The 144,179-nt window shown below is 34.9% G+C and overlaps 2 protein-coding genes and 3 non-coding genes across 6 annotated transcripts; 2 read left to right on the forward strand and 3 right to left on the reverse strand.

Annotated features, from left to right (window-relative positions):
- The first annotated feature begins 3,064 nt into the window (after positions 1-3,064).
- On the forward strand, positions 3,065-114,510 carry LOC142348338 (uncharacterized). Of its 2 annotated transcripts, XM_075399648.1 has the most exons (10): positions 3,065-3,285; positions 3,953-4,190; positions 26,496-26,654; positions 32,791-32,952; positions 59,028-59,179; positions 84,680-84,884; positions 91,105-91,183; positions 94,581-94,722; positions 102,550-102,709; positions 114,278-114,510. In XM_075399648.1, the coding sequence occupies exons 1-10, from the start codon at positions 3,127-3,129 to the stop codon at positions 114,457-114,459; spliced, it is 1,638 nt and encodes a 545-aa protein (XP_075255763.1). In that variant the 5' UTR covers positions 3,065-3,126; the 3' UTR covers positions 114,460-114,510. The 2 variants fall into 2 exon arrangements, with proteins under 2 accessions (XP_075255763.1, XP_075255764.1); XM_075399649.1 differs by lacking the exon at positions 32,791-32,952.
- Trnaa-cgc (transfer RNA alanine (anticodon CGC)) lies at positions 94,895-94,966 on the reverse strand. The gene has a single exon. It is a non-coding gene; the product is annotated as a tRNA-Ala (tRNA).
- Trnav-uac (transfer RNA valine (anticodon UAC)) lies at positions 102,396-102,467 on the reverse strand. The gene has a single exon. It is a non-coding gene; the product is annotated as a tRNA-Val (tRNA).
- Positions 102,980-103,051, reverse strand: Trnaa-ugc (transfer RNA alanine (anticodon UGC)). Its single transcript has one exon. It is a non-coding gene; the product is annotated as a tRNA-Ala (tRNA).
- A 4,019-nt stretch (positions 114,511-118,529) lies between the features above and the next one.
- On the forward strand, positions 118,530-120,297 carry LOC142348339 (lipase maturation factor 1-like). Its single transcript, XM_075399650.1, has one exon. The coding sequence runs from the start codon at positions 118,541-118,543 to the stop codon at positions 120,167-120,169; it is 1,629 nt and encodes a 542-aa protein (XP_075255765.1). The 5' UTR covers positions 118,530-118,540; the 3' UTR covers positions 120,170-120,297.
- The last annotated feature ends 23,882 nt before the right edge of the window (positions 120,298-144,179 follow it).

Raw genomic sequence — 144,179 nt, forward strand, 5'->3', positions numbered from 1 at the left:
GGGCAACTGCTGAAAGTCAAATTGGAAACATACATATGTTTTTAATCAGAAAATCTGGAAAAAACTTAGACCTACTTGCTTGGCTTTATTTGGCCGAAGTGGCGCAACCTTGACTCTTGTTGATTGTAAATGATGACGTAATTCCCTATTTGTTTTCTCACCGGCTCAGACTAAGTGCTGTTTCGACCCGTGCAGCTGCGAGAAAGTAAGTTTAGTTAAAAAATTTATTTAACATAATGGGAAATAGAATAAATAAACTCACACGCAGCTGTTTACCATAGAATCGACATCTTAGTATGGTAAAGCCAACAGAAGCCGCAACTATTAGTAGACTAACAAAGTAAGTATTTTTGTGAACATCATTTGGATTGAATTTTGGGCTCACAATACGCTTTATCTTCTGAATCATGAAATATCAGCGTATTTATTTCTATTTTCTCGTCTTAATTTTACGAAAATAACAATTACCAAATAGGCGCTAACTAAGGGGATATTTTTTTCATAGAGAAGCAAAAATTCTGTTAGCAGAGAAATTATTCAATGTAGAATTCTTGGTTTCTTTTCTGTAGTACTTCTGCGTAACTTTTGTTCCCAGTAAATTTTTCGTGATCATTTAACTCATCCGAAAAGGCCTTCAATTTGGAATCAATGCTTCCAAAATTTGACATTGAAACAAAAGTAGCAGTAAATTAATGCGTAACTTCACTGCGAATTTTTTTAGCACGGAAGTAGAAAATGGACAATGAAATGGACAAAAGGTGCAGCAGCAACAGTTGCAGTCCCGGCTGCCGTCACTGGATTAGCACACTTTCAGAATTGCAATCGCCAGTTCAGAAAAGTGTGGAAAAATGTATTTGATCGGAAAATGTCAAGACTGTGGAATTATTGCACGACTTGACGATTATGCTCCAGTTTTTTTAGTGTACCCGAAGCCAGCAACGGAAATTTTATCCGGAATGACATTGCTTAAGTTTCTGATATTCAGCAAGATAATGGAACTGAAAACGTAAAGATAGTTCAAGATCAATTCGATCTTTAACAGTTCACATTTTACGAGATTGTGCATAATTGTTTTCTCAGATCAGCATTTTAAAAACAACTCAATCTCAATTTTCGAACTAGCCTAATTGTTATTTTATTCGCGGACATCAAAAGCTACCGCTCCATATCCGTCTTGTTGGATAAATGATTGCCAATGTTCTTCGTACCCCTTGAATCGTTAGTAGCAGTCTTGGACTCAATTCATGGCAGCAATAAACATTCAACTGATCGTTTTTCCTTTGCACTACCCTAAAAAGATTCAAGTCATATTACGACAGCAAACATGAGCGAAAAATCGCCTCCATAAAACGAGGACTACACATAGTTTTCCTAATTCTAGAGAAGTCTATTGCAACCCGTAAAACTTCATTTTTTGTTTACAGTGCACACGTCATTTCAATGCCTCCACAGGATCAAACAGAAGCCCTTCAATCGATCATCGGAGGTCCATTCTCGGAAATTGCAAAGACTTCTCTTTAAACGACTACCTTTGCACCTCACTTGATATTTGTCTGTGACCTTCAGTTTGTCGTGTTTTCCACAAAACAATGGAAACTCATCTAGCTCAATTAAATTGTTTAGCATCACTCTTTTTCTGTTATAACCGTTATTGCACTTTGAGTACATCAAACAGAACAATTTACTTGCAACGCCAGAAATGTGAGAATTCTTGACTACGAGATTTGGCTAAAAATGAGCGAAAAACCATTTACGTTGAGAGGATACAATTGGAACGATACATCATCGCTGACAAGTGAATGAGAATAAGGATTCCATCATGGTCTTTTAATTGTGCGATGCGGATCTCAACAGCCACTCAAATTGATGTCAAACTAGCTGGTCGTCCAACGCTTATTTTGTCATTGCCTCAAATTGTACTGTGCGTCGAAACAGATGCTAAATCGAACTGTTCCAACATTTAAAAGTCCAAATGTTTAGTGTTTGCCAAAAACGAATCCGCTAATATACAATCTTGCAAAAATATTCGACCAAAAATGCAAGTTTTGTTTTTCGTAGCTTTAAGTCAAAATTTTTCTTCGGAGAGCGATTAAGCAGCAGAACTGAAATCAAAACTCTGAATTTGGATTCCATTATTGAATGGTTTCTGGTTTCAATTTTATGCTGATTTCCTGCTGACTCCATAGGTTAAAATATATTTCTTGTTTTGCACTAACTGATCATTTGATTCACTACTTATTGATCTGATTTGATTATATTACTTTCCTATCATTTGATCTCTATATACGGCAGAGGAAATCTGAAGTTCTTTGTTTACAAAAACTGTTTTAAGTAGAACGACTTTCACCAATAATACTTGTGTGTGTAATTCTCAGGGATTTGAAGCATATGACCTTAAGTAGCTGTAGTCAAATATGATCTTGCAACCCAGATGGTGGTATAAATCTTAGCCCAGATGGATAATTATTTGTTCTTTGTCTTTTCATATCACGATTTTGATATCTGTGCACTAACATTTTATGATAACCAAATTCTGATAGTTTAATAAAAATAAATTTTAAATGAATTGTAAATTTTAGTTTCACGAATTATTAATTTTTTATTCTTTCATGTTTTTTTTAAATATTTTTTGTTTTTAGCATCGTTTGTTGGTGGTTGTCTATAAGTAAGTCATGTATGAAGATGTTAGCGTTTGACTTGATTATTCTTATGGTTTTTATCAATGCAAGAGCTATTGGTTGAGTCACTTTTCGAATGCAAATTAAAATTATACTTTTGCCAATGGTCTTTCAATGAGGGTAACTCTTTTTAAGAACAGACCTCAACCAAATGCACATTGTTTTGTAGCCATTGATATTCAAGTTCGACTAGAAATGGAAATGAAGTCCATTCATTTAGTTCAGATTTATGGGAACAATATATTTGTACACGATGGCAAATTTGATGCAAATATTTTTGCTTGAACCTATGACAATGTGTTCAAAATTCAAGAGCTTAGAATCGTCATAGAGCTTAGAAAACGGGGCTGTAAATGCAACAAAAAATGGATGTTATTTTCAGGTTTATCTGATTTGTTTATGGTTGAGATTGATCTCAAATCTTGATGCATATAGTATTACAAAAATTATGAGATTTGCGATGGAGAACAATGGCAACAGTGGAGATGGTAACAATCACTTTGATGACAATGATGACGTAATCTCTTCAGACGGTGATGACGTCATAAGTGACAATGAGGATATTGTTCACGCGGAGGAATCTTCAGATGAAGAAGGAGATTATGACGTATAGTTATCTGCTTCGTTTTTCGGCAGTGATTTACATTTTAGAGGAAAATAAAAATTTGAATTATTCTTGGCAACTTTGAGCGTCAAGCGCATTGGCCAAAATTGTTTGATATTTCTTCTTTTTTCTATCCTCTTTTAGGCAATGCTTCTTTGTTCCCAAATCGTAATTTTAGGCTTTTAATTTGCTTGAACAGTTTCTGAAAGTTGATTATGGGTACTGATCTTAAGAGACCGGGAGCGATTATTTGTTTCTTAGCTCGACTCGTTGTTTGAATCGTTAGTTCTGTTAATATTTTCGTTAGGGAGGTTGCTTGCTTCTGTATATTCTCGTATAAGTTTTATCTCAATTTTCTAATTTCAGCCATCTAATAGTTGAACATAGACGTTTTGTAAAGGAAAAAGTTAAAAAGGTTCATGTAAACTGGAAACCTTACAATCTTTAAGGCCTATATTACCCCAATTTTGTCCCAATAAAGGAGTGATTTTTTTCATTCTTTTGTAAATCGATGTTTATGCATAAATGCTTAGTTTTTTACGCTTTGATCTTGTTGCCGCTTTAAGTCGCAAGTTAGCTTATTCGGCTGGCATTTATGGTTTTACATTAAGAAATTGGTGTAACTAGTTTGAGTTAATGCAAATCACTGGATCTGGATCAACATTTACAGCATGACGATGTCTCGTCTTTGGCTGAAAACGACTTAGATGGAAACTCGTCCCACATTGCAGGAAGCAAACGAGTGGGTGATGGTGATCTAGACATGTCAGTTTATGACCTCTTTCGGAGTATTAAGTTGCCATGGCCTTGTCTCTCTGTTGACTCGTTTGGCTCATTCGATCCTGTACAGAGTGAAGCACCCTTTGATCTGACATTTGTGGGTGGATCTCAAGCGACCAGTGATAAAGGTTAGGCACGTTATACACTAAATAATGTTGAGCTAATATACTTTAGAAAACAGTTTAACGCACCTTAAAGTAAATATGCCTTGCAGATAATTTTTTAACATAACTCTGTTTAAGGAAAAGTTAATGTAACTTTTACCTTAATTTTTCCTTGACATGACTTTACCTTAAGGTAAATTTTCCTTAACTTTTTATTGGCGTGTACAGTTGAAGTTGCATTTCGAGTCAGTTCCCCTGCTAAATAGATAGGACCCTTTGGTCCATTTTAGCTCTTTAATTCCACAGAACGTATCTTATTACATGTAGAGAGGGCCTGGTTTCTCTTCTACCTTGCTTTCGTTTCTTTTCTACCTTGTTTCAGTTCCTGTTTATTTTATGGGAATCAAGCGCAGCTATCATTGGGCAATCTCCGGCTAGGTTTTATTCTGTTGAAAAACTACAATTTGATCACCTAGTTTTTGAGATCACGTCTTAGGAAAGGTATATTAATTAGTCTCGAACGAAGTTTAAAGCAATTAAAGCAGTCATGTCTTTTTTATCCAAAATTGTTGCTAGAATGTTTCGCCATTTTGTTCTAGAATGTTATTTTATTCGTTTGATTGATTACTTCGTCGAAAAAAAATGGATAAAGTGAAGCCCGAGGGCATTAAATCTTTTTAATAGCCGCACAGCGATAGCTGGGGCTATTATTGGCCTTCTCTTGGTTTTTTTACGACTCGAAGAGGAGTATTGGTTTTCTTAAGGTTTTCTTTTTTTTACCGGAAGTACTATTCGTTCAGACGCTGTTTTGACCTAAAAGCGAAAGTGAGAAAAATTGCCGTGTGAACTAATTTTTTTCTGAGCGAGAGAAGTTTTTTGATCATGCGCTGCGTTTAGTGAATGACTTTTTGACTTTGAAAAGTAGTTTTTGAATGAATGGCGCATATAGATAACCGGTTTTAGCCGTTTTTCGTCTAAGTGACCCATTTTTTTTTTGCTTGTAATTTGGTTTTTTTGTAGAAATTATTTTTATTCGATGCTATATTTAAATGTAAACCTTGGAAATTAATAACACAGTGTTTTGTAGTGCCTGAAAACTTGTTTCAAGTTCAAAATTGGCACATATTTCTTGATTTCTTAATTAATTTTCGGCTTTTTTCCTATTAATTTATTCATTTTCGGATCTTTTAGCCGTCTTTTTGTCAAAAATCAAATAATATGGCAACTTCCCGTGGATAATTCATATACTGAACGCCTCTTTCTACCTCGATGTAATTTTGTTGTATAAAATTGTATATATGTTAATCCGATTTTTGTATTTTTTCCAATTTTTCTCAGTTTATTGTCTGTATTTTGGTTTTAATTACTAGAAATAGTCTTTTTGTGCAACATGAGGGGCTTTAATTTTGTTCAACAAAAAGTGCAATCGTTTTTTAGCGTTAAATTTTTGAAAAACAGTTAAAGTTTATTTTATGAATGCAGTCTTAAAATTTTTTTGACCGTTTTTTTTGGAAAATGTTTCGTATGTTTGATTCCTGCTTTTTTTTTAATGTTCTGCTCAGGAGGATGAATGCTTGTCTCAGATGACTTATTGTCTTTTCTATGTCTCGAATGCTGAAAACTGAAATGTGTTCGTTTTTCTTGTTTTTTATTTGATTTTCAACTTTCAAAAATCAAGAATTAGTCTTTGATACGATGTTCCTTACATTGTGTCCATATAGTTCACATTCTAGCCAGTATCATTCTAGCTCTGTATTGGCACCTACATTTATATGGTTATATTGATTTTCTCTGTTATTAGAAAATTGAATAATTTCGGCTTTTTCTTAGATTTTGGTCTTTTCTTTGGTTTGCAATTGATTTCATTCAACATAATGCAGTACTGAGAGTTTGCTAGAGAGCCTTTTCCAGAAGGTCCGTTTTTTACTTTTTCTTGTGATTTTTTACCGTCCTTGGTATTGTTCTTAAACGATTTTTTGCCTTTGAATATTATTCTGTTGCTTATGTCTTTTCTATAATTTCATTTTTGAATTAGTATGAAATCATGTTGCCATGTACAACAGCACATATACAAAAAGAAAGAAGTGTATGTTGTTTTTGCCTTAATTGCAGTGATTAAAAATCTGACTCTAGTAGTTTTCTGATTCTTAACTTCAAGCATTTTTTTGAAAAATTTAATTTAGTTTCTTAAGTAGTTATTATCTGCCGTTTGCTTTCGCGATCTTTTTGAGATTAGAATCATGAATAATTTGAGGACAATTCATAGCCCTGTCAGCTTTTTCAGCCTATCATTGTTTTGAATATCCTATTTATTTTGCACTTAACGTTACCGAAGGTTTTCAATGATAAATATTTTTTTAATTCATTTTTCTCTTATTGACAGTGGTTTAAATATCGCCCAATTTTTAGATCAGACCGGGGGGGGGGGGGGGGCTAATGAATTCATGGTTTAATACATAAGGTAAAGGATTCAGCTGCATTTACGGTTTTTTTGTCAAGTTCTTATGCTTCGAGTTGCTTCCTGAATTCTTCCGGCTATGTTTTTTATTTCGTCATGATTTTCGTTACGACCATATGACGTCACAGCCACTTTTGTTCATTCGTTCATGCAATTTCAACTGAATTGCATGTGTGACGTCATTTTTCGCTCATAGTGGAGCGAGTTTTTTTGTTCATGTGCGTGATTAAATTTTTGATCACACTTGACTTACCTCACTCTCAAAAATGACTTCCTCAATTTGAAATTGACTTTTATTTTCTTTAGTTCAAAAAGAAAAGGTCAAATGGGTGTGCGTCACTCTAAATGAAGGTTGTTTGAGATCAGCTAATAGAGGCAGCACTAACTTATACAGATTTTTAATCAAAATATAACAGATCAGCCTTCAATGAAAAGACCAATTTTTTTGGTCTGTCTTTACTGTTTTTTTAGACCGCCGGTCTACGAATCTATTGCGGCTATTTTCTGGCAATCTGCCAGCTATGTTTTGTTTTTTTAAGTATTATTGGAATCCCCAATCTTGAGATAGCTACAATCAAGCCGACACCTTACCTGTCGTTCGAGAGAAATTGGTCCGATTGTGGTGGATTTTTGATTTATCACCTCAAAGTTCTGAGAAAACGACACAAACAAAATGTATGCTGATTACCACTAGAAGTTAAATAAATGTTCATTTAACTGACGTTATGTTTCCACGCTAAAGTTTACTTCAGAAATATTGCCGGTCTACGAATCTATTGAGGCTATTTTCTGGCAATCTGCCAGCTATGTTTTGTTTTTGTAAGTATTTTTGGAATCCCCAATCTTGAGATAGCTACAATCAAGCCGACACCTTACCTGTCGATCGAGAGAAATTGGTCCGATTGTGGTGGATTTTTGATTTATCACCTCAAAGTTCTGAGAAAACGACACAAACAAAATGTATGCTGATTAACTACTAGAAGTTAAATAAATGTTCATTTAACTGACGTTATGTTTCCACGCTAAAGTTTGTACTTCAGAAATATTGTTGATGAACTGACCAATTTAATTTCAGTTGAAGTGTTCCTTCTTGACATAAATACGAAATGCACTAGAATTATTATGAAAAACGTATTGTCGTGATCATCTTTGGCTGCGTTGTTACTAGAAATCTTGTAAAGACTTGACATTAGACGAGTTGGTTTTTGAGGGTGCAATTTTGTTTTCAGGGTTACTCCAGAATTAGAATACGATGAGAGCACGTGTTATTACGTGCTCATGTGGTTTTCCAATTATTGTTCCGCCCACTATAGTGGGGGAGGAACTATATACTCAAATGGGTTTTTTTGATAGACAATTTTCGCCGATCGATATAATTGGCCGATCGATTATAATCAATTTTGGCCGATCGATAATAATCATCGTAGAGAGTTGTGAATGGTATCATTAAAAAGTCCGTCCAGCGTAGAATATGGAATTACAAAGATTTTTCAATTTTCGCTTTTTATAAGGAGTTATCGGGGATTAAAGTTTTGTGAAATTTAGACGTGATTCAGCTGTTTTTATTCACATTTTCGGTGTTTTTGACCTAATTTTCGTCAATTCTGCTAAAATTTGTTCAATTTGTCAACTGTAGTGTTATTCATTTTATCTCTAAAGATAGAGGAGGGCTGCTGAATTGTTCGATCCGAGTTTTTTGGCTAGAATTTATGCTATTTTTTTTAAATTCAGACTTTTTTTGGGACCAAATTCGCTTTTTTAGCCCACTTGCTTTAAGTTTGCCGGAAGTAGATACCTTAAAACTACGGTCATATTCTTTTTAAGCTAACAAACGAGTTAGTTGTACCACCGCTGGCTTTGAGATTCTTCTTGAATTATAATTAAGCCAGTTTTTGCAAATTTAAATCCAATAATTAAACAATGAGTATTTTGTTAGACGCGCAGCAATTACTGGGTTGATATTGATCACGCCATGGATCCCAACGATAAAATTTTTTGAAAGATTCTATGGGGCACGACCTTTCTTTCAAAATATTTCCGCAATGTAAATGTTTTTCTTGTAAATTACTGACAAGAATTTCAAACCAGGGATCAATTAATGACAGATACTATCTACAATAAATGAGGCCCAGCGAGATTTTTTTACGTTTTCAGAGTTATGGTCATGATTTTTATGGCTCTGACCAATTATTTTCATAAAAAGTTTTTGGACTTCTTGAGTTTTGCGTTCATTTGTTATCTTTTTTGTAGCCCTATGACTTATTGTCCCCAATCAAAGTTCCAGTTATCTTTTAGGAGTTAAAAATGAACCTGGACATTTCCTTCAGTTGTTATCTAATGTCTGTTAAGACTTTGATATATTTGTTTAAAGAAAATGTCGGTGAATTTTTGAACTTTGACACTACTTTATCTTATTTCTCTCAACTTCGGGCTCAGTCTCTGTAAAAAAGGCAGAATCCGATTTCCTGTGGATTATAAATTAAGTTCCTTAACAGTTTTATGCTAAACTAACGGTTTCTTTGTTTTGATACTACTATTTTCAATTTTTTTAAAAAATTTTTGAGCATAATTGCATATTTTATTTCGTTTTGTTTCCTTGTGGAATTATCACATTAATGACAAGTCCAATTGAAAGAATGCATAGCAGGGAAAATGCACAGCGTTGAAAAGGCTTATCTGAATATGTTAACTGTTTTTGTCATATAGTTTATGCTTTTTGGGCTGAAACAAATCTATCTCGCAGAATTTATTGTTTTTTTTTGTTTTTGCCTCTTTGTCGTTTTTTTTGTTGTTGTACGCCATATAACTGATAACGATAAGTCTCAGTTGCCTCCCCAGTACGTTTAAATCAACCTAGTTAAAGATTTGAGTTTATAGCTGTTTGTTTTAATTACTTTCAAACTGAATTTAAAAAAAAAAATTTCAACTGTATCTTTTTTGCTTTCATTTTCGTAACCATGTAACTCAATCTCACTGATAACCCGTCTTAGTTATTTTTGTTGATTCAAACTTTATTTGGCGCTCGGTTATGCGTTGTGACTGATTACTTCGACCATTAATTTCATAAAAAACTTTTCGAGATGCCTATACTGTTCAATTTTTGGGTTTCTTGTTGTTGTCATGTCTGCGTAGTCCTTTTATATTTTTGATGTTAAGATGAGGAGAAAGTGACCATTTACAGCTCTTGAGTGTAGCGTTTTAAAATTATTGTGCCTTGAACAGTGTGCGATCGTAAAATTGTTTGAAGTTTTTGCTTCTTTATATTTTTATTATTTTGCGGGATCGTGACTTAGTCTCATTATGAACAGGCCCAATTGGCTTCCTGAGGTGTTGCAATTTAATGCATCGCTGTTTGTTGAAATCTTAAGTCTGTTATGACTTTGATAATGTTTGTTTTTAAAAACATATTTGGGTTTTTGAGCTTCATCATTTTTTAAAAGTTTTTCGATCAATTTTTAGCTCAGTCCCTGTAAATACAGTTCACAGCCCGTTTCCAGTGAGCTTTAATTTAATATCTATAAGTGGATTTAGCTTCAAACATTTGTTTTTCGGCTTCGTTACTACTGTTACTACGAGATTTCATAAAAATCTTTGAGATTTTTTTTATATTTGTACATTTATAGGATTTTTGTTTTCTTTTCAAATTGAATATTCGATAATAACATGTCTCAATTACTTCCCATGGAGAATTAATTGAACATTTTAGGGATTATTTTGATATCTAATGACATTAATAACGGTGAAATTAATTGTTTTCAAAAATAGGAATGTATTTTTGAACTCCGCACCTCTTTGTTCTTTCCTGTCGACCTGTTAAGCAGTCGCATTGAAGACAGGTCCCATATCTTTTCTTGAAGTATAGGTCAAATTGTTTCGTTTAGGTTTTATCTGATGCGAGTTTGATTTTGTTATGATTTTGTTAATTATAGACATGGAGTTTTGGTCGTAAATAATGTTTGTTGTTTGATATTTATTATTGTCCTTTCTAGTAGTCCTATTATCAACAACGTTCATCGGCCCTCTAGCGTGGCATTATTGTATTCCATTGGTTGTTTATTGGATGATATGTATGGTTTTGAAAGTTTTCTATCTTTATCATTTGGTAGCCAATTAAGTCAAGAATGTGGATGAGCGGGGTCGGAACCTTATGTGAGTAGTAAGTAAATACTGTCTCAAGAGAGGGGGGGGGGGGGTTATACTACGATACTTAAACATGGGATAATAGGGGGTTATCCTAGACGGAAAGGGATTAAGGGGATTAGGCGGCCTTGAAACTCATTTTTCCGCCATGACAACCCTAGCGACGGTTGATTTGAAAGCTATTCACGAAATTTACAAGGAATTGAAAAAGGATTATTTTCAATACGGTGAAAGGTTTTTTTATTTCTTGGCAACATGTCAGTACTTGGATCCTGATCTTGATTTGGATATTGCGATGAAAATGAGACTCTATGGTGGACTGATTGGTATTGATAATTCGTCTCTGGACAAGTATTTCAAGTCTTATAAAATTTTGAGGTTGCATGCTATACTTCACGACGCTTCAGGTTTTGTCTTTGAATATAGTGAAAAAGGGCCGGGCTATTCGTATGTCCTACCGTGTCCAGTGACAAACGAGTATCTTGGTCACGTGACAGGACTTGCCTTCTGTCTATATGTAAAGACTTTTAAAAGCAATTTGTTCAGTTTGCTGGAATGTTGAAATCAAGACCAGTTGTTCTTGATTTTGAAGGCTTTCGACATAAAAAGTCTGGTTTTATTATCAAAGAACTAGCTGTTTCGACAGAAAATTATTGTGATACTGTGTCATTTTTACCCCCAACTTCATTCAACATACTGTCTTCGGGTGAGAGACGATCATACAGTTGGGTGTCAAAATATCTCCATGGTTTGAATTGGGAGAGTGGAGATTATCCATATTGTTATTTGCAACAAATTTTTGATAGCATAGCACTTCGATTTCCCTTGGCAACTTTTTATGCGAAGGGAACAGAAAAAACAGAAACTATTCAGAAACTTCTCAAAAAGGACGTTATCAATTTAGAGATTTTATTATGTCCAAAAATTGAAAATTTGAAATTTTTTCACGAGACACCAATTTGTACTTTACATGTTTTAAGCTGTCCTAAGCGGCAAAGAAATCAACACTGTGCAAGAAAAAAAGCTACACTTTTTTACCTGTGGCTAACGAATGAATCGACGGTCCGAGAAAGCAGCATCGTCTCTACTTCAAGTGAACTTGTCCCCAAATTTAGTGGTTTACAGTTGTATAGCGGATGAAAATCAATTAACAGCTACATTTGTCAAAGAGGAAAAAGTTGACAGTCGTGGTCAAACTCTACTGAGGAAACAGCAAATTGTCTGTTCTGGAGCTGAAATAGAAGCCTTCAAGAAATACCTTTCACTTTTGGAGTACTTTCAATTGTACCATGTCTTTGGAAGAGAAAATGCGAAAGCTGAAACTAACCCCTTTACCTATGCCCAAGCGTGCAGAACCAGTTCTGATGTCACTGAACGATAAGAGCCTTCCAGCTGAAATAAGACGAAGAATTGAAAAGAACAACGTACAGTCAATTGTTTTCAGAGAAAAAACTGACAGAGTAAATGCGAACTACACCATTACTTTTATCAATGATAATCAAAACTCACAATTTGTATCTTATGAAATTTATATAATGAAATAACCAAATTTACATCTTTTTTTAGAAAACTTATTTTGAAATGAGTAAAGCAGAGGATCAGTTAGATACAGGCGGGGCAATAACTGACTTAGTGTTTGATGATAATCACCATGAAAGACGATCATGGAGGTTTTGTAATTCAAGGATACCACGATCAGAAGTTGTTTATTTTACACAAGTTTTTATTATAATTTTTCTCATAATAGTTTCTCTGGTAAAACTTGTGTTTTTCCAGCTTGAATGTGAAGAGTCTACATTTTGGTTTTCTCTTCTTTTTTGTACAGTTGGATACGCTCTTCCCAACCCAAAATTATGAATAAAATCATTTCAACAACTGACCGGCTGTTTATGGCCGTTTGCGGTCCGTCATGTTGTGGAAAAACAGATCTTATTTTCAGAATGTTACTCGAAAACACTTTTTCTCCAAAGTTCCTCTCGATTTTTTATTTCTACCAACATGAACAACCCAAATTTAAGTCACTAGAGGCAAAACTAAACATACAGTTTACCAAATTTTCAAGCTTCGATTTGATATCGGAGCTCGAAAACTGTCTGTTGGTGTTTGACGATTCAGGTGAAGAGATTTTTAATGACAGAGTTTTCGAAATTGGCTACAGCAGGACGTCACAAAACATTAGTGTAATTTACGTAAAACACAATTTATTTCAACAAAGTAAATGGTCACGAACTATTGATCTTAATACAACACACATCATTTTTTTTAAATCACCCCGTGACATTCAACAGATTGGTTTAATTGGTCGACAGCGTAATAACACGCAATTTTTGAAAGATAGCTACGAGCTAGCAACCAAACAACCCTTTGGTCTTTTACTGATCGATCTGGATCCAAAAACATCGGACGTTTTACGTCACTGCTCCAATATTGTTCCACCAGGACCATCCGTTTTTTACCTTCCCCCAGCTAAAGCTGTTATGACCAATTTGAGTAATGAGAAAGAGCTTTGTATGCTGCGGCGAATGTTAGAGACATCGGACATAAAGTCAAAAGAACTAATCAAGTTGGCACCAACTAGTTTTATTAACTTTCTTTGCGAGTGTTTGCTTAATGTTGTCAACGGTAACGTTCCCGTCAATAGTAAAAGTCATAAATGAAATTTGGTCCGTTGACTTGGCTTATATGGATAAACTAGCAAAATACAGCAGAAAAGTTAAATATTTATTGGTTGCGGTCAACTGTCTTTCCAGATACCTTCGTGTGGAGCCCTTAAAAACAAAGTATGCAACGGAAACTGCCTCGGCCTTTAAAAAAAGTGTGGGTTGATGATGGTACAGAGTTTCTTGGAGCCTTCAAAACCTTATGCAACAAACGAGGAATTCATTTATACAGCACTTTTAGTGAAAAAAAGTCTGCATTCGCAGAGCGGAACATTCGGTCACTAAAAACATTATCTACAAGTACCTTGAAGAAAAGTGGACATACTCCTACATAGATTAACTGGATCAATTTGTGAAAACAATTAATTCACGAGTCAACCGAGTAACCAAACTTGCTCCAAATAAAGTCACTAAAAAGGATGTTCCACGACTTGTCTCGTTGAGCGCTCAAACAATCAAGTTTCAGAGACCCAAATTTTACGTTGGAGATTTTGTTAGAATTGTCAAAAAAGACGAAGCCTTCAGGAAAGGGTATAAACAATCTTTCACCGACGAAGTTTTTGAAGTAGAAAGCTTCGCAACCTTCAATCCGCCAACGTATTCACTTATTGATGCAAACGGTGAAAAAATTGATGGTAAATTTTATCAACCAGAGTTACAGCTTGTTCGTGTAGAAAAAAATGAGTGAAAACCGTTTCACCGATGAATTCACTGTGCATGTTATTTCATCTGCTTCAATGGAAATTTTTGACTCTAACACCCTCAGTTCATTTCGAAACTTTTTCAATGATGAAATTCAACTCGCTGGTGACTGGAGAGTAGCTCTCAGCGAGATCATTTTCCCCACAAAAATTGAGCATTTTGTAAATGGAGACATGGTAGTATATAGCTTAAAAGGGTACGAAGAAAGCCAGAAAAGGGCTACCGAAGCCAATGTGATCTCTCGTCCGTATAACGGTGAAAAATTGTCTATCATGACAGGAACTTATAATTCAGTTGTTGACATACTAACTACTATCAAAAGAACTGTTGGACTACCAAACTTTTCATTCAGAGAGATCAAGAAAACTGGAAAGTTTGAAATTTTGATGGGTGAAAATGAAGTAATTACTTTTCCCAGTAAAGAAATTCCCAGCATTATTGGTTTTTCGGGCATTCCAGATGGCAGTGGAGTACACATGGGGTACAAAATGAAAAGCGCAACATCAAACAGACTAATGAAAAGTGATGGAACGGCAGCATACTATGGAGAATTTCCCATTGATCTTTGCTCGGGAAAGCACTTAATTTTTATAAATACGAATATTATTGAGTACCAGTACGTCGGTGATACAAAAGCCCCCTTGCTTCGAGTCATTGATTCAATACAACGTCTGAAAAACGGTAGTGTCTGCGAGCTTGAACCAACTCATCGAATTGTTTTTTCCAATTTAGATTACAAAAAACTCTTATCAAACACCATACAATCAATATCGATTGAGCTTCGCACAGAAACGGGAGAATTGTTTCCCTTTTCGGGAACCGGTAAAGTCATTTTAACTCTTCAGTTCAAAAAAATTTCCAATTAGCATGGACTCTTACTACGCTAACCAAGCAACATCCTTACCACATTTCTCTGGCCACTACCGGCAAAGAGGCAGTGGTTTTGGTGCATTAGCTGCGGGAATTGGGCGGGTCGCTTTGCCCCTAGCTCGACGTTTCATTCTTCCTACTGCAAAACGTATTGGAAAAGAACTTTTAAAGCAAAGTGTTCCAGAGCTGCTAGACGTTGTCAGCAGTAAAAAATCACCCAAACAAGCACTCAAAAATACAATAAGCAACACTATTAAAAAACAAACAGGGGGAGCAAGATTTCGGCAACAAAGAAAAACGATTAGGAGTCGCTCAAAAAAATCACCAAGGAAAACATTAACCAAACAAAAGTTGTTCATTTCAAAACAAAAAGTTCCAAAAAGAAGTCGGTCTGATTTCTTTTCTAAAGTTAAATATGATCGCTAACCTGTTACCAAACGAAGCAACCCATAGCTCTTTGGATCTGTTTGAGAAGCCGGCGCTCTTGGTGACTTTCGATGGAAGTTTTTGTCAAAAATTGGGACCTGTTTATAGTCCTGGTGGACCCATGTTAGAGTTCGAGGTAACTGGTGACCGTAACAACTTTATTGATTTACAAAAAATTTTTTTGGAAGTCAAATGCCAAATTGTTCAGTCTTCGGGAGCTGATCTCAAATATGACGGGGCAGCTACTGCTGACACTGCTAAAACCGATGCTCCATACTTTTGCAATAATGTGCTACATTCACTTTTCTCTGACTGCACAGTGTCAGCCAACGGGTTGAAAATCTCTAACGCAAATGGAAATTACGCACACAAGAGTTTTATAGAAACTGAGTTCTCACATAACAAAGACGCAAAAAACACTTGGTTGGCATGTCAAGGCTATTCTTACGAAGAAGATCCATCTGCAATAAAAGCAGGTGAAATTGCTCGAAGAAAAAACTCAGTCAGAGAGTCAGCAGAATGCACTTTTTATGGTAAAGTAGCGGTAGACTTTTTCACATGTGATAAACATCTGCTCAGTGGTGTAACTCTTCGTATTGCATTCAGAAAATCTATTGATGATTTTGTCATCATTTCGGATGATGCTGCAAAACATCACAAGGTGAAAATTGTTGAAGCTAATTTGTACGTTCGCAAGATGACATTGAATGACGAGGTCGTGTCTGCCATTGAAAAAACCTTGCTTACTAGCCCTGCTGCCTATCCCTACTTTGAAACTTTGACAAAGACGTTTTTGGCTTCAACTGGTCTGCATAGTTGGAAGCAAGAGGACATTTTTGCACGAGAGCCAATCCGAAGACTAGCAATTTGTCTCAATACGAACGAAGCTTTTTTGGGCAACAATATGCAAAATCCTATTTTTTTTCAAAAATTTGACTTGGAACAGATATATATTTATCGCAACGGGTTACCAGTGGCTGATAGCCCAATATCTGCAAATGATAACAAACGCCTTTATTTTAATACAATATCCGATTTAGCCTATATTGATAATGGGCATGGAATAAGTCTGTCAGACTATCCCAACCATTTTATAATGGTATTTGATCTGACTAGCACCCAACAAGCTTCTCATGATTTTATACACCCGGAGCTAACAAACTGTTCCATATCTATCGAATTGAAGTTTTCAGCAGCGTTACCGACCAACATTGAAATTTTTATTATTGGAGAAAAAGCTAGTACAATTTGTGTTGATACTGCGCGACGAGTGTCAAAAAATCATATTCTAACAAACTGATGATGGACGAAGATGATATTAATGGTTTAATTCAGAGATGTCAAAAACTAAAGCACAAATTTCGAGGTGTATTTGCAGCAGACAATTTTCCTTCAAAATTGAAATCAAACACTTTTTTAATAGTAAACGCGTCAAAATCTCAAAGTCCTGGCACGCACTGGCTCCTCATTTGTAAAAAGAACGACCATCTTCTGTTTGCTGATCCCCTTGGACGATCCTTGTCTTCTTACAAGAATACTTGCAAAAAACAATGTACAGTTTCACCAATTACTTGAAAACCAACCAATTCAAGGTCAAAACTCAGAATTGTGTGGCCTCTTTTGTATTTTTATTGCTCATTTAATATTTGATGATAGACAAATTGTAAATTGTAGTGATTTTCAATTGATTCGCTTTGCTCTTCACATGATGCTCTAACAAAACTAATATTGTGAAATAAATTTTTTTTTAAAACTGAATTTTTTCTTCATATACAAGACGAACAAATAGTAAATCAGAATCAATGTTTAGTTTTCCAAAATCACTCATAAATATATCCATAATCTGACAAAAAGCACCAGAATGGGGACCACTCAAAATTGATTCCACTCTTTTTAAAGTTTCACTACTAAATTGATCAGTTTGAGTTTTCGAAGAAATTGTAGAACATACAAAATTGTGAATTGTTTTCTGTGGTACAATTGATGTAGATCTCGCCAATGTTTTTGAGATTCCGCTAGTGACCGCTGTAGATTTTGATAGTTTGGTTGCCGCTGTTGCCAAGGGTGGAAGTCGCTTGCGTACATTTGCTGTATCCATTTTGTCTCCAGATTTGTTATTAAAGTCAACGGCAAGCTGTAATTTTGAAAATGTATCTCCTTTAAATTCCAGACTCGTTGAGGTTGAAAATAAGTGTCTGAAGGTAGTGAAGAGACAGGGAACTGCAAAAATTTTGATTGGCTTCATGGTCTCAACATCGATTGCACTCTCAATCAGAACGTGAAAATGGTGAGTTGGTAACTGACAAAATTCAGACTCAAAATGAGGACACACAGCATAGTTATTCGAAGCTGTTAAGTTTGGCTTTTCATCAGCAATTAAAAACTTGAACTGCTTTTGAAATTGTTTGAAATAGTTGGGAGAGCGCTCAAACATTGCTTCCACCATCTCTACTACACTGATCAAATTTCTGCTTCTTTGCTGGGGGTGGTTTTGAATCTTGCGTTGCAGCAGCTTCACGTATTTTTTCTGCTTTTTTGACTAAAATTTCAAACTCTTCTAGAGTTAGAGAAATTCTCTGTTCAAACTCGTAATCCTCGGCCGCTTTCTTGAACAACTTTAGAAACACATATGTTCCGGTTCTTTCGTAAGTTTTTAAAGTTGCCTTGACCAAACGCTTTTCAGTTTGGGAAATGTCGAAATAGCAATCTCCAAACTGTGTGTCTTTTGAGGAAGTAAAAGGCATGGTAGGCAACTTGTTTTATCACTTGCTCTTAATGTAAATAACTACGAAGTTAGGAGGCGCGGCAAGTTGGGATCAAACCAGTGTCGCCATATTTTTAATTAAATCCAAGTGATTGGTAAATACAATCTCCAGTACGCCCCACGGCGTACTTGAGACTGTTCATTTTAGACTTTTATACGTATGTGACCTTAGATAATAGCTAATTAAAACCATACCTTTATAAACCACCAGAACCTACTTGCGAACAGAGATAACAAGTACATATGTTTTGTATATAAAGCAATAAATTTATCAACACAACCCCACACTTCTGTGTTGCAGAGAGTTAAACATTAATAGTGTAGGGACCCATGTATTTTACAAGTTGATTTAGAACAGATATGACCCTAGATAAAATAGTGTAGAGACCACACAAAATTTACATAAAACCAAAACAAAACAGATGTGACCCCAAATTCCTCTGTAAAGGAACCACCGTGCGGCTAACCACATGCTATAAACAAAGATCTGAATTATGCAAGTAGGCGTGTCCATGCTCCAATCTTTTGTTTGGTCCTAGAGAAGGCAAACCTTGTGAAACACATGTTGGGAAAGAATTTTGTACTTGTGTTCATTTTTAGATAATAGTTAATTAAGACCATACCTCTATAAACCACCAGAACCTACTTGCGAACAAAGATATTAAGTACATGTGTTTTGTATATGAAGCAATAAATTTATCAGCACAACCCACACTTCTGTGTGGGAGATAGTTAACCATTAATAGTGTAGGCACCCATGTATTTTACATACAAGTTGATTTAGAACAGATGTGACCCTAGATAGTATGTATAGTGCAGAGACCACACACAATTTACATAAAACCAATATAAAACAGATGTGACCCCAAATTCCTCTGTAAAGGCACAACAGTGTGGAGGAAGTGAGACGTATCTTGTACAGATACGACTGCGATTGTGTGCCCTTATTCGAGAATCAACTCGGTACATATCAAGCCTACGAAAATTTGGGTGATATGTGGGTTGTCAAATCATCACCATCCTCACCGGACAGTCAGCCACCGAGTGTTTCAGTCAGTGTTCCAACAACTCCTGCTGTGGATCCAAGCCCAACTTTTACTCCAACCCCAAGTCCGTCACTCTTTGAGGATTTCCAGAGGAAGAACAAGATCTCTGACAATTTTGCAAGTCAGTTTGATGTCAACATTTTATCTGGTTCAAACTTTCAGACACCACAGCCCCAAACAAATTCAGCCGATGTCAAGACACCCAATTGCTCGGAAACTCCAGTAGTATGCGGAGCACCAAAAAAACGAAGACAAGAAGACTCTTTAATGGACTTTTTTGACCTCTAACAACTTATTTAATATTGAATTGTTTTTCCTTTGCACTTTGGTGTGTTGTGTTACTATCTTTTGTGAATAGCTCGCTAATTGACACTCTTCTTTTAATGTTTTTACATAGCTAGCAGACTTTAGAATCAGATTTTTACAAAAATGGACATGTTCAAACATGTTCACAAAAATAGTATCGTTTAGTTAGACAAAGTTGGGAGAAAATTTTCAAAATGGATATGTTCAAACGTGTTCGAATATATAGCAGGAAGCAAACAAGCTTCTGATTGGTTGAAAGAAAATTTGTTGAGGAAGCTATTGAAATGTAAAATTAGGTTTGAACAAAAGCTTCAAAAAATGCATAAAGTCCTTATCAAACAAAAACTTCATTTAGCAAATTGTTCTTCGTATGCTGATATAATATCAGCGCTCCTGTTGGGTATACCTTCAGGTGTTAGTTAAACTAGTAAAACATCATTTTTTCAGCAAAAAGGACAAAAAAAGAAAGGATTTTTTTTAAAAAAAGATTTTTCCGGTTTTTTTGCTTAATAAATTTTTTTCGACGGAACAAAAACTCAAAACCTGAACGCCATCACCAACTGTTTTTTGTGGGCTACCGATATGAATAAAAAAATTGACCACATTTCTTCTAAAAAAGTTGAAAAAAACGAAAAAAATTTTCTTTGTTTTTGATGGTGACCTTTGACCCCAAAAAAGTCGGCTCCAACAGATAGTTGGGATGAAACTGACTATTGGGTTGACACTATCAGACACTGTACTACAAAAAAGCTCATAACGCTCGTCAAAATAAACTCAATCCTTCATGAGATAATTAACCATTAATTAACAGCTAATTAGCAACTAATTAGTCTAATTAGTAATTAACAAAAAAAATTCCCATTTTTTAAACGGATTTGTAATCAGTGGTACATGCTTGTCACTTTTGGTCATAAGGGTCAGGGTCGAAAAACGGCTCCTTCACCGATTTTCAAAACATCTGGACATTAACGTCTCATTAACATCTGGCATTAATTAGCAATTGAAGTACCCGAAATAATAATGATACACCAGGTTTTTTCTAAAAAACCGATTTTTTGGGGGCTGGAGACAAAATCATCTCATTACAGCTGTCATCGAAAAATGCTTGCAACAGGGGGCTTGTCAGTGGCTGTCATGTGATGACATTGATTGATCATGATTGACAGAAAATCTAACTTTTTTCCTGATAAAGATGTGGGATTTTTTCTTGTCGGTTCCTACGTTTTAGTGCCCGGGGAGCATTTTTGGTTATGATGACCAACAACGTCAGACGCACCCATCGGCATCTACAGTAAAAAAAAATTACAAAAATTGCGTTTTTTGCAGCATTAAGCGAAAAAAATTGAACATTTCATTTGCTTTTAGTAGATTTTTTAGCTGTTCAAACACCGTGACAGTAATAAAACTATGCATGATAACCGTCCAAAGCATCCCTTGTACTTAAAATTTAACAAAGTGTACAAAAAAAGCGATGTTTTTGCAATATTATTCAAAAATTCTATGGAAATCAAATCAAAACTTTCTTTTTATGTCGGCTACTGGAGTGTAATATTACATCTAACGGGTTCAAACACAAATGTTTCCTCTACCCTTATGTCATTGGAGCATATTATCTATGAAAATGAAGAAAAAAGATTAAAATATTTGATTGAAAGATCATTAAAAATTCATAAAAGTTTACTTTGACTAAACCTAAAAGTTAGCAAATCAAAAAAATTGCAATTGATATGCTTTCTTACATCACATATAACTAATAACTAAAAGGAACTACCCCTGGTTTTAAAAAAAACTTTTCATATATTGTACTAATAATTCGAAAATAACAAACAAGTTTTATCATGTCAGTGTTGTTCAGTGAGAAACGTAAAGTCAAGCGCTACTTTACGTTCAACGCAACTTGATATGTTCATACTAGTTGACTAAAGCGGGGACGCGCTCTTATTATCCAATCAAATTCGAAAATTTTGAAAGTTTGAATTGCAAGCGTCTTATATGAACCTCGTGTGGAATAGAAATAAATTCGCCATTTGAAGTTGAGTTACATGTTTACGAAAGTTGTCATTATCTCTGTTAACTTTTGAATCTTGAAATTTTCAACTATGGTTTTCAATTGCAAATATTGTTCGGCAACTTTTGCAAACAGAGGAAATCAATCTCGCCATGAGCATCGCTACCATCCCGACGAAGTAGGTTTACCAGTCTTTACCTGTTGTATTTGTACATTCACTTGTAGAAAACTTTCTGAACTGGAACAACACATGAGGACTTGTCATCAAAAATTTACAAATTGTTGTCGGTCCTGCTATATGGGCTTTAACGACACCAGATTATTTGCTCAGCATATGAGTTCTTTGCATTCTTTACCTGTCTTTGGCGATCAATTCCAACGAACTCAAGCGCCGGCCGAAACTGCCTTTAATGGTACCCTTCAGAGCTACCATCTGCCGCCATCACCAACCCAAGCCAACACAGACCTTGCTCAGTTCATGCTCCAGCATAAACCACAAATCGATTCGCTTATAGAACAAAAACTCTCACAAGGATCACAAAAAGTTCAATTTAGTGCTCATCTTCAACTCCGAAAGCCCAGTCAAAACGAAGATCAGGAAGATGAGCTTATTGAAATTTATGCAAGTTCGCTCATGACACCGGTGTATAGTCAGGGACTTAGCAGTGAGACCTTCTGGACTATGGTCGAGAAGATGATGATAGTGCTAACGACATTTGCCTCTAATGGTAGTGGTTGGGTGCTTGAGAAAGTTATCAAAATAATTGTGAACTTTGCCCTTTACCGACCTATAACTGGCTCGTCTTACATTGCATTACCATCAAAATTACAAAATTGCCGCGGTTTACTGAATATTCGTAACCACGAGGACGCAAATTGCTTCCTTTACTGCTATATTGCTGCATATTATATGCACAACAATATTAGCTTAGATCGACCAGGAAGGAACTACAACACAGATAAAACTTCACCCGAAACTTACAAGCAAGCCAACCTTCATCAACCAACTGGACACTTCGATATGCCCATGGGGCTAAAAGACATCAATCAGTTCGAAAATCTAAATGAAGTTCGAATCAACGTTTTTGGTTATGATGGTTGAGACTTATTTCCACTCAGAGTGTCAAAGTTTGTCTCAAACTTCACAATGGATCTATTGCTTTTATACGAAGCAGACTGTTACCATTATGTGTTGATTAACAACTTGGTTAAGGTAGTCTGTCAACTCCGAAATACCAAATTTCGCTTTGCGTTTCATATTTGCCGGAATTGTTTCTGGTTGTGTGAAGAAGGCCTTGCAAAGCTTACCGCACATATGGAAACCTGCTGTGAAAATGCGCCGGCTGTTGTTCGATTACCAGCTCCGGGAAAAAATTTATATAAATTCAAAAACTTGGCCGCTACCTGGTTTGTTCCATTAGTCATTTACTTTGACTTCGAATCCTTCCTGTGTTCAGTAGCAGGATGCACGCCCCACGGGGACAACTCATACACCAGAGTTATTGAAAAACACGAGCCTTGTGGGTTTTCACTTGCGGTAATTGATCACTACTCAACAAAACCCATCTTCTTCCACGTGGACAGCTCTGAAGATTGCATTACTAAATTTGTAAACATGTTACACACACTAGCCAAGGATATCTACAAGCGCAAACGAGCTTTTCCTTTCTTCAGAGGTGACCGTAGCCAGTATCCGAAAAGTGCAGCTAGCGAATGTTGGATATGTAACGAAGCCTTTGACGATAATGATGAACAATCATCAGTTGATCTGGATCACTGCCACTACAGCGGACAAGTTCTTGGCTGGGCTCATGAAAAATGCAATCGAGCACGAAGGAACGTCAACTTTACCCCTGTGGTGGGTCATAATATACAAAATTATGATCTTCATCACATTTGTTTAGCCCTCCAATCTTGTGAGCCAACGACCACTGTAAGTGTAATTCCATCTACTGATGAAAAATACATTTCCATGAATTTTGGGGTACTCGTGGAGACCATAACCCTAGATGATGGAAGATCGATCAAAAAGTATGAAAATCTGAGGTTCATTGATTCATTCAAAATGATGAATTCGTCTCTCGAAAAGTTGGTTGACATTTTACCAAGAGATCGTTTTGGAATACTTGCTTCTGTGTTTCCTAACCTATCCTCAACAGAATTGAAGCTCCTGCAGCAAAAAGGATATTACCCATATTCATATGTTAGCGGTCGAGAAAAGTTCAGCGAAAAATCCTTACCGCCTCTTAATGAATGGCGTAACACTTTAGAAGGAAACGCAGTAACAATAACTCAAGAAAACTTGAACCACGCCAAGACGATGTGGAACACTCTGAATTGCCAAACTCTACAAGACTACCACGATGCATACCTGAAAACCGATTGCGCTCTTCTCGCATGCGTTTGTGAATTCCACAGAGAGCTCAGTTTCTCCACCTACAAACTCGATTGCATGCACTTTTACACACTGCCAAATATGGCTAAGGAAGGAAGCATCCTTGAGAATATGCAAGGCGGAGGTCGAATTGCTTACAGAACGCGAGCACCTCGATATGATAGAAGGATCAGTACGTGGGGGAGTATGTTCAGTCTACGAGATGAGAAAGTTTACAGCAAATAATAAATATTTACCAGATTACGACTCTTCACAACCCTCGACATTTGGCTTCTGCGTGGATGCCAAAAACCTATACGGTGGCGTCATGCAAAATGAAAAACTCCCTCAGTCAGATTTTACGCTGAACTCTGATATTACACTGGCTGAGATACTAAACTGTCCTGATGATAACCCTGTCGGTTACTTCGTGGAAGTCGACTTGCATTATCCATCAAGTCTACACGATTATCATCAGGACTTCCCCCTCGCACCATCGAAAAATATTGTTGAGGATGACTGGCTCAGTGGCTACCAAGTGAATTTGCGAGAGAGTCATAACTTAGCCCCCTCAAAAGTTCCAAAACTGTTGCAGACTTTCTTCGACAAAGAACATTGTGCTGCATTACAAGCTGTTGAAATTGTATGTTAACTTGGGATTAGTCGTGAGGAAAATGCATCGTGTGCTACAGTTTACTCAAAACAATTGGTTAACACCCTATATAACCCTGAACAGTGAGAAGAGACAAGCGGCTTCGAATAAATTTGAGGAGAGTTTCTATAAACTAATGAACAACGCCGTTTATGGGAAAAACTGCGCATCGAAACGTCGACGGATGAAAATCGAGCTTACGAGAGACGCAAGACGAACCCTAACCATAGTAAGCAAGTTTGAGTTTGAAAAATTCAAAGTGTTTGGCGAGAACATGGCAGCTCTCTCCTACCGCCCAAGAAAGATCTATTGGGATACACCAACTATAGTAGGGGCCACAATACTTGATCTAGCGAAATACTACATGTATCAGTTTCACTATGGAACAATGCGATCTTCATTTGACTGTCGATTACTTTATAGTGATACTGATAGCTTGCTATACCGGATCAATTGTGAAGATCTCTACCGTGAACTGAAGGAGAGCAATGTTCTTGATCAATTCGACTTCTCAAATTACCCAGAAGATCACGAACTGTACAGCGAAGAAAATAAGCGCGTCGTCTTAAAATTCAAAGACGAATTTGCTGGGGATTATATAAAAGAGTTTATATGCCTGAAGCCAAAGCTGTACAGCATTACTTCCACTAGTGAGCATTTTACGTTTAATGATTCAAGAAAAAACTAACAAAGTACCAACTAACCTTGTATGATTGTCATAATTTGACTGCTTTTTTCTGTTCATAGGTAACCGAAAAATGTCCGCCAAAGGAATAACAAGAGCAGCCCAAAATTTGCTTCGACATGCAGACTACAATAATACACTTGTGACTGGTAGTATACTGCGCGCTGAAAACACAAGGATTGTTTCGAAAAAGCATGTTCTACAAACGGTTTCAACGAATAAAATATGTCTCTCTGCTTTTGATAATAAACGCCACATTTTGAACGAAGGAATTAAAACACTACCATTCGGCCACTATAAAATTGATCATTGCCGAGTCGAAGATTTTTCTTGGGATAGCGATGAAGTAGAGTGGGACTACGAAAATGTAGAAATTTATGCTCACCTTCTCCTAGATTCGAGTCCAAACTGGGACCATAATAATAGTTTTGTTGTACCGGATACAACAATAAGTGAAAGCCCGGAAGAATGGGAAACACCTGACCCGGGATTTGCAATGACAAGTATTATTAACGAGGACGATATTGATAGCGATGATATCGTAGATTTCGATGCTACCACCAGCTCCAGCTCTTCCTCCCCTAACCCATTCATTAATTATGAAGCTAATGAGTGCAGTGAAAGTAGTAGTAGTAGCGATTATGACGAAGAACCAGCATTTAAAGTTGCACGCAGACAATAAACTTATTGTACTTAACTACGTAAATTGCGCCTTTTGAATTCCTAACCGTGTAAATTTTGTGTTTATGAGTGCTAAAATACGTTTCAATAAATTGTTCACTTGCAGCTCTTATCGGAACGAAATTTAGAACAAAGTTGGCTGTTTGACCGAAAACAAGTTTGCCGCCTTGGAAATAGTCACATCTGGTAAAGAATGAAAGTTAATCCCTTTCCGTCTAGGATAACCCCCTATTATCCCATGTTTAAGTATCGTAGGATAACCCCCCCCCCCTCTCTTGAGACAGTATTTACTTACTACTTATGTGCGTTCGCACATTACCGAGCCTCCTTGTATTTTTCTAGTTACGTTTTTGGCCTTGTCTGCTGGTTGCCCTAAAACAATTTATGCATAAAATTGTTGATATAAGTTTCTTTTTGGACCCCACAACAAACATGAGTTAAGATTAAAATAAAACTGATAGGGCAATTCGCGCTTGATTCTCGCTTCTTACACCTCACATATGAGTGAGCTAATAATTAAAATTAGTGAAACAATTGGAGTTGCAGTTCTGTTTCAGAAAACCGCATATTCTTGTTCAACTGTCGCACCTTCACAAAGAAGAGCAAATTGAAGATCAAATTTGGTGCGAAAAACGACTCAGAAGAGCAGAAAGAGAAAGACGACGAGCAGAATGATTCCAGCTCATCGTCTAGTGAAGATGAAAACAGCGATCACGGTTCGGAAAACGAAACAAATAAAAGTGGATTTGCAATGTTTTTCTTGAATAAATTAAGCCAAAAATATGGGCACCGTTTATCCTGTAATGACTTCCAATTGGTCAAATGAATTCTTTTGGCGTAAACTTTTTCATACTGTGCTAAATAGCTTTTTTGTACTGTTTTTTTTTTGGCAACAAAACACGTAGAACAATTGTGAGATGAACCCAAACAATCGAGATAACCCCTTAAATTGTGGTGAAATTAATCGTGGAATACATATAGGAATCTAGTTTTTCATCAAGTTTTCAATAACCGCCGTCAGCCACTTAAACGGCCATTTTTAGTCGCTCGAGTTTTGTACTGCTCGAAGATGTGTTATGGTGATCATGGTTTTTACTCGGGCAAATTTCAGTTAAACAAAATGTAAATGTCAGTGCCGCATGTGAAAGCAAATGTTTCGATCAATCTGCTGAACTGAAGTCAAAAGTGAGAGGAAAATATTGGTTTTTGTGTATGCATTTTTCGTAGTGAAAAAACTTATTTCAAGCCATCAAAGGTTTTTATTCACTTGCAGCGTATTATCAGCTCTAACTTGAATTTTTTCATTTTTTTCTTGTAATGTTTTTAATAGCCGCGAAGCGATAGCGGCTATTATTGGGAACATCGTGGTTTTTTTGCAATTCAAAGAATTTGAATTTTATTGGGGCGCTGTGTTTTAAGATGTTTTCACACATTTTTCGATCACTTTGATCTTTCAAAACGGGATAAACAGGTAAAGCCCAGCGGGCATTAAGTTTCATTAGAGGCCCCAAAGTGGGCTTAGTTAGTCCTTTAATTGCGTAGAGTGGTGCAGCTGCTGGGATGGCCCTTATTTAAGGTTAAAAGGTCATTTTTAGGAGTTTTTGGGCTCAAAATGGTGCAATTTTTGTGATTTCTGAGTTTTTTGTTTGATTAGTTTTAGGTTGAATTTTTTAAAAGTTGATGAAGGTCTTTTGCGAGACAAAATTATTGGTAATGACCATTTTATGAGCTATATGTTTTGGTACTAAAGACACAAACACGCAAAATGATACTAATTTTTGCAATTTAATTCAATTTGTTTGAGCATTTTTGTCATTTTTGTCGTTTTTTCTAGCTCCGGGGCGAGGCAACTTCCTTTGGGTTTTGATAATAGGGCACTGCATAGTTTCTAGTAGCAATGCAATGGTTTTTAACATTTTAATGTCTCAAGTTTTTTCTGATGGAATCTGCATTTTTTTAAAGTTTTCCTAAAATGTTTGTCAGTTTATGATAATTGTCCATTCTCAAGTGCCGATAAACCTATTCCACGGTCCGATAAAACGTTACTGTATGGTTGTTACTGTCCTTGGAATTATTTTCAACAATATAACGTTTCGAATTATAAAATTTCTTTGCAATTTTTTTTCGAGTTTTTTTTTCAGTTTTACTGGCGCCACTAGCCAGTTAACCTCCTCCAGGGTTTGATAATATGTTTTTAGTTAGATGTTAGGGGGCAACGGAATGGTTTTCAACATTTTAATAGAACAATTTTTTTATGAAAGTTGAAATGTTTAAAAATTTTTGCCTATCGATGTTTATGAGCCATTGATTTTTTTAAGGCTTGGCATGGGTTACTGGATAGCTTCTGGAGACACAAAAATGATTCTGAAGAGATTAATATCACGATTTTCGGCCACATTTCAATAAAATTTGCAATTGATTGCATTTTTTAAAAAATTTTCTCTGTCATTTTCTGTGTTAATTGATCTTCGAGAGCCAATGAATTTTTTTCAGGTCTTGCAGATTTCACAGACATAAGTTAGTTTTGAACAGATTTCTGAAATAGTAATATTTGAAGGGATCAAATTTTTCCTTCGGGGTAAAAGCTTCAAGAGTTTTGGCAATGAGTATATTTTTGTTTAGTTTGTTTGATTGTTTTAGTTTCTCAACCTTTTGAGATTTATTTTGTTTGTGTTTTGGGTGGTATTGTTCAATTGATCTGCTGGTCATGTAGAGTACTTCTTACAACCTGACTTCTTGGAATTGACTATTGGTGACTTCTACTGCTTTGCAGCTAAAATTTGTCTACGTGACGTCATTTTTCTGCTTGTATTAGTGGAGAAAAAGCGAGTGTTTTTGCGGTTTGAATTATTTTTTCGCTCTAATTTTGAATTTGGGTGATAAAATCTTGTCTGAACAAAATTTCGTTTTCTCGCTGGTGGTTTTTTGTTCACATGCTTCAATTTCGCTTTGATTTTTACTGTTTTGATTTTTTGGATCGGATTTTTTCAAGTGGTTTTCCCAATCCATTAATAGTTTATTCTAGACCTAGTTTTTTTTGTTTGAACCAAATTTGAATTTTCTCGCTCGTGGTTTTTGATAACATGCGGCATATTGACTTTAAGTTTCTGTTTTTTTATCCAATTTTTTTTTAGAAATGGTTTTCCCAATTCACTCATAGTCCATTCTAAGTCTAGTTTTTTGTTTAGTCAATGAAAATTCTTTGAATTGTGCGTCAGGACATGTCCTGCTATGTTTTTTACTTCGTCATCCCAATCAATTATTCTTGCGACCTGACTTCTTGAAATTGACTTTTAGTGACCTCTGTTGCTTTGCAGTTAAAATTTATGTACATGACGTCATTTTTTCTGCGTTTAGGTTAATTGCGTGACTTACCTCACTCAAAAAATTGACTTCTGAAATCACTTAGTGAACTTTTAATGTTATGAGCATTTACTAGTGAAAGATCAATAGTTTGCATCGAATTAGTGCCATACGTAAATGCCCTAATTCTTGAGTATAGAGTCTTGAGTTTTGATTTAAAATATTAAATTTTAAAAGGCTCTATTGGGATTTGTTCCTTATAGAGCGTATGTGTCTCATAAAAATGAGAGTCCGAATCTAACCCAAAAAGTCTAGTGGTCTGTTAAAGGACTTTGTGGTCAATCTGTCTATCTTATTTCTTTAGTTATTTCAATTCCATGGAAGGCCACAGGCATCTATCGCGGCTATTTTCCGGCAATCTGCCGGCTATGTTCTATCCTTTGTTAATAAGTAGTTACAGTTTTCGGATTGGATTAGATTTAGCCCTTTATTTAACTTATGGGTGCAATTTTGAATGTTTGTCATCGAATCGATAGTCCCGTTATCAATATTCTCATTGTTGTTGTTTAGATTGTCGTTTTTGTGGCAAAAATTTCATCAGGCGCCACGAAGTCAGTCAGTGAATTTCCTACTGAGAGCTACCGCTCTTTAGCTGAGATCTAGCTCTCTTAGTACGAGTTTTTAGTTCAATCTTTGTGAATTTTTTTCAGCATACATAACTTACTCAAAATAATGACTTCTGTGCTGTCTTATTAAATCTAAATTGAGAATGTAAACTTAGTAGAGGTCAATCTGACTAGATTTTTATAAAGCTCTTTTACTTCGAAGACATTGGTGGGTCCGTTTGTCTGTGGTTTCAATGGTCGTTTTAAAGTAAGAATCAATACTCTATTTCGAGGCTATTATCCAGCAAGCCGGCTGTTGTTTTTGTTGTTTTTTTTAAAGATTATTGATTAACCTGAGTCAATATTTTGCCTGTTTTGTCTTTAATTGCTCTTGAACGAAGTTCATAGCAATTATTGTAAACGTGTGTGTCTTTTTTAGTCAAAATTTTTGCTTGAAAATTTTGATCTTTCGAGTGACTTTTACGCCATTGACTTTTTGCGTTCCGCGTGATCTAAAATTCTTTCTCAATCAAAATTTCAAGCGGCTGAACTCAATTGGCGGCAATTTAATACTAAAAGTCAAATGAAAAGTGCGCCGAAACTGGTGTCATTTTTTACTTTAAATCTTAAAAGTTGTATATGTTAACCTAATATGGTTATCTGAAGCCCACTATAGTCCCATTTAGGGTCCCCCTCCCCCTCCTCCCCCCACCGACTGAAGCAGGCTGCAATTGATTAGAGCTCCCATTAGTCGTTCGAGAGCAATTCTTCCGACGGTTAGTCGGTTATGTTTTAAGTTTTCTGCTTATATTTCGTTTTTTGGTTTTCGTAGAAAATTTTTCTGTTCAAATACTTGTTACAATTTTTTTTCATATATCAATATTAAATTTCTACAACAAAAAGAATTAACTTGGTTACCATGACTAGGTTTATAAAACAGCAGATCACCGGTTTAATAAATCAATTTTCAACAGTTCATTTCCGTTTTCCAGATATGAAATATATGTTTCTATTCTCCCCACTTAGGTCAGGTAAGAATAAAAACTTAAACATCTAATTGATTCATATAAGTCTCTCCGCTCAGATAACCACAAATCGGTTATGGTCACCTGTCATTTAGTGACAAAAGAGAAAGAAGAAACCTTTACTCCCCTCCAGTTGGGTGAGAAGGATGCATTTAATATGAAAGCTCGTCACTAATCAGGTACAAGCATCTGTTGTCATTAGTTAGGCGAAACGGGTAATTATCATATTTGCGTTCCCACAGGTGATGTGATTGAGAGGAGACACTTTGAAGTTTGATAGATCTGTCTCTGTTAAAGTAAATGATACAATTTTGATACACATCTAGAGATACGGAATCACTAGATCTCCGATGAACTTTTGCCCTTCCTTGTCTTCTTTGTGTGCAGTTTATAATCTAGATCGGATCTCTTTTACTTGTCGATTTTTTGCAGTAGTAGAGAACCTCTTGATACTATTTTTTTGGAGTCGCAACTTAAAAATTTTCAAGAAAATGTTATCAGGTTCTGTTTTGATCATTTTTTGTTAATTTTCGTTTTTGTTTCACTTTGGTGTTAGTAAAATGAAATAAATATTTTTGTTAGGTTGTTGAGATCATTAAGTTGGCAGGGGCCCAATTCATATTTTCTTCCGAGCCGTTTCTGGACTCTTCCATAGTTTTTATCCGCTTTACCTTTTTTCGTTTTAACGATTCACGATCTTGACTATTGACCTCTGAATTAATACTACACTCAATTTCTTTTGAATGGAATTTAGAATCCATTTAACAAATGTACGCAATATTGTGAATATACGGTCGATTTCAAAAGAGCATGTGAAATGGAATAAAGCACATTTAAGGCAAAGTGCGTTAGGACCTCAAATCTCTTTAGAGTGAATTCCAGTTGGTGTTTTTATTGATCTGTAATAGCTTTTTAATAGCCGCACAGCGATAGCTGGGGCTATTATTGATTGGCCTTCTCTTGGTTTTTTATTTCGTCTTTTATTTACTTTAATTCAAAGAGATAAGGTCAAATGGGTGTGTGTCACTCTAAATGAAGGTTATTTGAGAGCAGCTCATAGAGGCAGCAAAAATTTATACTGATTTTTAATCAAAATATAACATATCAGCCTTCTATGAAAAGACGAATTTTTTTGGTCTGTCTTTTTTACTGTTTTTTTGGGACTGCAGATCTACGAAGCCATTGCGGCTATTTTCTGGCAATCTGCCAGCTTTGTTAGTTTAGAAGCTGAATTCGGAAGAATCAACTAATCTAAATCAGACTGTACGTCATATTGGTATTTTTCTGACATTTGACAAGTTTTAGAATGTCAATTTGCATTTTATATTCTTTTCTCTTTCAATCCGATCGGGTATATTGTGGCAACCAGTCGGCTATCTTCAAAGGTTATGTTGAGAAAAGGAGTGACATTTTTACATTCCCACAATCTGGCTTTATATTTCCCTGACGAAAATGAACAGAACTAGAATTCAATCTGTAGCAATTATGTGCGGTCTTTTTGATGCAATTTTTGACTTGACCAAATTTATATGCGATTTTTTGCTCTCAAACGAAATTGGTGCAATTATATTAGGGCTGCCCTCTTTCTTATGCAATTTTTCGCTCAGCCTATTTTTCGCCTGACCCTTGTGACCTTTCGTCCTGAAAAACGGGATAAACAAGTAACGCCTGGAAGTAATTAAGGGCTCTTAGAGTCTTTCGGCTTACTGGACTCTAAGTATGCGATTCATCGAAACTGTTTTGGAGACAAATTCATGATGTGAATGGTTTTCCTTAAGAGTTTAACCCCTCACCCACTTCATGCCCCCGCTCGCTCTTCAGTTGTTTAAGAGCAATTCGCCTGTCGGTTATGATCCTTTTTTTAATTCCTGATTTATAAGTAACATTAACAAGTACACCCCTGGGAAAATACTCTTTAGAAAATGGGGACGACGAAGACGCTGTTCCAAAGAAGAAACAGAAGAGTGACGAAAATAACGTCAAAGATAGTGGCAGTACACTTGATCTAACTGATCGAGAGAAGAAGAAACAGGCTAAGCAGAGTGGAAGTGCAGCCAGGAGAAACACTCTACATTGTTTGGGTTTGTGGGTTTTAATTTGCCATAGCAAACATTTTTGATTTGTCATGTCTTGAGAAAATTGTTGGATTCTTTTTCGATGTGTGTAGCTATGAACCTGGATAGTAATTTGGTCCCACTTCAAAAGTTCTTATGATACCCGTGGTAAGGCTAAATAAAAGCATTTCAAAAGTCTTGCAGGCAAGCTTGAATTATAGAGCTACTGGTAGTAGTGGATAAAACAAGGAAATCAACCACCAGCAAAATTTGTCCCGTTCTCCAAACGCTAATCGCGCATGTCGAATAGGGCCAAATTTTACTACTTGTTGATTTCCTTGTTTTATCCACTACTATATATTACCTTTATATTCACTCAAAATCTATCATTTCTTGTCTCACTTGGTGCAAACCACTAGTGTCGAGTTAAGCTGGTAATTAATCGTTATCAGACGGATAGTTTTGGGTTCTATCCCCACTGACTCCAGTGGACGTCCCCAGATACTAGTATAAAACTAGTGAGACCGTGTAACAAGCACGTAAACAAACTTGCGAAAAAACTTGAACAAAAAAGAAAACTTGAACAAAAATTGAAAGAAATATTAAATTAATAAAAATTTTCATTTATCCCCTAATCAATATTTATTCAATCTAAAACTAAAACTTTCTGTCTCACTTGGTGTAGTGGTTAAATCATCGAGTCTAGTTATGTTGCTTTAGCAAACGGAAGGTTTGGGGTTCCTTCCTCACTGACTCCAGTGAACGTCCCCCGACTTTGATGTGAATTACTATGAAACTAAGTGAGATAAAAAAAAACAAAATTCACAGTTCTTAAAAAGGATGATCCCTGCTGTGAGACTGTACATGGGACACACTGTGATGGGTATACAGTCAAAAAACACTGAGATCGGTGGATACACAGTGATTAAATTTTTTCAGTATAACTTGAATAAAAAACCAACTTATTATTTATTCTAAATCTGGTATTAATTAAGAAAAAAGGTCTAAATCTAAAATATCAGGGAACGTTCGCAGAGCTCGTTCGCAGATATATCAATAAAACCCAAAAACTACATGACAGATAAATTAAAAGAAGAAGAATTAGCTTCTTGAATATTATACTTATAAACATGCTCTCTGAATTGATTTCTAGTATGACCATATCTATATCCATGAAGATAAATACATAGTCTACATTTCCTATTTCTAAATCTATATAAAGATATATGTTTATAAACGTTACACATACTACATGTTAGATATTGATCAGGGTCAGAATAATGATATCCCAAATGTTCTATATAATCTTTCACTTACATACATAACAAGAATATTCTATTTCTTTACAATTATCACAACATTCTTTCCAAGGTTTATTCATACACTTATTGCATTTCATTTTCATTTTTTGAAAAATTATTTTTTGATTATTTCCCTAAATAAATACATCATGTCTCAATCAACTAATACTAGTGTCATAAACTTCTGCGATGTCTGTAATTTATCCTTTGAAACAAAGAAGGGTTTATACAGACATCAATCATACGATCTCAAACATAAGGAACTATTGGAGAAAATGTTTGAGTCTGAAGAAGAAGAAATCTCGGAGAGGGTGTATAATTCGGGTGAAGATGATTATATTATTAAAACTAAAGCCATAACCGAAAACAACATCTCCTCTAAAATTAGATCGGCGAAGCCGTTTCATGGATATGAATGTAAAGAATGTCATGAAGAATTTAGGAATAAAATAGCTCTAACTACTTACTCATATTGTCATAATCGTAAGTATCTGGAAAACACAGAAGACTTCGATATAAACTCCAGTCAGAACATGAGAGAGTTTTATATTACAGATAAAAGTGGGAATTACATTGAAGACATAGACGAAGCAACTAATTATTCTTTAGAAGAAATTAAAAAATGTTACCAAGTCAGAAAAGTTAAGAGTTTTAAATATAAGATCACAGCCGAGTGTGAGTATAAAAGGAGAACCAAAGAATTAATATATTAATATTAATTCTCTGGTTAATATATTAATATATTATATATATATATATATATATATATATATAGAACCAAAGAATTATTATATTAATAATATAGTCAGTATTTTTCAATACTGACTATATTATTAATAAGGCTATATATGATTACGGTGACTTCAAACAATGGCTAGATTTCGAAAAGGAAATATATGAAGGTTATGGTTATGATTTCGAGTTTCTTGGAATAAGAAGTATTCAGTTAAACATTGAACCAACTAAAGCATCTATTGGTACCCATATAGATTTACCGGCTGATCTCAAAAACTCTAAATCGATTTTAAATATACGAAGTTATAAATACAACTGCTTGCAACTAACTATCACCGCATGGTTACATCCGGTCATAGGTAATGCAACTCGAGAAAGTAAATATGTAGGTAAACTAATTGAACCAAGACAACAACATGAAGATGACTTCGGCTATATATTAAGAATACAGAAATTATACAATATTAATATTTGGTTATACACCCCCTGTGGTGGAGGTAAAGTAGAATTCTTTAGACAAGTGGATGATTTTAATAAAGATAGAAAAGATGTAAGAATACTAGTTTGGAGTAATGGTCAAATAGAACACTGCGCCCTAATAAAAAATATAGAAACCCTGTTAGTTTGCCCATATAAAAATAACATTAAATATTATTATTGCGATAGGTGTACCTATTGGTTTAACTCACAAATTAAATATGATAAACACGAATGCAACAACTCATTCAAACCAGAGATTGTTTGTCCTAAGAAAAAACATATTACTTTTATAAATAAACACAAACGTCAGAATATAAAAAATATAACTGCCGATATAGAATGTTGCATTGTTAAAGTCTCAACTTATGGTTATAGCGAAGCATGGTCGGAGACCCATAAATATGTAATAGCTGAACATATTCCAATAGCTGTGGGTTACACCTGCCAAGGTAACTTCAAGCACTACTTCGGTCTAGGCTGCATCAAAAGATTTGCTAGAGATGAGATCTATTAGAAATAGAAACAAAGAATAATTTCAAACATAATGAAAAGATGATATTCACAGAAGATAAATTATATCATGAAACTAATAACACTTGTCATATCTGCAGTAAAACATGTATTAATAAAGTAAGAGATCATTGTCATGAAACTGGTAAATATAGAGGACCAGCATGTAAAATATGTAATCTAAGATATAAACAACAAAACTTCATTCCAGTAATATTCCATAATGGCTCTGGCTATGACTTCAACCTACTATACAGTGAACTCTTCAAACAGAATAATGATAAAAGAAAAGAAGATAACATACCACTAGCTGCTGGTAAGTCTAGGATGTTTAGCATTGGTTGTCTCAAATTCTTAGATAGTTATAACTTCATAGCTATTCCTCTAGATCAAATGGCAAAGATATACGGATGTAAAACTAAAACATTATATCCATATGAATACTTTGGTTTGTATAAGTATGACAGCGAAGCTGCCAATGGTAGCAAAGCTACCTATGATGAAGCTATAGATAATCTAAAAATAGAAGACTTCAAATCCTCACTACATAATAAATTACCAACACAAGAAGAAGTAGATAACTTTAATAATCAAAACAGTCATAAAACTGGTAAAGATCTAACTATATAGTATTTACAGAATGATGTCGAAATATTGGAATATTGCATGAATGAATATGTCAAATTAAGTATGAAAGAATTCAAGCTCAGCCCACTACATTTGGTTAGTCTACCGGGTTATAGTTTTGATTGTTGGTTAATGTCAAGTGGTGTTACATTAGATACATTACAAGATAAACAAATGTTAGATGATTTTGTTGGAGCAAAGAGAGGTGGTATATGTGGAAAAATGGGTGATAGATATATAAATCGGCAAAGCCGCTTCGCGGATAACAGTGATGGTAAGTCCATATGGTACATAGACGCAAACAACCTATATGGTTATGCAATGATGCAAAAATTACCTTATAAGGACTTCCAATTTACTACTACTACTACTCTAGATGCAATATTGAATACTCCAGATGATAGTGATCATGGTTATTATATAGTTTGGGATATTGATTATACTAATGAATGTAAAGAGAGAACAGAACAGTTAGCACTAATGCGTAATAAGAGAAAGATAAATGATAATGAATTTGGTTACAGAGAAAGAGATGGAGGCAAAGCAAGATCAGAGAAATTAATCTTAGACCAAAACAACAAAACAGAATATATGGTTCATTATAGGATGTTAAAGTTCAATGTTAAGATCGGAGTAAAAGTAACTAAAATACATAATGTAATTAAATTTAAACAAGATTATATATGTAGAGATTATATACAAGACAATACAAATAAAAGAGCAACAGCTAAAACTGAAGCAGAGAAGGATGTAAGGAAATTAATGAATAACTCCCTATATGGAAGAATGTGCGTGAATCCTCTACACTTCTTTCAAAGCAGGTTCTTGCATGAAGAAGAAAAGATATTGAAAAGTGTAAGTAAACCAACATTTAAGAATATAATTAGATAGAGATTATAGCCAAGTAGAATATATAAAGAAAAAAATAGAATATAGCTCACCTGTATATGTAGGAGTAACAATACTCGAACTTAGCAAATTACATATGTTTGATTATTCTATGATATTCTACAACCGTCCCTCAAAGATCTAACACTTCACTATATGGATACGGACAGTTTCGTTTTAAGTTATAGTGAAGGTAAAGTTAGTGATGAGCATATGGACTTAAGTAATCTAGACATACCTATAAAAACTGATAATAAAGTCCCTGGCAAGTTTAAGCACGAGCTGGGGAGTAGGATTATTGAGGAATTTATAGCATTGTCCCCCAAAACATATAGCTTCAAAAATTATCCTAAAAACACTAAAGAAAAAGGAATAAAGAAGCATAAGAATGCTAGGCACATAGATTATTATGATGCATTATTGAATAATACACAGAGAACAGTAGATGAAAGCAGAATACAAAAAGTTGGGGATAGCATGACAACAACAAAAACAAGTAAGATTAGTTTAAATATATTTGATGATAAAAGGTTTTATGTAAACAATATAAAAAGTTATCCACATGATAAGGAACTATATTTATTTAAAAGGGATTTGTTAAATAGGATTAAGAAACTATATAAGGATAAGGATTAGGATGTAGATAAACTGATCTGCGAACAGACTTCGTCTGTGGCAAGCCAAGCAGGTTGGGGTACCAAGGACTTAACAAGGTACAAAGAATTAACTATAGATAGCAATAGAAAATTAATAGAAGCAGCTATTATATTATATAATGAGTTATTGTAATTAGTTATTTTAATTATAATTATAGATCTAATTCATACTTAGTATAATATTTTTATATTAAAAAATGACTAAGCTAGATGAACTTATAGAATTAAACTATCTAGAAAAACAAAACAGAAAGAATAGATTAGAAGATAAATTAAAACAGCAAGATTATTATGGTGAAATAGAAGAGTTATTTGATCCTCTAACTAAAACTTTATATACGAACAGTGAACACAATCTAGCATTAAGTGAACAAACATTAAGGGCAATAGATGGTCAAAATCAAGAGTTAGATAAACAAACTAAGATGATCCAGCAAGCTGGCCTCCAGTTTAATGAAGCTTTAATGAAGTCCAATGGCAAAGCTGTAGAGGAAGCTCGAGATAAACCAGGACTTTTAGTAGATAAAGACAGCTCAAATTATTAATTTAATGTCAGTTCAATCTAACCCTCAATTAAAGTTAAAGTTCGGAAATTTAGATATTGCTGAATTTGAATTGAATGGTGTTAAACTAATTTATCAAGAAAATGCATTTATAGTTAAGGATAATTTATATGAATTTTCAGATGTGTTTATAAACTTTCTTACTAACCCAAATATAAAAGATGGTGAACTCGAGGAAGATGAAAACAAAATTAAAAGGTTTTTATTTGATATTGGATATGATTTAGGAAAAAGGGATAAGAAACGTGCTAGATATAGAGCAATAAAACGTGTAATAGGGGTAAAAGATGATGTATATGGTAGGGGATTAAATATCACTCCCGATCAGGGAAACTGCTCGGCTTGCCACGAACAAAGTTCGTTGGATAACCACAGACAGAGTTTGTTCGCAGATCCAAATAGTTTAATAGAAAGATTAGAATTATTAATGCTGGAAACAAAAGCTGGTCATGATGGCTTATGTGATGAAATGCTAGATATATCTAAGCAACTAATATCTATGAATATTATTAATCAAGAACAATTAGATAATTTTGTTTTTAACTATGGTAAATGAATAATGATGGAAAAACAACAACATTTATTAGCTAAAGAAGTATTCAGTCCTCAAATGACAAAGTTTAGAAGAGAAAGAATAATACCATTATATAAAGATGAAACATGGTCAGCTGATTTGATAGACAAATCATCTCTAAGTAAATACAATAATAATTATAAGATTATATTAATTGTTATAGATATATTCACAAAATATGCATGGGCTATTCCTTTAAAGAATAAATCTGGTTTATCTATAACTAATCGTTTTAAAATAGTATTAGGTGAAAGTCGAAAGCCAGAAAAGTTATGGGTAGATAGATAGAGCTGGTGAGTTTTACAATAAAACATTTAAATCTTTACTTAAAGAATATGTAACAAAACTATATTCTACTTATAGCGATTTAAAGGCTGTATTCTTAGAGAGATTTAATAGAACATTATTACACATAATTAATAAACCAATGTTCATCAATGGTGATGGTAATTGGGTAAATATACTAAATGATGCAGTCATAACATATAACAATAACATTCATTCAACAATTAATATGACACCTGTTGATGCTTCTAATAATCCCGATAAGGTTAAATACTATGTTAATTCTACCAAAGCAACACCAAAATTTAAATTAGGTGATTATGTTAGAAATGTAGATAAACGCAATATCTTTTAAAGGTTACACTTCTAGTTGGAATTGAGAATTATTTAAAGTTAATAAAGTTCTAAAAACACAACCACCAACATAAAATAGAAGACATGAATGGAGAGATAATAGAAGGTAAAAACTATGAACAGGAACTGTTAAAATCCGAGTTTGTCTTTGAATCTTACTTCTTACTGTAAACAGTTTGTCTTTGTTATTTCTTACTGTAAACAAATTTCTTACTGAGTTTGTCTTTGTTATTTCTTACTGTAAACAAATACAAAGATGACAAGAAATAGATTCAATCAAGCTAAACATCAATCAACATCAACATCAATGAACAACTTAACACTAAGTAAGGCTCGTGGGTTAATCCTAGAAGATAATGATAATATTGATATGAAGGATACCTATAAAATTACGAATGTACATCCTCCTACAGATGAAAAAGATGTTGTTAATAAAGAGTATTCTGACAATAACTTATTATCCTGTTCTAAAAAAATAGACATTTTAAGTAGAAACATAGCTGAAATAAGAAAGGGTGACTTTGATAAAGTTACAACTAAAACATTACACTAAATGAAACACAAGTTAATGATGAACTAATTAATGAGTTTATTGAATCAGCAAATGAAGTCACAAATACTGTTAAGTTTTGTAATAAAGTTGCTGCTGATACTATCTCTAAATATAATCAATTAAAACAAGAATTTGATAATAATAAGTGTAATCCGAATATCAGATGAAATGTTTACTACTGGGCTAAAGAATTTAAAGAAGTTAATAAAAAGACTAATTCTTTTATAGATGAAGCCCTTTTAAAGAATAAAAGGACAATAGTACAATATATAATTGCTATACTTTTACGAAGTACGTACGATAATAAAGAACAAGAAAGACTTGAGAAGCATTATGGTTTTAAACAAGAAGATATAACGAAAGAAATAGAAAGTTTTTTTACTAATGAAAATAAGCAAAGCTATGACGGAGTCTATGACCAATCCAACAGCACCGAGTGAGAGATTACTATATCCCAACTTGTCAACCGTTAATGAACAATACATAAATGAAAAGATTCAAGCCAATAATAAATTTCACAACAATATTAGCATTATAAAAGATATTAGAAATTATTATGAAACTGAAACTAATAACTATAATAAGAATTTAAGTAGATATAAAAATTGTATTAACATAGCTGAGATAACAGAAATAGTATTATCATCTATAGCAACAACTGCAACAACAACATCAGTTGCATTAACAGGTAAAGGATTACCTTATTCTATACCAGCAGCTTTTGCTACAGCAACTGTTTGTGGTTCATTATCAAAAACAATTAATACTAAAATAAGAAATAAAATTATAAAGTATTCACAAATGTATATTTTAAGTAAACAGTTTAGCGACAAGTTTAATAAACTATATACTAAATCAATGAATGATAATAAAATAGATAATGATGAATATAATGAATTAGTCATGGTATATGAAGAATATAAGAACAAGAAAAACAAGCTGAGTATTTTTTTAAACTAAAGTTAATAGTTTTTAGTAGTAATAGTATGTTTAGTAATAATAATATTAGTATTAATATTTATCGATAATCATAAACATAATATAAATATAATCATAATCATAAATATAATATAATCATAATCAAACATAAATATAAACATAATCATAAATTTAATCATGACTATAATCAAATAATTATCTCTCGTAGTACCTAAATATAACCCTCTTCCTTTTTGTACTACCTTTATACCTTCACCAGTAGTTGCAAATTTAATTAAATCAGGTGTGGCTGATAAAGCAGCTCTAGGGTTTCTAGATGCAGCTGCACTTCCTATTTTACTTGCTATTTCTAATGCTCTTACTGGATTATTAGCAACTTTCTTTCCGAAGTTAACTGTAGCTCTACCAACACTTTTAAAGAAATCTTTCAATCCCTCTGCCTCTATTGTTGCATCAGATACTGTCATTGATTTATTCCTTCCACATTTAACACAATTACCCTTTAACATTTTAGTACCTTTTGAAGTGATAGCTCCACTTATATTATTAGTACCACTATAATGTCTACCTCCAACACAATAAGAATTAGTTTTGAACTTATTTAAAAAACTTATTTCAATATATAAAAAATAATGGAAGTTAAAAAGTATAATCCCTTTGTTGTTATTAAGCCTAAGCCTAAGCCTAAGGTTAGGCCCAAGGCTAAGATTAAGCTTGAAGCTAGAGGTTTAGCTCTAGAGAATAAATAAAAACTAGGTATTATTTATGCTAAAGGTTTTGTTAAGACAAGTAAGAAATAGTTAGAGCTATGGGGCTTCGCAAATATTTCACCATAACAATGACTATAACTGTAACAATGACTATAATTAAGAGATTATATCAACCATCTTATTTCCATCACTATTAACACTAATAACCTTTCTAGTTATTACTAATGCATGACATATAACATCGGCAACTGCAGCACGAATTTTAAAATTAAGTTGTATTGGTTGTGGACCTATATGATCACTTTGATATCTAGTATCAAATACATATATTCTGTAATTACTTTTGAATGTTCTATGATTTATATATTGTTTTATATTATGTGGTAACCATTATAATCTTTATTAAAGCTAACAATTTCTTTAAAAGCCTCATTATAATTATTAGTACCATAATTAATATTCATTCTATCCTAGGGATAAAAGTCACTACCAATTTTACAATAACATTCAGTAACATTCATTATATCAAATGTACATGCATCATGAGTTTGTTCATTAACATTATTTTTTTCAAAACCAACTGCTATATTTTGTGGTCTTTCCTTATCACTTTCCATACCTAGATCAAACAAGAAGTTAGTAGCATTGGGTACATTCTTATAAATTGTCTTTCTTTCATAATAGCTAAAGTCTACATTATTCTTTTTACTTAAACCCTTTTGCACAATAATTCTATTGTCATTACTAGGATCAATACTGGGCACACACCATGATATATCTCTATTATCTATAATACCATCATTACCAACTGCATCAGCACCAGCATTAACTCTAGATAGAGCTCTATCATTATTATTTCTTTTTAATATTAGCTTAAATCCTAAACCATATATAATCTTTTCTAAATCATTTACGAAACCGAATAGATCACTCATCTTAACAATCATATACATATGACCTCGTTCTGCAGCAATATGGTCTCCTTTGAGTTGATTATCTCTATCACCTTGATTTCTGACAAAACCACTCTCATATTCATCATCAGTACTAGTTAATAACTTATACATCAATAGATTAGGATGACAAGGATCTATATATTCAATAGTCCTACCACCACTAGTTTCAAGCTTAACTGAACTAAACAAGGCCATCATACCATAATTAACTAATCTGATATTAGCATTATTAGCAAATACACCACCAGCATCATCTGATACAACAAACTCTATCTCTAGATATGAATCACGCAAATTTAAATGATTCTCTTCTCTATTGAGCATGATATTAATATTAGTATTGATTGTTTTCATTGTTGCTAGATTATTAGGTTTATATTTTATAATCTTACTTTTGTGTATATCATTATTGTAACCATAAGTTGTGTCCAAATTAAAATCCATTTTTGTAAGTCAAAAAATGTCCGATAACTTAATTCTATATGAACTACAAAAGATAAATGAAACTCTAACTAAAACTAAAGAAGAACATACACTTAACTTTAGAATGATGAAGCCAACAGAAAAGTTTAACTTTAGTGAACCTATACTTAACTCGTCAAAATTAGGTTTAATTAGATTATCTGTTTATAATTCGGTGTTTAATGTGAATAGAAGGATTAATCAATTCTTATATGATACCCGAGGTGAAACATGGACAGATACCCGTATTTTAGCTGTTATACCAGGTGCATATGAATAAATCGAAATAGCAGAATTAATTAAAGAAGAAACTAATGGTAATGTTATAATAGAACCTGATAAGAATACAATGAAAAGTTTAATGGAAATAAAACAAGGTGCAATTTACTTTGACATAGAAAATTCAATAGCCCCATTACTAGGATTTAAAAAATTAGTTTATAAAAAAGGTTAGTATACATCTCAGAAAATTGTTGATATTATGGGTTTTAGTACTACTAACATTCGTTGTAATGTGATATCTGGTGTTAAAGGTAATGGGAATTACACGGACATACTATATACTTTTACTCTAACAGAACCACCAGGTTACTTGATAAATATTATACCAACTAATATCTTGTATCAAAATGTAACTAAAGATAGAATAGAATATTGCACAATAAAAACTTATTTCAATATATAAAAAATAATGGAAGTTAAAAAGTATAATCCCTTTGTTGTTATTAAGCCTAAGCCTAAGGTTAGGCCCAAGGCTAAGATTAAGCTTGAAGCTAGAGGTTTAGCTCTAGAGAATAAATAAAAACTAGATATTATTTATGCTAAAGGTTTTGTTAAGACAAGTAAGAAATAGTTAGAGCTATGGGGCTTCGCACATATTTCACCATAACAATGACTATAACTATAACAATGACTATAATTAAGAGATTATATCAACCATCTTATTTCCATCACTATTAACACTAATAACTTTTCTAGTTAATACTAATGCATGACATATAACATCGGCAACTGCAGCACGAATTTTAAAATTAAGTTGTATTGGTTGTGGACCTATATGATCACTTTGATATCTAGTATCAAATACATATATTCTGTAATTACTTTTGAATGTTCTATGATTTATATATTGTTTTATATTATGTGGTAACCATTATAATCTTTATTAAAGCTAACAATTTCTTTAAAAGCCTCATTATAATTATTAGTACCATAATTAGTATTCATTCTATCCTAGGGATAAAACTCACTGCCAATCTTACAATAACATTCAGTAACGTTCATTATATCAAATGTACTTGCATCATGAGTTTGTTCATTAACATTATTATTTTCAAAACCAACTGTTATATATTGTGGTCTTTCCGTATCACTTTCCATACCTAGATCAAACAAGAAGTTAGTAGCATTGGGTACATTCTTATAAATTGTCTTTCTTTCATAATAGCTAAAGTCTACATTATTCTTTTTACTTAAACCCTTTTGCACAATAATTCTATTGTCATTACTAGGATCAATACTGGGCACACACCATGATATATCTCTATTATCTATAATACCATCATTACCAACTGCATCAGCACCAGCATTAACTCTAGATAGAGCTCTATCATTATTATTTCTTTTTAATATTAGCTTAAATCCTAAACCATATATAATCTTTTCTAAATCATTTACGAAACCGAATAGATCACTCATCTTAACAATCATATACATATGACCTCGTTCTGCAGCAATATGGTCTCCTTTGAGTTGATTATCTCTATTACCTTGATTTCTAACAAAACCACTCTCATATTCATAATCAGTACTAGTTAATAACTTATACATCAATAGATTAGGATGACAATGATCTATATATTCAATAGTCCTACCACCACTAGTTTCAAGCTTAACTGAACTAAACAATGCCATCATACCATAATTAACTAATCTGATATTAGCATTATTAGCAAATACACCACCAGCATCATCTGATACAACAAACTCTATCTCTAAATATGAATCATGCAAATTTAAATGATTCTCTTCTCTATTGAGTATGATATTAATATTAGTATTGATTGTATTCATTGTTGCTAGATTATTAGGTTTATATTTTATAATCTTACTTTTGTGTATATCATTATTGTAACCATAAGTTGTGTCCAAATTAAAATCCATTTTTGTAAGTCAAAAAATGTCCGATAACTTAATTCTATATGAACTACAAAAGATAAATGAAACTCTAACTAAAACTAAAGAAGAACATACACTTAACTTTAGAATGATGAAGCCAACAGAAAAGTTTAACTTTAGTGAACCTATACTTAACTCGTCAAAATTAGGTTTAATTAGATTATCTGTTTATAATTCGGTGTTTAATGTGAATAGAAGGATTAATCAATTCTTATATGATACCCGAGGTGAAACATGGACAGATACCCGTATTTTAGCTGTTATACCAGGTGCATATGAATTAATCGAAATAGCAGAATTAATTAAAGAAGAAACTAATGGTAATGTTATAATAGAACCTGATAAGAATACAATGAAAAGTTTAATGGAAATAAAACAAGGTGCAATTTACTTTGACATAGAAAATTCAATAGCCCCATTACTAGGATTTAAAAAATTAGTTTATAAAAAAGGTTAGTATACATCTCAGAAAATTGTTGATATTATGGGTTTTAGTACTACTAACATTCATTGTAATGTGATATCTGGTGTTAAAGGTAATGGGAATTACACGGACATACTATATACATTTACTCTAACAGAACCACCAGGTTACTTGATAAATATTATACCAACTAATATCTTGTATCAAAATGTAACTAAAGATAGAATAGAATATATAGAGTTTCATATTAAAGATGAGCATGGAAGACCTATAGACTTTAATGGTGATGATTAAGTTTTACTTTACATCTGGTGTAACCAGCAACAACTTCGTTGATCTGACGTAGTCAGCTGGGCGAAGCCCCATCTGGTGTAACCAGCAACTTCGTTTATCTAGTCTAAATTATAGATCTAACTCTAGATATTGATACTAAACTACACTACTAAACTAAACTACAATACTCATCGATCCCAAGTAATTCTTAGTTTACCATTAATGTTTTTATTTTTAGTTATATCAATGACAATATAATTATAAGGCTCTTTCCATACCTTATTACATATATTAGCAAAATCATTATAACTAAGTTCAATATTATTAAAGAAATCTTGATATATCGATGCTAGGACTTTACCTCTCTGTTCAAATAAAATAAATAGATTACAGTTCTCTCTAACACTCTGCCTATCCAGAGAGAACAGGTTTTGATTAAGATATATCATATTACATTTATTACGTCTACCCCTACAAAAGTATTCATTAATAACTGGTTCTTTGGCTCTAACATCATCGAATATCTTTAGTTTCTTTAAGTCTTTGGGTAGTTTATCGGGAGAGGGTAAATCTTTTATATCTTTAACAAACTAGACAACTGCTTTTGGGTTTATTCTCTCTAAACCCTGATATTGATCGCCAGTAGGTCCAAAAATGTATAGCTTATCAAAATATATACTAGCCAGAATTAGTTTTTTAAATGCCGCATTCACTAGGACCAGATATTATACATCTAAAGTTATCTGGGAATGCGGCTTCAGTAATTATATTATCATCATTTAGCCATGATTGTAGATCTTCATTTATATTTACAGAGATATTGTTAGTAGGACTATTGTTGTTAGGTTTACCCCTTTGATGTTTTTCACCAAATAGATCTGCCGAGCAGGTTCCCTGATATATCAAAATATCTTTATCACTATCATTACCTTTATCACTATCATTATCATTAACATCATTAGCAAAGCTACTTGGTAGATCATTATCATTATCATTATCAATAAAATTATCATTAACATTATCATTATTATTATCATTATCATTATCATTATATTTATCATCTGCGAAGCAGGTTGGCATGCCACGGACGGAGTCTGTTCCCTGATTAACATTACAACCTGAACAAAAACACTCATTATATATTCCCGGATATTTACATTGATTAACTAGAATATTCAAAGCACTTTTAATTCTAAATCCTCTATCAATAAGATAGATCATATATAAACAATAAGCCCCACAATAAGATTCATCAGATTGTTGTATTCTTTTATTAGAGCCTAGGTCAACATATTCGTCTAGGAATAATGGAGTGGTCTCAACACCAAAACTATCAAAGTAATACACAGGACCACCTTCGCTTCTTATAACTAAAACCCAATGTGTACCTTAAGTTGGATGCAGATTTACAATAAAATTGGAGTTAGGTTCATTAATATTATCTGGAGTCTCCTCTCTCATTACAGTTTCGATAGTTAGACTTATATCTTTACCTATATCTTCTATTCTGAGATATCGCTCATAGCACTATTATCAATATTAAATTTATTATTGAATTCCTCAAAAGTTAGGATAACCATTTTTATATAATAACTTTAATAAGTCTAAGTCTAAATCAAATCTATATTTTATATATAAAAATGGAGACAGGTAGCGCAGTTATAATTTTTATTTTCTTAATTGGGGATTGAGCTTTGGTGGATTTATGAATAGGAGCCTAGTTAGATTTGAATATGAAAAGTCACCATTACATACTATTGTTTATGGTGGAACTGGTACAGGGAAAACATATTTTATTAGACAATACTTAAAATTATACTCAGTCCAAAACCAAGACCAAAACCAAAACCGGGACCAAAACCAAGACGAAAACCAAGACCCAGCTAAAAATATAGTGATTGTGTGTAAAGATGACAGAGACTGGATAGATCCTGAGTCTAATAAGTTTTATACTGGGTTTAATAAATGTGATATATGATCACAAAAAATAATATGCATAAATTTCAAAATTGATAGGTTGATTCAAAATGATAGGTTAAATAAGGATATAGCTTATTATTTTACTGAAGGTAGACATTATAATATTCAAATGAGTGTAATGTGTCATAAACCAGCTCAAATAATTAATACAGCGAGAATGAGTTCTGATACTATTTATTTAACAACTTATAATGGACCTGATCTATTTAAAGACTTTAGTGAGATACTTAAATGTGAACATGACTCTAGTAAAATAATCAGTGAGTTAAATGGTAACCATTATAATCGTACAGATGGAATATCAGATGAACTTCGTTATGGTATAATTAAATATAATAAGAAGGAAAATACTCTTATTATTATTAATAGTAATAGAACACTGATATTTGATTCAAGAGTTGGTTTCCTTGATTTAAAAGCTCTTAGTTTAAAAGATGAATTAGAAAGAGAAGATATAAATAAACTTATAGCATATATGAAACCACTCATGATAAATGCAACAGATAGAAATACCATTAGTCATGATAATTATCAGTTTTATTTTAGTAAACTTCTTACTTTAAATAATATTAAAATTCAGAATGATGTTTTAACAAAAGAGATGGTTAAAGCAAAAGGTTTAAAACAATTATCAAATATTGTTGGAATTATAGGTTGGGGTTTAGTTATAACTAGTAATATTTATCCTGATTCAATAATAAAAACTGTTGGAGCCGTGGTAATGAGTGCAAGCAATATGTTGAATAGAGCAAACACTTTGGTTAAAGTTGGATATGGAGAAGATCTGCCAAGCAGGTTCCCTAATGGTGAAACAGGGATAAAGTCCTATATGGGAAATGATTATACTGATGGTGAAACATGGACAAAGTCCTATTTGGAAAGTGGTTATACTGATACACAAAGTGATTATACCGATCTAAAAAATAGTTTAGTCAATGGGGCACGTAAACTTGTTACACCCTTAGAAAAAATACAAGAAGAATATATAATTGAAGATATGGGAATTTTGAATAGAAAGGGAGGAAAGTTTTTAACCAGACTATATGGAAATAATGAAGAATTTGGAGAAGAGATTATAAATTTTGTTGGAGATAACTAAAAAAAATTAAACCTTGAATTGATTTTAGATAAGAGATGTAAAACTAATACACTCAATACGTTAGGAAATAAATATTTAGCAGAGTGTATCTCATCTAAAGATAATACTAAAGATTGAATTGAAATCATGGTTAAATATTATCTGTGAAGCGGTTACACCGATGGTGAGACATGGACAAAGTCCTATCTGCGAAATGATTAGGTAAATATTATTATAGTTTACCCTATTATAAATGCTTTTAAAATGTTTAGAGTGTAACTATAAATATGGAAACATTGCTTGTTTAAAATATCATTATGAATCATGTCATAAAGATAAAACTAATAAATGTATGTGTGGTAATATACTACTAAGTGGTATTTGTGCTAATGATTTTTCTCCATGGGGTTGTTCTTTAAAAAATGAATCTAGTTTTAGTTCTAGTTCTAGTTCTGGTTCTAGTTCTATCTATGACTCTAACTCAGACCCTAACCCTAACCTTAACCCTAACCTTAACCTTAGCCCAGAAGTCTTAATTAGAAGTTGTAATAAATGTAACTATATGAAACCACTAACTGATTTTGATGAGAGTAAATATACATGTAGAAGTTGTACTTCAGCTAAAGTTAATTGTCCATATTGTGCTTCTGCTGTTAGATATGATGGGATACGGGCTCATGTAAAGAAACAACATCCAGATGTAGATATACCTAAAGGATTTAGTAGGAATTTGAGTGAGAAAACAATTAATCCTAGATGGCAAAGCAAGACTGTAAGTCCTTTAGTTATTAGCCAAACTGTGGAAAGTTGTTCGTGTAAATATTATAATTTTGTATCATTTCTTATTAATATAGAAAAAGTAGAAGAAAATTTAAATTTATTGAAGAGTATAGATAATTTGAAATAAAAGTATAAAAAAATAAAAAAAAATATCAAAAAAGAGGGAATCACTCTTTAAGAGCGAAAAAGAGCGATCTTTCTACTGGGGGATCACCCCGAATAATAGTGAATCGCTCTTCAAAGAGTGAATTGTAAATTTTGCTTTGATTTTTTTGATTTTTTGTTTTATTTTTGATTTTAATTGATTTCTGATTGTTTTTGATCGAATATAGAGCTAATATATAGTAGTGGATAAAACAAGGAATTCAACAAGTAGTAAAATTTGGCCCTATTCGACATGCGCGATTAGCGTTTGGAGAACGGGACAAATTTTGCTGGTGGTTGATTTCCTTGTTTTATCCACTACTACTGGTGTTGAAGAAACATACTACCAGAAGCTGTCAAAGGATACAAACCAAGAAATCATCTATTTTTGCTTTGGTTTTCTGATGTCTCATATGATCAAAAGTAAACCATGAACGGCTCGTTAAATGCCAATTTAATGTGGGCGACTTCTAAAAAAATCTATGGTTAGCAAACTACATTAACAATAAGTATACTAATTAATTTGTTTGCCCGACCACTTTATTGAGAATATCTACATGCCAGTTGTGTATACATAGTCCTAGTTCTGGGGATTTGAGCGAGGTTTAGGGGTTAAAATTTTTATTCAACCACGATTGCACCAAGTAAGATCTCTGAATTTATACTTTAAAGTTTTGATGGAGTGGTTGTTGATTTTTTCATTTTTGCGTGCTGGTTTTGAGTCGCGGACAAATTTTGGTCAGTTTTGCTCAACATCAAACTATTACTATATTGCTTTAGATGCCCTCATTCCATTTGAATATAATTATGTGCAGTTTTGTCATTTGAGATTTTTGACGGTAGCTCATTTTAATTGTGCTGTTTTCGGCCAACTAGTTTTATACTATTGTCTACAATTTTCCGCTATTTTTCAATTTCATTTTACATTGGCATCATGCTTCTGCCACGTGAGTTTTTCCACGTTTAGTTCTGTGAGAAAAGCTTTATTTTAGGATTTTAATTTATTGCTGAATTATCGCAAAGACTTGCCGTTTTTCTGCTAATTTGGCCGTAAAATGCCATTTGGCCGTAAAATGCCATTTTACTCTGCTAAGTTGGCCCTAATGCTAGAGGGCATTAAGGCTTGTAGAGCCTTTTGGTTTACTAGACTCTAAATATGCGATTCAATGAAACTGTTTTGGGTGACATAATTTTGGGATGTGAAGGGCGGTTGTTAGAGTTTGACCCCCCAAACTTCATTTCTCCCGCATCACCCCTGCACATGTTCCACCCGTAACCCAGAATACTCGACCGTCTCTCCCTTCGTAAAATCTTAGGTTTTCGTCAAAACATTTAGATATCTTCATTCTCTCGTAGGTTAATGAACAAAGTTTCTGCTTAAAAGTTTAAGTTATTTTTTTCTGGGGTACAGTCAGCCCAATCATTGGACTGGTAAACTCAACGAGCAACAAGATGTGAGGCTTGAAATTTGATTTTAAAATGTTGCAAATTTTGAACAAATTAGTTCTGTTTTCCATAGATATATGGAGGTACTATTTGAAATTAATTGTTACTGACTTTCGAGTTTTTTGTAGCTTAATCATCTAGCGATTTTGAAATAATTTCTTTTGAGATTTTAATAATGTAATTTTTAAAAAAACTTTGTTCAAGAATACGTGAAATGGGATATGCAAGTTCTCGGATATGTATTCAGTTACTCTCAAACGAAGATAACAATTATGTTAGTCCTATTGGTCTTTCATGCGATTTTTCGCTTGACCAATTTTTTGTCTGACACATTTGACTTTTCGTCTTCAGGAACGGGATAGACAGGTAGCGCCCAGAGGGCATTAAGTTCTCTTAGAGTATTTCTGCTCACTAGTCTCCATGCGATTCACAGAAACTGTTTTGGAGACTTGTACTTATGTTGTGAAAGCGGTTATTATAGAATGAGCCACCCTCAATCCCCGCCCCTGCACATCGTTCACGGCCGTAAGGGCCCTGTTCAGCTAAAAACCTCTCCCCCCTCAACTGTCGCCCCCCCCCTCCCTCCTCCCCCTGTGCACCCCCCCCCCCCGCTGCACTCACCTCACGCCACTTCAGTTAGGCTGAAGCTAGCCTCACTAAACCGTAGCTAGCTACTGACAAAACCAACCGCTCGCCGGTCGTTTGAGAGCAATTCGTCCGAACCTAGTCGGCAATGTTTTTGGATATTGTGTTCTTTTTATTTATCAAATATTTATGTTTTGTACTTGACAAAGAATTTTTCAGGTACTCTGCCCGTCTACATTTTCGATTTCACTAAAGTGAGGTTTTCAAAACCCTCATTTTTAAAAAAAAATGTCTGTTGATAGCTGTCAGTAAAGATTTTTAACCAGTTTCTGTAAGCCTGACCTCAATTCTGGCCGGTCATTTTTTTCAGTTTTTTAACTCGTGATTGAGCAAAGCTGGAGCTAAAGCCGGCCTTTCACAAATTGCGTCCTCGGAACGTTTTTAAAATATTTCCTAGCATCGGAAGGAGTGAAAGATTTCTCGAAGTGGTTATATTTTTTATGCAACTTTTTCTCTGACCAGTTTGTTTTTTTTTCGGTAGTTTGTAAAATGTGATAAAGCCTGAGGGCGTTAAATCGTTGTGCAGCTTGATTTTTTCCAGTCTGCAAGTGTACTGTCACTGAAACTGCTGAAGAGGTTTATAAGTTCATAATGTAAAAATAATTTTTCGTAACGTTAGGACCTTGAACATTTACCCTCGCCATGTTTTTCCCACACAGAAAAGATATTTCCACTCAACTTAAGCTAGCTGCTGCCAAAGCATCCCTGGGACAGTCGTTTATGAACAATATCCGACTTCAGTTGGTTGCTATTGAAATTTGGTGTATCAGGTTTTCTTTAGTTTGAAAAACTTTAATTAATTGTCCAGCTTTTTGCGTTTTGTTTTATTGCTGACAGAACGAAGCACCCGAAGGAGGACGATCAACTGAAGGCTTTGGAAATGGTTTCGGTTTATGGTTTTTTTGCTTCCTTTGTTCAGTTGGGAACGCTAAGTTTTGATGTTGAACATTTTCTTTCCAAATTTGTATGAAACGCTTGCATCAATATTTATCAGCTTCAAAGCTTGAAAGTTTAATTTTTGTATTTTAATTATCACTGCCAAATTGTTAGCTGTGTGTAGCTAGGTTGCTTTGATTTTTTGTTTCGTGTTCCTCTGAAGGACGGTCATTTCAAAATTAATATCAGCTGTCAGCTTCTCAACTGCTATTATTTAGGCGCTCTTCTTTTTTTAAGTTTGCTTTACATTGCGTTTTTCGTTTTACATAAGTAACAATTTTGACGCTTGACTTCTGACTTATTTCACTCACTGTTTCAACTGAATGGATTTTAAATTCTTTCACGCATTGAATTATACAATGCAGTGATTACGTTCAAAACCAAAAGAGCAAAATCAAAAGATTAAAAGAAATTGTATAAGCATATAAAGCCCGGTCATTGTCTTAGTGCATTGGGTTATCAAAGTTCATTAGCGATTGCTAACTGGCATTAGTATTACGCTTAATAGCGTTCAATTTAGCAGCTGAATTAAGTGTAATTTTAGAATCTCACCGAATTTGCAGAATTTGCACGCCAAAAAATTTGACTTAGAGAAATTCTGTCAATTTCTATCTCTTATTTTTTTCCTTTTCTGTTTCAATCCCAATGTTTGTCAAGCGGGTCAAAGGCGGCTGTTTTCAGACAATTCGCCGGCTGTGTTTTCAATGGCTGCTATAGTAATAGCTGAGCAGAGCTATTATTGGCCTTTGTTTTTTAATTTGTCAATTTTTCGTTGTTTGCGTTTGTGTCTCGCTCTGTTTAAAATAGTTTTTAATTGCTCTCGATCGAAGTTTGAAGCAATTATTGTAAATATGTTGTCCGTTCTTATGCGAAATTATCGCTTGACGGGGTTTTTTGACTTTTCGAGTGACTTTTGCGCCCTTGACTTTTTTCGTTTTGGGTTATCTAAAATTCTCGGTCTTTCGCAATTTCATGTGGCTGAACTCAATTAGCGGCAATTCACTAATAAGAGTCAAATGATAAGTGCGCCAAAATTGGTGTCACTTTTTTCATGTTAAATTTCATTAGTGGTTATAATGGTATATTATAACCTCTAATGACGTCATTTGAAGCGCCCTTAGCGATTTAAGTTCTCCCTCCCCTCCCCCCCCCCCCCCAACTGAAGCAGGCTGCAATAGATTAGAGCAATTCTTCCGACGCTAGTCAGTTATGTTTGTTTATTAATTCGGCTAGTTTTTACTGAGCTATATGCGTGATGTCATTTTTCACTCTTTATAGAACCAGTTTGTTGGGTAATTTGCTTGAACAATTCTTTAGCCAACGATGACTTACTCTCAAAGTTAATTTTGCGCTAATTGGTTTTTGTTTTCTTTAATAGGAATCAAAATCAAGTTAGGAAATCCCACCTCAATGATCTGTCTATAGCTCTTCAATTGTGTCGTTCCTCTCATTGCTCTAACACCACTTTAGTGGGGGACGGAACTATGTGCTAAACTGGATTTTTTGATCAGTCAATTTTCGCTGATTAGTATATTAATCGGAAGAAGTTTTGAGTGGTATCATTTGAAGGCTCGTCAAGCGCCGATTATCAAATTGAAAAGATGTCTTTGAACTTCGCTGTTTTCGAGGTTTTATCGGTGTTTGAATTTTTGCGAACATCTCAGCCTCATTTCCCCTGTTTTGTTCAGTTTTCAAAATTTGATAAATTTTGCACAATATATGAAAAAATTAACAATCGTGTTATTGGTTTTTGGTTCGCAGGTAAGCAAGAGTTGCTAAATTGTTTGAACTGACTCCTTAAGTTAAAATTTTCGCTGAATTTTTAGAAAAATTCAGCATTTTCTTGAACATTGGCATCAAATATGCTTCTTTAGCCCCCTCTGTCAGAGTTTGCCGGCAGTCAAGGCAAAAATTGCTAACAAAATCTTTCTTTACCCGGATGAGGGTTGTTTTGTAATCAGGTTTTTTAGAAAGTGTTCTGGAACTAACAGTTTGTCGGCCTTTCGCTATTTTATAATGATGTTTATCAAAAATATATTTGTTTTTGGTATTTTATCTGTTTAAAAAATATATCTGTGGTGCAACTATTTGGGATTTTTACGTTTTAGCAGCCGGGCAACGATAGCAAGACCACTTTTGGCCTCATCGTGAATTTTTATCTTTGTTAAAATATCATTGTTTCGGGGTTCTGTGCTTTTGAAAATACTTTTGCAATTTTTTTCATCCCAATTACGGACAAGTCTGTTTTCATTCAGAAGTTAATTATTAATAGGTTCCTGTAATGTTCAAATCAGACACAATGAACAAATACTACGATTTCCAAGTAAAGCTTGTGGTTTCTATGGCTCCGACAGAGCTGCAAGCTGTGTTATTATTTTTTTAGCCTTGATACTTTGTCATTAAATAAAAGTATAACTCTCCATCTAATGGTTTTTCTGTGAACTATTCAATGATTATTAGCCGCCCTCATCTTCTCAGCCGGCTATTATAGCGCTCCTATTTTTTTACAATCCAAGAATTGGATTGTATTGGTGCTCTGTCTTTTTTTTTATTTTTGTAAGATGTTTTCACACCTGTTTTCATGACTTTGAGCTTTCAAAACGGGATAAACAGGTAAGGCACAGCGGGCATCAAGTTTCATTAGAGGCCCTCGTTTAGTAGTTCCTCAAGTACTCAGAGTGGTGAAGCTACTGGGAAGGCCGTAATTCAAGGTTAAAAGGTCATTTTTGGGAGTTTTTGAGCCTAAAATAATGAAATTTTTAGCAGTTTTTCGTCATTTATGGATCTTTTGTTAGACCAGTCTGAAATTGAGGTTTATAAAAGTTGTTAAAGGTCCTTTGCAAGACGTAATTGCTTTTTACGGCCTGTTTAAGCGCTATATCTATTGCTACTCCAAACATAAACACGGTATTTTATACTAACTTATTCAAATTGTTTGAAAATTTTTGTCATTTTTTGAGTTGTTTCAGACTTTGATGTCAAAAAAGCTCCTCTGGGGTTTAATAATAGGTTATTGCATAGTTTCGATTGGTAATGAAGTGGTTTTAAACATTTTAACTTCATGAATTCTACCAACTTTTTTAAATTAAACTTGTTTTTTTTTTCAAATTTTCTGACATTTATTGTCATTATTCAAGTTTTCCAGCCCCAGGGCAAGCCTCATCTAGGGTTTGCTAACAGTTTACTGAAAATATTTGTTGGCCATGGAATGGTATTCAACATTTTAATATCTTTTACCAATTTTTTGATAGTTGCGATTTTTTTCTTTACATTTTTGAAATTTTTATTTAGTGGCAGGGAACCTCCTATAGGGTTTGCTAGTATGTTACTACATAGTTTCTAGGGGCAATAAAATAGTTTTCAATTTTTTAATTTTGTAATTGTAGGGAATTTTTTAAATAAAGCTTGCAATTTAAAATTTTCGATTTTCAATTTTTCCGATTTTTTTTTGTCATTCTCTGAGTTTAACTGTCTTTACTGGCCAACGAAAGATGAATCTAAATGATGTAGATGGTGTACAAGACAGAACTCCACAGTCAAAAAAATGTTTGATCGTTGTTATAGCCCTATTTTTGGTAAATTTTCTCTTAGTTTTTTGATGCATTTGTCATATTTGTCCAATTTATCTACTTTTAGTGGCAGATTCATCTTTTTCAAGGTTTTTGCGTGAGTTAATGAGTTTTTTGAAATGAGTCATAAATGGCCTTCAAGTTTAAAGCTTCAAGGGTTTAAGCAATGGTCGTTTTTTTGGTTAGTTTGTTTGGTTCTTTTAGTTTCTCAACTTTTGAGATTTTGTGTTGTTGGCTGGGATTGTTCAATTGATCTGCTGGTCGGGTTCATTAGATCTGTTTTTCATTCAATTACTTGGATTGTATTTCAGGACTTGTCATGCTATGTTTTTTTACTTCGTCGAATAAAAAAAATGTTTCGCTTTACCTCATTTTGCCCCCTTTTCAGCATTTTGCGTGAAATCTTTTTGACTTCTCTAGGCTAGTTTCTCTCTTCTCTCATTCTGCTAAAAGTGATTTTGAACATCAGTTGCTCAGCAAAGCAATTCAAAATGAACAGAGTCAGTATAAAAAATTGAAGTCAGAAGTAGAAACGGGATAAACCCATAAAGCCCAATTTTAGATGCCCGCTATTTGAACGTCGTTCCTATAAGTCTTAGTTACCATCTCTAATGCTTATTGGTATTGATAGTAGCCCCTGTAGCCTCTCTCTATGAAACAGAAGTACGTTATGTTCAACTACGAAATGCAATAAAAAAATCGGATTTAAAAAATGTTTTTGTACAAAAATCTTTTTTTAATATCTTCTATTCTTTCAATCCCAATCATGCTTATTGGAATCAACGGCGGCTATTTTCCGGCAATCTGCCGGGTATGTTTTCTGTCGACACCCAATGGTTCTTGTCTTTGAATCTATTTCTTTTACAAATATGATAGATTTTTTAATCTTTGCCAGATTTTAACGTTCTTTCTGTCAATCTATAGGTTAGTCTCGTTAATGACCGTTACCGTGGTCTCTTTTGTGAACCAAAAATTAACATGTGTAGAGATTATGTTTAATATTGGCGCTCTTATGACTTTGAGTATATTTGTTAGAAATAATATATCAGTGAGTTTATAAACTTTGCCACCTTCTTAACTTTATTTCTCGCAACTTGTAGCTTTGTTCTCTTTTTGACATGTTAATTTGGGTAACACCAAATAATAATCTATTCGCGGATTTATTCTTTTTATAATGGTTCCTTCGATACTATAAGTTTTCATTAAAAAACTGATTTGTGAATATTTGGCTGTATTTATAGTTCTTCCTCTGTCAGTTGTCACAATTTCATTTGAACCACAGGTCCCAGTGCTGATGAATGGAGATTCAGCTGAACACAAATTGCACACAAAACTTTGCAATGGATAGCATGAGGTTTTAATTGTTCTCGAATTTCGCATTTAATTGATTGCATTTCGTCGTATGACGTATTCTGTATAATGACAGTTGGCAATGGCTTTCTAAGGACTTGTTTTTTCCTTCAGTGAACTGTTGATGGTTTGTATGACTTAAGAAGTTTTTAGATTTTAAAAACATGAAATTATTTTGAACTTTTTCCGTCTACTTTTTGTCAGCTTATAACTTAGCCTCATTAATGACAGTTGCCATCCACATTTCGTGAAATAAACACTAATAATCTATACTAGTTCTGTGTTTTTCAACCAATTTTTTTACTTTGGCAAAAACATGTGCTTTTGATACTGGTCAATTGTTGAATATATTTTCCTTTTGCTGTCATCTTTTGCACATCGCCCCTTTAGAAACCTTTTTAAAGTTTTGAATCAAGCAATATAAATTAATTTTGGGGAACTGTTCATATATTTTCACATTCTTTGTGATCCGTTCTGTATCTATCCAGCTGTTTTCTGTTCTCAAATAGTTTGATTCATAAAACAGAAACAGCATTTTGGCCATGTTTTGGATATCTAAGGAAGAGTAACACTCAGTTTCCCATAGTAAATTCTATGTTTCTGTAAATAAAAAGTAAATGGTAGTTAATACTCTCTTGAGTCGTATTGTAAAAAATCTGATTACTTTTGGGTTACTGAATATCACTCTTGCTCCTTTTTTGTGTAGGTTTGGAGCACAAGGGAGCCTGCAATAGAGTGAGACAGTCAAAAGTGGATTCAGATGCTTACATAGTCGCCTCCTGGTCCAGCAATGCTGTCGTGTCTCTCTACAACGTCACCAAAACCATCAGACAACTCGACCCCTCAATCAGCAAATACGTACGTCTTCAAATTCAGGGAAAAACAGTTTATTATCGAAATGCATGTCTCTACATGTTAAGATGAACTAGTTTGATATTGCAGATCTTACTCCCTAACAGAAAACTACACCCGAGCAATTTTCACAATGCCCTGTTATAGCCAAATTTTTTATCTGAATTTTAAACAGGGTCTGTAGACGAAAAACATCCGATGAGTGTTGTTTAATGGCCGCGTCAGCTAATCAGTCGGTTTAACTTTTTATAAAACCAAGTAAGATTAAATGGTATTGGTGCTCTGTTATTCAAGATGTCCTCGCACATTATTTGTTGACTTCGATAAAAGGTACAAACTGCTAAAACTCGATGGCCTTTTGTTGCTTCATATAACCTCTGAATAATAGTCAGTGTGCGAAAAATGCCGGTGAAACATAAAATCGAATTGGAAAGAGCAGTTTCTGAATTTTCTGTGGCTCGAGTGGTCACTTCGATAAAATCGAAGTGGAAAGAGCAGTTTCTGAAGTTTCTGTGGCTCGAGTGTTTATTAATAGCCGCCCTCATCTTCTCAGCCGGCTATTATAGCGCTCCTATTTTTACAATTCAAAGAATTTGAATTGTATTGGGGCGCTGTCTTTTTTTTTAAGATCTGTTCACACATTTTCATGATTTTTGAAGTCAAATTGGAGTAGTGATTTTGGTCACGCCGAAACAGGAAATGGAGCGAAAAAGCGAGTGGTTTTGCGGCGTGAATTTTTTTCGCTCTAATTTTAAAGTAGAGTGAGAAAACGGTGTTTGAACAAAAATTCGCTTTCTCGCTAGTGGTTTTTTGTTGACATGCGGCAATTTCACTCTGATTTTTACTGTTTTTTCGATTTTTTGGATCGGATTTTGTTTCTAAATGGTTTTCCCAATTCATTCACAGCTCATTCTAGACCTAGTTTTTTGTTTGAATTAATTTTTCATTTCTCGCTAGTGGTTTTTTCGGTTCACATGCGGCATTTTGACATTGATTTTCTGTTTTTTTCTTATTTTTTTATCTGTTTTTTTTTCTAAAATGGTTTTCTCAATTCACTCATAGTCCATTCTAAGTCTAGTTTTTCTGTTTAGTCAATGAAAATTCTTTGAATTGTACGTCAGGACTTGTCCTGCTATGTTTTTTTTTAAGATCTGTTCACACATTTTCATGATTTTTGAAGTCAAATCGGAGTAGTGATTTTGGTCACGCCGAAACAGGAAATAGAGCGAAAAAGCGAGTGGTTTTGCGGCGTGAATTTTTTTCGCTCTAATTTTAAAGTAGAGTGCGAAAATGGTGTTTGAACAAAATTTATGTTTCTCGGTAGTGGGTTTTTGTTCACATGCGGCAATTTCACTCTGATTTTTACTGTTATTTCGATTATTTGGATCGGATTTTTTTCTAACTGGTTTTCCCAATTCATTCACAGCTCATTCTAGACCTAGTTTTTTCTTTGAATTAATTTTTCATTTCTCGCTAGTGGTTTTTTCGGTTCACATGCGGCATTTTGACATTGATTTTCTGTTTTTTCTTATTTTTTTATCTGTTTTTTTTTCTAAAATGGTTTTCTCAATTCACTCATAGTCCATTCTAAGTCTAGTTTTTCTGTTTAGTCAATGAAAATTCTTTGAATTGTACGTCAGGACTTGTCCTGCTATGTTTTTTTTTGATTTTTGAAGTCAAATCGGAGTAGTGATTTTGGTCACGCCGAAACAGGAAATGGAGCGAAAAAGCGAGTGGTTTTGCGGCGTGAATTTTTTTCGCTCTAATTTTAAAGTAGAGTGCGAAAATGGTGTTTGAACAAAATTTATGTTTCTCGGTAGTGGTTTTTTGTTCACATGCGGCAATTGCACTCTGATTTTTACTGTTATTTCGATTATTTGGATCGGATTTTTTTCTAAATGGTTTTCCCAATCCATTCACAGCTCATTCTAGGCCTAGTTTTTTGTTTGAATTAAATTTTCATTTCTCGCTAGTGGTTTATTTTGTTCACATGCGGCATTTTGACATTGATTTTTTTTTCTTATTTTTCGATCTGATTTTTTTAAAATTGTTTTCTCAATTCACTCATAGTCCATTCTAGGTCTGGTTTTTCTGTTTAGTCAATGAAAATTCTTTGAATTGTACGTCAGGACTTGTCCTGCTATGTTTTTTCACTTCGTCGAATAAAAAAATGTTTCGCTTTACCTCATTTTGCCGCCTTTTCAACATTTTGCGTGTAATCTTTTTGACTTCTCTAGGCTAGTTTCTCTCTTCTCTCATTCTGCTGAAAGTGATTTTGAACATCAGGTGCTCAGCAAAGCAATTCAAAATGAACAGAGTCAGTATTAAAAATTGAAATCAGAAATAGAAACGGGATAAACCCATAAAGCCCAATTTTAGATGCACGCTATTTGAACGTCGTTCCTATAAGACTTAGTTACCATCTCTAATGCTTATTGGTATTGGTAGTAGCCCCTGTAGCCTCTCACTGAGAAACAGAAGTACGTTATGTTCAACTACGAAATGCCATCAAAATAAATCGGACTTAAAAAATGTTTTCGTACAAAAATCTTTTTTTTTCAATATCTTCTATTCTTTCAATCCCAATCATGCTTATTGGAATCAACGGCGGCTATTTTCCGGCAATCTGCCGGGTATGTTTTTCGGTGGCTCGAATGGTTAATTTTTAGCTACATGATAATTTTGAGAACAAAAAACCTTTTTACATTTTTCCCTTTTAGCCTATAATGAAGTCACCAATCAGGATTGTTATTTTGTAGTTTTTCAAGTGAAGGTGGTTTCTCTTGAAGGAACATCAGGAAAACAGAAGACCGAACAACTGTGGTTGATGCTAATGCATTACTCTGAGAGTGAACAAGAAAATTTTCTATGAAAAAATTGTTGCTAAACGAGAGAAATTTTTTGAGCACGTGCGTCATTTTCGAAGCATTTTTTTAATTTTAACCAAATTTTTTCGGGAAAAGTGATGTCCCTAAAACATATTGAAATGTAAATGTACGTTAAATCGTAAGAATTTAAGAAGCAATATTTGGCCAATTTGAGATTTCATTGCTCCAAAATTTTTTAGCTAATATATTAGTCTGGTGGTTTTTATAAATTTTTTGACGGGATTAATGAGTAACGCCCGGAAGGCATTAATGTCTTTTAGAGTCTTCTCTTATTATGTAATTTGCTGAATCTGTTTTGGAGACCTAAATTTTGGTGTGAAGATAGGTTCTTAGAGGTTGAACACCCCGCCGCGCTCACCCACGGCCCCTCAGTTACTAGATTTAGCTAACCTACCTAAACCGTAGCTACCTACTGATGAAGGCAACCGCTCGCCAGTCGCTTGAAAGAAATTCAGTAAATTTTAGTCGGTTATGTTTTGTTTTGCTTTGGGCAAGCGTTTAGTTTCTTTGATGTCCGTTTAACATTTTTTGACAAAGAGAATTGGCTGAATGCAGTCAATTTTTTGCTTATATTTTCTTTTTCTGTGGAGTTTTCTGTCTATTTGGTATGTTTTTCTGTTTCAAAATTGCTGTAAACGTACAGTCAACAATTTTTAATTGCTCTCAAACGAAGTTTGTAGCAATTATATTAGTCCTGTCGGTCTTTTTTTTATGCGATTTTTCGCTTGACCAATTTTTCGTCTGACGCTTTTGACTTTTCGTCCTCAAAAACGGGATAAACAGGTAGCGCCCAGCGGGCATTAAGTGCTCTTAGAGCCTTTTAGCTCTATTTCAGCTCAAACAGTTTTGGAGTCTTATACTTATGGTGTAAACAGCGGTTCTTAGAGGTTAAAGACCCCCACCCCCCCCCCCACAATGCTGACCCCCCCCCACTATTGCCCCCCACCGCCCTGTTGCCCCCCCCACCCCCCAACCGACTGTCGCCACCCCCATCGGCACCCCCGTGCGCCCTCCCCCCACCCGTGGCTAGCTACTGACGAACAACCGCTAGCTAAAAACGCAAATTTATACTAATTTTTAGAATTTTTTTCAAGATTTTTGAAAATTTTTGTCAGTTTTTTAAGTTTTTTCAGCCCTAGCAGCCCTAGGTGTCAAGGAATCCACTCTAGGATTTGATAATAGGTTATTGAATAGTTTCTAGTTGTAATAGAATGGTTTCAACATTTCAACACTGCGAATTTTTTGTATTTTTTTTGATAAATTTTGCAAATTTTTTCAATGTTTTTGAAAGTTTTTGTCGTTTTTTAGGTTTATCCAGCCTCAAGAGCCAAGGAACTTCCTCGAGGGTTTAATAATAGGTTACTATGTAGTTTCTAGAAGTAATGGAATCTTTTTCAAGATTTAAACATCACGAATTCTGGCATTTTTTTGGTAAAAATTGCTATATTTTTAAAATTTTTTGACATATATTTTCATTATTCACGATTTTTCAGCCTCAGGGTTCAGACAACCTCCTGAAGCGTTTGATAATACGTTGCTGCCTAGTTTCTAGTGGTAATAGAATGTTTTTCAACATTTGAACATCACGATTTTTAGCAATTGTTGGATAAAACTTGAATTTTTTTCAAATTTTTCAAAATTTTTGTCATTATCTAAGTTCTTCCAGCCCCAAGAAACCTCGTATAGGCTTTGATAATAGGTTACTGAACAATTTTTATTGCGATAGAATAGTTTTGAACTGTTTAATATCACAAATTTTATCGATTTTTTAATAAAACTTTTGTAGAACTGATTTTTTCATTTTTTTTGAAATTTTTGTCATTTTATTTGCATTTTTTGAGTCCTTTTTTGAATTTAACGATTAATACTGGCCAACGAAGCTTTTTAATTTTTACAGATGGGTTACATGACAAAAATCCAGAGGCAAAAAATGTTCTTTGAACATTTTCGTCACTGCGAAATGTGGAAAGTTTTCTTCTGAATTTTGCACTTTCAGTTTTTTATATGATTTAGTTTTTAACAAGGCTAGAATCTCATGGAAAAAATTTCTAGCTCTCTCTCTTTCTCTCTCTCTGTGTGTGTGTGTTGTTTGGCGTTTCTTTCCTTCTCTTTTTCGCTCACGTTTTACCTCGCTCTCTCTCTCTCTCTCTCTCTCTCTCCTTAACACTTTTGTTGACTTCAGCGGCTGTTATGTGGCGTGATAATATCGTCTATTACCCTAGCCTCACGCCTCTTCAATCAAGCGAAAGCTAACCTCACTAAACAGTGGCTAGGTGCTGACAACCGCCTGCCGGTCGTTTGAGAGCAATTCGCCCGACGTTAGCCGGTTATGTTTTGTTTTTTGAAGCAAATGAAACAAATTCAAATAATTTTGCATATGTTTTCTTTTTATGACTTGGCCTCAAACGAAGTTTGTTGCAATTATATTAATCCTGTTGTTTTTTATGCGATTTTTCGCTTGAGCAATTTTCCGTCTGACTCATTTGACTTTTCGTCCTAAAAACAGGATATAAAGGTAGCGCTCAGCGGGAATCGAGCGGGAATAAAGGCCCGGAACCGCATATACTAGTGCTTCAACTGCTTTGTGTGGTTAAACTATCGGGAAGGCCGTAGTTTATTGGCAAAAAGTCATTTTTAATTTTTTGAGCCCAAAATGTTGCCTTTTTTCGTGTTCCTTCGTCATGTTTCAAATTTTTGATGGACCGGTCTACAGTTGAGGATGGTTAAAATTTATCAGGGTCTTTTGTAAGAAATACGTACTTTTTATGACCATTTTAAGAGCTACATGTTTTGTAAATCCAAACAAAAACACGCAAATTTATACAATTTTTGAAAATTTGGTGTCTTTTAGAATTCTTCAGCCTTGTGTCAAATAACCTCCTCTAGGGTTTGATAATAGATTACTTCATATTTTCTAGTGGTAATGGAATGGTTTCCCACACTTGAACATCACGATTTTTTTTTTATTTTTCAGCCAGTGGCCAGAAAACCTCCTTAAACTTTTGACAATATGTTACTGAAATTGTTCAACTTCTTAATATAACAAATTTTAGCAATTTTTTCATAAAACTTGCAATTTTTTTTAAGTTTTGTGAAAATTTTCCTCATTTTTTAGGTTTCTTCAGCCTCAAAAGCCAAGGAAACTCCTCTAGGGTTTGATAATCAGTTACTGAATTTTTTCTAAATGCAATGAAATGTTTTTCAAGCTTTTAATATTACGATCTTTTTAAATTCTTTAAACTTCTCTTTTTAAATTTCTATATTCTCAAGAGCCGCGCAAACTCCTCTAGGGTTTGATAATAGGTCTCCGTATGGGTTCTAGATGTAGTGGAATGTTATTCAAGACTTTAACATCACGCATTTTTTCAAAATTTTGACAAAAATTGGAATTTTGTTCAATTTTTTTGACATTTTTTTGTCATTCAGGTTTTTTTTAGCTTCATGGGTCAGAAAGTCTCCTTATGTGTTTGATAATACGGTACAGCAATGTTTTTCGGCCATGAAATAGTTCTCACATTTTTAGTATCAAGTTTTAGCAATTTTTGATAAAACATGCAATTTTTTTTCAAGTTTTTCAAAAAATTTCCTTATTTTTTAGGTTTCTTCAGCCTCAAGAGCCAGGGAAACTCATCTAGGGTTTGAAGATCAGTTACTGCATTTTTTCTAAATTTATTGAAATTTTTTTAAGATTTGAATATTACGAATTTATGCAACTTTTAAAAAAAATTGTTTGCAACTTTTTCAACTTTTTTGTATTTTTTTTTTATTAACCGGCAACGGGGGCCCAGGGACCTCCTCAGAGGCTTGATTAAAAGCTGCTGCATAGTTTCTAGAGTAATTGGATTCGATATCATTATTTTAATGACTAGAACTTTAGCATTTTTCTTTGATAAAATCTAAATTTTTTTCGATTTTTTGATAAAATTTAACTTCAAATTTTTAGCGTTTTTTTGATGAAATGTTTTTTTTCGAATTTCTCCAAACAGGATTTTGTTTAAGTTTGCAGGTGTTTTTAAAATTTTTGAATTTTTTAATCCTTTTCTGAGCTCAACGATCATAACTGGCCAACGAAACTTTTTAAGTCTTGCCGGTGGGTTACATGACATAACAATTCCTGAGACAAAAATTGTTTTTGATTTTTTCAGTGCGAAATGTTGAAACTTTTTTTTTGAATTTTGCAGTTTCAGTTTTTATTATATATGGTTTAATTACTGACACGTCTAGAAAACTAGAAATTTTATAGAGACTTTAAACATATTTTCATAGAGACTTTAAACATATATAGAGATTTTAAACATATTTCCACATATTTCAGGGAATAGCTTGGTTTTAATGGCTTCGTAACTTTTGGCAAATTTTTCATTTTTGGCCAATCTTTTATGCTCTTTTGCTAGTCGTATGACTATTTGGACAAGTAGAGGTCTCAATGGATTCCTGTGGATGTGTTAGTGAAATTCTTCATAGCCTGTTTTGTCTCTCGAACACTCTATATCTCTCTCTCTCTCTCATCGTTTTCCTTAACACTTTTATTGATGCCGCACTTCAGCTGATATTATTGATGCCGCACTTCAGCTGATATGATAAAATGTTCGAATTTTTCCAAGAAGGATTTTTAAGTTTGCAGGTGTTTTTAAAATTTTTGAATTTTTTGTCCTTTTCTGAGCTCAACGATCATAACTGGCCAACAAAACTTTTTATGGCTTGCCGGTGGGTTACATGACATAACAATACCTGAGACAAAAATTGTTTTTGATTTTCTCAGTGCAAAATGTGGAAACTTTTTTTTTGCACTTTCAGTTTTTTATTCTAGAGAAGTGCTCATGGTTCCGTGGCCCCGAAAAAATTTTAAGTGAATTCAGAGTTTTGACTCCAATTGCTGTGCTTTTTGCAATATCATTCATTAGTCTCATTAAACAACATTCAGATAGTCTTACAAAAGATGTAACATATCTAGTGCTTTCAGTTGATACCTAATGGCTCTTTGGTTATTTCTGCCTCCAAAAAGCTTTGTTAATTTTTTAATTTTGCCACTCGTTTCTGGCAGTTTATTGCTTTGTCTCCCTAATGACTGGTCCCATCTTTTGACTGGTAAAACAAAAAGTAGTATTAGTGATTTTATTTCATCAGATGGCTTTGACTTCGATAGTAAAAAAGTTCTACAAATTTTTTAAATTTTTATGTTTGCCTATGATTTTTGGTTATATTTGGTCTCGTATCGCATTATCACATCAACCATTGGCGTTAAATGAGAGCACATTCGAACATATATAGATACGTTAAAAAATTTTTCCACATATTTAAGGGAATAGCTTGGTTTTAATGGCTTCGTAACTTTTGGCAAATTTTTCAATTTTGGCCAATCTTTTATGCTCTTTTGCTAGTCGTATGACTTTATTTGGACAAGTAGGGGTCTCAATGGATTCCTGTGGATGTGTTAGTGAACTTCATCATAGCCAGTTTTGTCTCTCGAACACTATTTCTCTCTCTCTCTCATCGTTTTCCTTAACACTTTTAATGATGCCGCACTTCAGCTGATATTATTTGGCTTGATCTCATCATCTATTACCCTCAGCTCACTCACTTCAATTAAGCTTAAGCTAGCCTCACTAAAACGTGGCTAGCTACTGACAAAGCCAACCGCTCGCTTATACTTTGAGAGCGGTTCTTCAGACGTTAGTCGGTTGTTTTTGTTGTTCAGTGCATTCAGGTCTTGTGGGTTGAGATTATTCATGGGACTAGCAATTTTTGCTGTTTTTTGCAAAGCAGCAGATTTTTTTCTTTGTGCTTTCTGTTATGATCTGTCGTTTTTTGTTTTTTTTCTGCTCCGACCCAACCTTAGTAGAGGGGACTATATGCTCAAGATCTATATGCTATATTTTCAGTGATTTTCGGCGGATCGGTTTGTTCTTTGTAGACAGTTGTTAGTAGTATCATTAAGAATCCCGCCAAAGGTGGAATGTCAAGTCAATTGTTTTGGATTTGCTTTACGGAGATATCGAGGTTTAAATTTTCCTGAACATATTCGGATGATTTTTTTTTGTTTTTGTGTAACCATTTTCTTCAATTTTGCGAATGTTTTTCCCTTTTTCTCTAAGATACGATAAGTTAGTTAACGAAGAGAAGTGCTCATGGTTCCGTGGCCCCGAAAAAATTTTAAGTGAATTCAGAGTTTTGACTCCAATTGCTGTGCCTTTTGCAATATCATGCATTAGTCTCATTAAACAACATTCAGATAGTCTTACAAAAGATGTAACATATCTAGTGCTTTCAGTTGATACCTAATGGCTCTTTGGTTATTTCTGCCTCCAAAAAACTTTGTTAGTTTTTTAATTTTGCCAATCGTTTCTGGCAGTTTGTTGCTTTGTCTCCCTTATGACTGGTCCCATCTTTTTTCTAGTAAAACAAAAAGTAATATTAGTGATTTTATTTCATCAGATGGCTTTGACTTCGATAGTAAAAAAGTTCTACAAATTTTTCAAATTTTTATATGTTTCCCTATGATTTTTGGTTATATTTGGTCTCGTATCGCATTATCACATCAACCATTGGCGTTAAATGAGAGCCCATTCGAACATATAGATACTTTTAAAAAATTTTCCACATATTTCAGGGAATAGCTTGGTTTTAATGGCTTCGTAACTTTTGGCAAATTTTTCAATTTTGGCCAATCTTTATGCTCTTTTGCTAGTCGTATGACTTTATTTGGACAAGTAGAGGTCTCAATGGATTCCTGTGGATGTGTTAGTGAACTTCTTCATAGCCAGTTTTGTCTCTCGAACACTATCTCTCTCTCTCTCTCTCTCATCGTTTTCCTTAACACTTTTAATGATGCCGCACTTCAGCTGATATTATTTGGCTTGATCTCATCATCTATTACCCTCAGCTCACTCACTTCAATTAAGCTTAAGCTAGCCTCACTAAACCGTGGCTAACTACTGACAAAACCAACCGCTCGCTTATACTTTGAGAGCGGTTCTGGAGACGTTAGTCGGTTGTTTTTGTTGTTCAGTGCATTCACGTCTTGTGGGCTGAGATTATTCATGGGACTAGCAATTTCTGCTGTGTTTTTTGCAAAGCAGCAGATTTTTTTTTCTTTATGCTTTCTGCTATGATCTGTCGTTTTTTTGTTTTTTTTCTGCTCCGACCCAACCTTAGTAGAGGGGACTATATGCTCAAGATCTATATGCTATATTTTCAGTGATTTTCGGCTGATCGGTTTGTTCTTTATAGGCTGTTGTTAGTAGTATCATTAAGAATCCCGCCAAAGGTGGAATGTCAAGTCAATTGTTTTGGATTTGCTTTACCGAGATATCGAGGTTTAAATTTTCCTGAACATATTCGGATGATTTTTTTTGTTGTTGTGTAACCATTTTCTTCAATTTTGCGAAAGTTTTTCCCTTTTTCTCTAAGATACGATAAGTTATTTAACGAAGAGAAGTGCTCATGGTTCTCGTGGCCCCGAAACAAAATTTAAGTGAGTTCAGAGTTTTGACTCAAACTGCTGTGCTTTTTGCAATATCATGGATTAGTCTCATTAATCAACATTCAGATAGTCTTACAAAAGATGTAACATATCTAGTGCTTTCAGTTGATACCTAATGGCTCTTTGGTTCTTTCTGCCTCCAAAAAACTTTGTTAATTTTTTAGTTTTGCCAATCGTTTCTGGCAGTTTGTTGCTTTGTCTCCCTAATGACTGGTCCCATCTTTTTTCTAGTAAAACAAAAAGTAGTATTAGTGATTTTATTTCATCAGATGGCTTTGACTTCGATAGTAAAAAAGTTCTACAAATTTTTCAAATTTTTATATGTTTCCCTATGATTTTTGGTTATATTTGTTCTCGTATCGCATTATCACATCAACCATTGGCGTTAAATGAGAGCCCATTCGAACATATAGATACTTTAAAAAAATTTTCCACATATTTCAGGGAATAGCTTGGTTTTAATGGCTTCGTAACTTTTGGCAAATTTTTCATTTTTGGCCAATCTTTTATGCTCTTTTGCTAGTCGTATGACTTTATTTGGACAAGTAGAGGTCTCAATGGATTCCTGTGGATGTGTTAGTGAACTTCTTCATAGCCAGTTTTGTCTCTCGAACACTATCTCTCTCTCTCTCTCTCTCATCGTTTTCCTTAACACTTTTAATGATGCCGCACTTCAGCTGATATTATTTGGCTTGATCTCATCATCTATTACCCTCAGCTCACTCACTTCAATTAAGCTTAAGCTAGCCTCACTAAACCGTGGCTAACTACTGACAAAACCAACCGCTCGCTTATACTTTGAGAGCGGTTCTGCAGACGTTAGTCGGTTGTTTTTGTTGTTCAGTGCATTCACGTCTTGTGGGTTGAGATTATTCATGGGACTAGCAATTTCTGCTGTGTTTTTTGCAAAGCAGCAGATTTTTTTTTCTTTATGCTTTCTGCTATGATCTGTCGTTTTTTTGTTTTTTTTCTGCTCCGACCCAACCTTAGTAGAGGGGACTATATGCTCAAGATCTATATGCTATATTTTCAGTGATTTTCGGCTGCTCGGTTTGTTCTTTATAGGCAGTTGTTAGTAGTATCATTAAGAATCCCGCCAAAGGTGGAATGTCAAGTCAATTGTTTTGGATTTGCTTTACCGAGATATCGAGGTTTAAATTTTCCTGAACATATTCGGATGATTTTTTTTTGTTTTTGTGTAACCATTTTCTTCAATTTTGCGAAAGTTTTTCCCTTTTTCTCTAAGATACGATAAGTTAGTTAACGAAGAGAAGTGCTCATGGTTCTCGTGGCCCCGAAACAAAATTTAAGTGAGTTCAGAGTTTTGACTCAAACTGCTGTGCTTTTTGCAATATCATGGATTAGTCTCATTAATCAACATTCAGATAGTCTTACAAAAGATGTAACATATCTAGTGCTTTCAGTTGATACCTAATGGCTCTTTGGTTCTTTCTGCCTCCAAAAAACTTTGTTAATTTTTTAGTTTTGCCAATCGTTTCTGGCAGTTTGTTGCTTTGTCTCCCTAATGACTGGTCCCATCTTTTTTCTAGTAAAACAAAAAGTAGTATTAGTGATTTTATTTCATCAGATGGCTTTGACTTCGATAGTAAAAAAGTTCTACAAATTTTTCAAATTTTTATATGTTTCCCTATGATTTTTGGTTATATTTGTTCTCGTATCGCATTATCACATCAACCATTGGCGTTAAATGAGAGCCCATTCGAACATATAGATACTTTAAAAAAATTTTCCACATATTTCAGGGAATAGCTTGGTTTTAATGGCTTCGTAACTTTTGGCAAATTTTTCATTTTTGGCCAATCTTTTATGCTCTTTTGCTAGTCGTATGATTTTATTTGGACAAGTAGAGGTCTCAATGGATTCCTGTGGATGTGTTAGTGAACTTCTTCATAGCCAGTTTTGTCTCTCGAACACTATCTCTCTCTCTCTCTCTCTCATCGTTTTCCTTAACACTTTTAATGATGCCGCACTTCAGCTGATATTATTTGGCTTGATCTCATCATCTATTACCCTCAGCTCACTCACTTCAATTAAGCTTAAGCTAGCCTCACTAAACCGTGGCTAACTACTGACAAAACCAACCGCTCGCTTATACTTTGAGAGCGGTTCTGCAGACGTTAGTCGGTTGTTTTTGTTGTTCAGTGCATTCACGTCTTGTGGGTTGAGATTATTCATGGGACTAGCAATTTCTGCTGTGTTTTTTGCAAAGCAGCAGATTTTTTTTTCTTTATGCTTTCTGCTATGATCTGTCGTTTTTTTGTTTTTTTTCTGCTCCGACCCAACCTTAGTAGAGGGGACTATATGCTCAAGATCTATATGCTATATTTTCAGTGATTTTCGGCTGCTCGGTTTGTTCTTTATAGGCAGTTGTTAGTAGTATCATTAAGAATCCCGCCAAAGGTGGAATGTCAAGTCAATTGTTTTGGATTTGCTTTACCGAGATATCGAGGTTTAAATTTTCCTGAACATATTCGGATGATTTTTTTTTGTTTTTGTGTAACCATTTTCTTCAATTTTGCGAAAGTTTTTCCCTTTTTCTCTAAGATACGATAAGTTAGTTAACGAAGAGAAGTGCTCATGGTTCTCGTGGCCCCGAAACAAAATTTAAGTGAGTTCAGAGTTTTGACTCAAACTGCTGTGCTTTTTGCAATATCATGGATTAGTCTCATTAATCAACATTCAGATAGTCTTACAAAAGATGTAACATATCTAGTGCTTTCAGTTGATACCTAATGGCTCTTTGGTTCTTTCTGCCTCCAAAAAACTTTGTTAATTTTTTAATTTTGCCAACCGTTTCTGGCAGTTTGTTGCTTTGACTCCCTAATGACTGGTCTCATCTTCTAGGAGAAAAAGTAATATTAGTGATTTTATTTCATCAGATGGCTTTGACTTCGATAATAAAAAATTTCTACAAATTTTTCAAATTTTTATATGTTTGCCTATGTTTTTGGTTATATTTGGTCTCTTATCTCATTATCACATCAACCATTAGCGTTGAAGGAGAGCCCATTCGAACATATATAGATACTTTGAAAAATATTTCAACATATTTCAGGTAACAGCTTGGTTTTAGTGGCTTCGTAACTTCTGGCATATTTTTCAATTTTCGCCTGTATTTTTTGCTCTTTTTCTAGTCGTATGACTTCATTTGAACAAGGAGAGGTCTCAATGGATTCCTTTCTGTGGATGTATTAGTGGAATTTCTTTATAGCCGCGATGCGATAGCGGCTATTATTATGGACGTGGTGTTTTTTTTCTCGTCTCCATCGATGATTCTTTCGTCATGACTTTTTCATTTTCATTGATTTCTACTGATTCGCGTTTAAAATTTGTGTGCTTGACGGCATTTCTTCAGCTTGAAGGTCAATTGAGTGACTTACCTTACTCAAAAAATGACTTGTGAACTCGCTTAATGAACTTTAATTTTTTTGAACGTTTACTAGTTAAAGGTCAATAGTGTGCATCTAATTACTGCCAAACGTATATGCCCTAATTTTTGAGTATGAGAGTCTTGAGTTTTTTATTTTGAATATGAAGTTTGAAAAAGTTCCCGCGGGGCTTTTATGGAACGTATGTGGCTCACAAAAATGACAGTCCTAATCTAACCAAAAAGTCTAGTGCTCTATTAAATGACTTGTGGTCAATCTGTCTATCTTATTTCTTTAGTTGCTTCGTTTCATGTATGGCCAATATCGCCTATCGCGGCTATTTTCGGCAATCTGCTGGCCCTATTTTTCAAACCTCAATCGATACTAATAGTTTTCATGATATTGATTTTTTGTTTCAGAAATTTTGATGGAATATTGAGAGTTGCTTTTTATTATATTTTTTCACCTTATAACCTATTCTCATTAGTGACAGGTCGCATCCTTTTCTTGTGAAGCAAGCAATAATCTCTTTGGGTTTTGTGGTTCGACTGATTCTTTTATGACTCTGACACAGTGTTCATGAAATGTTTTCATGAGTTTTTGGTACTGGTCAAGGTTTTGTTTTTCGTTCTGTTTTTTTTTCACGTAGCACCTGTTTTAAAGCGGGCGCGATTGATTTTCAATTTATGTTCATATGTAACCTATTCGTGTTCATATGTAACCTATAAGTGATCATATGTAACCTTTTCAGTGAATAGTTTCTGGTTTTAGCGGCTTGAACTCTATGAATTTTTGCTCAATTTGTTCTTCTTTTAGTCAACTTGTTACCTAGTCCCATTAAGGACAGGTCCCACCTACTGTGTAGTTAAGTACAAGTTAATTTGTTAATAGCCTCCGTCAACTTCTCAAATGGCTATTATTTAAGCGCTTTTCTTTTTTACAATTCAAAGAATTTGAATTGTATTGGGGCGCTGTCTTTTTTACAGTTTCATGATTTTTCTGTCGAATTGGAGTAATGATTTTGGTCACGCCGAAACAAGATGAGGACCAAAAAAGCGAGTGATTTTGCGGCGCGAAATTGTTTGAGTTGAGTGAGAAAACGGCGATTGAAAAAAACTTCCCTTTCTCGCTAGTGGTGTTTTGTTCACATTTTGTTCACGGCAATTCCAGTTTGATTTGTTCTGATTTTTTCAAGTTTTTGGATTGGTTTTTTGCTAAATGTTTTTCCCAATCCATTCATAGCTCATTCTTGACCTAGTTTTTTAATTGAACCGAATTTCCATTTCTCTAGTGGTTTTTTGTTCATGTGCGGCATTTTGACATTGATGTTCTGTTTTTTTTAAACTTTTTTGATCTGATTTTTCTAAAAAATAGTTTTCCCAATACACGCATAGTGCGTTGTAGGTCTAGTTTTTTGTTTAGTCAATGAAAAATCTTTCTTTGAATTGTAGTTCAGGACTTGTCCTGTTAAGTAATTTTTTAATTGGCTTTAACTTTTGATCACGTTTTTCGTTTTGATCAAGTCACGATTTTCGCGTTTAACTTCTGACTTACTTCACTCACTGTAAAGTAATATAGTGAATGCGGCCAAAAACAAAAGCAAAGTCAATAAAGTCATTGAGAATTAGGTTATCAAAATTCATTAGAGTGTTTACTAGCTGATACCGGTATTAGGCTTATTAGCTTTGAGTTTAGAAGCTAAATTATGTATGGTTTTAGAATCTAATTGAAACTGCATGCCATTTTGGAACACTTTCTGACACTTAAAAAAATCAGAAAAGTTTCAGACAATTCGTCTCTTCTTTTTTTGGTCTTGTCTAGCTCTCACCTTCTCCCGAGTCGTCTGCGTGTCTGCTCTTGTGTCTGGCAGAATTTGAGTTTTCGATCCACGTTTTACATATTTTGAACTGTTTTTTTTCCGTTTCGTTCTGGCTCGCCTTCGCAGGTCTTCTCGTGGTTCTTTCGTATTGGGGCTGTTGTAAACTCTCTCGCAGAACCGACATGAGAACTTCTTGGTTTGCTGTCGATGCATTCGTTTGTCGTGAGTCCCCAGTCCCCCTGCCGATCTGCAGAGCTTCCCAGTGTTGGCAGGTCAGTGACTTCTTCTTCACTACTGTGTTTCTACAAGTGGGGCTTTCTTTGTAGTCGTCTTTGTGGTTTGCCATGCTCTGTTCCCAATCGGCTAGATGGTGCATTCTGTCGCCAATTACTTTTCCCCCTTTCTTGATGTCTGTTGCCAGGGCGTCGAGGTTTTTTGCGTCAATGCCTGCTTCCCGGAGAGGTTTTCCTATACTGTGGAGTGTTCCTTGACTTTTTCCTATTTTTGGAACCGCTTCCAGTTGAGATAACCATCCTAGTGCAGCTATTTTTGTGGTTCGCTCCTCTGGAAGCCGAATGACATGTCCAATCCTTTGGAGATGGCGTTGTTCAATCTTCCACCGGAGCGTTTTTATTTCAAGTTGTTCCCTGACGGCTTGCATGTTTTTTGTCCTTTCCATTGTGATCAGCAGGGCTTCTCGCTGGAAACTCCAGATGTAGCGGTATATGCGATCGATCCATTTTTGCATCTTCTTGATTTCCGTGCTCAGCCATGTCCTTGGCGCTGCGTCAAAAAGCAATCCTGACTCCACACATGCTTATCTATGACTGATTGCTGGCGCTGGGTCAGTTTGCTCTTCTCTAGGCGTGGTTTCAGTTTCGCACACAGGCTCCTCGTTCTCTTCAGTCGGTTATTAACATCCGTTGCGGGGTCATCCAGTTTCCAAGCATACGTATGCTTCTGGAATCGGAGTTCCCGAACTTGAGTAATTCCTCTTTGGCATCGTTTTTATTCTCGAAACGGTTCGTTACTCTCTTTATTGCTGATGTTCCTTGTTCTATTTCCTCGGATGTGCCGAGGAATGTTCTGTCATCTACAAAGAGAGACAGGCTGAACTTTTCCTCCGTGGCTCCGCTGTTTGGCTTCCCGAACTTGTCATTTGGAGGGATCCTGTTTCCTGTTAGCCAATGCCACTTTATCCCTACTTGTAGTCCATGCAAGGCTGCCTGTTCCTTTCTTTTCTTGGCTGCTCGCATCGCTAGCTGGTGGTATATATTGAACAGTGTTGAATAGTTGGGGCATCCCTCTCGAAGTCCTCGCTCGGGGTTCCACCTGTCACTATCTCCTTCTTGCCATTTGACTGCGTACGTAGTGCTTTTGTGCAGATACTTGATACAGCTTCGGAAGTTGAATTCCCGTTGAGGCCGTATCTTCTTAGAATCTCTCATAATTGTGGTTTGGATGTGCGGGGGTATGCTTTTTTCAGGTCTAGGAGTTTGGCTTCTGGGTCACTTACTCGGTCCTGCAGGTTCAGGTGTCGGCGTCTTCGCTTCAAATCTGTGCTGTCCTCCTGGATCCGCATTATTACTTGTGTTGAGTCTCCCGTCGACCTTTCATTCGGAATCCGGATTGATTGTTATCCAGTATGTTGTGTCTTTCGCTCCAATTTTGTAGGCGTGTGCATAACACGAGGGCTAATATGCGGCTGGGCATTGCACGAAGGCATACTCCACGATAGTTAGTCGTCAGGTTCCGGTCGCCTTTATTGAAGATGGGCACAATCTGTCCGAACTTTAGGAGGGATTCCCTCGAGTGTGCTTTGGAGGAAAACATTTCTTGTATCAAGCTGATGACATTCGTTCTTTGTTCTGCGCAAGGCTCTCGGATGTATCGCATTTGCACTTGGTCATTTCCTGGAGCAGAGTCGTTACCTTTCAGGCATCTCCTCTACTGCTAGTTGTATTTCTTCGAGGGAAAGTTCGTACCGGTTTTTGTTGACCTTGTTGAACTGCTCCTTGAACTCCTGGCTAGTCAGTGTGGTTCCGGGCCTCGGTTTGCAGTCGCGTCCTCAATCGTTTCAGGATAGAGCACATCGCTCCGAAATCTTTTCTGAGGATGGCTTTCTGACATTCCCTTAGGACTTCTTCCCGCCAGGCCTTTTCCAGTTGCCTCAGTTGTGTCTTCATTTGCTTTCTCGATGTTCTCAATTTCTCTTTGAAGATGCGGTGGAAGATGAGTGAGGTTTTCATTTCTTAGCGCCTCATTTCTCGAGTTCACCCATTTGGTGATGTCTTGGTGCATTAGGCCGAGTGTCTTCCTCGTGTCCCACGGTCCATGCATTTTCGACCCTCTTCTTTTGTATTCCGCATACATCTCTCGCTGTTTTGACAAGAACTTAAGAAATCTCCGACCAAGTTTGTTCCTTTCCGATTTCCTCATCCTCGATCTCCTCCGCCGTTTTGGCTCTGAACTCCTTGGCAACCTCGGGGTTTCGCATCCGATCCCCATCCACTGCAGGTGGGCGTCTTTCCACTCATCGCCATTTTTTCTGGGTGAACTTTGGTCTTAAAGAGATCGGCTTGTGATCAGAAAGGGAGAGGTCGTTTCATGTGCGTATTTTCATTGCGTGGCGATGCCGGTGGGACCTGAGGACAACGAACCAATCTGGCTCATACCACTGTCCGTTTGTCTTGTTGAACCATGTCTCGCGCCGCTCAACGCTGAAGAAAGAGTTGGCCCATTGTTGGTTTAATGCTTGACACCATCGCAAGAGGTCGAATCCTTGGTCATTAGTCGGGACATTTAATCCAAACCTTCCGCAGGTCTCCGGGTTGTTAGCATCCTGTGGGCATTGTGATCTCCTCCAATTATTAAGATGGTTTTCTCAGGGAATCTCGCTATCAGGTCTCCGGCATCGTTTTGGTATCTCTCGATCGCTTCCAGATCATGGGTGCTGACAGGTTGATAGGCTGCTATCACGGAGAGGCTTTCCATTTGTACCAGGACTGCTCTTTCTTTGAAGTCCTTCTGCTGTCCTCCTTTTATCCATTCGTCTAGCGCGCTTCCTCTCAGGATGATTCCTGTTTTCTCGGAAAGGATGATCGCTGTCAGGTCTTTCTGTTCTCCCAACCAAATCACTCTCTTTGTTTCGGCGCGAAGTTAGCTGATGAGCGTTATTTCCCAGTTTCTTTGCTTTATCTGTGCGACCAGTTTTTGTAGTCGGGCTCTGTTCCGTTCCCCAGGAGAAACTCCCTGAAGGTTCCGCGCAGTGATGATCGTCTCCTTTTTCTCTGGAGGGGGTCTGCGTTTCTCTTTCCTTCGCTCTTCTCTTTCGTGCTTTCGCTGTTCTGTTCTCTTTTTCATGCCGCGTCGGCACGGTCTGGGGTTTGGGTGGATCGTTTCCAGCTGTTTTGCCACACGCACTGCTACGTGTCGACAGACCAGCTTTTGGAGAGGCCTTCGCTCTGTAGATTGTTGAAGAGGTGCTTCGGGTGGCTATTCCGTTGTCACTCTGTTAGCTCCTGGGAGGTGGGCGAAATCGTAATTTATGAGGTGTTTCGCTTCCTTTTCCAAGGACCTTGTATGCTCTTTGACGCACAGGATTTTACTCCGTTCGCAGCCCACTTGTGACAACTGGGAGGCGGCTTACTGCACAATCTGTTTTTCTTTTTCTGTTTCAATCCTGATGTGCATCAGGCATATCAACGGCAGCTATTTTCCAGCAATCTGCCGACTTGTTTTAAATAAGGTTTTATCTGATGCTATTTCCCTATTGCGGCATTATTTAAACTTTTAGTTATTTGAGCTTTTCGATTTTTGTTTGTTGTCCGATCTCTATCAATTGATAGACAATCAGGTTTTATTGTGGATGAGCGGGGGGGGGGGGGCAGAATATTATTTGCAAACGCACATTACCGAGCCTCTATCATACGATAGATTTTTTATGAACATAAGCAAAAGAATTTGTGCCTTTCCACTTATGCCTTGTGCTGTTGGTTCATTTGAGTGGTCTTAAGAAATTAAAGAATGACTTCGGAGATCATCCTTTGAAGAGTTCGTGGATACACAATAACTGATTGACAACCAATGAAATATACCTTGGGCTGCACTCTCATATAACGAACTTAATGGATTAGTTTTTGTTAAAGTGTGTGATGGCGTTGAAGTTCATCTTACCACTTTGTTCTGTGCTTTACCTTTTCACTGGTGAATTTTGATAGGTGATTAATAAATGACGTTTCTAAGCAGTAACTCTCTCATAATTTAGTTTTTTTAACCAATTCCTTGGCAATTTTCTGGGTATTTTCCGTTTTCACCAACCCCGTACGTTATGCATCCCGTTTTTCAAGGTTATGCGACGGTAGGGCCCAGGAATCTTATGTGCGTGCAAAACATTTCAATCAGAATTATACTGATTAGTAATGGTATAATATCAAGATATAACTGAGGCGATCAAAAAATTCAGAAGCACATGTTTTTCTTGTAAGTCACTGATTTTCTTTATGTCTTGAAACTGGTCGACTATTCGCGGATTATTGTTGAAACTGTGTGAACTTGTATCCAAAACAAACGGATGTATTTTGCTGTATGACTTCTGACATTCGAATAAAAATTGGCTAAAACCCCCGCCTTTCCGATGTCACCTTTATGTCTTCAGCTACCAAGAAGATGTTGCCGGAATTTCTCGGTTTTAATTTTACCGAGACTTTTTGTTAGTATGTCAGCTGGTTGTTTGTCTGTAGGAACATACTCTAACTTCAGTTCACCTCTCTCGCACAAATCCCTAAGATAATGTACTTTGATTGCAAAATGCTTAGTTTTACTATGGTGAGAAGTTTGATTACTTAGTGCGATACAGGCTTGATTATCAACAAACAAACTAGGTCGGCTTGGTACATGATGGTTGAGTTCAGCTAAAATACCCTTCAAGTATACCAATTCTTGAGCAGCTGAAACACATGCGTAAACTTCAGCCTCTGCTGAAGATGTAGCAATACTATTTTGGATTTTACTTGCCCAACTAATTGAGCCAGAATTTTTACACGTATTAAAACAAAAGCCTGTTGTACTTTTACGATTGTCAATGTTCCCAGCGCAGTCAGAGTCGCTATTACCAGCCAAATTGTCATCCACCGATGTCGCTTTCCTGAAAGTTAGATTTAGATGTTTCGTACCTTTTAAAATCTTAGTACATGTTTAGCTGCAATCCAATGCTCCATTTATGGAACTTCAAGAAAAGAACTTAAAGCATGCGCCGCTTGTGAAAGATCGGGTCGTGTTGATAGTGCTAAATAATTAAGGCTGCCAACCAGACTGCGATAAGTTGTATTATCAATATCAGGTTTATCAGTCTGTGCAAATTTAGTGAACTTTTGTTTTTCTGCAAGAGGTGTCGATACACTTTTGCAGTCGCTCATTCCAAACTTTATCAGAAGGTTATCAATGAATTTTTCCTGACTAATTTCAATTATCCCATCGGAAAACTCAAATTTCATTCCCAAAAAACCATTTGAGATCAGAACATTCACTAATAATGAATTTGTTTGACATCTTGTCCTCAAACCCTTGGTAAAAATTAGTTTCTGGACAATAGAAAATAATATCGTCTACCCAAACGGAAATCATTGCCAAAGTGTTATTCCGTTTTTTGATGAATAAACAAGGATCATGTATGCATGCTTCAAAACCTATGGTTTCTAAATGTCCTCTAAGAGTAAGGAACCAATTTCTTCCTGACTGTTTCAAACCGTAAATGCTTTTGTTCAATTTACAAACTAATGGATTACCGTCTGGGTCAAATTTTTCAAAACCTTCAGGTTGAAGCATGTAAACATTTTCCTCAATTGGCGCATTCAAGTACGCTGTCTTGATGTCCATTTGTTTGGGAATACCACCTAAATTTGCCACTATTTGAAGTATAATACGTATGGTACTCAGTCTAGTAGTTGGTGAGTATGTGTCTTTGTAGTCAATACCTTGTTGTTGACTATAACCTTTTGCCACAAAACGTGCTTTGTGTTTAGTGACATTACCATGACTATCATATTTGTTAGCAAAATGCCATTTGCTCCCAATTGCTTTCACATTTTCTGGAAGAGGAACTAACTCCAAAACTCGGTTTTTAATTAACGAATTATACTTTTGTTGCATTGCGTCTCGCCAGTTTTCGTTTTTCAAGGCTTCATTAGTATTTTGAAGCAGTTCAGCATAACATTTCAAGATTTCCTCCACTTCTGCAGAGAACTCATAATTAGTATTCTGGTTAAGTCGAGCAGATCTGCGAAGAGATGATATTTGATTCTCTACTGTCTCCTCGTTTAAGATTGCAACAGGTTCATTGCAAAATTCTGTCTTATTAACATCACCAAAATTAATATTTGCTACTGACGGACCTTCCAAAGAAGAATATTGATTGCGGTCGTTTTTGGCTTTAGAAAACATTACATCCTCGTGGAATTTTGCATTGCGAGTTTTTGTATTCTTGTAATTTCCTTGTTCGACTGGAATTCCTATAATAAACGTTTTGCTATTATTTGAAAATCCCAGAAAACTACCCTCTTGAGCACGATGGTCAAGTTTTCCCCGAAACTGTTTTTCGATATGGCTAAAGGCCTTACAGCCAAAAACCTTTACAAAAGAAACGTTTGGTTTGGATCCATACATTTTTTTGTAAGGTGTTTTTCCAATTGCTGAGTTAAAACAGTAGTTTTTGATGTAAAAAGCGTAGTTCATTGCATAGGTCCAGTATTCTCTTCCCAATCCTGCGTTGTCTAACAAACATCTTGTCATGCCGGTAGTAGTCCCCCAATTTCTCTCTACTTTGCCATTTTCCTCCGGCGTATATGGTGCTGAGTTTTCAAGTCTCACCTTTTTTTCACGACAGAACCTGGAAAACTGAGTAGAGGAAAACTCTTTTGCGCCGTCACTTACAAGTGTTTGAGGTGTACCTAAATCTGCGCAAAACTGTTGAAAATACTGGAGGCATTCGTCACGAGTGTTCATAAAGTAAACTTTCGAATATCTGGGAAAACTGTCAACAAATGAAATTGCATATCTATGATTGTCAACTGATACAGGTGTTACTGGTCCTAAAATATCAACATCAACAATATCAAGTACATTGTTTGCTCTATCAACACTATCTTTTGGAACCGCTTTACGTTTTGCTTTGTTTATATTCACAAGTGTCACACTTCAATTCACTGCTATCATTTTTGTCAATCTGCATTCCATCAACATGGTTTTGAAGTTTTATCAAATCCTGAAAATTATTATGACCTAATCTGTCATGTCAAAGTTTCAAGTTTGAAGAAGCTAAGCATTGCTCGTCGCAAAAATCATTTTCTTGAGTCTCATAATCAATAAACTTGGCACTCCATCGGAATAGATTGTTCTCTTGCATCAGTGGAAAAACAGTGCCATCTCTTGTTACTATTTGATCGTTGTCGCCAAATTCCACTTTATTACCAGAATTTTTCAATTTGCTCACTGAAATTAAGTTCTTCCCGTCGTCGGGAACAAAAAGAGCTTCTGACAGCGTTTTTTTGCTCTCTTTCCATTATCCTCACGCACATAAAATTCAGCCCTACCCTTACCTTTAATTTCGGATTCAGAATTGTTTGCACAGCCAACAGATCCCGAAAAACTTTCATCTAATGTAGCAAACAGTTCGCGATCTTTCAACCTGTAATTTGTACAACCTGAATCAATTATTATATCAACTTCATTCGTAGCTAAAACACTGTTATCACTACTTGCGAAAAAGCAAAAACCTTTTTCATCAGCTGAGTTCATTTCACGAAGTGAATTAGCTGATTCATTGTTACTGGTACCAAGTTTACGACATTCGCTGCGGTCATGGTTGATCTTTTTGCACAAAGAACAGTACTTTTTGTTTTGTTTTGGTTTGCGGCAGTCTTTTGCGATGTGACCTGAAGTACCACAGTTATGACATTTCACATTTCTTTTGTTAGAATCTTTTGCAAAACAAAACGCTTCCTTATGACCCATTTTCCCACAAAAATGACATTTCAATTTTGGTGTCTGTCTATTACTGCCAAAAAAAGTAGACTCGCGACGCTCATCATTGCTACGTTGTCTTTTGTCATATTCAAAATTCAGTGAATCTCTTTTAATACTATCCAGCTTTTATTCGTCCTTACTGAATTTGCATATTGTTACAAAATTATCAAAATCCTCTGTGAGACCTTTCAAAATAATTGAAATAAGCATAGGCTCACTAACTTGTTCATCAACCTGTCTTAAATTACCTTGCAACTCTTCAGCCCGTGTGATATAATCAATGACACTTTCATTTGCTACCATTTTCAAATTAGTCAATTTTTCAATCAGTTGCTGTAGACGAGGCCGTTCACAACTTTTATATCTACCACACATTACGGCCCAAGCCTTTGGACCATCCTCTTTGTAAGGTCTCAAAAACATTGCAGAACGTTTGTCAAGTGATTAAATGATCTCACATCAAACACGCATCTTTAACTCATCAAATTTTTCCCGAGCTGGCTGTTTATTTCTAAGTTTAGCTTCCTCGGAAGCATTAGGTTTCAAATTTTTCTCAAACTCATCACATTGCCCTTTCAAAACTCTCAAAATTTTCATGTTAAACATCTTTGCTTCAAATTGATTCTGAAAAGTCATCCTCTTTTCCAGAGAAATAAACACCTTACACGACTGATCACACATTTTTATGTATCGCACTGTGTAAAGAAACTTCCAATGTTATGTTAATATTTCAAATGAAAATTGCAATAGTTAGAACATGTTCCGAAAAACAAATTTCGCTTGAATGTTATACATCGGAATCAAAAATCCAAAAATTTGAAAAATTGTTTGAGTGACTGGTGTTTTCTATATGTTAAAAATCCCCTTAAATTGTGTAGGTTTTAGCCAAAAAAGGCAAACACTACTTTCATTACAAAATTATTTGCTGTGTATCAAAGAAACTGTTAGATTACTGGAAAACCCGTCAATATTAAACAAAAACTTGCTGCATGAATACTTCAAGAATTGCGTGTATCCGAGATGAGTAGTTGTCAATATTCTTCTGACAATTGTTTGTTTATATTAAAAAAAATTTCAATACAAAAAAAGATCTTCATTTCCCCAACTTTAACTTGGAATATATTCTGTGAATACAACAAATACTGTGTATATACTGTCGGCGTGATATCAGATTTGTATTGTTGTTTGTAGAATATCTCGTTTTTCTGTTAAATATTGTCTGTTAAAAAAAACTTTTGTCAGTTACAAAAAATTGACATATATCAACCAATGAATATCTTCGATACCTTCAACTTGCAGTTTCAAGTTCGACTTTCAATACTTTGAATACTGCAGAATGCAATGTTGGCATAATATCTTCGAATATATGTTGGCGGAATTTCTGACAAAAAATTTGTGCTTTTCAGATTCAAAAAAATCGCGCAGGCAAAAGATAAAAAATGCGCGTTACTTTTCCCCTTTTTGATTATTAATCGTAGGGCTTTTAAATTCCTGGGCCCATAACCTTTCAAGGTTATGCGACGGTAGGGCCCAGGAATCTTATGTGCGTGCAAAACATTTCAATCAAAATCATACTGATTAGTAATGGTATAATATCAAGATATAACTGAGGCGATCAAAAAGTTCAGAAGCACATGTTTTTCTTGTAAGTCACTGATTTTCTTTATGTCTTGAAACTGGTCGACTATTCGCGGATTATTGTTGAAACTGTGTGAACTTGTATCCAAAACAAACGGATGTATTTTGCTTTATGACTTCTGACATTCGAATAAAAATAGGCTAAAACCGTTATAGAACTTTTGCTAGTACCGCAAATCATGAAATCCGAATTTGGCCACTGTGATGAGGTGCAAATACTACAATACTACTTCCTTCTGAGCGTTTTCTTAACCAATTCCATTTCAGGAGTCGCTCTCTGAACCAACCCCAGTATGCTACTCTGGCCATTCGACAGAAGGATATGCCTTGGATTTTTCCCCTGTTATGTCCAACAGGGTAGCCAGTGGGGACTGCAGTGGTCAGTTACATGTATGGGAAATTGCAGATCAAGGCAGCAGAGTGGCCAACGTGAACAAATTTAAATCGAGTGGGAACAATGTATCTATTGAAGGTGTGGTACAAAATTTATTCAAGTTGTTTAGGTAATAGCTGCCCTCATCTCCTCAGCCGGCTATTATAGCGCTCCTATTTTTTTTTACAATTCAATGAATTTGAATTGTATTGGGGCGCTGTGTTTTTTTTAAGATGTGTTCACACATTTTTGAATGACTTTGATCCTTCAAAACGGGAGAAACAGGTAAAGCCCAGGGGGCATCAAGTTTCATTAGAGGCTCAAAGTGGGCTGTAGTAGTCCTTCAAGCGCTTAGAGTGGGGCTATTGCTGGGATGGCCTTAATTTAAGGTTAAAAGGTCATTTTCAGGTGTCTTTGGCTCAAAATGTTGCAATTTTTATGTTTTTTTGTGATTTGTGTGAGTTTTTTGTTTGATTAGTCTTAAGTTGAAGTTTTTAAAAATTGATGAAGGCCTTTTGCGAGACAAATGAGCAGTTCAGAGCACGAAATGAGGAGTTAGCAAACAGTCGCTTTCTTTTACACTGCATTACGTAATAAAATTTCAACTGCATTCTTAACTATGGCGCTGTATGAGAAACTAAACTCAATTGATCTTAACGATACAAATTCAATGCGTTCATTATTTCTGGATTTCATTAAAGAAATTAATTATCAAAAAGAAGAAATCAACCAACTGCGTAGAGGATGTGATCAACTAAGGACCGAAAAGGAGGAGCTTTCAAAGAGAGTTACTAAATTGGAACGTTATTCATCTTTTATGTGTTTGACTTTTCATGGGGTAGAGAACGGTGGTGAGTACCCGGTACACAAAATGGTGGAGTTAATCAGGTCAGTACAAATTCCAATTGAAACTCATGATATTGCGGCCTGCAATTACCTACCTGGGAAAGGTAAAAGAAAATCCATAATTGTAAAATTTCTTTATAATCATCAGCGCGATTCGGTATGGTTTAATCGCAATTCTTTTTTTGATCCGGTTTCTGGGGCAAAAATCCACATAAACGGGCGTCTAGCGGAAAGTGATAGAGACTTGTACAACTATTGCAGAAAAGAAAAAAATCTTCTTACAACCACGAACAAAAACCAAGTACGCGTTAAGTTCTCAGAAAACGATACAACTTGGTATCCAGTTGACAGTCGGCATCAAGTTGATTACCTTGTGGCAACTAATGGTAATACTGAAAACGAATGGGGTATGGAAACAGTAGAGATGTTGGCACAAGAACCTTTTGTAAATAAGAAAACACCATCGAAAAGAAGTCGGCAGGTGGCTTTTCAATCACCTCAAGGAAGTTTTCAAAAGCATTGTGGCACAAAACAGGAAATACGACGAGAAATGTTTGCATAATTTTTGTGTGATTTATGGACCTCCGTCTTTGAAGTTAACTGATTTTCAACCAAAGCTGGAAACCATTTTACATTGTTTGAAGTTTTCAAAAGAGGAAAGTTGGTGATTTCAACATAGATATATTAAAGAGAGAAAAAAGTACAAAAAATTATGAGAATCTTTTAAGATCATTTGATTTTCAAGTACAAAACTCAATGCCTACAAGGGCAACCAAAAATTCAAAGAGCTGTATTGATCATATAATCACAGAAACAAACATAAAAACTGAAACGCTAGCGACGACAATAAGCGATCATTTTATATTAACTGCTGAATTTTTTGTATCAAGCTTAAAAATTAAAAGCATTCAGTCATCGGTACTCATGCGAAATTTGAAATCAATCAAAACAGACAAAGCGCTGAATTTTCTTTTGGTCTTAGACCAGAATATCAAAAAAATTCCTGAGAATTTGAATGCTAATGATTACATGAGTACAATGATCAAGAAAATTATAGAAAGTTTAAACAAATTTGCGCCTGAAAAGTTGTTCGAAACATCCGATTCTCCTAAATCTGCAAGCTGGATTACAAATGAAATCAAAAATGCCATTGTAAAGAGAGACAAAATGTTTCAAAAATGGATAGCAGAGCCTACTATTGAAAACCAAACTAGGTATAAAAAAATACGGAACAAGGTAACTAACTTGATAAGAAGTGGAAAAAGAGAAGATAACTTCAAAAAACTAGGCAAAAATCCAAGCCCAAAAATTATTTATAGGACACTAAAAACTTGTAAAAGAAAGGACAATACCATCGATTTACCAAATCTTGATGACTTGAACGATTACTTTGTTTCAATTGGACCAAAATTATCTGCAAAATTTAATAACGAAAAAAGCAGTTGCAATATACGCAATAATGAAAAAACGATGGTACTTCATCAAACAAATGAATCAGAGGTTACAAAAATCTTGAGGAAAATGAAAAACAAGAAAAGTACTGGTCATGATGGAATCTCAAACGAAATTTTGAAGTGTTGTTCTCCCATTATTGAATGTCATCTTGCAAGAGCCATTAATTATTGTTTGCTAAAGCGTATTTTCCCAGATTCATTAAAAATAGCCAAAGTAATACCCTTATATAAAAAAGGAAACAAGACTGACCCTGGTAATTACAGACCTATCAGTTTACTGAGTACAATAAGCAAAATTCTGGAGAAGATCTTACTTAAGAGGATGATGAAATTTTGTGTAAAAAATAATTTACTAGCGAACAATCAGTTCGGCTTTAGATCTAAAATGTCATGTGTGCATGCAGTTGCCACCATAACGGAGTATATTCGAAATGTTATTGCCAACAAATCAACTGGTCAAGCTAGTTTTATTGACTTAAGCAAAGCTTTTGATACAATAGATCATGAAATTTTGTTACTAAAAATAGAAAGATATGGATTCAGAGGTCCAATTTTAGAGCTATTAAAGAATTATTTAACTGGGCGCACCCAGTTTGTAAGTGCAGGATGCAAAAAAACGACAGAAAAGCAAATAGTTTGTGGCGTACCTCAGGGCTCTGTTCTGGGCCCTTTTTTGTTCATTTTGTATATCAATGATCTCCCCGCAGTTTGTAATGAAAGCACTTTAGTAATGTTCGCAGATGAAACTACTGTCGTTAATGCCAGTAATGACAATAATTCGCCTCTAAAAATGGATGTTGAAAGAGTTTCCAACTGGTTTAATACTAACAAATTAACAATTAATTAGGTAAAAAGTGAAGCTATAAATTTCGGTAAACCCACAAAAGAAAAAGTAAAACTCAAGGATAATGCTCTAGATTACAACACAAGTATTTAGGAATCTACATTGATAAGAACTTAACATTCCGTGATCATGTTGATTTTGTTGTTAAAAAACTTAACAAGTTTTGCGGACTAATGTATCGGGTACGACATTTTTATCCAAGAAGGTGCCTTCTAATGTTTTATGACTCTTTTGCCAAATCGGTCATAACTTATGGTCTATTAGTCTATGGGAACACAAGCAAACAGAATTTAGAAAAAATTGATAGGGTACAGCGAAAAATCATTCGAGCAATTTTTTTCAGGAAAAAATATGAACCCTTAGGTCTTACACTAATTGACAAGATATATACTGTATACGAACTTTACGTGATTGAACTTGTCAAAGAACTTTTTAAACAAATAAGGTCCGAATCTCCGCTACAATACATAATTCCGCAAAGTCTAGCAGTCATTAAAAAACAAACGAGATGGAGTTTAAGAGGCCTATTTCCCCCACCAATTTCGAAAACTACAAAAAACAAAAAGTCATTTGCTAACTTTTTGAAGAAAACATATAATTGGCTAAAACAACTGAATTTATTACCCGAAAACTTTCAAAACTTTAGTTTTCAGCAAGTGAAAGCACATATATCAAAAATAAGTGAGCTTTACATTAAAGATAATATGGATGTTTTTACCCTCTATTACTAACTTTTAATACGCTTCAGCAAGATGACATCAATTTATTTGGGTTATTAAATTTTTGCGTATATGGGCACAGACTTGAAGAGCAATTAAGCTCATTTTGTGTCCTAATTGGATTGTAATTGGATGTGATGATTTGAAATGTTGTCCAATACTATCCAATTGAATTAACTATTCTATTCTATTATACAAAGTTACTTGTTTTGATCATTTTATGGGCTATATGGTTTGGTACTACAAACACAAACACGCAAAATAATATTAATTTTTGCAATTTTTTTCAAGTTTTTTGACATTTTTTTTCATTTTTTGAGTTTTTTGTTTGATTAGTCTTAAGTTGATGTTTTTATATGTTGATGGGAGACAAAATATTATTATAGTAATAAAAATAGTTTTTATATGTTTATATGTTGGGAGACAAAATTACTTGTTATGACCATTTTATGAGCTATATGGTTTGGTACTACAAACACGCAAAATAATTTTTGCATTTTTTAAGTTTTTTGAAAATTTTTGTCGTTTTTTTAGGTTTTCCAGCTTTAGGGGCCACAGAATCTCCTTTAATGTTTGAAAATAGGGCACTGCATAATTTCTTCTAACAATGGATTGGTTTTCAACATTTTAATGTCTCGAATTGTTGCATTTTTTAAAATAAAATCTGCAATTTTTTTAAGGATTCCTAAAGTTCTTGTCAATTTTTGATATTTGTCCCTTCTCAAGTGTCAGAAAAGTTATTTTATTTAACGGTCTGATATAAAGTTACTGTTTGTTTGTTAGATTCAATGGATTTGTTCTCAACAATTTAACCTTTCGAATTTTAGAATTTTTTTTATAAAATTTGCAATTTTCTTGTTTTTTCAAAACATTTATTTTAATCAGTTTTTCTAGCATCGGTAGGTAGGTAACCTCATCCAAGGTTTCGCAGTACGTTATTAAATAACTTTTAGGGATCAGTTGAATAGTTTTCGTTAATTTAATAGAACAAATTTCTATTTTTTTTTCTAAAAATTATTGCCTATCGAACTTTAAGCCAATGAATTTTTTAAGGCTTGGAAATGGGGTTACTAGATAGCGTCTAGAGATAGAAAAATTATTCTGAAGATTTTTTATCACGATTTTCAGCGGCATTTCATTGAAATTTGCAATTGATTTCGTTTTTTAAAAAAATTTTCTGACTTTTTCTGAGTTAATCGATCTTCAAGGGTCAATAAATTTTTATTCAGGTCTTGCAGATATAATACTGGACCGATTTCAAAAGCAAAAATTGGCTAATAACATAATTTTGAAATAGGTATACTTAACAGGGTCAAGTTTTGCCCTAGGGGTAAAAGCTTCAAGAGTTTTAGCAATGAGTAAGTTTTTGTTTAGTTTGTTTGATTGTTAATTTCACAATTTTTTGAGATGATTGTTTATATTTTTGCTGGCATTGTTCAATTGATCTGCTGGTCAGTTAGAGTTCCTCTAAGTTTTTCATTCAATTCTTCGAATTGTTTTTCAGGACTTGTCCTGCTATGTTTTTTTACCTCGTCCAACAAAAAAATGTTTCGCTTTACCTCATTTTGCCGCTTTTTCAACATTTTGCGTGTAATCTTTTTGACTTTTCTAGGCTAGTTTCTCTCTTCTCTCATTCTGCTGAAAGTGATTTTGAACATCAGGTGCTCAGCAAAGCAATTCAAAATGAACAGAGTCAGTATTAAAAATTGAAATCAGAAATAGAAACGGGATAAACCCATAAAGCCCAATTTTAGATGACCGCTATTTGAACCTCGTTCCTAGAAGTCTTAGCTACCATCTCTAATGCTTACTTGTATTGATAGTAGCCCCTGTAGCCTCTCTCTAATAAACAGAAGTATGTTCAACTATGAAATGCCATCAAAATAAATCGGAATTAAAAAATATTAATGTACAAAAATCTTTTTTTTTCAATATCTTCTATTCTTTCAATCCCAATCATGCTTATTGGAATCAACGGCGGCTTTTTTCCGGCAATCTGCCGGGTATGTTTTATTTTTAAATTGCAGGCTAATTTACAGGCAGACCTGATTTTTGTATCCCGATAATGTAGGCGTTTGAGCAACATTGTGCAATAACTATTCTCCAAAACTACCCAACAATAAATCGGAAAATTTGTCCGATAATGCAGCGATTCAATGAAACTATCTCTTGCTAAATCGGAAATGAAGTTCAAAAAACAAAACAAAACGTAGACTTGTAAATTGAGACATCAGACTACTGCTTTTCGTTATTCTTGTTTCTTTATGCCTTTCGGTTTCGTCTTAAACCTGAAGTAACTTCAAACAGAAGTAGTCTAATATACATAGAATATCAGTTATCCTGGTATCTCTATATTCGTTTTCCCTTGACCAAAGCTTTCTCATTGATCCCTTTTCAACGAATTCCCGCCAATTGTTGTGACGTCATATTATTTAGCATGTTCTCTCTTTGTTTAGATATCCAATGGTCTCCAGCTGAGAAGAGTGTGCTGTGTTCCTGTTCCACTGACAGCAAACTCAAAATATGGGACACCAGGTGAAGTAAAAGCTCGCCTTCCTGTCTCATTAAAAAAACTCCTTTCGTTCAAGTCATTCATGCGTCTGTTTGTTTGTCCATTTTTTAAGAAAACAAGATCTATTATGCCAAATAAATATTTCCCTTGAAAGGAAAATGATTTTCATAATGGGATACACAATTGGGAAAAGCCAAGCGGGACGAAATTAAAATAGGCCTAGGAAAAGTCAAGCTAAGATATATGCAATCTTCTAGAAATTATACACTGTTAACCGTTGCAATCAAGACAGCCTGTTAATAATTCCAGTTTAAATGATAAATAATAATAAATTCGTTTGCAACAATCAAAAGATGCAATCATCAATAATGCATATCGCGCGAGCACCGAAAAGATGAAAGCCTGTATGAAGTGCCGCTATAGAGCTTCTTTTCCCTTAATCTTTTTTCAGTTAATTATAATCAATTGTCAAAAGGACAGGGAAAATAGACCGACTAACGAAAAAGAGTAGAAAAAAGTTCCGAGTCTGAAATAAAGTTGTAACGAACATTTAAGTTTTCTTCCTCACATTCAATTGTTTTTCGTATTATTGATTCATCAAACTTTGCCAACACGTTATATAATAAGCGCACTCTAACTGATAGGCTCTTTTTTGCTTGGTAAGTTTATGATTGGTAAGTAAACTTTTTATTCACTTTGTTTGCATCTTTTGACATCGTTTATTGACGTTTTAACTTAATTTGATTCTACAAAAATGTTAAAAGACTCAAGTGGACGAATTCCCCGTGAGCTGAAATGAGTAATTTGATAATTTCGTTTATGTGTTCGAGTTTTCATGCTATTGCGTATTTTTTTCTTGTCGTGCGAACCTCATCTGATTTATTTATTTTGAAAACTATTCTTTGCTGCCTCTGTAACTCCATTAATACTGATTTGGTTGTTGTTCCACATATTAGTACGTCATATTAGTAACGAGGTTGTACATAATGCTTAAATAAATTTTACATGCACCTTTCAGATTTCTTTTTAGATACTGACATGTCTAATAAAAAAGTTGACTTGTGCGCATTGTTTCCCCAATAAGATTTCCCTTTCTCTGAAGTCGTGTTGATAGTCAATAAGGACTCCAGGATATTTTACAACTGTTTCAGTTCGAGCTTCAGCGTTGTTGCAATTGAAAGAATGAGAATTTTATATTATTTTCAATTAACATGACCTGTGTTTTCGCTTCCTTCAGTGTAAGTTTGTTGTTTTTCTTCTAAACCCAAAATCTACTTAGCTCATCCAAGTGACTTAAGTGACTGCTTCTACTAAAATCCCTGAAATTTTTTGGGGTTGTCTGGAAATAAGATATCTTCACTTTTTGAGAATTGTGTGATTGTCATTGATGTATAGTTGAGAAGTTGCCCTAGAACGGATCTCTGAGGTACACCATGTGGTAGTGTCTAGGTGTGCTTTTTCTCATAGCTGATGAGCTTTCGCGAAACTACACAAACTTGCAGACAGATACAAAATGAATATAGCAACAGTTCTTTTTGTTCCTCTGAGGCCATATCTTTCACATTTAGCTAGGAGAAATTGATAATCGACCGTATCAAAGGCTTTTAATAAATAAAGCAACGTGCACTAGAATGCTTTGTTGTTTTTTGCTCAAGTAGAACTTCAAAGGTTTCCATTCTTGTCGACAGTTGAACATTGCCTCCCTTACAAGACCTTATGCTTTATTAGGAAGTCAAAGATTCTTTTGTGTTAAGTTTTTCTAAAATTTTGCTCACTTTTGGTAATAAGGAGATGGGTTGGTAGTTTCTGAACCCATTTTGTGATCCATCTTCGTTTATGGGCACTACTTCACCATTTGTAATGAGACTTGCGAAAAAAATCATCGAAGCATTTGATAACTAGCTGTTCTGAAAGTTGACTAAGCTGTTCTGAAATTGTCGCTGAAACAATTTTTAGGGACAAAATTGATAGTCCAATAGACTTTTCTTGTTGTTCAACTTTTCAATTTTCGTGAAACACTTTTCGTTTGTCTGCTTGCTTTGTATAATTGACTAAAAGTTTTTTTAATTAAAAATTTGGAAATTGATTAAAATGAATTATCCGTTTGATGCTGCCAACATAAAAGTTTCCATCGCTTTTAAAATTTTTCTTCAAACTGGGTCCTTTTTCAACAAAACAATTTGCTCTCTTGAGGATATATCTGTTGGATTTTGATTAAGGCGTATGCTCTTTTCTTAAGATTATTTACAAAATGAAAACTTTTTTTTTCATTTTTTCGCCAACAAATTTTGGAGTAATATTCTTTTTTTGATCCTCAAACTAATTGCTTACAATTGTTGCGTTGCAGTTAACTGCTCTTTAGCTTCTTCATTTTTATTTTCTAAATATTTCATCCGTTTTTGATCCATATTTTCATTTTGAGTCGAATTCTATCGGCCCGAATTTCTCTTATTATATTGTTTACTATAAGTTTCTAGTTTTTTACGTTCTTCATTAAATTTTGGGCTGATTTAGAGAATCAATCGAGAAAAAAGGTTGGATTTTGATTAAGGCGTATGCTCTTTTCTTAAGTCAGATTATTTACAAAATGAAAACTTTTTGTTTTTGTCATTTTTTCGCCAACAAATTTTGGAGTAATATTCTTTTTTTGATCTTCAAACTAATTGCTTACAATTGTTGCGTTGCAGTTAACTGCTCCTTAGCTTCTTCATATTTATTTTCTAAATATTTCATCCGTTTTTGATCCATATTTTCATTTTGAGTCGAATTCTATCGGCCCGAATTTCGCTTATTATATTGTTTACTATAAGTTTCTAGTTTTTTACGTTCTTCATTAAATTTTGGGCTGATTTAGAGAATCAATCGAGAAAAAAGGTTGGATTTTGATTAAGGCGTATGCTCTTTTCTTAAGTCAGATTATTTACAAAATGAAAACTTTTTGTTTTTGTCACTTTTTCGCCAACAAATTTTGGAGTAATATTCTTTTTTTGATCTTCAAACTAATTGCTTACAATTGTTGCGTTGCAGTTAACTGCTCCTTAGCTTCTTCATATTTATTTTCTAAATATTTCATCCGTTTTTGATCCATATTTTTATTTTGAGTCGAATTCTATCGGCCCGAATTTCTCTTATTATATTGGTTACTATAAGTTTCTAGTTTTTTACGTTCTTCATTAAATTTTGGGCTGATTTAGAGAATCAATCGAGAAAAAAGTTAGGTTTATCCCTTTTGTCAAATTAAATTTAATACAGAATGAATTGCCTGATTTTCAAATATGCGCTAAGAAAGAAATTCGCAATTCAATTTTTTTTGTATTAAAAGTGAAGAAACATTCAGCTTTTCGTTTGTTCCATTCTTTTGTTCTTTCCGGCTTATCATGTTGACGTACGTACACTGTGTGGCATGTACTGATGTTTCAGGACCTTGAGCAGGAGTATGTTATGTGTTGATGGTGCACATGGGAGTTCAGATGTGAATGTAATTTCCTGGAACCCCAGTGGTGATCCTTTCATTGTCAGTGGGGGCGATGACTCACACATCAAAGTGTGGGACCTCAGACAGGTAGTTGGTACTGTTACTGCATTTGCTAAAAACTGATATTCAAGTTTTCAAGTTCAGTTAATTTTTACTGCGAAGATAATTTTCCTACAATTTCATTTTTAACAAGTACGGGAAATTATCTGATTATATCACGAGATCTTCATTATTTGGCGAGAGGAATATAAAAAATTTGTGGAGATATGGGGGTTCGAACCCCAGGCCTTCCGCATGCGAAGCGGACGCTCTACCACTGAGCTATATCCCCGTATTTTTGATGCACTGATTGCAGAGACTTCTCTTGTTGTTTTACAACTTTTCTATTATTGATTGCTTTCAAACGAAGTTTGTAGCAATTATCAATTGCCGCCGTCAGCCTCTCAACGGCTGTTATTTAGGCGCTCTTCTTTTTTATTCGCTTTACCTTTTCATCACGTTTTTCGTTTTACATGAGTCACGATTTTCACGTTTGACTTCTGACTTACTTCACTCACTGTTTCAACTCAATAGATTTTGAATTCTTTCACGCATTGAATTACGCAACTGGTGAATACGGTCAATGTCAAAATCAAAAGAGACGGGCTAAACCAATAAAGCCCTTTCATTAAGTCACAGTGCATTGGGTTATCAAATTTCATTTGAGTGTTTGCTAGCTGACATTGATATTAAGCTTATTAGCCTTCAGTTTAGAAGCTGAATTGAGTATAGTTTTCGAATCTAACTCAAACTGCACGCCAGTTTGGAACACTTTTTGACACTGAAAAAAACAAAAAAAAATTTGGTCAATTTGTCTTCTTTTTTTGCTTTTTCTGTTTCAATCCCGACGTGCATCAATTACGTCAACAGCTGCTATTGTCCGGCAATCTGCAGGCTATGTTATTAGTCATGTAGTCTTTTAATGCGATTTTTCGCTTGAACGACTTTTGCCTGGACCATTTCAATATTGGTCTCAAAAACGGGATAAACAGGTAGAGCTCGGAGGGAATTAAGTGGTCTAGCAGTTCTTTTAGAGCCGCCTTGCTAGTTTTTAAGTATGCGATTCTCCCAAAACTGTTTTGAGGAGACAATTTCAAGGTGTTAAGGGCGGTTCTTAGTCTTAAAAGTTTGACTCTTTCCCCCACCCCTCAGTCAACCGCTCGCCAGTCGTTTGAGAGCAATTCGCCCGACGCTGATCGGTTATGGTTAAAAACTTTCAAAAACGGCACTCCGTTGGAGTGCGTTCTGTGTAATCGAAAAAAAAATGATGTAATAACTATCTAACCAAAACATTGTCTCTAATTGCTCTGAACCGATGTTCACCGGTGTTTCCTGTCTGACTTATTAATTGCTCTCAAACAAATTTGTATCAATTATATCAGTCTCGTGGTCTTTTAAAGCAATTTTTCGCTTGACCGTTTTTTTCTCTGACCCATTTACTTTTTTGTCCTAAAAAACAGGATAAACAGGTAGCGCTTGGAGGATATTAAGTCGCCGAGCAGCCAGAGCCTCGCGCTTTACTAGTCTCCAAGTATGCGATTTACCGAAACTGTCTTGGAGACAAATTCATGTTGCAAAGGGCGGTTGTGAGACCTTGACCCTCTTAATCCCCCTAATTCACCCCACAGCCCCTTCCAACTCCCCTTCACCTGGACATCATTCCACCGGTAACCCACTGCGCTGGAACCCCCCCCCCCCCCACCGCCGCTATTTTACCACGCCTTTTCGATTAAGCCAAAAATTGCTCTCGAATGAAGTGTCTTTAACCTTTCTCTTTGCAATATTTTCGCTTGACTGTTTTTGCGCTTTTGTTCGAGAACATTCTTTGACTTCTTAAAGCAGTTTTTCACGCTTGTCCTCTTCATTTTTGAGGGATCTCAGTTGCGCTAAAATAAAATTGATGGTAGCATAGGAAAGCACATAGATGTAGTTGATGCTTCTGTCGAGGTTTCTAGAGGTCTGAGTTTGAATCTCTGTTTTTGCAAAATTATGAAGGATAAAGCCCCTGACTTGAAGTGCCTCGCCTTCCGTTCGAGGGCAATTTGTGCTACGTTATTCGGTTTATGTTTGAGTTTTAAATCTAGTGTTACCGTAATCATCACAGTTGCAAAACAGTTTTGTTCAGCATACTACGAGTTGATGACTCGCTGTTGTCCATAGCGTTACTATATAATTAGCTATCGCTGACAGGTTCTTGAAAAAGTTTTTGTGACACAAACTGATTAGATTTAATATCAGTCTTGATTATATGTGTATTGTGATAACAGAAAAATAACAGGTCAAGATGTGAGCACTTGTCAATCTCAAAAAATTCATTGAAGTTATCTCTGCTACTGAATGAATACATTAAGGATCGAGAAACAGAAACCGCCATCAGTTAGAATGGTTGGCCGAAGCTGGCGACGAGACTTTTGCATTATTATGTGCAAATGAAATGTCCGGCACATCTCTTTTTCGATACTGAATTCCTTAAACGGAAAAGAATTGGATTGCGGAAAGGAAATAATTTTAATCAAAATCTTGCATGCTAACGAAAAATCTTGCAAAGATTTGAAAAAATTCTCGCGTCATTCAGCAGCATCTTGACCTAAGGACTGTAAATACTGTGCCTTCCGATTGGGCAAGTAACCTCAAAAAAATTGTCTACGCTCTCTTAATTTTTCATTGTGTTGTACCTAATTGTTTTTAGACACCCTATGCCTATCTGTAAAGCATTTTTTGGATTTCATCATTTTTAGATTGTATACAACAAAGTTATGGTGCATTAAATTCTTTTGATAATCGTTTTTAAGTAATCATTATAATTTGCAGGCGGCTTAACGAAGATCATCATTAGCTCCATGATCTCTATTCCCTTCCACCGCAGAAAATTAATAAGTAAGATAAAATTAAAAACGAGTGTTTCAAAGAAATACCTGTGAAAATTGGTTCCGAGCAATCAGACAAACATTTTTTGTCAGAAAATTATTAGGCGTTTTTTGGCTTCTCTATTCAGTTCTCGATCAATCAATTCCATAAAAACCCACTTCGAAATAATCAATCTTTAAAAAAGCCTGTAAAGAGCCTGTAAAAAGCCAAAGAGCTCACTGGAAGAAAAATATAGTATGACGTGTATCAATAGCTTCTTTACCTTACTGTTGATAGAGAGAGAACAGAAAATCGATCGGCCCTATCCAAACAGCTGATAAAATTTTGTACCTATTACAGGCTTTTTTAAAGATCGATTATTTCGAAGTGGGTTATTATGGAATTGATTGATCGAGAACTGAATAAAGAGGCCAAAAAACACCAAATAATTTTCTGACAAAATTATTGTTTGTCTGATTGCTCGGAACCAATTTTTACAGGTATTTCTTTGAAACGCTCGTTTTTAATTTTGTCTTATTTTTTTCTGTGGTAGGTTTTGGCTGATAATTTCTTGATCTTGACATGATTGAAATCCCACTCATTCACAACTTAGAGCTTTGAGTTCGTTTTTTTTCAAGCAAATCGGTTGTAGTCTACGTTTACAACTCATCATTCTGAAAGTTAAAATCAAGAAACTATCATTAATACGGAGTTATATAGCAACAGCAAGAACAACAGAGTGTCATAAACTCGTAATATACTCAACAAAAGTCAACAACATAATCTCTATAGTCATTTCAAAATTATTCAAAAGTTCGCTTCGCCTTTAGGATCTTTATTCGTGTCGAGATAATTGAGGATCTTTATGTTTGTAGCAAAGACACAAATAAAGATCCTAAAGGCGAAGCGGATTTTTAAATAACTTTGAAGTGATTATAGTGATTATGATGTTGAGTTGTTGACTTTTGTTGAGTATATTACGAGTTTATGGCACTCTGTTGACTTTGCTGTTGATATATAACTCCGTATTAATAATAGTTTCTTTATGTCACTTTTAGGCCAACCGCCGATTAGATATTTCCTGTTTTAACAATTTTCCATACAGTCCCTTTGTAAAAACCTGGATTATTTAATTTGCCATCCGGGACATGTTCACGTAATCGTAGCTTGCAAGACTTTAGGATTTTGTGTCACAAGCTGATTAATTTTAATGTTATTCTTGGAAATAATTGTATTCCTATAACAGAAAGAAATCAGGTTAAGATGTGGACATGTCATCTTTTGGACACAAGATGTGAACACATGCAAGTTTTAGTGACACATTTTTCCATTCAATCAACACATTGAGGATCGAAAAACTCAAACAAACATAAATTGAAGTCTTTTAACAAAGCTAGCGGCGAGGAAGACATTTGAAGCCGGAAGTGAAAAGTCGAGTATATGTACCTTTTTCGATACTAAGTTCCGAAAGCAGGAATTGATTAGACTGAAGAAAAAAAGATTATCATCGGAATTCTGCTTTGTTAACGAAATCTTGATTTGAAAAACAATTTTTTAACCTCAATCAGCGTCTCGGCTTACGGACTACGGACTAAGTACTTGGCCTTCGAATTGGGAAGTAACCTCAAAAAATTATATACTTTCTATTGTTTTTCTAGAAGGAACGTAGTTGATTGTGACACTCAAGAATATCTTTCCGTAAAGCATTTTTTTCGTTCAGTTCCTATCATTTTTTTTATTGTACATGACAAATTTCTTGTTCATTAGTTTCTGAACATGTCAATCATCAATAGCGCCTCTGATTTGTCACCTTCCAACGGCGTTTGCAACGCAGGTGTTAACTTCCTGGGCGCTAATTTCACCTGCTTTTGAAATATGTATATACAAAAAGCGTTTCTATTTTACATTTATCAAGCATATCCTTAAAGGCAAACTTGGATCTAGAGCAAGCTAAAACTACCGCCCTATAGCTAATACTGCTTTCAAAGTTATATAAGATTCTTGCCACAGATCAGCTGAATTGTCATGTTATGTAGAACAAAATGTTCGCCTCGACTCCTACAGTCGGCTCACCGTGATGCCTATTCATTCAACTGATACTTGTTTTTTTTTAAAAAAAACGTTGAATAATTTTTTTGTTAAATGAGAATAGGTCAGTTTTTTGTTTGCTCGGTCTCAATCTTTGCTCTGTTTTGAAACAATAGATTTTATAATAAAGAGGAAAATTTTGGAAATGCGATCCAATCTCCATTAGAAGTGTCCAGACTGGTCAATGGCATTCTTTTATGGGATTTTTCAGGGATCAATTCTGGGCTAAATGCTGTTAACCATGTACAACACGCCAATCGGTAATCTGAAAACACTTTCACTGCCATACCAGTTATACGCCGATGACTCCCGCGTATCTGGATTTTCACTTTTATTCGGCTGCCACGAAAGAGGCAAAAGTGTTCCACAAATTGAAATTGAAAACGAATTCTGACAAGCAGAAGCCGTTTTAATTGCCTCGAAAGTAATATCCATTTTTTACAAGAGACTTTTTACCCGTTGCTCTTGAAACAATATAGTTAAAGAGTAGTTTATCTGTAGATATGCTAAAATTAAGCGTATCGGATCTTATGATTTCGTCTTGATTACTGCACTGAAACTCACTTAATAATGAATGCAAAACTAGTATGTTCAAAAATTTCGCCGCATTCAAAACTTGCCTACGTTTAGTTTTCTCGATATCGAGTTGTGAATCTAGTCAATATTTTTTATTCAATCTAAGTTTGCTTTTCTGTTCAGAAGCAAATTAATTTCAAAAAAATTTTTTAATAACTCACGAGAGTTACAACATGAGTAACCCATGATCAACAAATCATGAGAAGTAACTACATATATTGCAACAGGGCCTTTTCTATCAGTGGGCTTCAATCTCTGTGAACAAATTGCCACCTGAGCTGAGAAAAATTAGCGGTTGTAAAAAATTTTGTCGAGCGGAAAACATTTTTTGCGAAAGCCTATATTATTTAATTCTTCAGATTGTAAGACTGTTTTAAAGCTGGTAGCAAAACTCGAACTGAAGTGGTGCCATTTAGAGAAATTATATTGGGTGCCAATTTTTAGTTTCAAAACGAAAATATATTTTTGCGTCTTCCTTGGTCTTTGACATTTTAATACAAAATAATGCTGTTTCTTGTCGTTGAAATTGCCTATCAACTCTGTGCACTTATTCAATTATTAATATTAATTGCTCTTGAACGAAGTTCATAGCAATTATTGTAAACGTGCTGGTCTTTTTTAATGCAAATTTTTTAATTGACCTTTTTGCGCTTTTCTTTTAGAACATTATTTGACTTCTCAAGTGACTGTTTGACGCTTTCGTTCTTCATTTTTGAGTGATCACTTTTGCCCTGACTCCGAAATACAGGTTGTTGCTAATATAAAGTCGGTTGCAGAATAGGGAAAATACAGGGTCTCATGGACGAGTGGTCAGTGCAGCTGGTTATGGATTGGGAGGTCAGTGATTCGAATCCCGGCGGGGTCAAGTGTTTTTCTACCCGCCTGTTGTTCGAGAGCAATTCTTCCGACATTAGTCGTTTTATTTTATCTGGTTCAAGTTGTCGGATTGGGAGAGAAGATTTGAAGATCAGAACTGCGCCGAGTGTGGGCTGTAGATTGACGGCGTTAATTCATATAAACTTTTTTTGCCTAATGGGTGCTAAAATTTTTGCTCGACTAGTGCTGGGCTAGGGCTAGGACTTAACTCAGTAAACTGTTTTCTCGATTTTATTTTTTCGGTTTTAGCAGACAGGAGACTGTTTAAGGCTGAAGTATGACACTATTCAATGAGGGGTTGTTGTAAGCTTGCCTTGTTTTGAGTGTAGAAATGATAATAAATAAGATTGAATACTGTTCAAATCAAAATTCAAACAAAATAATTGGTTGTCGTTGAAATTCTAGAATTAATTTATAAATAAGACTACAAAAATGAGATATAGAGGCTCGAACACCAGACCTTCGGCAGGTTAAGCAGACGCGCGAGCACTGAACTATATCGCCTTAATAGCTCTCACGACCGTTAGAAGTTTGCAACTTTTCTAGTTGCTTGTAATTTACGGTTTTCACTGTCATACTGAATACAAATATTGCAATCCTGGTATGGTGCTTTTTTCACAACTGTCTTAGAACAAAATAATATTTTTAGCCATTTCCCAATTTTTTGGCTGTATGTCAACTCTGTGCATTGATCCAATTATTGAATTTGATACGGTTTTTTAGGATTTTTTTCTGTTTACGGGGGCTGCATAAGTTACCGGGGGGGGGGGGGGGCACAAAGGGAAAAGATCTGGTTTTTTTCATCTTTTCGAAGGGAAGGGAATAGATAAGTTGCCAGTGTGGGCTGAAGATTGACGGCGTTATTTCATAATATATTGCTGTGTTCAAATTGCGCTAAAAGCTTAGCTCGACTAGTGCCGGTTTTGTGTTGTATGGTAACAAGCAAACTTAGTGCACGGTTTGCGTTCTAACTCTCATGATTTCATCAGACAGGTGTCCGGTTCAGACTATTGTAAAATTTCATGATTTTTTCAGACAGGTGTCGAGTTAAGACTAAAGCGTGAAACTATTTACAACATTGATCATAGTTATGGTACTGGTCACCACTTGACTAGGACCTCCTGGACCTATTGATGACCTGTCGAGTAGATTTAATATTACGGTACATGATTTATACCATATGTGTTGCAAACAATTGTATATCCTACTTGAGAACAATTTGTTATTTTTGTTCCAAAATGAATCGTTCTAGCCATGCCTGCCCACTTTAGATTGCAGATAGGGCGGTAATTGAAACCAAAGTCTTCATTTCAATTGGCTACTATTAGCGAAAATGGAGATATGGGGGTTCGAACCCCAGTCCTTCCTCGTGTAAAGCGGACGCTGTACCACTGAGCTATACTCCCTTGGTGATCCTTATTTAGTACGTAATATGTGTCATAAGATCACAATTTTGACTGTTTTGTAATGTTTTTCCTCCTGTTTCAGCTGAGTAAATCTACCAGTTTGCAGAGTGCTCCTACTCCAGTGGCCAAGTACGACTTCCACAGGGGTCCTATCACCTCCCTCAAGTGGAGTCCCTCGGACTCTACTCAATTTGCAGCTTCCTCCGAGGACAACACTATCTCTATATGGGACCTCTCACTTGGTTAGCATTTTTCCGCCATTGTTACATTGTTAAGTGGCCGATGCTTGCTACAAGGTCAAAGGTTCGGGTCTTTCCCATTATGCCCCCCCCCCCCCCCCCCCAAAGCTTAGTGGTCAGATAAACTATAGCCCCGCCAATCATGGTAATTAAGCGGTAAAGACCCGAACTGGTAATTAAAAATGGTAATTTTGCGTTTGGGGGGTGCAAATAATATGCAGCAACTAAGCTAGGGGGGCACAAACGGAAAAGAGAAACAAGAATAGATACAAATGGAGATATGGGGGTTCGAACCCCAGGCCTTCCGCATGCAAAGCGGACGCTCTACCACTGAGCTATATCCCCTTCGTCGATGTTCTCAGCCTCTCAACTTGCTAATATGGTGCAAACTTATTGGATCTGTTCTGTTTCCTCCCCCCCAGTGTAGTTAGACATACGTCCTGTCATTGAGAAACAGGAGTATGTCTAACTACAAAAAAGGAATTAAACAGCGCGGAGTTTTGAAATAATTTTTGTAAATTGACTTTCAATTTTTTTTTCTGTTCTTTCAATCGCAGTCCGGGATATAGGAATCAGTTGCAGCCATTTGCCGACAATCTGCCCGGTATTTTTTCTGATAACTAATTGAGCGATTTGAAACTGAATAATTTTGAGTTTTCCTTGCTTTTTTTCATAATTTCATTGACGAGAAAAAACAAAGCTGACGCTCTACCACTGCAAAGCGGACGCTCTACCACTGAGCTATATCCCCTTCGTTGATGTTCTCAGCCTCTCAACTTGCTAATATGGTGCAAACTTATTGGATCTGTTCTGTTTCCTCCCCCCCCCCCCCCCCCCCCCCGGTGTAGTTAGACATACGTCCTGTCATTGAGAAACAGGAGTATGTCTAACTACAAAAAAGGAATTAAACAGCGCGGAGTTTTGAAATAATTTTTGTAAATTGACTTTCAATTTTTTTTTCTGTTCTTTCAATCGCAGTCCGGGATATAGGAATCAATTGCAGCCATTTGCCGACAATCTGCCCGGTATTTTTTCTGATAACTAATTGAGCGATTTGAAACTGAATAATTTTGAGTTTTCCTTGCTTTTTTCATAATTTCATTGACGAGAAAAAACCGGAAGCCCCAAGACTTCCTTGAGAAACCCATAGTTAATGTCATTTTATGAGCCGGCTATTATAGAGCTACTATTTTTGTAATCCAAGAATTGGATTGTATTGTTTATCTTTCAAAACGGGATAAAAAGGTGAGGCCCAGCGGGCATTAAGTGTCATTAGAGGGCCAAAGCTGACTTTATTAGTCCTACTATCGAACCCCTATAGGGTTCGATAGTAGGTTCCTGCATAGTTTTTCTTAATTTTATGTCAATCCTCAGGGGCTACAAAATCTCCTAGAGTCGATAATAGCTTACTGCATAGTTTTTAGTGGCAATGGAATTTTTTGATCTTTTTGATGTGTTTTTTGTATCAGCGTCCAGGTAACATCCTCGAGGGTTTGATTGTTTGTTATTGCATAGGTACTTGGGGCAATAGAATGATGTTCAATATTTTAGTATCGCGAATGTTTGCAATTTTTTGATAAAATAATATTTGAATATTTTGTAAATATTTTTGACTGTCATTTTCCTAATTCATTGATATTTATGAGCCAATGAAATTTTTTATTATCTAAATTTGCTCTATTGAATAGCCCCTGGAATAAATGAAATGATTTTGAAGATATTATTATCGCGAGGTTTTGCAACATTTCAATATAATTTGCAATTGTTTTCAATTTTTTTTGAAATTTTCTGTCGTTTTCTGAGGTTATCGATCATTACGGGCCTACAAAAGTTTTTTAGTTCTTGCGGAGAGTTTGCTCGAGAAATGTCGGAGGCAAAAATGTTGTTTTGATTGTTTTAAAGTTGAGAATTTAAGAAACTTTAAATTTTGCCATTTTCATTTTAATTTGTCATTTTTGACGATTTTTTTCTATCTTTATTGGTCAATAAACCTCTTTCAAGGCTGATACGTGGGTTAGTGGATTTTTGAATTAAAATATTGTTTTGCCTTCATAAAATCATGTTTCTTTTATTATTTTAGTTTCTCAACTTTTGAGATTGCTTGTTTTTGGCTGGAATTGTTCAGTTCATATGCTGGTCAGGTGAGGTAGTTCTAAGTTTCGCATTCAGTTCTTTTTATTGTATTTCAGGACTTGTCTTGCTATGTTTTTCTACGTCGTCAAACAATTTTTTTTGCTTTTTGGGTGAAATCTTTTTCACTGCTCTAGGCTAGTTTCAATCTTCGCTCATTCTGCTCAAGGTGCTTTATAACAGCAGTTGAGTGCAATCTTTGTCACTGCTCTAGGCTCATTATTTGCTCATTCTGCTCAAAGTGCTTTTAAACAGCAATTGATCAGCAAAGCCATCTAAAATGAACAGTGAACAGAATCAATATCGAAAAACGAAATCAAAATAGAAACAAGATATACCCATAAAGCCCAATTTTAGATGACCGCTCATTGAATTTTTTTTCCTACTAGTCTTAGTGCCCATGCATCCTCTCACTAAGAAATGGGAGTAGACATAACTAGGAAATCCAATCACAATATTTCGCACTTTAAAAATGTTTTTGTACAACAATCAATTTTTGTTATTGTTTTTCTGTTCCTTAATCCCAATCGGTGTTATGGGAGTCAATGGCAACTCTTCTCCTGCAATCTGTCGGGTATGTTTGATTTTGTGGCTTTCTGCGAAAACTTCCACAAGTATGTACTCATTGTCCACAAGAACAGAAACTTTTTTAAAGCGTTATTGGCAAATCCATGAGCTCTTAGTATTATGAAAGAGATATGGTCTGATAATGAGTTGAAAGATCAATAAATTTGCCTAAAGATTTTGATATATGATTATATCTTATGGCCTCAACATAAGGTTAAAACAGCATCTGTGCTCGATGTCCTAAATCCAAATTTAGTATAATTAATTATCGATTTTCCGACATCTTCATCTTAATGACACAAGATGTTTGAAGAGTTTTGAAATGGTTGGCGGAACTGATATCTGACTATATTTTTCGCATACTTTTACGTCCCCGTTTTTTGTAGAGATGACTGACTAGCAAGTGTTAAGTACGAGTTGTAAAGTGTCTCCTGTCGAAATTATATATTGTTTCTTATTAATAGCCCCTCAGCTTCTCAGCGGGCTATTATTGCGCTGCTATTTTTGCAACCCAATTTTTTTGGATTGTTTTGGTGCTCTGTCTTTTTCTTTTAAAGATGTTTTGACACCTTTTTCTATGACTTTGAGCTTTTGAAACGGGATATACAGGTAAAGGCGGCCATTAAGTTGCAATAGAGGACCTCAGCTGGCCTTACTAGTCTTTCAAGTTCTGAGAATGCTCCAGTTGCTGGGAATGCCCTAATTGAAAGTCATTTTTAGGAGATTTTGAATCCAAAATGATGAAATGCTTCATTTTTCGAGTTTTTTGTTTGATCGGTCTCAAATTGACGTTTTGCTGAGTTGATAAAGGTCTTCTGCAAGACGTTATTACTTTTTTAAACCTTTTTGTAAGCTATATATTTTCGTATTGCAAACATTAACACGAAAAAATGATACTAATTTTTGCTTGTTTTTTTGAATTTTTTGAGATTTTTTTATCATTTTTTTTCAGCCTAAGGCGCCAGGGAGTCTCATATAGGGTTTGATAGTAGGTTACTGCATACTTAATAGTGGCATTGAATGTTTTTAAAATTTTATTTTATCACGGATTTTTGAAAATTTGCTAATTTGTAAAATTGTTTTTTTGGAAATTTGCAAGCCGCAGGCTCCAGGGAACCTCCTTTAGGATCTGGGTGGCGATAAAGCAAGCCGATAGGCAAGTAAGCCGAATTTTCGAAATTAGGTCAAATAAGTCGATAAATTTTTAGGATACCCTTACTTTAACTTGTCCCTGGCATTTCCCACAGCGTATGAGAGGCATAGCCATGAACAGCGGTCCGCTAAGGCCCCCACCTACTAGATGTCTAAAAATTAATGTATTTTTGTTTTGTGCTTTGGAATACATTATGCACTACAATGCTATGCGCAGTATTGATTCTAACGGTTAACAATGTATTCTGATAAATTGCATTACTATGTAATCTATGTCGGCTTACTTTGCGTTCATCTAGGGTCTGATAATAATTGAGTGCTTTGTTTTTAGAGTCTCCAGATTAGTTTCAAAACTAATATCACGAATTTTTGCAAATTACTGATAAAATTTGAAATTTGCAGATTTTATCAGAAAACTTGCAAAATGAGTTAATCGATCGTCGTGGGCCAGTGAAACCTTTAGGCTTGAAATTGTATTACTGAGTAGATTCTAGACAACGAAATGGATCTAAAAATGTTAATATCACGAATCTTACCTTTCGATAAAATGTGCTATTGTTTTTATAATTTTTAAAATTTTTTGTGAGTATTTCAATCTTTAAAGTTGTTAAGGATGTTTAACGTTTTTAGGTCTTGCAGATGCGTTACTGGACAGATTTGATATACAAAAAGGGGTTTGATTTTTTTCAATATTGAGGAATTTATAAACGTTAATATATAATCTTTGCCATTGCCATAAATAATTTCAATTTTCTTGATTAAATATTGAATTTATTGATCTTTAAGTGCCAATGAAAGATTTAGATCAGATGGGTTACTGAACAGATTCGATGGAAAAAAATTGTTTTGAACATACTAATATTGTGAAATTAATCTTTCAATAAATAGTTTTTGCCATGTTTTCAAAATTTTTGACATTTTCTGAGTTTATCGATCTTTATGGGCCAATTAAAGTTTTTAAAGCTTTGCAGATGTGTTAGTGGACATATTCGATAGACAAAAATGGTTTTCAAAACATATTGATATTGGTGAAATTTATAAACTTTCAATGATGTTATATTTCTCGAGTTTTTAGTGGCCAGTAAACGCCTTTCAATGCTTGTGAAACAGTTAGTGGGCATATTTAAATGAATATACCTCAGGGACATTTTGGACCCTCAGGGTAAAAGTTTCGAGAGTTTAAGCGATTTGTACATTTGTGTTTAGTTAGTTTGAATTTTTTAGTTCAATTTTTGAGGCTCTTTCTTTTTGGCTGGCATTGTTGAATTGATCTGTTGGTCAGATACGGTTGTTAAGTTTTTCGTTCATTTTTCGGATTGCATTTCAGGACGTGTCCTAATTTGTTTTTTTTTTAATAAATCAAAAAAATTGAATTGTATTGGTGTGCTGGATTTTTTTTCGATCTGTTCACTTTTACCTTTTCTTTTCAATGAGAAGTCAAATTGGAGTGGTGTTGCCTTCAGTTGCTTCAATTTTTTAAATTATATTTCAGGACTGGTCATTGTATGTTTTTTACTTCGTCGAATCAAAATTTGTTTCGTTTTGTTTCATTTTGCCGCATTTTCGAGCATTTTCGATATTTGCGTAAAATCTTTTTTACTTGTTTCATTGATTGTTTCATTCTTCACTCATTCTGCTGAATGTGCTTTTCAACACCAGTTGCTCAACAGAGCAATCTAAAATGCCTAGACTCATGAAAAACAAAATCAAAAATAGAAACGGGATAAACGCATAAAGCCTAAGTTCAGGTGCCTGCTGCTGGGGCTTATTGGTATTGGTATTGGTACTAGCCACTTTATCCTCTCATTATGTAAGAGGAGTATGTCTAACAGCAAAATGAAATCAATTTAGTTCGCACTTAAAACAGTTTTCTTACATCAATAAGTTTTTCTCTTTTTTCTGATTTTTCAATACCAATCGGGATTTTCGGAATCAATAGCGGCTATTTTTCGGCAATCTGCCGGATAAGTTGGAATTCACGGCTTTACCATGACAAGCTTTACAAACGCTTGCTGGCTTATTATCATGTGATTCTCTGGCCTCCTCTGCATAACTGCTTTAAAATTGAGTTTCTTAAAATTCTTAGGTAGAACAACTTTGATCCATGACTTCGTCATCATATGTTTGACAAGGTTTGAAACTTTTTGTGCAAGTACTCTGCAATAATTGTTTTGTTCTCTCAAATATTGTCATCATTTTGAATTGGTTTGATTACAATATCATTTCCGGAAGTATGCAACATGAGTGAGTGGACAGGTATACATAAATGTTATTCAGGTTTACATAAATAAAGAAAAAAAAATACAAAGAATAGATTGAGAACACTTGATATCTCGAAGTGCACTTTTTAATGCACTGTGATGTGGGTTGTCTGTTTAGAAGTTATCAAGTTTTTGACAACTTATTAGACCTCCTTTAGGTTTAATTGAACTGAGATCATTTGAGATATCTCGCGTAGGTTTTTCATCGCATGCTAATACTTTCGCTTTTCAGCTGTTTATTTTTCTTTATTTTTGTGGCAATATTGCCTAACGGCTTGTTGATTTGTTTGATTCCAACATTATTTGACATAATGGCCATTGTTAAAAGGCGGAATATCCTAAAGTAGCGCTCTTTGATGCTTCGGTTTTGGTACTGCTCTTGTCTGGTACTGCTCTTGTCAGAGTTCAACTAAATTGAGTTTCCGAAGCAACTTGGTATATTCGTTTATCAACGGCATGAATGAATAACAAAAGGTTGATTTTGCGACTGAGGAATATTGTTCCAATATTTGCCTCATTTCAAAAATTGTAACAGAAAACCGACTTTAAAATGACGTATTTTCTCGGATGTGTTCTCAAAAATTTAAGGTAATTAGTGTTCCTGTTAATTTTGAAAAAAACTTTTTTATTCTTTAGGCACCAAAAAGCTGCTTGAATTTGTGTTGTCGTGACCAATTAGATATTCGCGCAAAGAACGATTCTGGTGTCGTTGGTAATCAATTTGGGATTTAATTTGATCCATCATTTGACTGTTATACGATTTCGCATTGTCTTTATTGTTCAGAATCCAAATATTAAAAGACAATGCGAAATCGTATCACAGTCAAATGATGGATCGAATTAAATCCCAAAATGGTTACCAACGGCACCAGGATCATTATTTGCCCGAATATCTAAATGGTCACGACAACTCAAATTCAAGCAGCTTTTGGAGCCTAAAGAAATAACAGTTTTTTCCAAAATTCATTCCTAGAAAAACTAATTAACTAAAATTTCTGAGAGCACATCCGAAAACAATGCGTCGTTTAAAGGTCGGTTTCTGTTTGTGTTTGTTGTTTCTGTTTGTGCTTGGATATCGCTCAGTTGTTTTTCACTGCCTCAATTTTGTTTTTGGATTTAGCTTTTTAATGCTTTTTGCGGATCATTTTCTTACCATTACAAGGTCGAGTTTCTAGTTTAGTCAATGAGGATTCCGTGAATTGTAGTTTAGGACTTGTTCTGCTATGTTTTTTATTTTGTCCTCGAGATTTTTGTTGCGATCAGATGTTTGCAATCTGCTTTCTGTTCTTTCATTCATGCAATTTTGACTCAATTGTGTGCATGACGCCATTTTTCGATCTTAGTGGAGTGAGTTTTTACGACTCGGAGAGGAGTATTGGAGAATTCCTTTTTTAATCAATTTATTGGAGTGATTTTTGAAGCGGGAAATGAAACGCCTGAAAAAATTTGGAGTGAATTTGGCGCTGAACAAAAGTGAAGAGCGAAGCGAAAAGAGAGTGGTTTTTATCCATACCGTTGTTTTTGAGAGAGCGCAAAGGTGATGTGTGAAAAAATTTTCTCTAAGCGAGCGATTTTTTTTTGTTCACGTGCGGCTTTTAAAAGCAGTTTTTTGCAACTTCTGATGGTAATGAGGTTTGATTATGATTTTCTATCAGTTTTAGGCTTGTTCTAGTAGGAGTTGAAGGTTTCAAGTAGTAAATTTGAGTTTAATGCTATTTTGGAGATTTTTGATCAATTTTTCTGATTTGTAGATGAAATTTAATGATTTTTGCCTGTTTGTTGTTTTAATGCTTTAGGTTGGATTTGGATAGAAGCTTGTTACTTAAGAAATATTCAAATATCAATTGACTAAAGCAGCTTTTTGGAGCCTATAAAAATAACTGTTTTTTCCAAAATTCATTCCTAGAAAAACTAATTACCTAAAATTTCTGAGAGCACATCCGAAAATAATGCGTCGTTTTAAGTTTTGTTTCTGTTTTTGTTTGTTGTTTCTGTTTGTGCTTGGATGTCTCTCAGTTGTTTTTGACTGCCTCAATTTTGTTTTTGGATTTATCTTTTTAATGCTTTTTGCGAATCATTTTCTTATCATTACAAGGTCGAGTTTCTAGTTTAGTCAATGAGGATTCCGTGAATTGTAGTTTAGGACTTGTTCTGCTATGTTTTTTATTTTGTCCTCGAGATTTTTGTTGCGACCAGATGTTTGCAATCTGCTTTCTGTTCTTTCATTCATGCAATTTTGACTCAATTGTGTGCATGACGCCATTTTTCGATCTTAGTGGAGTGAGTTTTTACGACTCGGAGAGGAGTATTGGAGAATTCCTTTTTTAATCAATTTATTGGAGTGATTTTTGAAGCGGGAAATGAAACGCCTGAAAAAATTTGGAGTGAATTTGGCGCTGAACAAAAGTGAAGAGCGAAGCGAAAAGAGAGTGGTTTTTATCCATACCGTTGTTTTTGAGAGAGCGCAAAGGTGATGTGTGAAAAAATTTTCTCTAAGCGAGCGAATTTTTTTTTGTTCACGTGCGGCTTTTAAAAGCAGTTTTTTGCAACTTCTGATGGTAATGAGGTTTGATTATGATTTTCTATCAGTTTTAGGCTTGTTCTAGTAGGAGTTGAAGGTTTCAAGTAGTAAATTTGAGTTTAATGCTATTTTGGAGTTTTTTGATCAATTTTTCTGATTTGTAGATGAAATTTAATGATTTTTGCCTGTTTGTTGTTTTAATGCTTTAGGTGGGATTTGGATAGAGGCTTGTTACTTAAGAAATATTCAAATATCAATTGACTAAAGCAGCTTTTTGGAGCCTATAAAAATAACTGTTTTTTCCAAAATTCATTCCTAGAAAAACTAATTACCTAAAATTTCTGAGAGCACATCCGAAAATAATGCGTCGTTTTAAGTTTTGTTTCTGTTTTTGTTTGTTGTTTCTGTTTGTGCTTGGATATCTCTCAGTTGTTTTTGACTGCCTCAATTTTGTTTTTGGATTTAGCTTTTTAATGCTTTTTGCGAATCATTTTCGTATCATTACAAGGTCGAGTTTCTAGTTTAGTCAATGAGGATTCCGTGAATTGTAGTTCAGGACTTGTTCTGGTATGTTTTTCTTTGTCCTCGAGATTTTTGTTGCGACCAGATGATTGCACTCTGCTTTCTGTTCTTTCCTTCATGCAAATTTGACTTAATCGTTTGCATGACGCCATTTTTCAATCTTAGTGGAGTGAGTTGTTGCGACTCGATGAGGAGTATTGGAGAAGTTGTTTTTTAATCAATTTATTGGAGTGATTTTTGAAGCCGGAAATGAAACGCCTGAAAAAATTTCGAATGGTTTTGGTGCTGAACAAAAATGAAGAGCGGAGCGAAAAGAGAGTGGTTTTTTTTCATATCGCTGTTTTTTAGCGAAAAATTGATAAAAAAATTTTCTAAGCGAGCGATTTTTTTTGGTTCACGTGCGGCCTTAAAAGCAGTTTTTTGCAACTTTTGTTGTTAATGAGGTTTGATTATGATATTGTATCAGTTTTAGGCTAGTTCTAGTAGGAGTTGAAGGTTTCAAGTGGTAAATTTGAGTTTAATGCTAATTAGGAGATTTTTGATCAGTTTTGCTGATTTGTAGAAGAAATTTAATGATTTTTGCCTGTTTTTTTGTTTTAATGCTTTAGGTGGGACTGGGATAGAAGCTTGTTACTTAAGAAATATTAAAATATCAGTTGAGTAAAGCAGCTTTTTGGAGCCTATAGAAATAACTGTTTTTTCCAAAATTCATTCCTAGAAACACTAATTACCTAAAATTTCTGAGAGCACATCCGAAAACAATGCGTCGTTTTAAGTTTTGTTTCTGTTTTTGTTTGTTGTTTCTGTTTGTGCTTGGATATCGCTCAGTTGTTTTTCACTGCCTCAATTTTTGTTTTTAGATTTAGTTTTTTAATGCTTTTTGCTAATCATTTTCTTATCATTACAAGGTCGAGTTTCGAGTTTAGTCAATGAGGATTCCCTTAATTGTAGTTTAGGACTTGTTCTGCTATGTTTTTTATTTTGTCCTCGAGATTTTTGTTGCAACCAGATGTTTGCAATCTGCTTTCTGTTCTTTCATTCACGCAATTTTGACTCAATTGTGTGCATGACGCCATTTTTCGATCTTAGTGGAGTGAGTTTTTACGACTCGAAGAGGAGTATTGGAGAAGTCCTTTTTTAATCAATTTATTGGAGTGATTTTTGAAGCGGAAAATGAAACGCCTGAAAAAATTTGGAGTGAATTTGGCGCTGAACAAAAGTGAAGAGCGAAGCGAAAAGAGTGGTTTTTATCCATACCGTTGTTTTTGAGAGAGCGCAAAGGTGATGTGTGAAAAAATTTTCTCTAAGCGAGCGAATTTTTTTTGTTCACGTGCGGCTTTTAAAAGCAGTTTTTTTGCAACTTTTGATGGTAATGAAGTTTGATTATGATATTGTATCAGTTTTAGGCTTGTTCTAGTAGGAGTTGAAGGTTTCAAGTATTAAATTTGAGTTTAATGCTAATTTGGAGATTTTTGATCAGTTCTGCTGATTTGTAGACGAAATTTAATAATTTTTGCCTGTTTTTTTTTGTTTTAATGCTTTAAGTGGGATTTGGATAGAAGCTTGTTACTTAAGAAATTTTCAAATACCAATTGACTAAGTTTTCTAGGTATAACTCGTTTTTTGGAGAAATTAACAGAAAAATTGAAAAGTTTTAAAAACCAGTTTTTTGAAGTTTTTCTTTTTAATCTTAGACAAATTTCTTAGCCTATTATGACTTGCCCATGGTTTTGCGAGCTTTTCATTGCTCTAATTGCAGAGGAACTTTATTCGGCTTTATGCTTCCTTGTACTATAAAAAAAACTCAAGTTAAAAAAACTATTTGTGGCGGTTCAGGGTTCACAATAGTTGTTCAGTTGTTTAGTTATAAGGATGGGCAATTTTCTGCTTCGAGTCGTTTCCGGAGTTCTTCCGGCTATGTTTCTATGTTTTTTTTGTTCTCTCGCGTGTTTGGTCACACGTGACTTACCTCACTCTCAAAAATGAGTTCACCATTCTCAAACATCTCTCAAACATATTTCTACTTCTTTTAATTGAAGGAGATAAGTTTAACTGAGTGTTTGTCACTCTCTAATTGAAGGCTATTTGAGGGCAGCTAATAGAAGCAGCAATAAGAAATGCAATTTCTGTATCAAAATATAGCACCTCAGCAATTGGTAAAAATTGAAGTTTCTTTTCGGTTTGCTTTTTCATTATCGTTTTAAGACTGCAGATCTACAAAGCCATCGCAGCTATCTTCCGACAATCTGTCAGCTATATTTCGTTTTACTCAGTTATTTGCGTTATCCAACTGTTTTACCTTTAGTTTGACGTTTTGCTTTCTGTAAACGTTTGATATATTTCGGATTTCTATGTTTTGGATCTTCAACCTATCAACACATTTGCCTTAAATTTGAGAATGAACTTTTTTGGGTTTAGAGCGAGACAACATTTCAAGCAATGCTGACGCCGAAGAGGGAGATTTACCAGCCCAGCTATTGTTTCTTCACGAAGGACAGCAGAGTGAGATCAAAGAGATAACATGGCACCCCAGTGTCAAACACCTCATCCTCTCAACTGCAGCTGACTCCCTTCAATTATTCATGCCTAATAATTTATGATATCACATGAATGCACTTCTTTTAACTTTCAAAAGAAAAGTTATTTAGTTGTTTTTCAATCCAAGTGTAACCTAAGAGGAGAGGATTTTAACTTTGAAACGCTGTGTAATTTGTACATTGTATAATAGTACATTTAGCGCCTGACAGAAATTCAATTACGTCGGAATTTGCCGAGTGATGGCAAAACGAGAAAAAAAACTAGTGATCTTTTTCCCGCCAGTTCTAGCCAAACTATTTAGGAACGTTATGATTACCCCGTAATTAAGTGCTCTCAAACGATGTTTGCAGCAATTACATTAGTCCTGTCGGTCTTTTTTTGCGAATTTTTGCGTGACTGGTTTTTTGTCTGACCAATTGGACTTTTCGTCCTAAAAAACGGGATAAACAGGTAGCGCACAGCGGGCATTACGTGCTCTTAGAGCCTTTCAGCTCTGTTTCAGCTCAAACTGTTTTGGAGACTTCACTTATGGTGTGAAGGGCGGTTCTTAGAGGTTGAAGAACCCCCCCCCCCCTCACTGTTGCCCCCTCTCGCTGTTGCTCCACCCCCATCAGCCCCCGGTGCACCCCCTACCCCCGTGGATAGCTACTGACAAAGCCAACCGCTCGATGGTTGTTTGAGAGCAATTCGCCCGACGTTAGTTGGTTATGTTTAATTGTATGTTTAATCTCATAAGTATGCAGTCAGTTCTGAATCATGTGAAATTTTTTTTCCGATAGAATTGTCCAACTCGTCTGTTGAGTTTTAAAAAGTGTTCGTTACGCTCTCTCGTTACCACTATATTCTGTTGTGGGCCAGTTTCGACTTCAGATTGAAACTTTAAGAATAAGCATTGGGTGGTCTTTTTTCCTCATTTTTTTCTGTTTGACACTTAGTTACGACGTTACTAAAAATAGCCGTCGTTTCATGTCTTAAAACTTTGAAAACTTGTAACTTCATGAATGTCATAAAGTGAAGCTCCACAATGCTTGAGATTTTGATATCTTCTTTGGTTCGGCAAATGTGTTCAAAATTTATATAGTCTAAACATAAAACATATGAAAGGATTTAGGGAAAAAAATAAATTTTTTAGCTCTGTTTCTCATGCTGTGGCATTAAATAATACTAAGAAATAGAAAAATGGCTGAACATAATTCTTAAATAAAACTGAGTGTTACCCTACTTAAACCAAGATAAAGTAAAAATCTTCTAAGGAATACTCTTTAGGGTTTGTTTTTAGCTGCAATAGCCATAGCTGAGTTGGGCTACTGCTGGCCTTCTCGGGGTTTTTAATTGCTCTCGAACGAAGTTCTGAGCAATTGTTGTAAACGTGTGTGGCTTTATGCAAAATTGTTGCTTGACTGTTTTTGCGCAAATGTTCTAGAACGTTCTTTAGTAGTGACTTTAATTCTTCATTTTTGAGTCATCAAAGTTGCTCTCGTCCTGAAATCAAGTTTGTTTGTAAAAGAAAGGAAATCAAAGCCGTTGTCAGAAATGAAATAAAGCCGTCGTAGATAAATGGTTAAGATGTCAGCTTGGAGGTCCGGGGTTAAACATCTGGGGTTAATTTTTAAGTTAAATGGACCCTGTCCTTCGTTCGAGAGCAATTGGTCCGAAGTAAGTCGGCTTGTTAATAGCCGCCGTCAGCCTCTCATCGGTCTTTATTTAGGCGCTCTCTATTTATAATCCAACAATTGGATCGTGTTGGTACTCTGTCTTTTTTTGTAAGATGATTTTACACCTTTTTTCACGACGTCGATTTTTCAAAACGGGATAAACAGGTAAAGCTGAGCGGGAATCAAGTTTCATTAGAGGCCCTTAGCCGCGTTTTTGCTTTTATTCGTCATTTTTTGTTGGACCAGTCTAAAATTGAGGTTTGTAAAAGCTGCTGTAGGCCTTTTGCAGGACATAGTTACTTTTTATGACAATTTTACGGGCTATATAGTTTGTTGCTCCGAACATAAACACGCAAATTTATACTTAATTTTACAATTTGCGAATTTTTTTGTAAATCTTGTCATTTTTTGAGTTTTTTCAGCCCTAGGCGCCAAAGAAATTCATGGCCATGGAATGGTTTTCAACATGTCATATTTTGGGTTTTTAGCCTCAAGGGCCAAGGAACCTCCTCTAGGACCTGATAATAGCTTACTGCTTAGTTTCTAGTGACAAAAAATTAGTTCTCATTTTTTTCTTAGATATCACGAAACTTGACAATTTTTTAAAATAAAATTTGAATTTTTTTCAAGTTTTCTGAAATTTATGTTCCAAGTTTATTGATATTTGTGAGCCAGTTAGATTATTTAAGACTTGAAATAGGTATATTGGAAAATCTCTGGAAACAATGAAACGGTTCTGATGATTGCAATTGTACTACAGTTTTTTAAATTTTTTTTCTCATTTTCTGAGTTTAACGATCTTTACTGGCCAACAAAACGTTTTTAAGTCTTGCAGATGGATTACATAACAGAACTCTTCAGACAAAGAAAAATGGTTTTGAACATTTTTTTGCCAAATTGAAAAATTTTTAAATTCTGCACTTCTAGTTTTTTAAAGCTTGTGTTCTCGAGTTTATCTAGCTTTCTCGAGTTAAAGCTTGTGTTCTCGAGTTTATCTAGCTTTAGTGGCAAATAAATCTTTCAAGGCTTGTGCGTGAGCTAATAAATATAATAAATTGTATCATATTTGGCCTTCAGTTTAAAAGCTTCAAGAGTTTTGGCAATTATTATTTTTTTGTTTAGTTTGTTCGATTATTTTAGTTTCTCTTTTTGAGATGTCTTTTTGACTGGGATTTCTGGGATTGATCTGCTGGTCAGTTACATTAGCTCTGTTTTTCATTCAATTCTTTAGATTTTATTTCATATTTGTACGGCCATTTTTAAAAATTCGCTTTACCTTTTAATCACGTTTTTCGTCTGACGATTTTTGTCACAATTTTCCGGTTTGAATTTGACTTCCCTCGCTCACTGTTTCAACTGAATGGGTTTTAATTTCTTTCAGGCATTGAATTACGCAATGTATGCAATGTGAATACGATCAATGTCAAAAGAGCAAAATCAAAAGAAAGGGTTAAAGCCCTGTGATTAAGTCATAGTGCATTAGGTCATCAAAGTTCATTAGAGCAATTGCTAGCTGACATAAGAATTAAGCTTAACAATTCCTAAGTTTAGAAGCTGAATTAAGTATTGTTTTAGAATCTAACTGAAACTACACACCGTATTAGAACAGTTTTTAAAACTTTGAAAAAATTTCTGTCAATTTCTGTCTCTTTTCTTTTTTTATTTTAATCCCGATGTGCGTCAAGCACGTTAATGGCGACTATTTTCCAGCAATCGGCGGGTTATGTTTTTTGTCAGAAAGTTTTCTTTTGTTACGACCCGTTCGTGTCACGTTCATTTGAAATCAGCTTTTTGTTTCTTCAATGCAATTTTTGGACAGTATTTTGTTGGTCACACGTGATCCACCTCTTTGTCTCAAATTGACTTTTGCTTAAATTGATTATTTAAAAATTAATAGGGGTGCTCTTTTGTAAGGAAATTAACGGTACCTACTTCTCAATCAATTAAAGACGTCACCTTAATTCAGAGAAAATCCTTTTTTAGAGTTCTGGATATTTTGTTCCTGTGTATTTTGATACTGAGGACCCATATATCTGGTTTGCTCTCCCATATATCTGGTGTCATCTTAAACTTTGTATTGAAACGCTCAAATATTTCCTTCCTCACTAATTTGAGCTTGGAAGCATGTAGCACATTCATGAAAAAAAAAACATGCAGCTGATTTTATCAGTATAAAAAGATGACCTTATTTGGAGAAGAATCATTTCTAAATGTTTATGAACTCGATTTACAATTTTTTTGTACTGGTTGGCTCATTACGTAGGCACAATTTTTCGATCCTCCTTGTCTTTCGCCCACCCTTTGGCGAACCCTTTTCATTTCTGTTTCTGTTACGCTCGGCATACACTAACTATTTTTTCGACCGGTTGCTTTTTTATTTTTTGGATCCTGTAATCGGACCGCTATGTCATGGTTCGAGATAAATTGCAAAAAAATTAAATTTCATATCTTCGATCTTTGCTTCTGATTTCAGACTAGACTTCATGCAATGATATCGCAAAAAAGCGACTTGTCTTCTTCATACAATCTAACACGCATTGTTGTCATTCGGTATCTTGGATTCATTTACTTTGTAGCTTTTCTTATCTCTCTTAATCAAAACTCCGGTTTGCTGGGATCTAATGGGTTGCTGCCAGCTCATTTACATATATCTTTCCTAGCCAGAAGATTGGGCAATATTTCGAATTTATCCAAATTTTTACAGGTGCCAACTTTACTATGGTTCTGTGATTACAATAACCCGGTCGATGTTGATCAATATTTATCAGTATTCGCTTTGATCGGCATCGTAATATCATCGTTTGTGTTATTAACTGGAACAGCGAACTCAATTTTGATGTTTGTTCTATGGATAACTTATCACTCGATAGTAAATGTCGGCCAGAGCTGGTTTTCATTTGGATGGGAGTCTCAATTACTTGAAACTGGATTTTTGGCAATATTTTTTGTGCCTTTTGTTTCCCTGAAAAAATTCCCGAAAAATTGCCCGCCTTCAAAAGTTGTAATTTGGGGTTATAGATGGTTAATTTTTCGAATAATGATTGGGGCTGGGTTAATTAAAATCAGAGGCGATCAATGCTGGAGAGATTTAACCTGCATGAATTATCATTACGAAACACAGCCTGTACCAAACCCGATTGCGTTTTACCTCCACAAATCGCCCGAAATTATCCACAAAGTTGAAACTTTGGGTAATCATTTTGTGGAATTAGTTGCTCCTTTGTTTATGATTGTTCCAGTCAGAAGCTGTAGAATATTTGCTGGTATCGTGCAAATTATGTTTCAAGTTATTCTGATTATAAGTGGTAATTTAAGTTTCTTAAACTGGTTGACTATTTTACCCTCAATTTGTTTTCTGGACGATATGTTTTTAAGTTCATTATTTTCTGACAAAGCACTGAAAGATCTCTATGAGTCACAAAAACCTGTTTTGTTTAACAGATACAAAAGAGTTATATCTAAAATTTATAATGTAGTCCAGTTATGTTTATTGATGTTGATTGGCTACCTTAGCATTCCGATTGTTTCTAATTTACTGTCATCAAGGCAGTTGATGAATTCGTCGTTTGACAACTTTCGGCTAGTCAACACGTATGGCGCTTTTGGCAGTGTCACTAAGGAACGAACTGAGGTCATAGTTCAAGGAACGCTATCCGATAATCCGAATTCACAGAAAGCAGAATGGTTAGAATACGAATTCAACTGCAAGCCGGGAAGACTAAACCGCAGGCCGTGTTTGATATCACCATACCATTATAGGCTCGATTGGTTAATGTGGTTTGCTGCTTTTCAGAATTATCAACAAAATCCGTGGCTTGTACATTTAGCTGCCAAATTTCTAATGAATGATACGGAGGTATTGGGACTTATAGCCGAAAATCCGTTTCCAGAGCAACCACCGAACTATATAAGAATGCAACATTATTTGTACAATTATGCTCAAAATGGAAATAGAGAAGAAAATTGGTGGACCCGGAAGCTCATTGGTGAATATATGCCAGTTGTCAGTTTGAAAGAGTTGGAGCCAATTTTGAAACGCCAAAACTGGCCAATAAATCCAAAAACTCCGACTGAAAAAACCATTTATAAGAAGAAGAAAACTAAAACTGAACTATGAATAACCGAAGTTACATCTATTGTGTATATTGTGGTATTGTTATTTTTTGTGACAATGACTGAAATCTGAACGCAAAAAAGAATCTAATGTTTAATTGAGGACAAGTTTTTAGCAATTATTGCTGTTTGCTCTCGAACGAAGTTTAAAGCAATTATTGTAAATGTGTTGGTATTTTTTATTTTTACGACTCCAAGAGGAGTATTGGTATTATTCAGCTTTTTACTATCTAGAGTATTTGGATTGCATTGGTGTGCTGGATTTTGATTTGCTGTATTGGTGAGCTGTTCTAACTTTTTTCAGCTTTTTCACGTCAGTGAGAAATCAAATTAGAGTGGTTATTTTATTCACGCTGAAGTAGTCAATGAAACGTTGAGGAGGTCTGGAGGTCAGCCCCTTAATGCTAGCATCCCTATGTCTCAGCTGGCTACTCCCAAGGCCAATCGCTCGTCGTTCGTTTGAGAGTCATTCGCCCGACGCTAGTACAATGTTTCTTATCTTGAGTGCTAATAAATTGATTCATATATGTTCTTTATGCTCGAATTGCGCCTATTTATAAAATAAAAGTCACGGAAAGCATTAGCTACCAACTGAAAGCATTTTTCATTTAAATAAATTTTCATTAGCAACCAAAGAGACCTGTTATTATGGAGAGTAAGTGATAAGACAGCAATAACTACAACCACAACATGCAAAACTCATAGCGTACTAGTTCTTTAGCTTTTGCGAAAATTGATTGTATTTTTGTTGACTTATTATTTAGTCTCATTTAAGATAGGTTGCCGACTCAAGCACGCTGCAATGGATTCCAACTCTCACTAGTCGCTCAAGAGCAATTCTTCCGACCTTAGTCTATTATTTTTAAACCCATGAGCAATTCGGAATGATTTGGTTGACTTTTGTTTGACGTGCAGTCTTCATTTCATGGAATTCTTTGCTCACATCGACAATATTTTCCGGTAGACAATGAAAATTTGATTGGTTTTAAGTGGCTCCTAATGATGTTCAAGAGCAATGATTGGTGATCTGAGCTTTTTGGTTTGTGCCCCTGCTTAGTGGGTGTATATTATTTGCACCCGCAGACGCACGCGCCAAATTTTACAGAAAGAATTGCTATGTAATGGCTCGTGCTCGGTAACTGGGTGCGAAAAACTTACTGGGGGCTCAAACTGAAAAGACCCGAGAAACATTTCCTTGATCACATTTTGCAAGCCGGTGTGAATTTTAATTACAGCAAACTTGATTGGTTGTTTTTAAGGACTACAATGCTTATTTTACTTTTACCATTCCGGTTGTATTCAGAATTATGTCACAGAATAGATTAATTTAGAATTATTACTTCTCAATTTCCAGGAAAACAATGAGAGTGTAAAAGAAGGTGAAAGTTGCTTTTAGTATTCTGAAAATGAATGCGTCTCTCATAATGTTTTGTCACCAAACTTTTAAGACTGGATAACTCTAGTTTGATTCTTTTTTGAAGCTTAAGAGCTGACAAAAAGAAATACAGCTATAAAAATGATCTGAAAAATTTCCAATTATATTGCAAAAAGTTCAAATGACAACATCATTTATAATGTGACCATAATGTGAGAGGTCAATATGAGAGAGCATAGTAAGACCTCGCAGTCTGAAGCAGCAAGAGTCTTACTGCGAAACGGTGAAACTACTGAGAAAACGGACTAGTGCTTATCTTGAACCACATCTCTAATGTTCAGGCCTAGTTTGCTATTTTTTTCACCAACTGGTCTAATCTACAGTACTTGGGAATATGTTATAGCTCATTCTCTAGATGTTTTATTAGTCGCCTCAGCCGGTTATTATAGCGCTCCTACTTTTTACAATTCAAAGAATTAGAATTGTATTGGGACGCTGTCTTTTTAAGATCTGTTCACACATTTTCATGAGTTTTGAAGTCAAATTGGAGTAGTGATTTTGGTCACGCCGAAACAGGAAGTGGAGCGAAAAAGCGAGTGGATTTGCGGCGTGAAATATTTTCGCTCTAATTTTAAAGTAGAGTGAGAAAACGGTGTTTGAACAGAAATTCGCTTTCTCGCTAGTGGTTTTTTTGTTCACATGCGGCATTTTCACTTTGATTTTTACTGTTTTTTTTTTATTTTTTTATTGGATTTTTTTCTAAATGGTTTTCCCAATCCATTCAAAGTCCGTTCTAGGTCTAGTTTTCTGTTTAGTCAATGAAAATTCTTTGAATTGTACGTCAGGACTTGTTCTGTTATGTTTTTCTACTTCGTCGATTAAAAATTTTTCGAATTAGTTCACAGCTTGTTCAACATTTTGCGTGAAATCTATTGACTTCTCTAGTCTATTTTCACTCTTCTCTCATTCTGCTCAAAGTGTTTTTAGACAGCAGTTGCCCAGCAAAGCAATTCAAAATAAACAGAGTCAGTATTAAAAACGAAATCAGAAATAAAAACGGGATAAACCCTTAGAGCCCAGTTTAAGATGCCGGTTTCTCGAACTTTTTTCTCATAAGTATTAGTTGCCATCTCTAATGCTTATTGGTATTGATAATAGCTCCTGTATCGTCTTACTATTAAACAGGAGTATGTTCAACTACAAAATGACATCAAAATGACATCAAAAAATAAATGACATCAAAATCTCTCTCACCAAGAATACGTCCAACAAACAGAGAATCTTGTCAAGATAACTAAGGCTTATATCAAGCAAAATTTATGCTAGCATTTTCTCTCGGAAACTTTTAACACCAAATATTTTTCGAAATTAGTTTTTGCAAAGAAAGGTAATGATTGTTAATTCACTGCTAGCTCATTTTTAGAAATTGTGCGAGTCTGAACAGATAGTGTGCTGTAGATATATCAACTGTTCTTGGATAAGAGATTGAGAATATAGTGTTTTCGAAACACATTGTCTTTATTTCTTGGAAAATCAGACACTTAGCATACAGGATCAAGTGAGACCTTCTTAAGAGATCAGAAATATATCTCAATATGACGATAATTGATATCGTTATATAAAGACATGTTTCCGATTTTTTACTTATTCGAGTTTGAAGTTTGTCACTATTGAAAGGAGGCTGATCTCTTCGGAAAAAGTTGAGCACCCCAAATTCTGTGCTTGTAAACAGTTGCAATCGATATGTTTTTGTAATGGTTGAGCTCTTTTTAATTTAATAGAATTTCAGGCGAGAGGGTAAAATGGCATTTGCTGCTCTAGAATGCCGTTTAAAAGATGAACCTGCCTTTGTAGCCGATCCTCTTGTTTACATATTCATAATCTCTATCATAAATTAATTGATCGAACTCCTATTTTAGTTACCTAAGCCTAAATAAATAATAAAAGCAGGGGTATTGACATTGAGATATCCTTGTTTGTTGTTGCATGTTAAAAGTTTAAAAAATGAAGTTAATTTAGTGAACTAACAAGAAAACAAGAATCTTTGAACGAGTCTCAATTTTTCTTGAACAATATGTCTTGCTGATAATTCAAAGGGGTTTAGTACTTCAAGGGCTTTCCGTTAACCCTTTAGCGCAATATTGGCTTAGCATTCTCAGTCAATTAGCAAATATACATAGTCCATATTTCATATTTTAAACTTTTCAACAATGTTTTGAATGCGTATTGAACTAGACAAAAAGGGTTCAAAACGTCATCTGTTGGGCAACTTGTACCATGGATGGTATGCAGTACTCTGCTAGAACTACAGACTAACTTGACCGAGATGCCACCTTAGTGTGGGGCATTGGGTGGATAGAACCTCCACTAAATGCCCTTATGCGCAAAATCCGCGTCAATTTGAGCTTGTTCTATTTTTCAAGACATTCATGGAGCTCTTTCTCCGCTCCAATTAAGTTCGCACTATTATCTGACCGAATCACCACAGGTGTACCTCAACGGTAGACGAACCACTCCACTCTCATTACATTGGAACTATTGTCCATGGACGGAACGATTTCAACATGGAGAGCACAAAAAGTCATACAAATGAGGAAAAATCTCCACCTCTCCTTCGTTCGATGGAGCTTTTTGCACAAGACGCAGTTTGACTTGATGGATCGCTGTGGGAAACGTAGTTTAAGGATGGCGTAACGTTCCGGTACTTATGACCGTAAGTATTCAACTCCCTGAAGGTGGTTTTTCAAGTGAGTATGCCGCAGAAACAATTTAACAAATGTATGTCGCGCATCCAGCGTGACAGGACGCTTAGTGTCAAAGTCAATTTGCACTAGCCATCGGAGTCGACCAGGAGAATGGATGAGATCGTGAGACCCAATAAACTGCAGAATCTTTTCTACATTAATTTATTTCAAGGAGTCATCGTGATTTGCAATTGAAATTGAAATTTCGCCCCTCCCCCCTCTCTCCCTCTCTCTTCTAGCTGACAGAAATTGAGATATAATTGGAAATAAGTGCGTTCCGAACATTATGTGCGTCCACACGCAACCGAGCCTCCTTGTTTGTGTTTTCATCTAGCAACAATACAAGAAAGCAGCAAATTGCTCCAAACCTTCAAACATAGGAACTTTCTTCCAAACGTATTCAGAGTTCCAAAAATTGCTCAATTTGCAGACTTTAAAGCTGTTATTGAAGCAAGCTCCGGGAAAAGAGTGATGGGTAGGTGCTTTTCATTGTTGATAGTATTTTGACTAATTGGACGGTTTCGGACATGCATTTGATAGATTAAGGTAAAGGAACTTTCTCTTGTTATCTTTCGGAGCAAATTGCTCGGTATTGGTTCTTCAGTTTAAAAACCGCTGTTGCGATTGGTTTTTGAAAGGGTCGCAGCAGAATAATTAGCAGAAGTGAATTAATGAAAGAATAAGAATGTCGAAGTGCTCGCAACGCTATATCGATTAGAACTGTTACCCGGTTAGTCTTATACCTCCAAGCGAATGGTTGTCGCTCCTCGATATAATATCCCATGTCACTGGGTGTAAAAGCATAGAAAAAGTCATCGATCCTTATTAGCCGGTACCGTGCAATGTAAATCAACGACGGAGAGCAACACAGGCCCCAAAAAAGCCACAAAAGGATCAGAGCCAAACTTAGGACCCAAATTCTTCTGGTTCGTCTTCCAAGTATGAGTTTTGCTGCAACCAAGGCGTATAAAAAGCCAGAAATCAGAAAAGATACACCAAATATTGATAGCTCCAGAATTAGCTCACCCAACGTATTAATATGAGTTATTTCACCCAACTTGTTGTTGTTTACGAGACAGTCCATGCAGTTGAACTTAGCCTGAGCTCCAACTCTTCCAGCCGAATACTATAATATAGGAAAGTTCTAAATACGTAAGTAACTTCAATACAGTTTTCAACGCCGGATTATAAATATTGCTCATTGCAGAAAGGCTAAAATTAGGTGAGGCAAAAAAACAACAGGTGTTTAATGTTGACGAATTGTTGTTTATGTTAAGAAATCATAAAGACTGTTGCGATGCGACTTACATCATAATTGTACAGCGAATCCGTGTCCTGATGAATAAGGAAGTCAATGGATATTAACAGCGGCACTACAATTGTAAGGAACGAAACAGTGGCATTAATAACGATCCTGTTTCTTCTTCTCAGAATACGTTTTGCATCATAAGGTCGACAAACTTTCACCCACCTCTCGAAACTAAGAGCCAACATTAGGAAGCATTGGGAGTAAAATGGGAAAACCTCCATTATTTTCCTGATATATCGCTCGTAAGATTCCAGAAGAAGGTATCCACTTTCGGGGGCAAAAATTGCTGCCCATTTTGGGTCGCATCCGTAGTTGATCTCAACGTAGTCCTGTGAAATAAAAGGCAAAAGAGCAAACAGCTAAGTATAGGTTAGATTAAATAATTTGCTTGTATTTATCCGAATCCAAAATTTATCCGGATCTGAGTGAAGAAATTGGGAAATGCTACTTTTCTCACAAAAATCTCAATTGAAAGTGATAGAACTTGAACTTTGAAAATCGGTGACCAACAAATTGTTAGTAAGACTGTTGGCTTGCGATTCAAAGCCATTTGGCAAACCAGACATTTATGGAACGAAAACAGGAGGTCTTAAAAGTTAAGCGGGTGCAATATTGATTTTCTGATAGTGATAAAGATTTTAAAATTAGTTACAGTCAGGTTTTTACCTTATCCTGATAAAACTTGAGAGTAAGTGCATACCGTGGGGCAAGTTTTTTCAACGACAATTTTGGGGAATGTGTTTTAGAGATACCTAGGGGGAATTTAAATTTCCAATAAGGGCCAATTTCTTGAGTAGAGTGGTTGATTGATTGATTTAATGGTAGCGTCAGAAGTCTGATCCTGCTTTTGCTTTACTTTGAATAGCTTGAGTAGAAGTCAGCAATGTATAAAGAAGGCGTTCAGGTCATTCAATTGTTCATTTGAAGTCAAAACTAACTTTACTTAAGGGGGTCATTTGCTGTGGTCCATAAAATGTATTTGCACAAATTTGCTGTTCACTCGTTCTAATACGTGGTGATTCAAATAGTTGTTAAGGAAGAGTAAAATACCACAGTTGTTTGCTTTGGAAGAAAGCTCAAAATAAATCTGGCATCGTAGAAGGCTCAAAATAACTCTGGCATCGTAGGGGAGGTCAAACTTGAGTTGCAAAATCAGAGAGAGAGAGAGTTTTTGCTGTCGAGTAAAATTGGTCTTTCTTAAAAGAAGAAACAGTTACATAAAGAATATCGAGAGCCAAGAACGAGAGATCCGTGAGGCTGATATTCGAATAGACAACTTTGCTTAGTCAATATAAATTAGAGAGATTGGGATCTTTTGATGAATCGCAATTTAAATTGATTAATTGTGTCGATGAGTTGAATTAATTTCTTGCTTAAAATCCAATTGATTTTTTCCCGAATTTGTTTACCTGTTCTATCGATTTATATGAATTTACTTTTGAGCCTTTGAGTTGATTTTGAGCCGAGACATTGCGAGTAGACTTTGAAGAAAAACTTTCTACCAAAACTGAATCTTTCGTGTTTGGATTTCGGTTGGTAGTGTCTCCCCGGCTATTAAACTAGTCTAAACACCAAATTCTACACTGAGTCTGATAACATTTCATTAGTGCAACTCAGTATCTTGGGATTTTTGCATCCAATACCTTAAGGAGGATTGGTATATGAGCAGTTGTTTTCACTTGAAAAACTTCAGGTAAAATTATGTAGCATTAGTGAGTATCACCGATGAAAATTACGATATATACAATATTTGGATTTTTGTTCAAATTTTAATGACGTTTTTCGACCATTTCCGGCGTCCCTAGAACATAGCTAAAAAAATGATGTGCAAAATTTTTGCACTGTTGTTTTGTCATTGTTTTTAATCTGTCTTTGTTCAATGAAACTCTGTTTAACTTCAAAAAATATGTCGTGGTGCTGCTGCACGTGATTTGACGTGATTTTATTGCTATTTGAGGTTCTATGAATTTGTTTTCCTTGGTTCGCACAATTTGATTTGAGTTTTAACTCTATTGGTAAATGTTCTGTCTAACGCTAACCATTGAGTCTTATATCACAATTTATGCCAACCATCCTATTGCATATTTTTAACAGATTTTAGAAAATGGTGCTAGTAATGATTTTGGAATATGATTATCGACCTTTTTTGAGCAATTAGGAACTTCTTGTATTTTTTGAGAAATTAGGAACTTCTTGTATTTTTACTGCTCTTGTAAGGTTCTTGCAAGATGAGCGTCATTTATGAGATTTTTTTAAAATCTTTTAAGATCAGCGTTGGCGTTCGCCTAATCCATCTATTTTTCCGCCTCGAAGAGGAGCATTGGACGCGTTTCTCTTTCTGTTTAGCAAGAACCAACATTTTCTCCGCTAATTTTACAAAAAAATATACAATTTTAAACACAAGAACGTTGCAAAAAATGTTAAGATAATTTTACGTAACTTGAATTTTTTTTCGTAATTCAATTTAAATTAAAGTTATGGTAAATGCCCCCTGAAATTGGTGCTAGTAATGATTTTGGAATATAATTATCGATAGAAGGAGGTTTTATTTCTTTGAATAACATTCTTGTCTTCGTCTAGTCCATCTATTTTTACGACGCGTTTCTGTTTCTGTTTACGTAACTTTAAAGTTTTTTTAACCTTAAATTAATTTGAATTAATGTTACGGTAAAAGTTACCTTGTTTTTAACTTAACAACGGTTCATCTTAACTTCGTTGAGATATATTTGCCCGTAATCTTATTTAGTGTGTAGTTTGTGTTTTTCAGTTGCACCCGTTTCCACAAACATTCAACTCAGTAACGTTAAAGACATAAATATTTGATCTGGGTTTTTAATTACTGATTTTTGGAGGTCTTTGGTTTTTGCAAGAATGTTGCAAGATAACCGTTCATCTTGCGAAATCTTGCAAAAGAGTCTTCGTCTTGAATGATCTTTCAAGATAACCTTTCATATTGCAAGATCTTGCAAGATAACTTTTTTTTGCAAGATTCTCGCAAGATCTTGCAAGATAACCATCCGGTCTCGACCGGAGATTGTATTCCAATGCACCAAGGAAACAAAATTCATTATCGAATGGCACAAGTAGACCGTTATACATGTACATGCCTCTCATCGGCGGTAGGATCTTATCCCACCGGCCCGCCAGGAACGATCTATAATAGCGCTAGCCTATCGGACTGCTTGATCTCCATCATTTGACTATCTAATAGGCATTTTCATGCGATGTGGAAGCTGTTAAGTTAAAAATTTTGTTATTTTTTTTTGAAATTGTGCGTTTTTGCAGAATTTTTGACCTCCTGTAGTACGGCATATTTTATGAATGGTAGTCTAACTTGGTAATAAGGTATAACAAATCAAAACCAAAGATATATGCCTAGGACCTGTTTGTAAGGTTGGGTGGCCAAAATATTTGATTCGCAAACGAAATGATTAATTAAACAAGCGCATTAGCTACCAGGAGTCGTGTTGAACTGTCCTTCTATGATTTTCAACGTTGAAGTCAAGTCGAGCCACCGTTTTTATTGCTGATAAAGTTCTTGATCAGAACGACGATAAAAATTGGAGTTCTAAAAAATATCTGATAGTTATCGTGGGCTCTGTTTTTCTAGTTTGGACTAAAAAAAATTCAAAAAAAAATCATCCCACGTCTTTCCTGGATATTATCAGTGAAGCTTTGGGCTGACATAGGGTGGAAAACTACGTTCACTTTCTTAATGAAACGGTTTTCTAATTTGTTCTTCGCTATTTAATGTAAACAGTCTTCAGATTTTTTTTCAAAAGTGATATGTAGCTTATTTCAATACTGCATGACATCTGGTTAGTCAAAAAGTATTTGCAAAAGAACTACAACAAGACTCTGAATTATTTCTCCTGCAGAATGATTTAACAGATCAGGTTGTCTACATTTTTTTTCATTTGCATGAGATCAGAATGTCTTCTTATGTGTGCATTTTTTTCTACTGTGTTTAGCATAGAAAGGATAAGCATAGAAACAAAAGTGCTTTTACTGGAAAATAATATTTTTGCCTTCATGCTGGCTATTTTTGTTCTAAGAAAGTATTACTATAGCTAAAAATCAATGTTTCTGAACTGAGGATGATATTTTTGGCATAACTGTTTTTGATTTCGCAGTGTTAGTTTTCGGTAGGACTCGTGATCAGACGATTCACAAGCGCGGCGTTCCTTTAAGACTTTAATCATTTTTTTGCTCTTATAGGATCGTTTTAGTCAGAGCTTCCCAGATTTTGTCTTTGGTTTGATGAGTTTTTTCTTTATATGTTCGTTTTCTCTAAAACTCAAAAACTCACCGTAGTTTTCCACTCATGCCCAACAGTTTAAAAAAAGTCAGTTTGGATTGAGGGTGGAAAACTACGTTCACTTTCTTAATGAAACGGTTTTCTAATTTGTTCTTCGCTATTTAATGTAAACAGTCTTCAGATTTTTTTTCAAAAGTGATATGTAGCTTATTTCAATACTGCATGACATCTGGTTAGTCAAAAAGTATTTGCAAAAGAACTACGACAAGACTCTGAATTATTTCTCCTGCAGAATGATTTAACAGATCAGGTTGTCTACATTTTTTTTCATTTGCATGAGATCAGAATGTCTTCTTATGTGTGCATTTTTTTCTACTGTGTTTAGCATAGAAAGGATAAGCATAGAAACAAAAGTGCTTTTACTGGAAAATAATATTTTTGCCTTCATGCTGGCTATTTTTGTTCTAAGAAAGTATTACTATAGCTAAAAATCAATGTTTCTGAACTGAGGATGATATTTTTGGCATAACTTTTTTTGATTTCGCAGTGTTAGTTTTCGGTAGGACTCGTGATCAGACGATTCACCAAATTACCACTAAATTTGCAAATATTTAAGAAAAAGTTTACTGCAAATTTTGCAAAATTTCAACACTCAACGCACCAATTGTGCCCCATTTTTCTCTCAATCCAAACTGACTTTTATTAAACTGTTGGGCATGAGTGGAAAAGCCAGTCATTCTATTGCTAATTCTTAACAGGTCTTGGAAATTGGTGCTAGTAATGATTTTGGAATATAATTATCAACAAAAGAAGCATTTCGTTCTTTGAAGAACGGAATCATAGTGACCTTTTTTTGAGCAATTACGAACTTCTGACATTTTTAATGCTCTTGTAAGGTTCTTGCAAGGTAAGCGTCAGCGTCATTTGTGAGAATTTTTCAAGATCTTTCAAAATCAGCGTCGGCGTTTGTCTAGTCCATCTATTTTCATAGGACTCTTATAGGACCGATCTGCGGAGTATCATTTAGTCTGAGCTTCCCAGATTTTGTCTTTGATTTGATGAGTTTTTTCTTTATATGTTTGCTTTCTCTAAAACTCAAAAACTCACCGTGAAGGCAAAATTTTACTTTCCTCACCTTTAGTTATCTGGGTTAAGGTTTTGTACAATAGATAAGATTTGCTGTGAAAAAAAGCGCCACAATCTTTTTTGCGATGAATGTGGTGAAAGCTGCGATTTTTTCACTCCATTCTTAAGGTAGCGGTTATAAAATTACCACTAAATTTGCAAATATTTAAGAAAAAGATTACTGCAAATTTTGCAAAATTTCAACACTCAACGCACCAATTGTGCCCCATTTTTCTCTCAATCCAAACTGACTTTTATTAAGCTGTTGGGCATGAGTGGAAAAGCCAGTCATTCTATTGCTAATTCTTACCAGGTCTTGGAAATTGGTGCTAGTAATGATTTTGGAATATAATTATCAACAAAAGAAGCATTTCGTTCTTTGAAGAACGGAATCATAGTGACCTTTTTTTTGAGCAATTACGAACTTCTCACATTTTTAATGCTCTTGTAAGGTTCTTGCAAGGTAAGCGTCGGCGTCATTTGTGAGAATTTTTCAAGATCTTTCAAAATCAGCGTCGGCGTTTGTCTAGTCCATCTATTTTCATAGGACTCTTATAGGACCGATCTGCGGAGTATCATTTAGTCTGAGCTTCCCAGATTTTGTCTTTGATTTGATGAGTTTTTTCTTTATATGTTTGCTTTCTCTAAAACTCAAAAACTTACCGTGAAGGAAAAATTTCACTTTCCTCACCTTTAGTTATCTATGTTGAGGTTTTGTAAAAAAAAGTAAGATTTGCGTTGAAAAAAAAAGCGCCACAATCTTTTTAGCGATGAATGTGGTGATAGCGGTGGTTTTTTCACTCCATTCTTCAGGTAGCGGTTAGAAAATTACCACTAAATTAGAAAATATTTAAGAAAAAGATCACTGCTAATTTTTGCAAAAAATTCAACACTCAACGCATTCTAAATTGGAGTTCTAAAAAATATCTGATAGTTATCGTGGACTCTGTTTTTCTAGTTTGGACTAAAAAAAATTCAAAAAAAATTCATCCCACGTCTTTCCTGGATATTATCAGTGAAGCTTTGGGCTGACATAGGGTGGAAAACTACGTTCACTTTCTTAATGAAACGGTTTTCTAATTTGTTCTTCGCTATTTAATGTAAACAGTCTTCAGATTTTTTTTCAAAAGTGATATGTAGCTTATTTCAATACTGCATGACATCTGGTTAGTCAAAAAGTATTTGCAAAAGAACTACGACAAGACTCTGAATTATTTCTCCTGCAGAATGATTTAACAGATCAGGTTGTCTACATTTTTTTTTCATTTGCATGAGATCAGAATGTCTTCTTATGTGTGCATTTTTTTCTACTGTGTTTAGCATAGAAAGGATAAGCATAGAAACAAAAGTGCTTTTACTGGAAAATAATATTTCTGCCTTCATGCTGGCTATTTTTGTTCTAAGAAAGTATTACTATAGCTAAAAATCAATGTTTCTGAACTGAGGATGATATTTTTGGCATAACTTTTTTTGACTTCGCAGTGTTAGTTTTCGGTAGGACTCGTGATCAGACGATTCACAAGCGCGGCGTTCCTTTAAGACTTTAATCATTTTTTTTGCTCTTATAGGATCGTTTTAGTCAGAGCTTCCCAGATTTTGTCTTTGGTTTGATGAGTTTTTTCTTTATATGTTCGTTTTCTCTAAAACTCAAAAACTCACCGTGAAGGAAAAATTTTACTTTCCTCACCTTTAGTTATCTGGGTTAAGGTTTTGTACAATAGATGAGATTTGCTGTGAAAAAAAGCGCCACAATCTTTTTTGCGATGAATGTGGTGAAAGCTGCGATTTTTTCACTCCATTCTTAAGGTAGCGGTTATAAAATTACCACTAAATTTGCAAATATTTAAGAAAAAGATTACTGCAAATTTTGCAAAATTTCAACACTCAACGCACCAATTGTGCCCCATTTTTCTCTCAATCCAAACTGACTTTTATTAAACTGTTGGGCATGAGTGGAAAAGCCAGTCATTCTATTGCTAATTCTTAACAGGTCTTGGAAATTGGTGCTAGTAATGATTTTGGAATATAATTATCAACAAAAGAAGCATTTCGTTCTTTGAAGAACGGAATCATAGTGACCTTTTTTTGAGCAATTACGAACTTCTCACATTTTTAATGCTCTTGTAAGGTTCTTGCAAGGTAAGCGTCAGCGTCATTTGTGAGAATTTTTCAAGATCTTTCAAAATCAGCGTCGGCGTTTGTCTAGTCCATATATTTTCATAGGACTCTTATAGGACCGATCTGCGGAGTATCATTTAGTCTGAGCTTCCCAGATTTTGTCTTTGATTTGATGAGTTTTTTCTTTATATGTTTGCTTTCTCTAAAACTCAAAAACTCACCGTGAAGGAAAAATTTCACTTTCCTCACCTTTAGTTATCTGGGTTAAAGTTTTGTACAATAGATAAGATTTGCTGTGAAAAAAAGCGCCACAATCTTTTTTGCGATGAATGTGGTGAAAGCTGCGATTTTTTCACTCCATTCTTAAGGTAGTGGTTATAAAATTACCACTAAATTTGCAAATATTTAAGAAAAAGATTACTGCAAATTTTGCAAAATTTCAACACTCAACGCACCAATTGTGCCCCATTTTTCTCTCAATCCAAACTGACTTTTATTAAACTGTTGGGCATGAGTGGAAAAGCCAGTCATTCTATAGCTAATTCTTAATAGGTCTTGGAAATTGGTGCTAGTAATGATTTTGGAATATAATTATCAACAAAAGAAGCATTTCGTTCTTTGAAGAACGGAATCATAGTGACCTTTTTTTGAGCAATTACGAACTTCTCACATTTTTAATGCTCTTGTAAGGTTCTTGCAAGGTAAGCGTCAGCGTCATTTGTGAGAATTTTTCAAGATCTTTCAAAATCAGCGTCGGCGTTTGTCTAGTCCATCTATTTTCATAGGACTCTTATAGGACCGATCTGCGGAGTATCATTTAGTCTGAGCTTCCCAGATTTTGTCTTTGATTTGATGAGTTTTTTCTTTATATGTTTGCTTTCTCTAAAACTCAAAAACTCACCGTGAAGGAAAAATTTTACTTTCCTCACCTTTAGTTATCTGGGTTAAGGTTTTGTACAATAGATAAGATTTGCTGTGAAAAAAAGCGCCACAATCTTTTTTGCGATAAATGTGGTGAAAGCTGCGATTTTTTCACTCCATTCTTAAGGTAGCGGTTATAAAATTACCACTAAATTTGCAAATATTTAAGAAAAAGATTACTGCAAATTTTGCAAAATTTCAACACTCAACGCACCAATTGTGCCCCATTTTTCTCTCAATCCAAACTGACTTTTATTAAACTGTTGGGCATGAGTGGAAAAGCCAGTCATTCTATTGCTAATTCTTAACAGGTCTTGGAAATTGGTGCTAGTAATGATTTTGGAATATAATTATCAACAAAAGAAGCATTTCGTTCTTTGAAGAACGGAATCATAGTGACCTTTTTTTTGAGCAATTACGAACTTCTCACATTTTTATTGCTCTTGTAAGGTTCTTGCAAGGTAAGCGTCAGCGTCATTTGTGAGAATTTTTCAAGATCTTTCAAAATCAGCGCCGGCGTTTGTCTAGTCCATATATTTTCATAGGACTCTTATAGGACCGATCTGCGGAGTATCATTTAGTCTGAGCTTCCCAGATTTTGTCTTTGATTTGATGAGTTTTTTCTTTATATGTTTGCTTTCTCTAAAACTCAAAAACTCACCGTGAAGGAAAAATTTCACTTTCCTCACCTTTAGTTATCTGGGTTAAGGTTTTGTACAATAGATAAGATTTGCTGTGAAAAAAAGCGCCACAATCTTTTTTGCGATGAATGTGGTGAAAGCTGCGATTTTTTCACTCCATTCTTAAGGTAGCGGTTATAAAATTACCACTAAATTTGCAAATATTTAAGAAAAAGATTACTGCAAATTTTGCAAAATTTCAACACTCAACGCACCAATTGTGCCCCATTTTTCTCTCAATCCAAACTGACTTTTATTAAACTGTTGGGCATGAGTGGAAAAGCCAGTCATTCTATAGCTAATTCTTAATAGGTCTTGGAAATTGGTGCTAGTAATGATTTTGGAATATAATTATCAACAAAAGAAGCATTTCGTTCTTTGAAGAACGGAATCATAGTGACCTTTTTTTGAGCAATTACGAACTTCTCACATTTTTAATGCTCTTGTAAGGTTCTTGCAAGGTAAGCGTCAGCGTCATTTGTGAGAATTTTTCAAGATCTTTCAAAATCAGCGTCGGCGTTTGTCTAGTCCATCTATTTTCATAGGACTCTTATAGGACCGATCTGCGGAGTATCATTTAGTCTGAGCTTCCCAGATTTTGTCTTTGATTTGATGAGTTTTTTCTTTATATGTTTGCTTTCTCTAAAACTCAAAAACTCACCGTGAAGGAAAAATTTTACTTTCCTCACCTTTAGTTATCTGGGTTAAGGTTTTGTACAATAGATAAGATTTGCTGTGAAAAAAAGCGCCACAATCTTTTTTGCGATGAATGTGGTGAAAGCTGCGATTTTTTCACTCCATTCTTAAGGTAGCGGTTATAAAATTACCACTAAATTTGCAAATATTTAAGAAAAAGATTACTGCAAATTTTGCAAAATTTCAACACTCAACGCACCAATTGTGCCCCATTTTTCTCTCAATCCAAACTGACTTTTATTAAACTGTTGGGCATGAGTTGAAAAGCCAGTCATTCTATTGCTAATTCTTAACAGGTCTTAGAAATTGGTGCTAGTAATGATTTTGGAATATAATTATCAACAAAAGAAGCATTTCGTTCTTTGAAGAACGGAATCATAGTGACCTTTTTTTGAGCAATTACGAACTTCTCACATTTTTAATGCTCTTGTAAGGTTCTTGCAAGGTAAGCGTCAGCGTCATTTGTGAGAATTTTTCAAGATCTTTCAAAATCAGCGTCGGCGTTTGTCTAGTCCATCTATTTTCGTAGGACTCTTATAGGACCGATCTGCGGAGTATCATTTAGTCTGAGCTTCCCAGATTTTCTCTTTGATTTGATGAGTTTTTTCTTTATATGTTTGCTTTCTCTAAAACTCAAAAACTCAACGTGAAGGAAAAATTTCACTTTCCTCACCTTTAGTTATCTATGTTGAGGTTTTGTACAAAAAGTAAGATTTGCGTTGAAAAAAAAAGCGCCACAATCTTTTTAGCGATGAATGTGGTGATAGCGGTGGTTTTTTCACTCCATTCTTCAGGTAGCGGTTAGAAAATTACCACTAAATTAGCAAATATTTAAGAAAAAGATCACTGCTAATTTTTGCAAAAAATTCAACACTCAACGCATTCACTGGACTCAAGCCTTGCGCGTTGAAACACCGTTTTTTGTTCATTTCCATTTATCGCAAAATCGGGATTTTCTTCTCATTTAATTCTGATTTCAATTTAATTTTTTTCGCTTTTTTTAGTTAATATTAGAAATCTCCGATTATGAGTTTGGCTTGATTTTAACAGCCTCTCAGTGAGATTAAATTCCCCTACTTTTGAAAAAGTTTAATTGATTTTTCTAAAACAGAGATAAACTTTTTTCATAAGGGGGCTACGCCTAAAACAACAAACTTTTCAGAATTCGCGTATAAAGACGATGATTGAGTATGAGTTTCGTTTCATTTGAATACGTATTTGACTCGATTGAAATCCAGTGTTCTATTTGAAAAAAAATTACTTAAATAGCGTATGAAAACTAGTTTTGTTTTTCATAGGCAAGTTGTTTCAAACTTTTTAGCGTTTCAGAGTCCCTACATTTAGGATAACTCTAACTTAGTTTGTTAATTTTTAACGATTCTATGGTCCCTTTAATATCCACTGTTTTCGGTTGTTTCTATGAATCTAAAAAGATGGAAATCTAACTCCTCTAGAAAAACTAGACAATACTAGACGTCATTTAAATAGTTGAAATCATATACAAAGTTTTTTTCAATGTGAGCAACTCCTCGACCCAATAAAAGATACTTCCTTTGGAAACGTTTATTCGCTTACCTTCTCACCGCAGAGGTATACCCCACTTTCCATCTTAGTAAAATTCACTCGGAAATTAGATACAAAAATGAAAGAAATTAGGAGGCATTCTTTTTATCTTACTTTTCGGAAAAGGGGTTCCGACAATTTTGCGAATTGAAAGAACTTTCAAATCGAAAAATAGGTTACAAGTTTTGTTGCACGTTTCCGCTCATTTTAGGTATTTATTATTCGCTTTTAAGTATCTCTAATTCTCAATTAAGCCGAATTAAAAGCGCGCATTTTGAGCATGCAAAATTGATTTAATACTCTGTAATATGCACTTTATTAAAGATTTATTTGAAGCTTTTAAAGCTTTAAAGCGATTTAAATACAAACTACTTTAAAGACAAAGTCCAAGAGCCGAGCCAACGGTTTTTTTCCGAAAAATACCTCGCTCAAAAAAGGGCCTGTATACCAATGTTGGACTGGCAAACTCAGAAGCACTATAAGGGGCAGAAGTGGTTTTTGTTAACCAAGAAGGGAAAATCGTCCTGAAAATCCGAAAAATATCGTCAAAAAATTTTGAGGGATTTTTCAGAAAAAAGTCAAATTTATTTTTTTTCTGTTTCTAAATCACTGACACAAAAAATTTAGTTTGCAAACTAATCAAAAAGTTTAATCGGTTGTAATTTGGTGAGCGAATTACATGTCTTTAGATTCTGAACACCAAAGTCAAGTTTTGCAATTTGGTCCTTTGTTTCTCAAAATTCGTCTCTTATGTAAAAAACATGATGTGACCCTATGGTAATATCTCATATTCGTAGTATCATATGGATTGTATTAAACCAAACATTTTTGCTTTAGGGTCTTTTCTTAAAAAAATGGGACATCCCAATGCCACAAAATCTGTTTTTTTTTATAAAAATCCCTCGCTCAAATAAGGCTTTGTTTGTCAAAGTGGGACTTGCTCAATCTATTTTCACTGGCAAAATCTTTTTTCAGTGGTCAATTCTATTTTCACTGGTTGAATCTATTTTGTGAAGTATATGATGTACGTCCCAGTGCCACAAAAATTGATTTTTTTCCGAAAAATACATCGCTCAAAAAATGCTTTGTTTGTTAATGTGGGACGGGTGTAGATTCAATCAAGCGGCTAGGATCTCTTTGATAAGTAGTAATAAAGTAGTAATAAGTACTACTAGTAGTAATAAAGCTTTAATAATTACTTTTATGCTCAAAAATACGCATTAAGTTAGGCTTAAATGCGGATTGTAGTGCGAAATCGAGTTACGTTGCGTGCGAAAAAGCGATTCATAAATGGAGCAGATACCTGATACAAGATGCGCGAAAAATAGGATATAAAGTTTGTAATTGTATTTCGCGTTTAAGATTAGGACACTTTTGCGAACACGGGTTGCTAATTTCCCCTCAATTTTGCCGGTTTCTGCTAAAGTAGCTATTTTCCGCAATATTGTTGCATTTTCAATGTATTAACATAGGAAAAACAAACACGAGATACAAGCATCGGGCATATTTGCCCGTGACGATTTGGGTATACCTCTGCGGTATAATGACTAGCGAACGAACACAAAAAGGAAACTTCTTTTTTTCTACGCAAGCTATTCCAAAAGTTGTTGGCGTTTTAGACTCCATAGACACAGTGGGAACTCTGCGAATGAGTTTGGTTGGATACGAATAACCCCTTGCTGTCAACCCTGATATGCAAGGAATACATTATTTACCATCCCGAAGCATAGAAATCACATTGGTTGGTTCGAGTCTCACCGGGTGCGGTCAATTTTGTGAAGGTATAGCAAATCAAAGTACACTAACCTTAGCCGTAACCTTTTGCAAGTAGCGGTTGTAATTTTAACCGCGAAATGGTATCTAATTTTGGGTTTAATGCTTTAATGTTATTCAAGATTGCCTTATAATTTGGAGCGATCTTGCATGATTTTCTGTTTTCACCATTTGATAATGATGTATGATTTTTCGGTGAAATTTGCAAATTTACTATTTAGCGGTAATGTTACAGAATTCTCCGATCATTCCTATTCTTAGACAGATGCCATGTTATGTTATCTTGTAAAAGAAAACCCACCCATTCGTCCGATAAGCCCCACATTGATTTGAACTCTTCCAAAATATTGATAGCATAACCGGAACAAGCTTCCAATGAGTTCTTTCTCAGCTTATATATGTAGTACACAGATCCAAGAATGCCAGAGAACAAAAAGTCAAAGATAGTTTGAACCAGTATCATTGTGTATTCGTTGTTTCGTATTTTCTTATTTGTAGCAAAAACTACCAGGCAATAGACGTTTAACAATGCTGTGAACAAAGACAAAGGCACCTGAAAGGAGAAAGAATTCACGGATCGAACTCGCTCAGCGGTGCTTTTTCATTATATTGACCGCCTGGAATTTATGTCGCCTTTAATACACAAAATAATTGGGGTAATTGCCGAGGTCGGGGGTGCGATCGGCACTCACTAAAATGGAGAGAGGGGGTGCTATAACGGGAAGTCCCAAGAAAAGCTGTTATATTCTCTCTCTCCTGGAATACCCGCTTCATTTTTTTGTGTGTCTAGCTTTTACCCCGCCATCATGAACATTTGTCTCAACCAATGAGTGTGGACAGAAATATATCAAGCACCGACTATTTGCATATGGAAAAAAAAACAAGTGGAGGAGTGAGGGAGATGGCGGAGGCTTCCGTACGTTGATATAAAAATCATTGAAAGTTTTTTCAGTTGAACTTGTAAATTTATAAACCTCATGGAAAAACAATGACCATGACTATTTTATGTTTTAACCAAGATTTTGCAATTATTTATTTCTACCTTAAAAAATCAGTGCAATACAATTCACTCAAAATTGCAATGCAGTCCACTCAAAGTGACCAGTCATAAAGGATGTTTACAGTATAGATCAGCTAATGTGCAATTGGAAAGAATCCTATATAACTTGATATGTTCATGACCAGGTTGTTTCCCTGGCTATTATCTTTACATCCCACCAATCAAAAGTTCCCAAAAAATTCAGTTCAGAACCTCAATCAGTTCAATCGACACTTGCTGTTTTGCCCTCTCCTCGCTTGCAGTGATAGAGTATGAATGGTCCCATTTGAATCGCTGCAAATAGAATCTGCGAGTTGTAGTGGATAGAGGAGTTGTTGTTTCCGCCAATCTGTCGTAGTGTTCAAGCAACCACCTAAAGCCAAACTAGTAGAATTTTTCACGCTACTTCTACAGGTTTTTCTTCATGCGGGTTGTCGAGGGGGAACTTTTGATGAACTCACAGAAAGCTTTTGGATATAACTGATGTCTGGGCTGCAAGTTTTAAAATCACCTCAATGGTATATTTATTATGATTGGGGGCTATATGTTATCTGACCACCAAGCTGGGGGGTATAGTCGGCGAAACCAAAAACTTATTATCGGCGGTGCCCTTCCAGACATCAGAAACACTTTCTGGACCTTAATTTTTATTGCTCTATTTTGAAACACGGTCTGGTTAATGCGAAATATAAGCAGGCCAATTCAAATCATATATTTATGTGGAGTTTACGCTTAGAAGCACCATAGCCCAATAAATTTGGCTTTAAAGCGTTACTTCTAATCATAAGCTCGGGACAAAACGAAACATAGCCTGCAGAATTTGCTTTCAAAGTCACACTATCTCAAAACTTGAGACTAAAAATTTGGGCAAATTTGAATCATAGCTTGAAAATTTTGCTACCTTAGGGCAAACTAGTTCCCTCAAACTATTTGGAAAATGAGGTTTAAACCACTTTATAAAGTAACAGTAGATAGCGTCAACAAAAAATATTTAAAAAAATTGTAACGTCTTTATTGACATGAGATGAGCATTTTGGTCTCTCGTCAAATTGACTGGTGGCAAAGAAGGGTGAAAAGAAGCCCTAGTTGATGGCCAAGATGACCGTAACTAAGATGTGTTTGGTGTTGCTTTTGGATCAACTGAGATGGGAGTAGATGAGTCGGTCAACTCAAAAAACAAACGATTGCTGAAAGAAGTAAACAAAATACGGGCAGGAGGAATCCGGGAGCCCTGCTTCAATGTGGATAATCCAAATCGGTTTTAGCAACTGATGGGGAGGAGGATTTTTTGTTAAACTCGGAGCCTCTTTTTTCCTTTTTCCCAAATGAAACAGGCGAAACTAATTTTCTCCAATAACGCAAACGCTGGATTTCCACGGAACGAAGAAATTATACGGAGCATGATTAAAGAGCTACTTTTTGTGGACAAAAGCAAAGGCTCTGTAGATGAGCAATGTTCGTCTATGTATTTCGAGTGACAGAACTGACGAAATTGAGTTGCAGGTCAAAGAGAAAGAATCTCCAATTAAGTTGCTGTAGAATGAAATGCTGAATGATGCAAAAAACGTTAGTGCAGATGATTTCAGAGAGAGTGAATTAGTTTAGAGCAGAACAAGTTGAGAGTTTTCAATCGCAGCAACATCATGAATTGAAGCTGTCCTCGGGTCTTCCTGTTCAGTAAGACAAGGGCTCCTGACTGAAATCAGTTGTCAATGATCTTGTCCATCCGGGACGAGACAAAGAAGTACAGTAGGGAGGTCTTGGGTGATTTGTCTTCTCACTTTTGGAGCAGAATGATCGTCAAAGATGCCTGGAGTTTGAGTACCCTGAATTGTGAAGGCTGTTATGTGGAAGACGAAGTGTTAGTCGGAAAGAGCGTTGGACAAAATTGAATAGATCGGAATGTCAGTTGTCGTGGAGATTGCGCCACGAGCGGAAAAAATATTCAGAGAAAGAGACTGTATATGGACACCAATACAAGCACGAACGGAAAAAAGAACGTTATCACAAGGTGATATTTACGAATTGTCTAGTGTTGGAAAAAGTTAAATTTTTTAACAAGATTTGCGTTGTAATTATAACAAAATTAGTGTCAAGTACTTTCAATTGGAAGCTTGCAACCAAATCTCTTATCAAAACAAAGTGAATAGGAATCATAGAGTGGGTCATTTCTCAAAATTGTCACAAGACTAAAAATAGGAGTAAAAGCATTAGTGAATTTGAAAAGAATTTTTTTTCCAACTGTTAAGTGCAACAAAATGGTTTGTTTTGGAGACTGTATTTGTTCTTTTTGATTCTTTCTCATGCCGAAAACATATACATAACCCGGTTCAACGACCTAAACTCATCTTCAATATGTATCTTTTTTAATGAATTTTTTGTTTGTAATCAGTGAAATATTTATTGAGCATTATTGATTTTCGTGGAGCTTTATTTGAGCGGTTCACAACAACTTAGGTTTTATAAGAGCCCATTGTTTACAAGATTAGCCTCTAATCTAAAGAGAAAAAATCACTAAAGTACTCATGGATAAAAAGGCCTAATTTCTTTAAGTTTTCTGGGGTTTAACAGTTTAGGAGGAACGAGTGCAGAAATGCGTTTAAGGAAAAACTGTCTCGTCATGAACACCTTAACTGAACCTTTATCATCGAGCGAGTATTTGGTTTGTAAAGTTTTTGAACTAATCTCGAGCATATTTCTGTGTAAACAAACAGAAGGTAATTGAGCAATGTAAGTTGAAGTGAGATCTGGTTCATATTTGCTGAAGAAAAAAAACAAAACTTGCTTTGTAAGGTCTTTAAGTTGTAAGAAAGACAAAGAAATAAGTAGAGTTTCTTGTATGCGGTAAAATCACTCTGAAAAAAGGAGTGAAAGGCTTACAGAAGTAGGCTGAAGAAAAGTTGATCATTGTAGTTTTGGTTCGATTTTCTTCATAAGAAACACAAATTGCAGTTCTAAAAACCAATTAAAGTAAAAAACGACGACTATATTTTCCCTGTAAGTATCCCTACGTTGGTAAGGTCTAATTGGACTTTTCGGGAAAAACAAAAAAAATAATGCAAGAAAAAAAAGAAAGACAAAGGTTAATGAACTTAAATTTAGCTTTTAGTAACTTGTTGACTAATTTTGTTGTCTCCACAGAAATGGAAAAATATTTGCTTTCAGTCTAATGATTACCATCTACGGTGATAGGAAACCAAATGAGCGTGATTAAAATTTTTTTTGTCTTTTATTTTTATTCCGCGCTTGATTGGAGCAAACAGTTTTTAATAGCTAAAAATTGATGCCTTCGTGACGTAATTCTGCAAACTTTTAGGCTGTGTTTAGAACAAACCAAAAATCGTAGGCGTCTTGAAAATTTAAGTAAAGCAGGAAGGCTGTTGAAATACATGCATGAATAACTGAAACTAAGAAAGAAAGTGAATTGAATGTTTGTTTGGTTGCTTATACAGTATTATTTTTGGGTAAAAAATTAGTAGATAATTACTGAAAACTTCAATTGGAGTGATAATTTAGTATCGTTTCTGGTTTGCACAAGAAAATTGTTATAATTCTTAGAAAAAAAACTGCAAATAAATGTTGAGTTTTTATATCTAAATTGTAACAGTCAGTTAAGTTTAGTGAAATGATCTGGAAAATCATAGTGTCTATAATGAAAAGTCGGGAAAATCATAGTGTTTAAGGTTTTGAGGTTGGCAAGTCTCTAACAAGGTAAGAAATAGGACAACCGAAGTTTTCCCTAGTTTCTTAATCTAAAATCTAGATGATAACGAGAGTTTTTAAAGTGTGTTTGAAATCACAGATTGCTATCTCTTAAGTGGACGCAAAGGTACTGACGGGATTAGTAGGAGAAATATCGATAACTGGGAAAATAGGTGCCAAAATTCCTGTACTTGGATAGGGGTTGTGGAACATGGAACTCGAGTTTTGCTGAGAGCTTAAATTAGCAAATGAGGTAAACTACGGAACTCCGGTGAACTTGAGAAAATATCCACATAAGGTATATTGCATCTTGTGACAAACCTTGTACGCGCACCATCGCATTTATAATTTAGGTCAAGATGTTCTAAAAGAAAGGGCATTTTACTTGTCGCTAAAAAGAACTAAATTGGGTACCCTTAAGCACATGAAAAATATCAGTCGAGAGAAGAACGCAAACGTATGTTTAAACAAGTTGGTGATAGAGAAAATGAAGAGAGAGAGAGAGAGAGAGAGAGAGGAAGATTGATCACAGAACGACAACGAAGCAGTTGGTTTTTAAACAGGAGAAGATATCTTTTTATTGGTTATCCGTTGAGTTCTTGTTAAAGGAATTTGGTGGAAGAAACTGAATTGAAACTTTATTTGTTTGTTTATACGGTAGCGGTTTTGAATCAATGATTGGCAGTCAATTATTGATAACATCCATTGGAG

Source organism: Convolutriloba macropyga, chromosome 10 (assembly GCF_964194025.1).
Source record: "Convolutriloba macropyga chromosome 10, txConMacr16.3, whole genome shotgun sequence".
In the NCBI taxonomy this organism is placed as follows: Eukaryota; Metazoa; Xenacoelomorpha; order Acoela; family Convolutidae; genus Convolutriloba; species Convolutriloba macropyga.

What these genes read in the sequence shown, in the direction of transcription:
- LOC142348338 (XM_075399648.1), top strand. Translation starts at nt 3,127, where the DNA reads ATGAGATTTGCGATGGAGAACAATGGCAACAGTGGAGATGGTAACAAT. An exon ending in AAGTGTGGGACCTCAGACAG is followed by an intron (nt 94,723 to 102,549) that starts GTAGTTGGTACT and finishes CTCCTGTTTCAG; the next exon opens with CTGAGTAAATCTACCAGTTT. An exon ending in TATATGGGACCTCTCACTTG is followed by an intron (nt 102,710 to 114,277) that starts GTTAGCATTTTT and finishes TTTTGGGTTTAG; the next exon opens with AGCGAGACAACATTTCAAGC.
- LOC142348339 (XM_075399650.1), top strand. Translation starts at nt 118,541, where the DNA reads ATGATATCGCAAAAAAGCGACTTGTCTTCTTCATACAATCTAACACGC.